Source organism: Pteronotus mesoamericanus, unplaced genomic scaffold, assembly GCF_021234165.1.
Source record: "Pteronotus mesoamericanus isolate MK-2021 breed Mesoamerican mustached bat unplaced genomic scaffold, CSHL_Meso_final scaffold_85, whole genome shotgun sequence".
Taxonomy (NCBI): Eukaryota; Metazoa; Chordata; class Mammalia; order Chiroptera; family Mormoopidae; genus Pteronotus; species Pteronotus mesoamericanus.
In genome coordinates this window covers 19,361,329-19,477,787 of record NW_026555329.1, presented here as the reverse complement: position 1 = coordinate 19,477,787, position 116,459 = coordinate 19,361,329, and the positions used below count along the sequence as shown (strand labels likewise).

The 116,459-nt window shown below is 37.7% G+C and overlaps 2 protein-coding genes across 6 annotated transcripts; one reads left to right on the top strand and one right to left on the bottom strand.

Moving 5' to 3' along the window:
- Positions 1-23,432: 23,432 nt before the first annotated feature.
- On the bottom strand, positions 23,433-90,952 carry SGCE (sarcoglycan epsilon). Of its 5 annotated transcripts, XM_054563950.1 has the most exons (12): positions 90,781-90,929; positions 61,986-62,108; positions 60,188-60,345; positions 54,770-54,842; positions 49,975-50,173; positions 40,273-40,435; positions 37,681-37,892; positions 36,717-36,743; positions 35,790-35,978; positions 26,645-26,688; positions 25,738-25,772; positions 23,433-23,819 (listed from the first exon to the last, which is right to left on the bottom strand). In XM_054563950.1, exons 1-12 carry the CDS (start codon positions 90,887-90,889, stop codon positions 23,769-23,771), a joined length of 1,383 nt encoding a protein of 460 aa, XP_054419925.1. In that variant the 5' UTR covers positions 90,890-90,929; the 3' UTR covers positions 23,433-23,768. The 5 variants fall into 5 exon arrangements, with proteins under 5 accessions (XP_054419925.1, XP_054419927.1, XP_054419926.1 ...); XM_054563952.1 differs by lacking the exon at positions 25,738-25,772; XM_054563951.1 differs by lacking the exon at positions 36,717-36,743.
- A 213-nt stretch (positions 90,953-91,165) lies between these two features.
- PEG10 (paternally expressed 10) lies at positions 91,166-103,250 on the top strand. The gene is given in 3 exon segments (XM_054563981.1): positions 91,166-91,394; positions 97,534-98,699; positions 98,702-103,250. Coding segments are annotated over 3 exon segments (2,340 nt in total). The 5' UTR covers positions 91,166-91,389; the 3' UTR covers positions 99,871-103,250.
- The last annotated feature ends 13,209 nt before the right edge of the window (positions 103,251-116,459 follow it).

Genomic DNA, 116,459 nt, shown 5'->3' with positions numbered 1-116,459 from the left:
CTGCCTCCTCGACTGCAGCCTTATAAGCAGAGAATAGGATAGTTATAAATCAAAAACTTCCAAGTACCACGCTCACATTATTCTTGCTGGTGTGGCCTGCCAATGAATAGAGTGCATTTTAATTTAGCTTGTAAGTTTTATCACCTGAAAAAGATTCTTCCTGATGAAACAATTGAAAAAGAAAGATGACCAGTATTTCTGGTCTTTTGGAAGCACTAACGTCTCCCACAGTGATACCTAAGGGACTGTACAAGTAAGTTTTCTCTCTTCTTTGAACTGAAGCCTAAAACTTAACTGGTAAACCCTGTTACTCCATCACGTGCTTTTCCTTAATATGCCCCACTGTTTCATTTTATAGAGTTCTATGAAATAGTCAAAATATTATGCATTTGTAGTTAAAATACATTCTCTTTGTATTTGATTTTCTTCATGAGTTTTTACAGATAAGAGGTTAGTATGGTAGAAGTCCCCACAATGACAGCATCTCTATATGGTATATGTTATAATATTTTTTTCCGTATTGACTCAGATACTGACCAGATACATTATTGAGATAAAGCCACAGGAGTTCTGTGAACTCAGATTTTCCATACTATGAATCACATTGAGAATATACCCCAACACTTTCCTGTTTTGTTTTTTGTTTTTTTGCCAAATCTTCCCATTTTTATAGATAGCCAACATAGCATTAAAAATTCAGAGCCTTCACAGGAAATCACTCACTGTACCTATGAGCTAGATCCTATTATTTGCTTTAGGTGCTGGTATAAAATAACACTGATATCCTACCATTCCATTGTAAGATAAGTTGACCAGTTAAAATTTTAAAGATATGTGAATGTTTTTCTCTAGAAATATGCTTAATTATTTCACATGTTAACATAGGAAGCTTTTAAGTTTGGTAAAATTAGCTTGAATGATAAGTGTAGCTGTTTACGTTCATTTCTTTACTAGATTGTCAACCATTAAGGGTAAAAAAATAAACCATATTACCTAGGACAGACACTTAATAGAAGACACTTTGTCAAAGAAAGTACAATTTCTAGGAGAATGCTACTCTTTAGATTGTCCCTCCCCTTTTAGATTGGAACTTTTACCAATCTAGGAGGCCTTGGGAAAGCCAAGTTGGAATATTTTTCTTGAACAGCATTAAATCATTAATACGCTATCATCTTTGACTTATACCTGACAGAAGTTTGGGCAGGCTTGCATGGCTCAACCTAATAGCTTCCCTTGTTGAAAAAAGCAGTTGGTTAGTTACTCAGATTTTCTGTAATATAAATCACACTGAGAATTCTACCATTGGCCCCAAAAGGTACTTGCTTGCCTCAGCTATACCCCAATGCTTTCCTGTTGCAGAATTGATCTTGACAACTATTTCAAAATTCTAAATATTAAGTTTGGTGATATTTGAGGATTGGTCAAAACTTCCTAAAATATTCATACTTGAAAAGCACCTTTAAATGCTTATTTGTCTTTCATGAAATCTCTTCTAGTGTCTTATATGAATTAGAAATATTGTAAAACTTCCTTAAAAGTTACATCCATAAAGTATAAACAAGAGACTATTTTCCAAAAATAGAGTTGAGGACTCTACTATATATTACTAGCTATAACATATCTAGTAGATTAGTTAGCTATAATTTAAACCGTATATCTTATTTATAAAACACCATTTCAGAGCATAAAAATGAGATGCAATCAACATTTTAAAAGGAAATTTTGGTTACTTAGAAGTGTTTCATGTGCATGCAGGGCAACATTTTCATGCTTAACAGGATATTTTAAAATTCAGCTAGTTGCATTCGCTTTAACTTCACTAATACCTAGCAGTCCTTATTTAGAAGATACTTGAATTTTCTAATAAAAACTGCTAAAAATAATCACAGAACTATTAACAAGATTTTAATTTTTAATTCTAGAGCCACCATAAATGAATTTTTTAACTCTTAGTCTTCATTGCCAAAACAAGGAAGCCAGAACTTTAGCTGAGGATAAAGCTCTCCACTTTTTGCCGCCCATCTCTTTGTAACGTGAATTTCAGCCAGGCCAATCTTGCTGTTCCTCGAATGCCCTACTGTTCTCAACCTTTGTTCCCATTCTTTTCATCATCCTAAATCCAACTTGTTTTTTACATGCAATTTAAACTCCTTCTCTGTGAAACCAATATTTTAACTGTCGTCTTCTTTTAAACTATTCTAGTGTTAATGACCTGGTCTCACCATTTTGATATTTTTTCCTATTCTTCCAGTACAATTGCAAGCCAGGAACAAGATGGCATTTATTATGGATATAGTAAGATGCTACATAAACAAAGTAAATACAGATAAGCTTGACCAGCAGCTAAGAAGGTCTGGCTTTATTTCTCCAATCTTAAAAACAAAATTCCTCTTTATCTCTTGCCGTGCCAAGGCTACTGTCTCATTTATCTTTTTCTACAAACCTGAACTGCTCTTTCAAGATCAACGGGCACCTCCATATTGCTAAATCCAATGATCAATTCTCATTCTTCACCCTACTTGACCTGTGAGCAGTATTTGACACAGTTGATTTACTACCTCCCTTTTTGACCATCCTCCTTCACTATGCTTCCAGAACATCACCATTCCCTGTTTTCTCCCTATGTTAGTAGCCATTCATTCAAGGTCTTGTTTCCTGGGTCTTCTCCACACTCTTCAACCTTTAAACTGCAATTAAGTTCATGCCTCAGGCCTTATCTACACTCACACCTTAGGTGATCATCGCCTAGTCATGACTTTATGCTGATGACTATCAAATGTACATGTTCACTCTGAACCTCTTCCCTGAAATTCACATTCAGATAACTACCTGCCTACTTCATTCACATCTCCATTTGAAAATCTAAAAGGCACTCAAATTTAACAAGTCTCAACCAAAACTAATCTTTCTCACTACTGGCCAAAAACAAATAAGAGCATCCATAATCTTTCTCTTCTCAGTAAATGGGAATTACATCCTTCGAGTTGCTCAGATTTTAAAAAATTTGATTGTCACCTATTTTTCAAATTTTCACCCCCTCCCCCCCAATTAAAACAAAATCTTTCTAAGGACGGGTTTTTCTGTTTTATTCACTATGGTATCCACAGCATCTAGAACAATGTCTCTCAAGTATTTGCCGTGAATGAATGGAATGAATGAATGCTGCAAAAAACGGTGTCAAATACCAACCCCACGGGAGGCAGGTTGGCAGCCCTGGAAATGATAAGGTATTTGGGAAAATACTTTTCCTTTTCCTTAGCCGCTTGGACAGGAGGCTAAAGATACACTTTATTTGGCTTTTAGGACACTGATTTCCATAATGGTATAAAAAACTTGAACCCACTTACACAGCCAGGTAAAGAGCAGCTCTGCAGCCATGTAAGGGGCTTTCCGCCTTGGGCGGCCACTACCTGCAGAGCCGCGCCAGCCACGCCAGGTGAAGCGTAGGTCTCTCAGGTACTGTGGGCGCCCTCAGTCCCTATTTTCTTGCTCTGTGCTGGGGCCGCCACTTGCCATTGCATTTACTCTTGTATTTTTCTTACAGTAGAGAATTACTTCTTTGGGACTCCTGTCACCATTAAAAGTAGGAATATGAAAAGATAAACCAAGAAAACCATGTATATTAAAAAGAAAGATTGTGCTTTTAGTGGAAGTCAAATCTACTCCTCTGGGTTCAACAAGCAAAATGTGACTGTCAAAGAATATTACTTACAAAAACCATTGTGAAATAAACACTCTCACAATTGCCAGTGCATAGAAATGTATATGTGAGTGCCAGTATAAGTAAAATCATATTAATAAGTAAAAGCCTGAAATTTCAACAGGACTTGAATTTAAATGAAATATTAAAAATTGTAATACTGTGAAATTCAAATATACATTAAGTGGGAAAAAAATGCATGAAAACATTGAACAGATGGTAAGTTCTAAAAGCATATCCATTGACTGTAACAGAAATTACATGCCAAAAAGAAATAAGCTATTGAAAATAGAAGGCTAAGTGGGGAAACTATTATCTCCCTCAGTATATGGAGCTATGGCTGAGAACTTAAGGAAAAAAACTTTAGGAAAAGTGTAATTTGTGGGAGACCAGATAGCAACAATAACAGTTAATTACATTTATTTCTGCTCTCAGGGAGAATGCTAATGTAACCGAGTGACCGAAACACACTTATTTCGGGTTTATTATAAGAAAATGGTTTATCGACTGGATTGAGAATGTCTTAAAGGTTGATATAGGCTAATACTAATATCAATAAAGTTAAAAACTAGCTAATAAACATAGTGCTATTGTAATGATCCCTAGACCTAGAAAATGTGGTCATCTCTAAAATCAGAGATTTTTCACAATGACATGAAACCTAAATCTACTCATTTCATTCCCAGGGAATGACTTCATGTTAAAACGTTAAAAATAGAAGGCATTTTGGATATAGTGGTTGATAGGAATTTAATGTGTTGCATGGCTTGATTTACAGACAGGTCAGTGTTTTGCTTGATAAATTGGATGTGCCATGTGGATCTGCTATGGGTTAGGAGGTTAGGTGGCATTGTGCTCAGAGATTTTTGGAACTATTGAGAAAGATTGAATTCTTCATATCATTCAAGAGAAAATGACTTTGTTAGCATAATTGCAAAGACTGAAATAAAGGCGGTCGATTTTAGTTGGAAATTCAGCGCGTCTTACCAGTTTCAATATTTATCTGCAAAAACATTAAAAATCATTGTGTAAGTGTATGACTTAATTTGTTCTTCATCCTTATGATAATTGTTATTTGGGGAAACTCATTTGGTAAGGTGTATGCTGGTTCTTTTTTTCATGTAAAAAATGATTTCCAGAGAAGAAAATGGTGTCAACTACATTCCCAAAATTCTAGAAAAGTTATCCTGGTTTTAAATCTTACAAAAAAAAACTTTTACTTTTTCATGTTAATAATGATAATAAAAATGAGGAGACTTATTACATAATTGCCATTGATAGTGGTACCAGAACCCAAATATGATAAAATTGGAATACCCAAATTCTATGTATACATTAGGAATAGTTGCCATAAAATCTAAAAACTGTCAGGTATTTTATTCATGTTCAAAAGTAGCAATTATGAAGATTTGGGGGACCACAAAACAATAAGATCAAATACCCCTTGTCTTTAAAGGATTCAAAGACAAAATTTTACTGAGCCTCACAATGAAAAATGTGACATTTTACATCTTAGTAAAAAAAAAAAAGGTGTCAAGGTTCTTATTCCAAATTTAAGATAAACCAAGAAGAAAAATATAACAATGTATTTTTCCTTTATTCTTATATTCAAATTTAAAATATCTCTAGTAGTATAAATGTTTATGTTGTACTAAAGGCTTATGTCCTCATATGCTACAAATAAAGTTTGATTCTATATCTCAAACTTTTAAAAAATTTCTTAACCCTCTTTGTTCTACTTTCTATCTAATCACAGTAAGTACTTGATTTTTGACTATAGCTTTTTTTCATAAGTAGGCCAGTTTTTGTTTGTTTGTTTTGTTTTGTTTGACAATTTATTGGGTCAAAGCTCTGCAAATAAAAGAAATAATCTCTCCTCTGTGACACCAGATAGGTTTTGGAAGATAGCGTTTTGAATGGAGTGATGTGTTTCTCTTAGGTAATTTCAAGGGTGAAATAGTGATAGTATCTCTGGTGTTGAGAGCGCAGACTAGAACTAGGAACCTACCTTTCCCTTTCATTACCTCCTTCCATGTCATTCCCACCTCAAGACACTATCACTTGGGAGACAAAAAGTAATGGGAAAATAGTTGAAATCTGAGGGTTCTAGTGCTTGGTGCACTTTCTCAAAGACTACAAAATTTAAAATGGGAACTATAGCCCTGGCCGCTGTGCTTCCGGTGGTTGGAGCATTGAGCCACAGATGAAACGGTATGAGGTTAGATTCCCGACTGTGGTACGTGCACAGGGCAACAAATCAATGTTTCCATCTCTCTCTCTCTCTCTCTCTCTCTCTCTCAGCGATGACGTGGGTATGAGGGGACTAAGTGGTAATGGAAAAAATACAAATAAAAATCAATTGTTAAAAAAATAGAAGCAATGAGAAAATGCCCTCTGGTGAAGATTTTTAAAAAAAGGGAAACTAAAAAGGAGTAATACATGGGAAAGACTATTAAAGAAATAATTAAAATAGAGTGATGGAAGGGGTAGAAGTTGTACAATTAAATATTCAGACATTGTAAGTGACAATTATATTAGTATGGAACAATGCGAGAATATATAATAGAATAGGAAACAGAAACAGAATTTTATCAAAAGATGTTAAAACAAGGTAATAGTTTGATTACACATTATTAGGGAAAAGTAGAAATATTTTTCAGCCCTGAGACATTTGCTTAACATTGGTGGTGGGGGCAGTAAATTCCTGTTTTTATTTTAAAGACACTTAAGAGTATTGTGTTTAACATTGTAAAATACAAAGTAGAAAATGTATGCGAATATCTCAAAATGAGGAAAGAACGACCCATTACAGATAAAGCAAAAGGTAAAGCCAGAATTGCTCTATTCCACTCCATAAAAATTTAAAACCAATATGCCAGACGATATAAATAGAAAATATACAAGCTGGAAAATTGGAGAGAATGAGTATTTGACAAAAATTTAATATTCTGAGTATATATAGAGCTCTTAAAAGTTTAGAAAAGCCAAGACATTTTCCAAATTTCAGTTTTGATTAATTCTATACAGAAAGTCACTTCATTCGGATACCTTGATGTTCGTTACACAAATAATTTAACTTGGAAGAACATCAGGAAATCACCATACTCAGAGCTAAACTTTCTATGGATGCTTTTCAGGAGTTGAGAGGAGGAGAATTTTTTTTTAATGGCCCCTATGTTTAGTTATATGCCTTCCTTACACATTTTCCAGACTAATAGTAATTAAGACTTGGTTATATTGAGCAGAAACTTGGAAACTAAGCATCTCATAGGTGTAAGAGTGCATATTCAAGTTTTTTATTGCTAGAAAGAATCTTGGTAAACGCTCTCTAGAATGTTCCCTCAGAAACTACTGATTGTTAGACTCAAACTTCCCCCAAAAGATGTTGCTTCCATGCTAGTTCAATGTGCCATTCAGACTACTTTGATCCCTGGAATAGCCAAACTCCTGGTGTAGGTTATTCAGTGTCGAACTCCCAGCCACCTCCTCTCTCTCGGCTATGGATTTGGCTGTGGCAAACAGTATTTGTAAAGGAACATTAGAATTTGTTTTTTATCTTTCTTCGGATCCTTTCAAATGTCCCCCATAATTAAGCCAGGCTAGCACCTAGCAGAGTCCACCTGTACATTTGTGTTCCTTCTGTATTCCCAGCATTTCTCTTTGGTTTGAAGCCATCGGTCAGCAGTGAGGGCACTTGACAAAGCAGTTCTATGAAATTCATCATTGTGTCAACTGTGAGAATGTTGATTACATTACACAATGGCCTCTTTATGTGACTCTCAAGGGTAATTTCATTCTGGACTTTGTATTGGCATATTTGTCTTTCTCCTGAACAGTTCATTTGCTACTATCTTATGGACACTGTGAGTTGGCTTTTCACATTTGCTGATAAAAAGCTAAAGCTAATGTTTTGCTCCATCCCAGAGAACAGGACACTTTGGTCTTCATTATCTACATTAGCCTCATTCTTGTCCCATTTTACCCTTTCATCTCTTTCACATGATGTTACCTGGCTATATTTTGACTAGCCCTGTAAGCTGTCTTACTTCCATTTTTGGAACAAGGCAGCGTGGTACTCATAAGTGTTTCTTCAGACCACACCAGCTAGGACGAGCAATAGAGGCACCTCCAGAGCAGCTCATAAAATGTCCCAGTAGCCAGTGTTCATAGTTCTCCACAACTGTTCGTGAAAACGAGGCTGAGAGTTCCCCTCCTGTCCCCACAGTGTCTCCTTCTTTCTTCTGGCCAATGCTGCCCCTACTTGCTTTGTTGTTGTTGTTGTTGTTGTTATTGTTGTTTATTTTTTAAGATTACCAAAGATTCTAGTGATATCTGCTGGTTCCTCCCCTAACTGCCAATTTTGTTTCCATCTTGGAGCTTACTGTTCAGGGGACCAGATGCCAGGCCACCGCCTCAAGATGTCAGTACCCATTTGCCCTCAGGACAGGGCAGTGGCCTCTCACGCGGACGTGTGCTGCTTATTGCCACGTCATCATGCTGTCGCTCTGAGCGCGCCTGGCCTGGGTCCGTGGCTCCGCTTTGGTCCATGAATCAGGTGTGAACTCCCGTGAGAACGTAGTGTCCGCGGCCCCCTTTTTCCTAGAGGATGCTGGAGGATTCAGGAGAATTCCTCTATTTCTGGCTGCTTTAGTTTCCCTAGCCCTTCAGGCAGAAACTGATATAATGGTACCTAGAAGGAGAATAAGGGCTGCCCCTTGATCGACCTGCACCCCCACCCTTACACACAGAAGCCTTGAGAACAAGCAGCAAAGTTACCTTTAGGTGCTTCTAACCCATGAATTCCCAGTCTGGGACCTATGGCAGTGAGCAGGGGCTTGGCAGAGGAGATCCTTTGGCAAGAAGGGACAGGGAACTGGGAGGCGGCTTTCAGTGGCCCACTCAAGATGGAAGATTACACTCCGCTCCTTTCCCTCTTTTCTATGTACCCTAAAAGAAGGCAGTGTTAAGGGGGCCTCTTCAATGCAAAGTCCTCTCGGGAGATATTTATGCTTTGGGAAAGTCATGCATAGCTAAGGAATTCTTTGAAGGAAAGTAATTTTTTTGGTGGTTGAATCAATAAGAGAATCAAGCCATGATTAGTTATTTTCAGTTTTCAATTTCTCTCCTAATAAAATGCCAGTTTATTTTCTTTATCCATATGTAATTTAAAGCTGGCCTTTTTCTTGGTAATCTGTAAGTGTACTTTGTATAGGAGGGATGATGACCCTTTGTCTAATTTTGCAAATACTGCCCCAGTTGCCACTTGCCTTCTATTTTGACTGACTGTACTCTTTTACGTGGAAATGTTCAAGCTTCGAATTCATCAGCCATTTGATTGTTCTCTTTCCCTCCAACCACGCTGCATCTGTGGCACCAGTGAAAGGAGAGCGGCAAGGCTAGAAACGTGGGTAAGAGGAGCTTCTGCCTGCACGAAACAGAACGTTTCGGCCTGACTGGTGAGGGCCCCAGAGCACAGCTGACCCGTTCAGAGGGACCTGCAGAGGGGAATGGCTTGGTTGTGGATCCCGCACCGTGCCTCTGTTTGGCTGGGAGCAGCCCAGGGGGCTGACACCTGAGCCAGGACCAGGAGGTCAAGGCAAACCTTCCTTACGTGGGTTCTCCTGAAGGGACGTGTGAATGGAACATCTCCATAGCCATCACTGTTCACCCCTGGTGTTGTACACAAATCACGTCCACACATTTTTCAGAGAACTTGTCCTACATGATTTCCATGGGCCACTTTCTTCTGGAAGCCCTAGACTTCCAGACAAAAGAGAGGTTTCTAGACAAACTACAGTCCCTATCTCTGCAGTTAGCTCCATTACTTTGGGCCACAACTGGTGCTCAGCTCTCCCTCCTCTACTATGAACTCCACACCCACTTTGCCCATAGCTCTGCAGGCTCACCTGCAGCTGGAATCCAAATTCTCCTTCCAAAGGGGTCTGAACTCTTGTTAATCATGCTCTTTTCCAGCTGGGGTCGATGCACATGTTCATTCACAGTTACTGGAGGACAAGTGAGCATCAGGCAAAACTGAAGTGCGTCAGCTCAGTTCCACACACATTCTTCCCACCTGCCATTGTATAAAAGCAGCCCTGCCTCCCACTGCTGAGCAGGATCACTTTCTGCTTCCCAAAGGGGAGAGCTGGTCCTCACAGGGGGCTCTCTGAGGGGAGACCTGAGCTGCAACCTCCCTGCCACCACACAGAATAATGAGGGAAGTATTTGTACTCAGTTATGAAAAAGAAACACAAAAATTTATGGTTGAATTCATGTGCTACATCAAAGGATCAGAAGAAAAAACAGGAAATAAAGTTTTATGAGAGTTGATAATATAATAAACAGGATTTTAAGCAAGGAAAGGAGGGAAAAAATGCAACTTAGTTTTTATCTAATCTCTGATACAGAAAGAACAGCTTGTTTAAACACACATTTTAAAAAAGAAAGCAAAATGCACACAATTGTAATACTCTTATTTTTTTAATATTCTCTTAATCAAAAGAAATGCCATAAATTAGAAGGCAAACTGAAAAAAAATTTTAAAAACTAATAAACCTATTTTTAATGTTCCTATATAAAAATTCATATTCTTAAAAAATCAAGAATTTTCTCCAACTGACAGCTGGTTTATAGTTTATGGTTCCATATAGCACATAACTTCATTCCATTACTTTGGGCTATATTACCTAAATAATTTAACTCAGAGGATACATTAGGAAGCAACATCGCTCTAAGCTGGTCATTCTATATGAGCTTTATTGAGTTATTTCTTTTCTTAACATGCCACAGTGGGCTTTTGGTTCCACCTTCCTTAAACGTTTTGTGGAATAAAGTGACTGAGTCTGTGCTATATGGAGCAGAAATCTGGGCCATCGATGGCCCATCTGTCTGTGATTAAGACCGAATTCCAAGTGTCTTCCTGAGGAGCCTCTTGGCCAGGTCCCTTCTATCCCCACAGCTCCCCGCGGTGTGGCAGGCAGCATGAGGGGCCTCTGGTTCCCATACGCCGAGAAAACATTCCCCTAACTGCAGGTCCCCTGCCAGTTAATGTTTAAATATGCACATCCGATGAACCAAACAGAAGAGCCGGACGGCACGTATCACCGGAGCTGTTGCACGCTCCCGTGTTTGTTCGGCCAACGCTCATATTTAGTGTTACTACTTCCATCCTATTTGATATTTTCTTTATGACCACTTATTGTGGAGATTGACTTTCCCCTTTTCTAACACGTTGCAATCATCCAGGATTTATTTCTTTTCTACCGATTCAAATCCTTTATACCCTGCTTCTACCATTCCAGTGGTTATCTTTCATTCCTCCCTCAGAGTTCTAATATTATCGGAGATAGGACATGTAAAAGGAACAGGCATATTATTGGAACAAAAATTAAAATTGCCCATCACTTCCCGCATGAAGCATGTGTACAAATCATTTTTGGCAAGGTACTAGCCTTGTAAATACCACTGGAGTTATAAGGGGAGATAGAAAGAAGACACCAGAGGGCTAGTAAGCCTCCCCACATTCTGCTCATCTTTAAAATACCAGGGGAGATATGTGGAGATAGAAATAGGAATGTATACTGGCGCCAGTCCGTGTCCTGTAGGCTCCTCTTTCAAGGTCAGCTTCCTTCATTATTTCTTCTAATGTATTTCTTTTAGAATAGGGAACATAATTAGATGACTCAAAAAACAAAAATTATTAAAGGCTGATAGTGAAAAGTTTTATTTTCCTCCGCAGTCCCTCATCTGCTTAATTCTTATGATTACTACTCCCCTAATACATGTAGCTTTTTATGTATTCTTACAAAGTTCCTTTATACTGTGCAAGGAAATAAGAATATATGTTCTTACTTCACCTCTATTAACATACACCATGTTATCCAGGTGTGTGTGTGTGTGTGTGTGTGTGTGTATCTTAGCGATATTCCTTGGAGATCTTTCCCTATCAGTGTATAGTTTTCCCATTCTTTGTTACCATTGCATAGTGTTATATGGCACGAGTGTCACATCATCAATGCACCATTCTCTTATTGGTTCCTGTATTGGTTCCATCATTTCCTTATTAATAAAGAAATCCACCATTCCTTTATTAATTAGTTCCAACCAATTACTATTACAAATAACACTATAGTGAATAGCCTTATTGATATGTCATTTTTCCACCAATATGAGTATATGCATGAGTTCCCAGATGTAGGACTACTAGGTCATAGGGTATATGTGTTTTTAATTTTGATATTTACAGCAAGAGTGTCCTCCTTAGGGACTCTAGCAATTTCTACTCCCAACCAGCAACACACTAACGCATGTGCATTGCTACAGGCCCCAAGCCCAACATGTGTTACGAGTTTGCTTCTTGTCATACACTTCAAAGGAATTAATATTTTTATTTCTGTGAACAGCTTGCTTATACTGCTTCTCCATTTATCTATTGTTGGCTTTTTTCTTATCAACTTAGAGGAATTCTTTACATGTTTGGGAGATTAGCCCTTTGTGTGTGATGTGAGATACACAAATAGTTTTACTTGGCCTGTCTTTTGCTTTGCTTATGGTGCTTTTGCTTTGTAGAAGTTTGTGTGTGTGTGTGTGTTTTCAATATACAGGGTGGGGCAAAAGTAGGTTTACAGTTGTGACTATGCAAAACACAGTTTATTCTTGTATTATTATTTATTATTGTATCCTTTTTCACACACACAACTGTAAACCTATTTTTGCTTCACCCTGTATAGAGAATATTTTGTCAACCTCTTCTTTTATGACTTGTGGATTTTGAATAGTTTTTGAGTAGTTAAAAATTTTTCCACTCCAAAGTGATAAAGGAAATTCACTTGTATTTTTTTTTCTGTATCTCATGGTGTGGAATAGGGAGCCAACTTAATTTTATTTCAGACTTCCTACTTGCCAACGCTATTTATTAAATAGCCCATGTCTTCTGACATTTACTTTAGATGCTACTAAATTCACTTATGATTGTAGGGCAATTTTTGTGCTTTTACTCTGCATCACTAGCTATTCCTGCAACAGCCCCACACAGTTTTCATTACAGAGGCTTTGTAATATGTTACAGATGCCCCTCCACTTCTGATGGGGTTATGTCTGGATAGATTGAAAATATTGTAAGTCAAAAATGCATTTAATACACCTAACCTGCTGAACCTCATAGTTTAGTCTCATCTGCCTCTTTAGTTCCACAGTTCCATGGGTTGAGAGGAATCAGACTTCAAAACTGCACCTAACAGATTATATCCAGGAGTCTCCAGTCAGCATCTGATTTAAATAATGTTGGTAATGAGATGGTGGACTTTCGGCTGATAAGGTGATGAAATTTAGATTTAGATGATGAGAATGGTTTACTTTGAATAGATGCCATATCAGAGTGGAACTCTTGAGGACATTGGGAAAAAAGCAAATGTTTGGGAAAAACATAAATCTTTGGGGCAAGAGATAGGCAGAATTCTAAGGCAGCTTCCAATATTCACACCTGTGGAGTAATTATCCTCTGTATCACCGCTATTCTCAATGAGTACAGGAGAGGCTGATAGATATGGTACAATTAGGTCACTAATCAGTTGATTTTGATTTAAAGAGATTGTCCTGCAAAAGCCTAACCTAATCCAGTGAGCACTTAAAAGAGCAGCTGAGTTCTTTTAAATCAAATTGTCCATTTAACGTTTTCAGACTATGATCAACTGTGGGTGACTGAAACCACAAAAAGTGAAACCGCAGAAAAGAGGAACTACTGTACCATGTTGTGAACAACTGTGTAGGAGGCCACATGACAAGGATCTGAGAGCAACCTGTAGGAGCTGATATTGTCCTCAATCCATAGCCACTAAGAGTGGGCACTTCAGTGCTACACCTGCAAGGAATTGAATTCTTCCAAAAATCAGTGAGCTTGGAAGAGCATCCTGAGTCTCAAATGAAATCATAGCCCAGCCCAACACCTTGATGTCAGCCTAGTGAAACCCTGAGCAGAGGACTCTGCAAATCCATACCAAGATTCCTAACCCATGGAATCTGTAATATAATTCATTTGTATTGTTCTAGGCTGCTAAGTGTGTGATAATTTCTGTTCAGGGAAAACAAATCAATGATTACGGTGTCTCCAAAGCTTCCCTCTTTAAAAAAAAGAAAGAAAGAAAGAAAGAAAGAAAAGGCATCAACTGTATTTATCAAGTCCCTGTCCCATTATTTCATGTTGAGTTGTGGGCCTAGGGCAGTTTATTTGGTTTTAGTACATGTCTCCATATCAAGAGGAGCCACATCCAAGGAGAAGCATCTGAACCAGGTATAGATAATAAAATTCTGTACTTTGTAAGCTGTTGCCATGTTTGGATGAGAATTTGAAGTCCTGTAAAGATTTTAGTGTATTTTGCATGTGGAAGGAACATAAATAATCAGGTCCAGTGTGCAGACCATGGTAGACTGATTGCATCAATGGTCTCAGTTAGTAACTGCCCCCTATTCACAGTCTACCCTGTGATCTTATATTCTTCTACCACTCTGATTTAGGGCTCAGCCAGTTTATTTACTTTGACCAATGGGGTGTTAGAAAATGCATCACAAAGAGTGGCTTGAAAGAAGATGCACATTTTCTGCTAATCCTTTGTATGATGGAGTTACTCTTGTCTGTGTTTCTGCCGTGCTATGAGACCATGTCCACGCCAGCCTAATTAAATGAAATAGATAGATTTGGAAGAAAGCAAGGTTGCCCACCATCCCTACTGAAGCCTACCTAGATCAGCCAGTAGTTAGCCAGCTCCATCCAGGACACATGAGGAAATATAAATTAGATTAGAAGAAACTTTCAATCAAACTTACCCTAAATGGTTGACATACAGTGACCTAAAAAAAAGCTTATTATTTTGGGGGCGGTTTGTTACACAGCAGAACTGTAGCAGTAAATGACCCATCAAAAAAAAATAAGATACACAATATAATCTAGTTGAAGGATGTCTCTCCCATCCCATTTTTTTTATTTAGGCACTTAACATTTCTCATAAAATAGATTTTATAGGCTTCTGAGTCACTCTAATGCAGAGTTGGTGGACATGATAGTTCTGAGCTCTTTTAAATAAGACCTTAAGTGTCTAATCCATGATTACCACCTATCAAGATGTGGCATTAATGTACACTGCTATGTCTCACTAGGAATTCCATGAAGGGTCAATAAAGAATTCTTCTGCTCAGTGACTCCGACTACTTGGCTTGGCCTAGGAGCACATGGTCTCAAATTCAGATCATAAAACACAAAAATGAAGCAATTTTAATTATTCATTTCAATTTTCCAGTAATGTTCCTGCATGAGAAATCACCACAGATAAATTAGGTCAAAACTCTGGCTATTTACTTTTGAAATGTGTTTGCTCTCCTTTAGGTTTGTCTAAGATAGCCTTTTGTTACACATTCACCTAAAACAAGACCCCTGGACTTCATTATCTTTATGCGTGACAGAACCTTTGAACATTTTGCACTGATATAGATATTACCAACCATTTGTATACATACCTAGTTAAAATTTTACTAATACTATCTGTTGTAGCCAATAAAATTTGCTTCAGAGACTGACCACAAACTTCTATACACAAAAATTTGGCAGATGGCGTTGACATTTCTGAGATGACACATGTACCCTGCTCTCTACCCTAGTAAGAGCTGGCCTTTGTAACTAGAAAAAAAAAAAAAAGTTAAAAAATAAACTCTTGATTTTATCCTTGATATTTACTTTTCACTCAGCCTTCTCAAAATCAGTAAATGGATCAAAAATGTACCCAGGAACTAAGGCCAAAACTCTGGAAGTCAATGTGATTCCTTCTTTCCCCACATTTCTAATCTACTAGCAAATCCTATCAACTCTATGTACAAAGTATTTCTCAAAGACAAATACTTCTATCCATTTCTTATTCTCCGTTCTACTCTTGAACAATTACTTTTCTTTCCTCTGCATTAAATATTTGCCCTTTTAGCCATTCTGCATATTTTAAAGTTATGTTTTTAAGAATTTTGATTTTGAGCTGATTTCAGAGTTGTAAAAAGTTACTGTATTTTTCCTATGTAATTGCTAAAATATGTTTATCAAAGTAGGATCTCAAAGAAATATGTGCACCCCCATGTTCACTGCCCTGTAATTTATAATAGCTAAGAGGTAGAAACAACCCAATTGCACATCAATGGATGAATGGATAAAGAAAATGTGGTATAGATATGCAATGAAATACTGTGCCACCTTAAAAAAGAAGGAAATTCTGTCCCATGCTTCAATATAGATGAACCCCAGGGACATTACGTTAAATGAAGTAAATTGGAAAAATACTCCATTATCTTGCTTATATATGGGTTGCTAAAAAGTTGAATTAATTTATAAAAGCACAGAGTAGAATGGTGGTTGCCAAGGGGAACATTATAAGGAGATACTTTGAGACTATGTAAATATCCTTTTATACTATAGAGATGGAAGATGTATGCGTACATATATACATCTATATATTTTCTAGTTCTGTCCATTGGGAGGACTTAGAAGCAGTGACACCTTAGAATGTCTAGTGCCCAGATCTTGGTTTCCATATAATTATATATTTATGGTTCTTGTATTAAATAGTTATTTCTATGGTGCTTGCAAAATCATAATTTTTATAGTTTTATCACCTCTTCTACATTACTTGGTGTTCTACTATAAGAAAGCACTCATTCATTCATCAATATCAGTATAGATTCAGGGACTCTTATAATACATTATTTATAATATAGTACTATATTTATTTTGTTAACCAAATTGTCCCATATTTGGCAGTGTGAGCCTCTTCTAGCCAGCTCCTGAATTATTCTAATAAATTTCCATTAGCCTTTGAGCACTTTCTTACCTTTTGGCACAAAAAAATGTTCTCAGTTCATTTAGTACTTTCCCTCTCCCAGCCCTGAAATCATCCATTTCTCAAGGAGCCCTGGCTTCTAGAAACCAAGATTTGGCTGCTAGGCGTTGTGGATATTATTGCTTCTAGTTTCTCTCAGTGGCTAGAACTAGGAAATATGTAGACATATGTATGCACACACACATTTATCTTCTATCTATCTGTTCATTAGAAGCTACGGGTTTACGCCGATCCCCCTGACTGCATTCCAACATGGCGGAGCTCACTGGAGCCTTTCCCCTTTCCCGTTTGTAGCTCCCTTCTCCAAAGGTGACACGCGTGGCTTCCATCATCCACAAAATCTTTATTTCTTTGCACAGTCCTAATAGACAAATGAGTGTTTAGAATTATAGACCCATACCACAGTACAAAAACAAACAAACAAAAAATTTACTGGAGTACAATATTTGTCTACGATTCTGTTTTACTAAATTCAAACAAATAGTCAAAACACTATATTCCAATTGCATAAGTGAGTTCTGCCCCCTACCCCTTGAGTATGGCTAAGTTATCCATTTTTCATACAGCTGGGTTCATTTTTAACTTTTTTAATTTTTTAGTTACAGTTGACATTCAATATATATTAATTTTAGGTGTACAGCATACTGGTTAGACATTTATATAACTTTCAAAGTGTGAATTCATTTGTTCTTGTGTTTCATTTTGGGTGCTCCTATTACTGGGATATTTATTTATTTAGTTAATTAATTCTCATCCACTCATTTTGAGTGTGTAAAACATTAATACATTTATAAAGGTTAGAATCATACCAAAAACACTCAGAGAAGATTCATTCCTCTGCTCCCATCCCTCACCCCAGCTGTTGTTCAGGAAGTATCTCAGTCAGCCAGGAAGATCATTAATTTGTCTTTAATTGTTTTCATCAAATGCCCCAAGGTTTTCCTTACTGGGTGAGCTCTGAGTCAGGTAAATAAAGTGGTCATCCAGAGAACCACTAGACTGGTACAATAATGGCAATTGCCTTGGAAAGAGGTTTTAAAGGAGCTCTAACCTTTCCATCCCTTTTGCTGGTAGCCGCCAGATCGCTGGTTTGCATGATGATTGATTGCAGGCTGTTTTCAGAGTGACCTGGAGCTGGAGAGGGGAGGATGAGAATAGGGCAGGTGAGAATGCCAGGAAGCTTGCTGTTGTTCCCAAGATTCAACTGTTTTATGTGTGTAAACTCTCCCCAGATGCTATAAGCATTTGGTTAACTCCCAGAGTTTGGAAAATGTTAATTTTGATCTTTTTTTTTTGCCAGTTTTCTCATTTATGGAGGACAGAATTTTCAGCAGTTCTCACTTCACCATTTTGCTGACCCATAGTGATTTAAAACAAATAAAAATAAAAATAAATGTAGATGGGGTCAAGTTAATTTTCTACTTCAGATGCTTAATTTCCAAATGCTCATAACATGCAAACTCCTTGATAAAGGTCTATAAGACAAAAAGGATTCTGAATCTTTTTTTTAAAGAAAAACTTGAAGCTATTGGTTTGTTTGTTTGCATTTTCAATACAACTTAATTTTTAATTGTTATTTTTATTGAGATATATTTGACATATACCACTGTGGAAGTGTAAGGTGTACATTCTGTTGGTTTGATACATAAACACGTGAATGATCTTTTACTCCATTTCCCTCTCGCTCAAAATGCTCCAACATCACAGAGCCCCTTCACACTGTTGAGACTGAAGGGTTGGAAAACCTAGTTCTACTACCTTGAGTGCAAAAAAGAACTGGTTTCTGACCATTCAGTTGGTTCCCCTCTTTTGTGCTCTGTTGGCCCTGATTCAAGTCCATCAGGAAAAAGCACATTCCTCTCTTCGGAGCCTCAGTAAAACTGACTTACATCCCACAGGCCTGCAGGGTCTGAGGTTTGACCTGGGTCGAGAGGGATTCTGTGTTCCGACGCGCCAGCCCTGAGATCTGGCGATGGGTAAGGCGCCAGCTGAAGTGGAGGCACCTGGATTGAAAGTATGTCAGGGGACAGTTGCCTAGGGAAAATATGGAAAGTTGCCAAAGAAAGATAAATAGATGCTGGACCGAAATTACAATCACCGCTTCTTTCCATTGCTTTTGGGCCCCCCATTTATGCTCTTTCATCTGACAGGGTTGTTAGGCATGACTGGCTCGTGATCATTGCTCCAATTTTATCTTAAATGTTTTCTCTTAAAACAGACCGATTTTGATCATTTAGTAAGTAGCCGCTTTCTCCACTCTCGATTACAACACTTCTTTAACCTTCCTAGCCTTTAGTAACTGACATGAGATTGATTTCCTGAACAAATATTTATTTAGCACAAAATTGTGCCAGACAGTACACTAGACCTTGTTTATTCTTTCATATCACATTATGTCTGTTTTATTTCCCAAGCATAATTCAAAGCCCGGAACATAGTAAGTCCTAAATATTCACAAATGAATGAATGGAATGGCCTTGATACTTACTTGTTTTGTCCAGTCCACATGTTCATAAGATAGTTCAATAAGATATTTTGCTGTGTTTTGGGGGAGAAAAGAGGAATATATTATTCTGTTAAGACAAGTCCATCTCAGTTTTTTATCATTGTTTGATCCCTTAATTTTTTGGGGGCACACACATGTACTCCAATTTAGGTGGTAAAAAGAAGCTTATTTTATAAAATCGCATAAAAATTAAACATAGTATTTATAAAATTAGTAGTATAAGTCCACGATACATTACTGGAAACTCTGGGGACCAGGTCTATTTTAGTATTCAATTGTATTCAGAGTTTATAAATGTAATGAATGTTAGTTATGTTCCTTATATTATATAACATATTTGGTAGGACAAGTGCAATACCTGGTAACAAAATGTTAAAAGTTCCATGGCAAAACATTATACCAAGAAGGATTAAGAAAGACAAAACAAGCATCCTCATTTTTGTTTAGGTCAGGTTCTATCATTAATGGATTTTTTATGATCTTATAAAAAAATGAAGATCTTTGGATGTGGGAATTGCAGATAAGGGATTGTGACTTGTAATCATATATACTTTTCTACAAGAATTCAATGCACTATTTTCCAAAAATTAGCTTACCTACCTTGGTTATTACTGGGTTGGTCAAAAAGTTTGTTTAGTTTTTTTCCATAAAAGACACATTTTTCATTTTCACCAATAACTGTATTGATCTGGGTGTTTTGAGTATGTTGGCCATCTCCCCTATTGGCTTCTAGTGGGTAGAGGTTTGGGGCGCTGCTAAATCCTTCCAATGCATAAGACAGTCCCAAAGTAAAGGATTATTTGGCCAAAACAGCAATAGTACAAGAAACTTCACAAACCACTTTTGACACGTTCGATCAGTCACAGCACCTTCTCCATACAGTGCACAAAAATCTTTTTGTTTCAGTTGTGTTTTTATCTTTCATGAAATAATAAAGCATAATATGCTGAAAATGTTGCATATTTTCATTCACCTTCAATATTAAAATGGCTGCACAAAAATTCACCAATTTTGATGTTTTTAAAGAAATTCACACTAACAGCTGTCACAATACAATTTAACAAAATTGTTACAAGTAAAGTTAAAGACAACTAAGCACTACTGGAGCCATCATATGGAAAAAGACAAATGAATTTTTTGGACAACCCAATGTATCTAGGCAGTTTCTTTGTTGTTGTTACTACTTTTATTTCCACTGAATTAAAAATTCTAATTCACATTTTAGGTCATTGGGAATGACAGAAATGCTCATTTACATAATTACATTTTTCATTGTTATATACAAGGTGGGGCAAAAGTATGTTTATGGTTGTAGGTGAGTTTATTCTTATATTATTATTTATACTTATTGTATCATTTTCCATACAGACAACTGTGAACCTACTTTTGCCCCACCCTGTACAGCTGTTAGTCCATAAGCACTTACCACGTGTTTTGTCCAGGCCACATGTTCATGTTTACACTATTTCCTCTTCCTGAGTACACAGGAGGATTACGTTTCACAGCATCCATAGCAATTATGTTTGGGGAACATGACATTACCAGACAATGGAGCATAGAAGAAAGTGACAGAAGACATTATGAAGCCCAGCTCTCCAAAACATTCCACATGACCCCTTGGCTCTCATTTTGTTTTCCATAGACACCTTGGATGTCGCATGTTCCAGATCAGATAGCACACAAGAGGAAGACTGGCCTAATTGTACTGAGCTATAAGTGACAAGTAAGTTGTCAACTGTGTCACGCCACTGTGAACTTGGGGGTTTATGCAGCACAGCAATGCAGCTCTCAAACAATTTTTACCAAAATGAAAAATCAACCCTCTCATGGTGTGAGTTTACAGTGAGAGAGCAAAAAAACTCATCAAGCAATTCTTCCTTATATATTAATCTCATGTATATTACAAGTTGACTTCCTCCCACTGCAAGGTGAAATGTCAACTAAGAAGGAGTAGTGATACAGTAATTGCTTTTTAACATTGTACGTCAATGATAACTATGCCAAATCCAGCCCTGTCCCTTTATCAAGAGCTTTTGCTAAGAGCTTATGCAGCTTCTTTTCTGAATTTCTCACCTCAAGTCTCCATAGCACCCCCAGCTTGTCGGCCCGGGGTTTCCTCCGGAGCACCAGGATCTTGCTCAACCTGCTCATAACCAAAGCCCACAGTGCAGGGGAGTTAATGCTCTTTTCTCCCGCCAGTGTGCATTTACAGATGTGAACTTGCTCAAAGAGAAGTCACAGCTTCTTAGGTCACAGCTTCTTAGGTCACTACACCTTGGAGGAAAACGTCATGAACTTTTCAGGGATACTTTAAATCTAGATCTGAGTTTTCTTGTATTCCAAAAAGTACAGAAAACCATTGCAGTTGGGTTTTTTTAGGGCAATGCCTTATTGTGGCCACCTGAAGAAAGGTATTCTAATTTACATTCACCATTGAGACCCCGAACTCACCATGTACTCATTTGTCCACTATGAGGATATTTAGTTGGGATGGAAACCCTCTGCATGTGGCAGGACCCTCCCACTCTTTTTTGACCCATAAAGTGAGGACCCTTAGAGTAGCAACAACCAATGGGAAACTATTTGGACTCCTATCAAAATATAAAGTCAGCCTTGGATGGTGTGGCTCACTGGACTGAGCTCTGGTCTGCAGACCAAAAGGTTGTCAGTTTGATTTCCAGTCAGGGCACATGCCTGGGTTGCAGGCCAGGTCCCCAGTTGGGGGGGTGTGGGAGGCAACCAATCGATGTATTTCTCACACATTGTTTCTCTTCCTCTCTTTCTCCCTCCATTTAAAAATAAGTAAATCTTAAAAAGAATATATAAAGTCAGAGGCAACATCGCTTTTTCAGAGGAAATTGCAGAGATTAAGACACTTGTCAAAGATTTGTGAGATGCCGGCCAATGACCCTTCTTATCCCATTTAATTCCTCACTAGGGTCAGAGGGAAAACTGATGCTAACTCCAAGTACATCTTCTAATCCCTGCAGTGGCCTTTTTCCTAGAACAGATGAATCAAGTTCCTGATCCCCGATCTGCAGTTCCTGATTTATGGATCGTGTATCACTTTACGCTCCTGCTCACTTGGACTACCAGATCGGTACCACTGGCCAGAGCAACAGTTCATGAATTCTCTGCGGCTGTGGTATACAACCCAGTCGTCTGGAGTCTTGGCGACCCATCCTTCCTCCTAGGACATGAACCTGACCCTATATGTTTACAACTTTAAGATAGATGGTCATCCCTGAAGAAGAGCAAGTAGCATTGTCCTAGTTGTCTTGGGAAGGAGTAAGAACAGAAGATAAACGTTTAGGAAATCCAATAACCTATATCCTCTGTTACGCCCCAGGAAGGAGTGAAGTGTGGTCAGGGTTTCCAATGTCAGGGATGAAGGGTTCCCTCTAGGCAGAGGACACCTAGCTACATACGATACTAACAGGGCATCTCTATGGATTTTGCAATCAGATTTAGGTAGCATTTGTGTGTCCTCTGGCCAATTAGCAGGCAATACAGAAGCCGCCCCAGAGTAGAGTAAGGAAAGGTTTTGTGGCTGGGCTGGCCTGCGTGTCGCAGCCCCATTGGATGGCCTGATGGCCACGTCGATCCAGGCTGCAGGAAGCAGACCGACGTAGTGTGAGGGAACTCTGCTAAGCACTGGAAACAGTGTTATCAAAGGGGATCCTGGGGTTTTTGGAGCTTATTCATGTCTCCATCACCAGGTAACTGTTCCCTTTTTGAGTAATAGTTCCTGGCTTGCTTCTAAAATGAGTATCTGATTATAGAGTCAGGTAATTATGGTGCCTCAGCTGCCCTTCACGAACTGGGCGTCATCAAATCTACAATCCGTAAAACCATGTTTACCCTACAAAATACTCCAAGAAGTGGTATGTAAAACAACAGGCTTTATAAGCTACAAGGATAAAAGTATTATTTAAATGTATTATTTAAAAAAAAGTATTATTTAAAAAAGTATTATTTAAATTATTTAAAAGAGACAAATGTATTTAAAAAGTAAATAAATAAAAAAAATAAAGAAAAAAAAGTATTATTTAAATGGGTTGCTCACTTAGCTCTGGCCAGTAGCTCACTTAGCTCTGGCCAGTAGCTCAGTTGCTTAGAGAATTGTCCCCATACGCCAAGCTTGTGGGTTTGATCCCTGGTCAGGGTACATACAGGAAACAACCAGGGAATGAATAATTGGAACAAGATAATGTTTCTCTCACTCCTTTTTTCTCTCACCTACTTCCTCTCTCTCTCTCAAATCAATTAAAAAAAATTCAATGGGTTGCTCACTTAGAATACAGAGCATGGACATTTTATATATTTATTGGAAATGCTTAATAAAATCTCATTGAATGAAGAATGACCACATGAACCTGTTCCTTAGCAACAAAAGCTTCCCACTATATAGGAGGCAATCGAACACTTCTTGAAGTAAATTTCACCAGACGTTAGGCTTCATTAATAATATTTATTTTAAAGATCACTTTTTATTGTAACAAATATATAGTCATCAATGTTTTACAAATTGTCAAAAATGCTTTAAGTACAAAAGAAATACATTAGTAAAATGAAAGTTATATTGTATTATTTGGTACATACTTAATACTGTCGACATGCACAACACACGCCAGAAAAGCTCATGCATTATTGGAAGAGAGAAGAAATAAGCTATAACGGCTATATTGTCGCATTACAAATTCATTGCTTCCGTCAGTTTTCTTTCTTCAGGGATACCATTTACCTGCAATGTGTAAGAACGAATACGGGCATGCGTCAGTCAGGGATGGTCACCTGAAGATTTTGAGTAAAACATATTATGACAAGGAGTGATTTTCTATCATCTTCACATAACTTAAAATATTTTCTCTGCATTTGGCTTAAATTTTTTGCAAAAGAAAAAAGTCTAAATTAGTCCTTTCCTGCTTGGGCCAAAGCTGCAATGTTCCATGTTTGTCAAAAGGCACGGCTTGAAAATTCCTCCCACAATAAACAAAAAGAATGTGGTTGACTGTGGGGTATATGACTGTACCTTTGAATGGTGGCTTTTTAGAAAATGTCACATGGGTCGGAAGTGCTGACAAAATGAGAAAACCAGGAGAGGCATCGATCCTAATGGCCTGGGCCTGGGCCAAGAGGGAGCACTATTGTCGGCCTCTAACTGCTCTGTTACGCCAGCTCGCGCTTACGTCCCAGGGCCAGGGCACCACGGCCGGCTCACTTCTTAAAGTTTGGATGATCATTTAAAAGAAAACAACTAAAGAAAGCAAACTTCAGAATATGCTCTCCCCTAACAAGCTCCATAGAGGCAGCTACAAATAAAATTACTTGGTATCCAAGAGAGACCTTGTGCTTAAATTACCTTCACAAAGAAAACTGTAGAGTGTTATTCACTACCGTCACCCCATTACATTTAATAAAAAAGACAAGAAAACTGTGACACTTAGCATAGTCCTCTGAGGTGCTTGGGAAAATCAAATTATTATTTCCTGATACTCATGCACAAATCTGTTGCCTCTTTGTGGTACTACAGTAACGAGGGTGGAGGGACAGAAGAGGTGCTGTACCCATGCATGTGCAGACAGAAGAGAACACCTTAGAAACGGAGAAACAAACTTTATTCTTTCATTCAGATGAATAGATGGAAATAAAGAAGGTAGCCTGCCCATTTAGCTCCTCTCTCCAGGAGACATGAGTCTATTTGATTTTACATTTATCTGAGGCAGAAACACAACAATTTGTCACACATATTTAAAATGCCAGTTGGTTTCTCTCTCTCTCTCTCTCTCTCTCTCTCTCTCAGCACTGAGATACCTTGAAGACTCACCAAAAACAAGATGAAGAAAGAAACCAACCATGAGAAAATAGTACACTTTAGTCAATAATATGCTCCAAATTACAGAAAAAATATAAGAAAAGAACAAGGTAATAGGCGATAGTGTTAACTAAAAAGGAGATCAAAGCTTTCTTGGCTCAAGCAAAATGGCTGTTCCCCAAAACCTGACTTAGAAAAAATAATTTTTAAAATAGCTTGAACAACCTAAAATCCCCTGAGGGAAATTCTTTGCCTCTTATCACATTTGCATAGGCATAAACTGGTCTTGTATTTGGAAATGCTGCCTATTACTAAAATGAAGCATGTCAATGAGTCTACTTGCTAAATATCTATATAACTATCTAGTAAATCTCCCTAATAGCATTCCCAATGGGGAAATAAATAAAATCTGGATTTTTTAAATATTCAAAAAGTATTTCTATTTTACTAGTCATTGTCTCCCTTCTACTAAGTCCTTGCCTGAAATAATTAGGAATCAGAGGAAAGACACCTCAGGGGAGACGGAAGTCTATGAGGTCAAAGAAGAAGTTTTAGCATTTCCATTGCAGACATATGCTTAAAATTTTTTTCCTCTTTAAAAAAAAAAAAAAAGCCACAACACAATTACATGTAGTGGGGATTCATTTATTTCTTCGCTCTTTATATAACATATTTATAGCAAAGTTTGTTCCTTCATTAATCTCCTGAATGCTTACATCAATATATTGAACAGTCTTGTTGAAACATGTTAGCATTTAATTAAAACAAGTAATCAAAATTATGGGGGAAAATTCTGATAAATGTTATTTTATAATTAAAATATGATGAACAACTTCATTATACTTGCCTCAAATCTTTGAAAAGTTGTCAAACGAAAATCTCCTTAAATTCCCGAAAGCAGTAATAGAGAGGATAATATTTGAATGAAAAATATTCAGTACATTTCTATATGTGCCTAAAGTTTTAAAGAGATGTACTTAATAGCTTCCTTACCACAATACCACTATTCATAGTCAGAATTCCACATCCAACTTACATTTTTAAAACTTCTCTTGCTTTTCCAAAAGAGCTAAAAAGGCATTACTGGTTGCCTGGCAATTAGAACTAAGAATCAACCACTAATTAGAAGACAATCATGAATAAGTTATCTACTCAGTACCGAGATGAATGAAATAATTGGCTGTGGAAATTTTTTAGGGACACTTGAAAGAAATAAACTTAAAGAAAGCAAGTCTTAGGGAAATAGAATAGTCCAGGGAGAAATGCCCACCATCTTGCTCTCCTTGGTCATGTTATAGCAGCTTTTAAAAGTGGCATTAGAACAGGCGAACCATTTCTCATTTATCCCCCTGAAGCCTCAGTGATTAGTCACAATAGTTTCCTTTTGTAAGAGTCAGTTTCAAGCTGCTCACTTACTGAGACAAATCCTGGATGCATCTAAGCTAAGAATCTTTCATACCAAGGGGAAGAATAGGCAGCTTTGCTGAAGGAAGGGGATTTTATTCAGTCTTCCTAATTAGACAGGACCTCCGTGGGTGTTTCTGCTCTAAGATCATTGACCCTGTGTTTATCACTTTGATGGCAATCAATGCAATAATCCATTATTCTCAAGTTCTAACTCTAAGATAATTGTTTTTGCCTTACTTGATAAAGCTAAAGCCTTATAAATTATACAGTACTATAATTGTCTTTTAATCTATTAACTTCATTCATAAACATCAACTTATTAGTACATCAATTTATTTAGTACTCACCCGTAGTCTGCTGTTGGGGAATCTGAGTCTGATGTGGCAAATTCCTAGAAATGATTAACATTTTTTTAGTAAAATTGTGTTTGCTTACATACATGTAAATGAAGAGCAGACACATTAGAATGAAAAACTTTATAGCTAGAAAGGACCCCCTAAATCATCTAATGCAGCATCCCCGCCCCCGCCATGAGTTTATAGATGAGGAAACTGAAGTCTGATGAAGATAAATAAGAATATTGTTAACAGTCATGGAGTTGCTACCACATGCTATAGTCTATCTCACAACAAACCTTAGGAGATAGGTATTATTTCTCCCAGCGTAAAGATGGAAAAACAGGCTTAGAGGTCCAAGGCTACATAGCTAGGGAGTGACTGATAAGGATGTGAACCCAGAGCTCTGGGGCTTGGGTCTGTAACCTGCACGCTTTCAGATCCAAGTCTAGAACACATTTATACACTTACACACTCTCAAAACGGCAAGTATAACCCTCTTCATTCACGATGTCCCACCTGTGCTCCTCTGGCCCCACCGTAGGAAATGACAGCTGCCACCCACCCAACTGCGCTAGTCTTCTAGTGCACACGAGACTTCTCCGGCCCTTCCCTCTCCTTCACGCCTCACATCTAATCCCTTGGGTACTCTTGACTGTTCTCAAGCTTTTTGAATCTGTCCCCTTCTTTCCCATCTCTGTTGCTCACTTGGTCGAAGCGATCCTCCTTTCTCATGTGCATCTTTGCAACTGATCTGAATTGCTTCCTCATTCCCACTCTTGCTGCCTAACAATCCACTGTGCATACTCCTGTCAGGTGATCTTCTGTGACACAAATCTGATTATGTCATTCACATAACACACATTTCATTGTTTCCTTATACCTACCCGCCAACCGCGTTCTCAGGTGTTTAGTGTGCCCCCAGAAGGCCACCAATATATCTGGTCCCTGCAGGGACGCCTCCCTGACTGCGGAAGCGGAACTGCCACCGCCATGGCCCCCACTGCCATTCCTTGCACCTGACCTGCTCCCATTTGTCCTTGCAAATTCAACTCAAAATTTGTTACAGCGAACACATATTAATCTTAGAATTTAAAAAATAACCCACAGGAATGTTAACTAAATTTTACTATTTTTAATTAAAAAATAACCTCTCCAATACCACCTCTTCTATGCCTCCTTATTCTTGAAGCACCGCCCCAATAGGTCACCAGTGAGCATGCGTTCCACGCTCTCACTGTGCTTCCTCGCATGTCTCATTGACCCAAAGTGCCTCAACAGTCCGAATCATCCTGTTTTGTTTAGGACCCTCAGCAATAAGCATGAAGTAAATACTGTTGGGATGAATACACACAAAAGTGCAGATACTTACAGAGATTAACATGATACATGTGTTTAGTAACACTCACATAACATTCAGTTTCAAATTTGATATTAAAATTCCTTTACCAAAATGTACAATTTACATTTTGTGTGGAAGAAATTCTAGGAGTTAGCCCCTTGCTACAGAGCAGGGTTTGTTCCAAGCCACGGATTTTTGAAGTTTTTTTGTTTCTCTTCAGCAATGGAATTCCTTTTAATTGAAATCCTAAGCAGAACTCCACGTACAAAAGAGATAAATGTGAGGCTGCCCCAGTTGAGACAAGGAAGCCGAGAGTCCCTCCTGCTTTGTTTCCTATGCCTCGAAAGCTGGCCCCTAACGCATTTCTAAGGAATCTCCAAGAAGCAGAGTTAGAAAACCATTGATCTAAAATCACTTCAGCCAGGCAAATATATGTTTCGAATACAACAATCCAAAGTGGCAAACAATACATGCTAGTTAAATACTGTTTAAACTCGTAAATTAATCTATAGAAATGTTAATGACTTTGAGTGATTTTTAAAAAATTTTTTCAGTTCCATTTTAATATATTGTTAAGGAAATAAAATCAATTCTAATTCAATACAAGGAAGTTACTTAGTAATTCATGTCAATAATTACATTCCTTTTTGCTATTACCTATCAGCCCTATTTATTCTTGTGTGGTCTCAGGGGATGGTTTTCTTTTTTCTTTTCATTTTTTTATTCCTTCCATTTCACACTAAGTATTTATAGTGGTTTCGATGATGAAAGTAAAAAAGATTTATTGATAAACCACAAGAGGAAATAAGTTCTAGATTTAAAGATGGGAAAACATACATCTTTACTACAAAAGTAGAAATGACATTTCATGGGCATTTGCGGGGTGGGGGTCAGAAATATGAGTTTTGTTTTTACTTCTCAGGTAAAACTAACCTGCATCTTTTCTACAATAGAAACTAACACAGCACCTCCTACCGCCACACACACCCACTCCTCATGTCCTACCAGCGCCAGCTCTTCCTGGCCTATTAATGGATTAAATCAATTTATTTTGACAAAATAAAAATAACAAAGAGGACAAAGAAAGCCCTTCAAAAGCCATAGGTCAAGGATACCAAAATTCAAAATAGATATTTAAATGAAGTCATTGGAACCCCTTCTCCCATTGGTCGGCCCAACTTACCCTTCTATAGAACACAATTTGAAAGACACTGATCAAAATCTACCTACGCCCAGTCATTTCTTCTCCGGCCTCTATTGTTTCCTCTTCTGTTACACTGCTAACCTTTCTACGTAGCAATGGACTTGGCTAGGTTTGAAGAGAAATGGTTGGTTGTGAAAGCACAGGAGCTAGCAAGCAATCTAGAGAAGATATATGAGAAAGCAACTGTGTGTATTACATGGGTTTGAGGATTTAGAAATTTCTGCAGTGCGTGTCCCAAATGGTTACGTGTGAGTAATATAAATGGACTCCTTGCAAGTTCAACTTCAACTGAAAGTGCTTATGTGGGCACAAAGGTGCGCAATAAAAAAAAATTTAGAGATTCCACTTCCCCAGAGTCTCCAAGGTACGCACACAGAGCCCTGTCTTTGTGGTTGCCCACACTGGGGACTACACGTGAACCCGTGAGTGTTAGGTGTTAATATACGTATGACGGGCATATTCAAAGTGGGTATTCCATTTAAGAGTTGAAGAGAGGCACCCCGTAAGAGCACTGCTTCAGGCATACTGGGAAAATGTCCACGACAAACTCTGCTCTAGTGAAGAAGCAGAGAACTCAGTAAGAAAATGGAACCCTGTCCATCTTTGGTGAAAGCAGGCTGCTAAAGGCAATTAATTATACAGGATAGTGGGGGTTGACTTCAAAGAGAATTCCAATAATCCTTCAAAGAAAGGACCTTTATAAAGTCATAAAACTATTTAGAACAATTAAGTTATTAGCAAACTAACTGAACGATTATTATGTATAAACTGCACTGCATAGAAAAAAGACTTAAGAAAACTGTAATTCTCTAAATTATTAGCATTAATTATTTTCTAATTTTAGTCCCATTAATTACATGCATTTAAATAGAAAATTATGTAAATTGGCCATTGCACAAACTTAATTCTTTATGAAGGCAAAGGTAATAACTTGCAAATTAATAAATAAATGATTTTGGGGGAGTATGCAATTACTTATTATTTGTACAACCGTTTTAAGGTAATTTGATATTCTTGGATATCCTGTAGAGTAAACCTATAAGTGAGGTTGATGATTATCCACCTATTACATTCCTAGTTGCTTGAAGACTCAAAAGCAAAGAAAGGTTAAGTGATTTGTATAAATCCATATAATCTGTGCCAGAGTTAAAACTACATGACAGTTTAGTTATATGGAATACAAAAATACAAAACACTTCTCTTTTGAATTAGCATGGAGTCATTTAACAATAAGACATAGTAATATATTTTTGAAGTTTCCCAATTATTTCAGCGAAATTGACATTGCCCAAACCTTGCTGATTTGAAGGCTCTCACTCTACTAAGGGACAAGGCCATTGTGTGGATTAAAGCAGGAGGACACAAAGAAACTGGATCTGCGTAATTTTAACTTCAAAACCTAATTTTAACTAACATCAATGCATAAAGGAGAAAGGAGACACTCATTTCCTTCTTTTAATTTTTCCCCTGCTTAAAGCAAGCCACAGGCAAGCCTACCACAGCTTTAAAATGATACAGTGCAAACCTATAGAAACAAAGCCCATCAAAGAGACACAGCACTCAGTGCTTTCAGTGTATACTTATTGAATTAAAAGAAAGGTAATGGCTCCAAAATATTCTTGGCTGGTTAACACTTCTTGTCAACAGGAAATCATTTCCTTGGTCCTAAGAAACATTCTCTTCAATTGATATTAACTTTTAGTGAAACCTAATTTTTTACTTACGGAATTTTATCATAAAGTTAGTTCTTAATATTACCAAAGGGAATAATGGAAAAATACTTCAGATAAAAGCTAAAATGATTAGTTACCAAGTATCTTTAATTAGAAGATTTAATTCTACTTTTATACTTGTTAATTTGCAAAAGATTAAGCACAACCTACCTCCTGTTATGAGGGAGACCCAATTACCCTGGATTAGGTATTATGTTTTGTATAATGAATAAGGAAAATTTTTGTATAGCCAATTAAAATCTTTCTAGAAAATGTTTAGGCACTTCCCCCTATTATGCATTACATTCAATCCTGTATGAAAATGCCTCCCACTCAGGAAAAGCTTATTGATATTGATGTTGGTATAAGAAAAGAATAACGAGGGGGCAGATCTACCCCCTAAAAGACCAAGTGCCCTGGCTGGTGTGGCTCAGTGGCACCAACCTGGGAACTGAAAGGTCACCAGTTCGATTCCTGGTTAGGGTACATACCTGGGTTGCGGGCCAGGTCCCAGTGAGTGTGAATAACATCTGCTTCCCCACCTCCAGCCACACAGCAGAAATACCAGAAGTACGAATTTGGCTTATGATTCCCCAAACCTAGGTCCTTTAAGTATTTAAATCAGGAATTCTCAACCTCCCCCCCACACCCCCCACCATAACACAGGGCCACCAGATTCCAAATCCCGAGAAGGAGGGCCCAGAGATCTGCACTAACCAGTAAGAGGCCCACAGGTGAGGGTGATCTTCACCTTGGTTTGGGACAACCAGGCTAGATCATCTCTCAACATTCCTTTTAGGACCTAAAAGCCTATGACTTAGAATTTGATTCTCTTAATTTAAATCACTACAAAGCTTTGTCTTTCAGGTACATCAGTCAAATCTGTAATATATTTTTGATGTTAAATCTTTGGCCAAGAACCTAACTCCTAATCACAACAATGATTTTTGGGGGACAAAGCAAAATTTACTTTTTTAGGAACTGCTTTATAATGTGATATCCAATAATGAATTATAACAAATAAGGGACTGTTTAGAAGAAAAGATTCTTTTGACTCTTAATGGTAACATTTATTTGCTGAACTACAAAGATCACCAAGTATACTTGTAGACGCAGAAACCTGGGCATACTAGGAGCTGGGGGACATTCTACAGAATCTGTGGCTGGTGCTCCCCAAGACTCTGGAGGCCAATGGAAACAAGGAAGGTGTAAGACACTGTGCAGACCAGAGAAGACTAAGACATGCCAATTATTGGGACCTAGACCAACTCCTGGAACAGCAAGAAGACATTAGGGGAAAAACTAGTGAAATCTGGGGAAAAAAGTCTGAAATCTGGCTCATAGTAAAGCACCAGGGTTGGTCTCTTATTGTAACAAATATAATAAAATACTGGAATTCTGTATTACTTTTGCAACTTTTCTGTATCTCAAAAATCATTCCAAAATAATAAGTTTATTAAATAATAACTACATTAGCAAAGATAAAATCCAATTTACCTTCCGTGCGCTAGTTTAACAGGCTGTTGGTCCTGTCTCTGTAACCCGAGATGCAGAGGATCACTGCACGAATGAAATCCCTCCTTTCTGAACATATGTTCCATCACCAGTTTCTTTGCACTGTCTATTTAGTCACCTTGCCCGCAATCTGGATCAGAGAACCTTCTGACCTTTTGAGGTCAATGACCACATATTTATCCCTGACTCGACCAAGATAGGTAAATAATCTAATCTCAGTTTGGACCCAGTTTAGCTTTGTCTCTTATCTGTGGCTCAATTTTATCATCTGCAAATAATGAAACATTTGTTGCTTCTAATTTATGGTGCCAATCTGGAGTCCCATGAAGCATTCTACCAAAAAAAAAAAACACCCAAAACCAAAACCCCAAAAAACAATAAACAAAAACCAAAAACAATAAAACAATTATATAACTGAGAAGTAACTGTGACAGCCCCTTATTATACAACCGTTGTAAGTTCTCTATACCTAACACTGTTAAGAGATTCTCTATACCTCATGGTTTAACTTGTTTAAAAGACCCAGGTATGTTTCTACGCAGCTTTGAATGTTCATCTTCTTGAGTCTTGCCTAGAAGCCAACATAAACTTTCAGCCATGTCCTTATGCTTGAATATTTCTGGTATCAAGTTAGAAGAATAAACACAAAATGCAGTAGCTAGCCAAATTATTTATGAGTGATAACTTCAGCACAGTTGGTCAGAATAGGTGACGATGAAATGCAAGCCCTTTTAGGAAGAGTTAATTAGTAAGTACCAGGTAGCATTATCCCAGCATATACCCAACTATCAGGTACTGTAATGTCTCATCAAATATTTCATTTTAAAGTTAAGAATTCAGTTCAATTTGAATGACCAAAATATTTCTATAAGTGTGTACTCGGTACTGAAATAGAACTTCAAGGACAGGACTACATTTTTTAAGGCAAGGAGTAAAAGCTGAATTTGCGGAAAGGGCAGCTGGTACAATAAATCTATCATCGGGCAAGGTTGGAAAATGAGGTGAATCACATAGTCTAGCTTATAGAGAGTTACCATAGAGACTGTGCACATTCTATCCATTTCCAAGAATAAAAGAGAGATAACATACACTCAACACTGAAACTACACCGAATGTAATTTAATTTTCCTCTGATGAGTGAGATGCACTTGATGATCTAGCAAGGCTTCAGAATAATCATTGTGAACATCATCAATTATCTATGTACCCCATTTATATAGAAGTACTAGTTAATGGAGTTTTTCCATTAGCAGAAATCTAAATAATACGAAGGTTTTCTGGATGTAAAAATTTCAGTAAAATAACCTATTGCATTAACAAATAGAGAGACCTGATCAACATAATGACAGTCTTCATGGGGTTATGGAAGGACCTGGAAGATGCATTTGGTTGTAAATTAGATAGAAAATTTTATTGTGCTTGTATATAAGTAGCAACATTGCAAAATCCTACACAGAAGAAATCAAAATAATTTTTTAGGAGCTATTCTTACGTTCAATAGATAGGGTTAGAAAGGCTATATAAATGTTGTACAACTTTTTCCCTCCCTTAACCTTTACAAGCAACAGAATTTTACTGATTTACAAACATATTCCTCTACTCATAACAAATAGATCTCTATTCTAAAATTTTATAATATTGTTATATTGTCAATAGAAGCATTTCTCAAAATGTCTTCTTTAAAGTTATATCTTCTGACCTTTCCCCAGGGGTTCACAAAGCATATCAACACACGAAAGGCTCTGAAAACTCTTCTGATTAAAAAAACCTAAAAATAAGCCTATCTCAAGTGTATTTTACCATTGTACTTTTGAAAATACATATCAGCATTTGAAGAATATATATCAACATTTCACTCGCATTTTTTAGGTAAATAATATAAGAAATAATATAAAGAATCTTTATTTTTCACTGGCATTTTTAGGTAAATAATATAAGAAATGATATAAAGAATTCTTTAACTCTTTTCATTTTGTAAAATGACAAGGCTGTTCATAATTTTCATCTAAAAATGGCAGGAGAGATAGTTAAATTGTGAACTAATACAATGTTATTGAAATGCAACTAATCCTTCTCATTGGTATCTAATCCTGGTAAAGTGGGTTTTAGGAGGTATCACTAACCATCAGAGAACATAGAAATCCATCCCCTCCACTCAGTACCACTCAACTTTGCAAGACTCTAATATTTACTTCCTTCAGAGTATATTAATATTTCCAAAACTTTTCCCCACTATTGACAGGACTTGAATCAATTACTCGCACGCACAGGCACATACACACCTTGGCCTACACTAAGTAAATAATGTTATAAGAACTCAAGAAAATTCTCACAATACTTTCAGATTTCCAAAGTGGTTTGGACAAGTTTATTGAGTCTGACTGTCTATTGTACTCACAGTAATTACTGTTTAATCTGCAAAGTATCACATGCATTTTATATGGTTACAAGCATCCCAGTTTGAAAATGTTTGCACCCAGTACTGTTCCCAGATAAATCTTTATTCAGTAAGAGGTTACTTTTATTTCATATCCTAAGGTTGATGTGTATGTTTGGGAAGGGAATTTTCCTTTTTATCCATTTTATTTACAAAAGTGAAAAAGAGAAGGATCTCAAAATCAAACTTGTGACATCCTTGGGAACATTGGATTTAACCCTTTTTAACAAATGGTTTTTAAAAAAAGCAAAAAAAGAGCCATTTTCTTAAAAACAAATGACAATTTCACCTACAATTCATTTACATCAAAATCAACTGAGGCATATAACATGGTGTCCTGAAGAGCAACTAGATAATTTCCGCAACCCCTCTCTCTCCCTCGTACCGACCTTTCCAGGCTTTCTAACCATAGTCCTAACACAAGAGAGAAGGTTTGTATGAATAAACTGTGTATATAGTCAAAATTAGGACTACTTGTTTTGATATATAAGCAGATCACAAAAAACAATTTATATTAAATCATTCTGTGGTAATAACATTAAAATAATAGGTTAACAGAACCAAATAATTCTAATAATAGCTCTAAAAATAATCAATTTGTCATGCTTTAGGAGATGCTTCTCTTTTCACAATTATCTCTGAGCAAACATATGTTAGTTTATTAGCTGTGTCAATTTCTTAAATATTAAGGTGGATTATTGTAGGAAAAAAATAAAAGCATCCCCTGAAAGTGATTCTATTAATTTGGGTCAGCACAGTGGGGCTGTGCTCTTCACTATCACTGTCCTTTTGGTATTTCCTCTTCTCTATAAACAAACAAACAAACAAACAACCAAGCAAGCAAGCAAGCAAACAAAAGCACCAATCATGAAAAGCTCTCTTCTTTATAGACACAAACTAGACACATTCACGCATATTAATAATCCCTGTTTCAAGGGGATACTTACTGCTGCGTTTGCATCAATGGCATATTGGTGCTCTCATAGTTGTCTGCGTGGAGAGGAGGTATGATTTCCCCTGTTACTGGGTGAAACACAGGAAGTGTTGACAGGGGCCAAGCTATCTCTCTATTCTTGGACATGTCACGAAGTTCTTTGGTAGATTTCTGAATAGCACTATGATGGACCAGTTGGATGCTAGGTCAAAAAGAAATAAAACAACATGTATTTAAAATCACATATTATCCCAGTGGGTCATCAATGTGAAAAATTTTTTGAAAAATATTTAATTTTTAAAATAGGAGGAGGTCATTATTGCACTTTGGGCTTTCTACAAGTTATCTCAGAAAAAAAATACATTTCATATAGTTTTAACAGAGCAAAACTGAAAAGTATAAACTATTTTTTAAGTAAATGTCTTCCATTAAACTAAGCTATAAAGCATTGTGTTAATATTACAGCCCTAAGTAACAAACTAGCATTCTACTTAATTTCTACGATTAAGATTAAACTACCAGAGCTTTTATATTGTTGCTTCTGATGGGGCATTTATAAATACTCACAGAAGTTTCATTTTATGGTAGGTTATTACTGTAGATTCAGGAAAGCGTGTATGAAAGGTCTTTTCATCTGTTCTCTGGTTTACAGAAATGCAGATTGGGAAATCACATAATATAAATGGCAAGTTAATATTCTGAATCTGAAATATTTTAGGTTTAGTTTTTATCTGTATAATCTTAGTTTTCAAACCCTCTTTTTATTTTTAATTTCTACCCCTCCTAAATATCTCTATTTAGAAAGCAGCTTTCACATTTATGAAATAAACTATGAAAGATGACAAATAAAAAAAAGCATGACACACATGTAGGAAGCATGATGAGCAACTGAGAAGTGGAAAAAAATGATAAAGAAAATAACAGGAAAGAAGACACTTACTCTGGTGTTTGCATGTTTCTCTTTTCCCTAGAAACAAAACAAAATTTATGAATTAAATAATAGCATTGATATTTGGAACATTAAGACTATATGCTCATGGAATCTTGCATGATGTGGAAATGCTGACATTGTTACTATTAAATGCCACCAGGCAGCATTTGCCACCAGGTTTATGACATTACTTGGATGAATACACATACAGAGATGGAATACTGATGAGAAACATACAGAAAAATGGGGAAACAAAAAGGAGATTAAGAATCAAGCTCTTGGAAATAAATTCTACGACATGATGAAATCAGGCTACATGTAAAAATGGAAGAATTTGTTACTTGCTGCTTTATTAACTTTTTATTCTTGGCTCTGTTACTCTGACTTCCAAATAATCTCGGGAGATTATTTTAATCGACATAGACGTTCTGAGAGCGCTAACTATTCATGAACTGAATACTTGCTCCTCAAATTATAGACTTATTTTCATTAATTTACTCCTAAGTTTATATGTGTGGGTATATATATTTAAACATTTAGATTGTCACCCTGTTTGACAGCAGAAGAGTTTCAAGAATTCTGACCATCACTCCTGATCAAACTGAGACTATTTAGTTAAAGTACAATGACCATGTCAATAGATTCCGAAGTCTCTGCTTACTCAAGGTGGCTTGTGTAACCAAAATATGCAGCCTTAATTATTGTTGGGCCTGTTTCTGCCAGCATGAATTTTCATCTAGCCTTAATAATTCTTGAATAAAGTAATTATATCCCCTAACTTGATTTATTAGGCTCCAAATTATTTTAATTCATTTTTTTAAAGGAATAAAGTACTGTGGTTTGACTTGAACACAATTTCAATTCATTTATAAAGTGTTTTATGAATTAAATGAAACTTAGCTTTTAATGGAATCTTATGCGTTGTTATCTTAGTAGGCTTTATAATTTTTTATTAGTGTTTTAAAGTACTCACACTCCTTCCCGTCGGCAGCACATGATATAAGCAAGTATTAGAAAAAGGACCAATGCTACTGCCGAGGGCACAGCCAGTGTAATTAGGAAATCCGTGTAATAGTCTCTGCTTTTCAAAGAATCGGAAGGGGGTTTGTACTCTCCACCATCAGGTAAAATCCCCTCTCCGCGAATCACTTCCTGATAGGTGGACACTTGCTTTGTTTTATCAACCTGATACAAAAGAAGACAATTACACATCAAATTAACAGCTGCAAACATGATGAGATTTTCAGATCTAGACATATCAAAACACTCGCTGACAAATTTCTAAAAAGCAATCTTTTCCCATTACTTTATCACCTTGAACTTGCAATTTTTGAGGGGAGCTAGGAAGAAGTAATGAATAAAAGTAATAAATGGAAAGCTTTCCATTGACCTGTTTCTATGTCTTCTCACCATACTCGCACATACATACATGCACATACACACACTATGTGTGTATGTAGTTGTCCAGTTTCTTTTCTCCAAAGCCGAAGTCCTTCACACTAGTATGTACATTTCTTATTGCCTAATGACAAACCTTTAGTGTGGATGTTAACAAACCATAAACTTGCTGATAACCAGGTATGTGGGTATGGTTTCCAAAGTTAGCAAAAGAGAAAAGAAAAAAAAGAAAAAAAAAGAGGCAATTTCTCAATGATTACAACCTTGATCTTTCTGGCATCCAGCTGACAGAAAGAGTTTATTTGAAAAGGTGGTCTAAGGGACATGTAATCCATGCAATGCTATCATTTTACTAAATTCTATCCCAGAATAAAAAAAAATGCATATTGGTACTATATTAATTTACCTCCAGAGTAACTGAACTGCTTTCACTGAGTTGCATTTAATTATGCTAAGGGTTTCTTTAAAGCCACAACAAAAATAGCCATATGAAATCTGTTACTACATTTGCCACTGCCCTCAAAAAAAGAAAAAAGTTGGGAGGAATTATTTGTGGCATTTCTCAGCATCTTCTCCAAAAAAACGCTACATGAAGAATTTTGTTAACAATACAATGCTAGTAAAAAATTTATTCTCTGCCAAAAAGTTCATGCTTTGCCTCCTTCCAGAATGGGAATTAAATAACTGATGAATTTCCTTTTTTAATATTGGACATTAGCAGGCTTGTTGTCAAACTTGACTTTGGCTTAATTAAAAAAAACAAAACAAACCTAGGTCCTGATTTTCTATTTCTTTTATATTTTATTTATTATATTTATTCATTGACTCTTTCACTCAAGTCTCCTGAAATCTTCTGTCGTAAAATGTAACATCTAAATAAATACATGTAAAAGAAACAATATGAATTTCCCACTTTTCTATTTGTAAAGCCTTACCGCAAAAATTAAAATCTTCAAAGCTTGTCATTTTTAAACCTTTAAAAAGTAGATGCTATTCCTAAATATGCACATCCCACAGCACAAGCACAAGGACCGTGGCCTTGTTAGGGCCCACTGTCTATTGATTCTGTTTAGAGGCATCTGCTCAAATTGTGAACGCGATCACTCAGTCTTTTGGACCCTTGTACAATTACCACCATGACTGAAATACTGAACTTTGAAAATTCAACATTTATCTAGAACACCTAAACCATGGCGTCTTAGTAATTTTACTTTATTTAAGAGGGCAAAGAAAGAGCATGACTTTCCTAAGACCCAAGTCTATAAAAAGAAGAGGCCAGGGCCAAGGGCCGCAGGTGCTAAGTGCTACAACGTGAGTAAGATGTTCTCCCCTACTGCATCCAGGAAAGTTGCCTGCAGTTGGTTCGCTAAGACATGAGGTGACAGTTGTGTTTATGTGTCAATAACTTTGTTCAAATGTCAACTTTAAACTTAGATCTAATTCAGTCACCACCAATCATCAAGAGTTGACAGAAGTTAAATCTAAAGGTCACTGAAGAAATAAAACAACTTTTCCCATTTTCCAGAAAGCAGGATCAAAAACCATAACATACACGATACATCTCTTACATAGATATAAAACCTTACCCACATTTCCCTAAGTCTTTTAGCATGCTAATTAAAAAAGTTGTTTAAAAAGAAATATTTTATATTTATGGAGATATGAGTAAGATTTTAACTTTCCTTGCTTGGAGTTGTTTCCTTATCCCTTGAACTTGCCCTACGATTTTGAGTTTCTAGGGCACTGAATTATAGCACAATATTGCTTTATTTTATTCAGTTCTTTTATTGTGCTTTGGTCTGTCCCTCCGGAGTGGGCTAGTGGCGGGATACTTGAGACTTTCTATACATGTCACACTGACTCCATAATTTATCCTGATTTAGCAGCCACCTGGATGTCCAGGGTGAGCATTTGGACCACCTGCCAAGCTAATCCAGCCCAGCAACTAATCAAGGGTGGACTGAGAACAAAAGTAGAGATACACTTTCCTAAATGGATACACTGTCAATAAGCTTGCCAAATACTTTAAGTCAAGACAAGTCCATTTCAGTGAACAAAGTAAACCCAGGATTTTTTCCTAAAAGCAATTCACCTTTTAGTCAAATGTTATCTCCTGCAACATCACTTCTAATTACATTTACAAAAACAAAATATGATTAAAACTCACCAATGAAATTTTGCACCAGTCAATGTAAAATTGAGTACGAAATTTTTTATCACATGTGATTACAGGCTCCATTTCTTGACTGCATCTCAGTTGATTCTGCGGATTTTCAACTTCTCGTAAGCAAGAAGAAAATGGGACGTCTGCACCAACCATGACATAAACGCTGCAAAATTGTGAAACTCTTAGGTTATCCTTTAAGAAAATTGAAAACACTGAAAAACAATCTACTCTGAAAGCAGGATTTATCCTTTTGAATCGAGGGATTATCTAGAATCTCCCCTAAGGTACAGGCTGTGTTTTAATGGCAGTGATTCATGTAGGGGCTTCCTTTCATCCTTTCCGTTATTCAGCCAGTATTTACTGAGGGCTTCAGTGGACCAGACAATTTCTCAGATCTACGGTAATTTCTCAATTTTTTTTATCCTACTTATTTTAATTCAAAATAAGTGTGTGTCCTATTCTGGTTAGTACATTGGGTAGGTTCCTCCCATTTAAAAATTATTCTTAAATTGTTTAGAAAATAATACAACCATTAAAATAATAAATAATTATTAGTAACTGATCTTCCCTTGAATTCATTTTAATAAGAGTGTGACATTACACCCTCAGAGGTATGGAGCTTTAGGAAGACTTAGCTACTCTACCCAAGAGTTCCCTCTGTCAGCTGTCCTGCTTCACAGACCCTCCTGTTAGATCTCTCACGGCAAGGTCTCTCAAACTTTTATCTGAGAAGTTAATATAAGATAAGAACTATTGCTTGTTAACCACAAACTAAGCAAACAAAATTTATTTCCTTGATGTGTATGTTAGCAATTAGGGGAAATAATTCCACTGAAATGACCAATAGGTGATACGCAATAAAAGAGAACACGATAATAGCATTTGTATTTTTTTTGGGGTTTTTTATTTAATCTTTATTGTATTTTTTCCATTTAAATAATCTTAGAAAAGCTTGAGAAGATTAAGAAATACAAATAGGTAGTTACAGAATAGCCATGGGGCGTAAAGTACAGTATAGGAGATGGAGTAGCCAAAGAACGTATACACACGACCCATGGACATGAACAATGGTGTGGGGACTGCCTGAGGGAGTGGGGGGCGCTGGGTGAAGGGGAGCAAAGGGTAAAAAATTGGGACAGCTGTAATAGCATAATCAATAAAATATATTTAAAAAAAAGAAATACACAGTCTTTCAAAAGAAAAAACTAGGAAATTACTCTAAATTAAATATTATTTCTTTTGCTAATAACAATGCTATATAGCTACTTATGAAATGAAATAAACCCATTAGAATTCAGCTGTCTTCCTTGCAGAAATTGACAAACTAATCCTAAAATTTATATGGAAATTTAAGGGACCCAAAGTAGCCAGAAAAAAAAAAATCTTGAAAAAGTTGGAAGACTCACAATTAACAATTTCAAAGCTTGCTACAAAGCAAACAGTAATTAAGATATATAGTACTGGCATAAGGATAGACATGTAGATCAGTGGAATGGAGTTAAAAGTTCAGAAGTAAATTCTTACATTTAATAAACTGATTTTTGTTATAGGTGCCAAGACAATTCAATGGAGGAAGAGTAGCCTTTATAATATAGTGCTGGGACAACTGGATTTCCAGATATAAAAAAAGGAAGTTGAACCCCTACCTCACACCATGTTAAAAATAACTCAAAATAGTTCAAAGACTTAAATGCAACAGCTAAAACTATTAAACTCTAAGAAGAAAACAGGCGTGAATTCTTCATGACCTTGGATTAGACACCAAGATGTGACACCAGAGGTTCCAGCAATAGTTGAAAAAAAATAGATAAATTGGACTTACAAAAATCAAAAGCTTTGTGTTTCAAAGGACACACTTCAAGAAAGTGAAAAGGAAACCCATGAAATGGGAGAAAGTATTTGCAATTCATAGATCTAATAAGGAGACTTGTATTCCCAAAACACAAAGGGCACTTACAATTCAATAACAAAAGACAAATAATCCAAATTAAAATGGAAAGGATCTGAACAGACATTTCTCCGAGGAAGATATACAAATATTCAATAACAACATAAAAAGATGCTCAACATCATTATCCATTAGCAAATGAGAGATCAAAACCACAATAAGATACCACTTCCCACTCGTTTTAATAAAAAGACAACAGGAGTACTGGTGAGGATGTGAAGAAACTGGAACTCCCCTACTCTGCTGGTGGGAATGTAAAATAGTGCAGCTGGTTTGGAAAACAATCTGGCAATTCCTCAAAAGGTTAAATACAGAGTTATCATGTGACCTGCATTTCCACTCCTAAGCAAAATAAAAGTATGTCTATACAAAAATTTGTGCATGAATGTGTATAGCAACATTGTTTCTAATAGCCGAAACGTGAAAACCACCTAAATGCTTGTGCATGGAATGGATAAAAGGTGGAATATTTATACAATAGAATATTAGACATAAAAAAGAATGCAGTACTGATGCATGCTAGAGCGCGGATAAACTGAAAACAGTATGCTGAGTGAAAGAAGCCAGTCACAAAAGACCACATACTATATGATTTCATTCATAGGAAATGTCCAAAACTAGGCAGAATTATACAGACATCAAGTAAACAGTGCTTTCCTGGGGCTGGAGGGTAATGGTGCTAAGTAACTGTTAATGGATGTGGGAAGGGGGTGTTGGGATTATGAAAATATTCTGAAATTGTGATCATGATTGTACAATTTTGGGAATAAACTCAGATCCACTAAATTACAGATTTCAAATATGTGAATTGTATGGTATGTGAATTATGTATCAAGAAAATTTATTTTTTTTTAAAGATTTTATTTATTTTTAGAGAGAGGAAGAGAAGGTCAAAGAGAGGGAAACATCAATGTGTGGTTGCCCCTCCTTTGGGCCCCCAACTGGGGACCCGGGCCGCAACCCAGGCATGTGCCCTGGCTGGGAATCGAACCAGGGACTCTTTGGTTTGCAGGCTGGTGCTCAATCCACTGAGCCACACCAGCCAGGGCAAGAAAATGTTATTTTCAAAAATAAAAATAAGCCCAGCATAAAAACTCAAAGCTATGTCAATGTAAGTATGAAGTCATACCCTGAGTTGAAATCTGCGCCCCAGAGTACAATTACACAAACTCATTTGGTTGCTCTTTATGTGAAATGTGTATTTGGACTTAAAAGTCATTTGAAAGAACATTTTTTAAAAAGCAGTGCCTTTGGAAGACAAACAATATACAATGGACTGAAACTAAATTAAAAATTCAGAACAAAAGTAGATATGAGAAACCATTGGTAAAGTATGTAGATGATCAGTGAATCTACACATATTCCATTTAAAACGAGTTACTTTTAAGTCCCATTCACTGCCTGGTGAAGACCATATTTTCCCTTGATAATTGTGAAATAGATTTGTAAATACAGAAATATTGATCTTATTTTTTACAGTAGTCCTCTTTCTTTAACATGACATTGATTTACATTTATAATTAATGATTTAAAAACTAATTCACTTCAAGATAACATAAGTGGACATTAGCATATGAGTTTTTGGTGCTTTGAAAAGTTTATTTTTTTCTCAAATTAAAAAGCAACATAAAACATTATATAACACCTGGAATGAAACAGAATTAAGTAATTTTACTGAGATAACTGTTTTCACTTTCCAATGTACTTTGCAGAATATTTTTCAAATGCATATATTTCAGCCTAATTGCAATCATCTCTAAAATACAACTTTGTATCCTTTTTCACTTAATGCATCATAAACATTTTCCATATTGCACAGCCTTTGTAATTATAGTTTTATGGCAACATAATTTTTTAAGTGCACATGATTTACTCAGCAATTATTTCAGAGTTGGACTTGTAAGTCGTTTCCAATTTTTTGATGTTATAAATAATATTGCAAAGACTTTGTGCATATTCTTTAATGTTACTATGTTAGAAGAGATGCCTAGACGTGGAAACATTTTTATGACAGTGGACACATACTGCCAAATTACTTTCATCTCTTCTTGGATGATCCATAAGCTTCACAAACTTAATATGTTCCAAGCTGAGCTCATCATCACCCCCACCCCCCACCTCCACCTGTTCCTCCTTCTATCTTCTTCTCTCTCAGTGACTGGCATGGCCAGATGCTCAAGCACCATCATCTTTGGGTCCTTCTTCCCACATATTCAATCCATCACCAGCCCCTGACACTGACGCTGGAACAACTCTCATACACCCCCGTCCACTTTGTTCCATCCCACAAGCCTAGTTCTAGCCACCATCACTTCCCCCAGGGAGCGAAACGACAGCCCCTTAACAGTTCTCCTTGAACCCAGTCGTTTTCGCTGTTCTCTGGGAGCCTATTTGCCGAATAAATAAATAAATGAAAAGCATTACACCTGTTTAAAGACACCAGCAAGCGTATATTTGAAAGCTGCTAAGAGAGTAAATCTTTACAATTCTTATCATAAGGAAAAAAAAAATGTGTAGCTATGTGCGGTGACAGGTGTTAACTTATTGTGGTGATCATTTTATAATTTATATATATGTAAAATCATTATACTGTACACCCTTAAACTTATACAACATATTAATTACATCTCAATACAACTGGGAAAATAAGTTAATTAAATAAAATGCAAACAGACTACATACAAATGTCATGCTCAAGAAAAAGATATTGGAATTGCCTTGTAGGGAAAAAAATTCTGTATATATTGTTTCTTTTGTAGAACCAATAAGTTTCAACATGGTGGCTTTTTAAAAAATAATTTTGCATGAGGCCCTGTCCTATATAACAAAAACTATGCTATACATGCTAAAATTACATTTTCATAGTCTCTTGTTTTCCTTTCAGCTGGCTATTTGATATGCAGAAATTAAATTTTTTTTTGAGGGTGATCTTTACCTTTATAATTTTAGCTACATATTTTCCAACTTTTAAATGTGTGTGAGTAGATGACATGGGAACACATTACCAAGGGCAAGGCTCTCCGGCAATGTTAGCGGAATGTGGTGCCTCAGAATCTTAGGGATTGGTAAGCACTAGATAGAACTTGTTCTTCATAAGGACTTTTTTTCTTCCAATTTGAACAACTCAATTTCCCCTGAGGTAAAATGCATTTACCGAGGCCTTTACAAGAAAATGTGAAGAATGAGAAACAGGTAAAACATTTAAGTTAAAACTCTGCTTTTTTTCAGCAACAGGCAGATAGATAGACCCAATGATTGTATTTTTTTTTTTTTTTTTTTACCTAACTGTCCAAGGACTGAATGTATTTTATTCTTTATTTTGTGAATATAGGAGATAAAAGGCACTCTGGAGAAGAACGCGTCTGCCCACGTTACCTGTTGCCTGGCCACCGTCGGCTCTTAAATGTGCCGTGATCCCTGCCTCTGTCCCTACCCCACTTCTTTGCTCTGTGCCTATGTGCAATCAATCAATCAATCAATCAGTCAATAAAAAAATGAAAAATAAAGATTAAAACTAAATAAAGGACCTAATACAGAAGAAAAACAAAGTAAAGGGCACCTTGGACTCCAGTCCTACTGCTTGCTTACTCCTTCTTCTCTACTGGGCAAGGAATGGATTCTCAGAAAAGGGAGCAGGCACATGGGCCCAGACCTCTGGTTTTTGGGGGAGCTTTCTGCGTGCAGAAGGGAGATCTTTGGGTTCGCTCTATTCTTTCATGTGGTGGGCTTAGTAGGCCCACCTGCTAAAATTAAAACTTTAATATAAGCCATTTTCTACAAAGGTCCTTAGTACATCAGGATAAAAGCCGAACATTTTTGCCTGGTGCACAAGGCCTCACGTGGTCTGAGCTTTGCCTCCTTGGTAACTATCCCTTCTGGATCCCTGTTCTCAATTTCCCCACAAAGTAGGTTTCCAAATCCTCCACGCTTTCTCTTATCTGTGGGCTTTTGTCCAAGCTGTTCCCTCTGCCTAGAGTCTTCCTTACTCATTTTTTGAGCAGGCTAATTTGTTCTTGTATTTTAAACCCAGGTCAGACCTCAGTTCACCTCCTCTATGAACCCGTTTTGGGCATCTACCTTTTGTCGGGGAGGAGCATACAACTGTGTCGTGTACCACACTGTTTTCTTTTTTCTTTTTTTTTTTTTTTAATGATCTCATTACTTGCCTGGATACTAACAGATTGTGAACATAGACTGTATTTTTTAGATCACTGTACCCCAGAGACTAAAATACTATTCCCCCATAAAAATACTAAATAAATGAAAGAAAAACATGACTGTATGCACAGAACTTAGAAGAACAGATATTAGACTAGAAGAATAGATATATAGATCTAGTTGCATCGCTTTCATTTATTTTTATACTTACAAAATGGATTTATATGGGTCTTCAATTTTTATGTTATTAAATGCCTTTTTTAAAAAAATTCCTAACTTATATCACTATAATTTTATACATGAAAAGATATTTGCACCAAAAATATCAAAGCAAACATTATTTAAGAATAAAGGACAACCTTGTAAATCACCAAACATGGGGTCAATTCAGCAGAACACAAGGGTCTGGCCCAGCTGCACCAGAGCAGTGCTTGGCAGCCGCCCGCTTACATTCGCTTCCTCAAGTGGAACTTCTCGCTGAGGCCGTGGTAGGGCAAAAAAGCAGACGACTAATTAAAGGGAGTACTTTGTGAGATTGTCTAGAGAATAAACAAGGATTCTCGGTTGCTGATTGAGGCTAGATCCACACGCTTTGGTAACCAGAGGAAACAGAGGTCGGTTTGACAATCTCTTATGAAAAGTGAGTATATTCTTTAATCCTCACACCCCATCATTCCCTTCAGAGCCACCATTTACACCACATCATTCACCCTCGGTTGGCAGCTATGCCAGGCCTAGAATGAAATATGAACCTGCTCCTCTTTCCACCAGCTTAACCCGGGCTAAATGCATCCACAGAATCCTTAGCTTCTGGCTCCACGTCAGGAGCAAAAGCGGCACCAAGACCATCAGAGACGGCACAGTTGTCCTGCCCGGGGTTCTGGGTCTGGCCAGTGAAAGGGAATCTTTCCAGGAGGTTCAGTCTTCCCTTGCAGGAGTGTGCTCACTGTGACATAAATCTTTATAGTTGTTTTCTGTTACATTTAGGAGAAGGTTGGGAGCTGTCAGTGAGTTCCGCAGAGACGAAAAACATCGAGAAGGAAGAGGAACTGCATGCTGTTGAGTGGGTTCTTGATGATCGACATTTAATGGTGCTTTGGGCTGTGGAAGGGCTGTAGGTTTACCCTGAGGGTCTGCCATGAGAAAGTCTCTTCCTCATTTACCGTTTATTTCACTACATATAGCAATTATGGGAAATTTTGCAATGAGTGGATTAATACTTCTGAAGTGTATGAGTATATTTTTAAATAAAATGTTAGGAAAAAAAGGGATGCAATGCTTTCTGCTCTCTCTGACCCTATCTCTTGATCTTTTCAATATTTCATTATAAAAAGAGATATGTAGCCCAAGTCCTTTTTTGAAAAAATTACAGAGGCAAAAAGTTTATTACGCAAATTAATAATTATGATATACACCATTAAAAAGAAAGAAAAGCACAAGAGATGAGTTAAGCATTGGATTTATTTCTAAATTTAAGGCAATAAGGGTGAAAAATTAGTAGCGTGAAATTATATAACAACTGAGGAAAATATACAAAATCATTCCCAGGGACAAGTTTTTCTTCTGGAATTACAGGCAAGGAGAGTCTTATTTCATTAGTGCTTGTATAGGGACATGGTTTTTAATAAAGTTGGCTTTGGGTAGAATTTATAGAAATGCTATTTAGAAAGAGTTTTTGAATACTTTGTAAAGGTTATTACGGCTTAACATTAAACTGAAACTCGGGGAAAGCATTTCAGGTTGGGAAGGGATCTAAGACAAGCAGGGTCCAGATAAATGCCAGGAACCGACTGTCAAATATCTGACAGCACATGCCGCCCTCGAGCAGGTGCTGGGGGTCAGTCAGCTAATGACTGAATTCTCTAACAACTCCTTGAAGGACAAAAATTCTGTTCTTAATTTAGAGTCACATGCTCAGGCCCAGCCTTCGACTCAAAGATTCAGAATCTCCAGGGGAATCGGAGGCCGGGAACCTGTGTCTATATTTTTACTCAAGTGCCTACTGGCAATTCCCAGGCTAGACATAGCTGGGGAGCATGTTTTAAGTCCAAGTTTGGTTTAGAGCGTTATTTAGTTCAATTTAGTTTAGTTGTTTCTAGAAGTGTCTCTACATGTGGAGCCTGCACTACTGATGAGGAAGGGGTGAGCCCAGAAGAGAGCAGCGCTATGGAAAACTCCACCACACCGGGTCTTCACGTTGCCCTCTCCCACATCTTTGCCCGGCGTTTTAACAATCATCACAGAACACGTTACTTTAACAAATGTTGAAAAGATTCCCCATATGGAGAAGATTTTTGGGGAAGATACCTCTAACCAGTCTCTTTCCACAGTACTTCCTTAATTAAAGAATCATATTGTAACTCTGAAGTAAAACATGGGAACCCTAGAATTATGTTTTCATATAAAAAGCCACCCAACAGACAAGAGATAAAGCAACTATTTTACTCAAAGCACTTCTGCGTGTGCGTGACTGACCTCAGAATACGTTACTGAAACATGAAAGGTGCAATTTAATTCTGAAATTCGTAAACTGGACTTCACAGCTCACTGCTTATCCCTTACCTCACTTCTGCCTACTCCCTTGTACTTCAGCTCTATCTATTTGTGATCTTTTCCCTTATTTCCAACAAAGTTCTCCTTAATGGCTACCCTCAAATTTAATTCTTACTAATCCAGGCATTCTAGGTGATTCTAGATAGCATCTGAGTAAAAATGTTACCAGGAACATGGATGAAGGAGGAGCTGGAAAGGAATATGTTACATGACACACAATGTGACTCATTCCATATTTCATGTTTACAGAACTGGGTATGAGGCGGGGTGGGGTGGGAGAAGTGTAGTTCTACCTCAACCTACAGATTAGAAATTACAGATCAAAGTTTGATTGACATTGACATGCAAGCCTTTCAATTTGCCCAGGATACGGATGTTTCTTAACCTCTCCAGGGGTATGAGTCATACTCTGCACTTGTAAGACTTGAGAACAGACAGAGCTCTTCCCGAAGACATTGTTTCATTTAAACATTACCACAAACTCAAGGCGAGGTGTGGGGTAAAATCCCCATGGGAGCAAATGAGGAAGCTAAGGCACAGAGAAGTACAGCATTTTGCCCGATGTCATCCAGCTTGTGAGTGACAAGGCCAGGCTTTAGGAATGGGTTTCAAATCCACTTTAGCCATCAGTCACCGACACATGGTGGAAAGAATGTTAAAGGCAAAGAAATAGTTTCCTAGAATAAAGTTACAGTAGTCTGCCTGTCCTTCTATAGCTGATAACTGGGGCATCAATTTCCTTTGAAATTCCGGGCCCTAAATAATCAGTTTCTCTATGGAACATACAAAAGATTTAGCACTATAATTTATGATTGCTGATCCTGATCTACAATTAGATTTCACAGGACCTGGAACATCAGATACAAAGAACCATTAATATAACCTCTTTGTCAATACCAAAAATTGCTAGTATTTTCATATCTTTACAATACCCATTTCTTATTAAAAAAGAAAAACGCAATAGGCCACCTTCGCTATAAGTTGGATAAGATCACCATATTTAAAAATTCATATTTAAGGCAACGAGATAAAGGTCTGCTTACCCCTCCTTCATGTCATTAATGGGGAGCGGAACCCTGCCCCCCCTGTCCAGGGCCGACGTGATGTTAATGGCGTTCAGGCGCTCCGGCTGCCACACATTTTTCACGGCCCCAAGAAAGTCTCCGAGAACTTCACTTGCCAACATTTCTTCTACATTCATATTTTTAATGAAGAATTCTGCTTGATATGGTAACGGGAAGTCTAATTTTGGTTAAAAAAAAAGGTATGGATATCTTTAATGAAGTAGTCTTTTGAAAGAGAAACAAAAGAACAATTCTAGCTTTGTTGATTTCTGTTATTGTCCTGGCTTTGGAAAATGCTATTAATACTGACTTTAAAGGCTTTCCGTATAACAGGGGACGTATCAAAAAACATAACATACATTTGACACAGAATTTGATCTACAACGCAATAAAATCCAAGGGCGGAGGAGAGCAATAATTACAAAATTTGATTAAAAAAAGGCCGAATCGGCTTCCAACTTGCCCATGGCCTGCCAGCCTCCCCCTGCTGCCTCACCCAGGCAGACGGAGCCCTTCTAGGATTCTACGTGGGCAGGAGTAATATTTTGTATTGATAGTGTTTTAAAATTAACAGATCTTTTTCAAATACATCCTCTCATTTAATCATTACAACCTTAAGTAGGGCTATTTTTATCTGAAAACATGTCATTATACTAGGTACTGTAGATAGTTATAACACAATGGTAAGGATTTATGTATCTAAACAAAGAAAAGGTACAGTAAAAATATAGTATATTGTCTAACCATTATGCTATATACCTGAAACTAATACAAAATAATATTTAGTGTAAACTGTAATTGAACAATAAACTTTAACAATATGGTATATAGGACAAAAACTGGTTCACCTGTATAGGACACTTCCCTCGGATGGAGCTTGTGGGGCTGGAAGTTGCTCAGGAGTCAGTGAGCGACGGGTGAGTGAGCACCAAGGCCTGGGTCATCACTGTTTACTACTGTGGGCTTTATACACACTGTGCACTTAGGCTCCACTCAATTTATTTTAAAAAGAGCTTAGTGCTGTGCTACAGTGTTACGATGGCTACGGTATCACTAGGTGATAGGAATTTTTCCACTCCATTATAATCTGATGGGACCATTTCAAATAGGCCGTCCAAAATGTCATGCGGTACATGGCTGCTTACTGATCTTTCTGGAGCATGCTACAATATCACTTTTTACTAAAATAAATATGGATTATATTTTCAATAAGAATTCTGAAATTCTAACAACATCACTATTTTGATCACTCCACAATATTCTAGAGAAATTATACTTTAAATTTCTCATGAAATTCCCTATCTCATATAGAGTATTTAGCTTTCTTCCTACCTAATGTCTCATCCATGTTTCCCTCCAAAGATTTCAGAATACTTTAAGCCAACTGAATGTCCAACTCACATTCTCAGTATAAGAAACTCTAAGTAAATATAATCTGTTTCTCAAACTTTATTCTTGAATTATAAACCATCATTTCCTCTATTTTACTTGTTCTGTGAAGATAAAAAATAGCTTTCTTTTTGTTTCATAATATTTCTATAATAATAAAGGCTGCTTTGTTTTAATACTTACTATGAGGCAGCCCAAGCTAAGAGATTGAGGTGAATTATCACACTGAATACTCACAATGAGAGGGTGAGTGGGTACTTGTATTGCTCTCCATACTTTCAGAAGGGGAAACTGATCTTTAGTGAGGTTCGGAAATTTACCATCATCTGAACTAACATGGTTTTCATCTCAGCCAAAGGAGACTGTATATAAAGTGCTCAGTGGAGCTACTAGCATAGAGGAAGAACTTACAAAATATTAAACTTTAGCAATTACCACAATAATATGAACAGGTTAATTGCCTAAATTCTTTCCTTAAAGGAAAAGAAAATGTTTCTGGACTGTACACAGATTTAAAGTTTCTAGTAGTACTTGTACTATGATTTATTTAATTAGAACTCATATATCTATAAAGTATTCCCCTCTTAACAAAATTTAAAAAACTACATAATAAATGACTGAAATATTCATGATTGCACTTTTCATGAAGTTTCTTTTAATAATAAAGGATCTCTGATGCCAGTGGTGAAGTCAAGGTAGATATTCTGGCTTTACAGTTTTCAAGAGTTTTCTAGAATGTGGCATCTCTTCTTAAAGATTTTCTCAAGGCCCTGATTACTCATCTTCTACACTGTCATTTATTCTGCTTATGGTTTTGTTGGATTTGTTTGATGTAAAGGTCATCTGCAATCTTTTAAAATATGACATATTTATTCTTTTATGTAGATAAGTTTCTCATGTTATAGATGCATTTCTTGTTTCATAGAGATGAACACTAGCTTAATCGTATTGCATTTCTTCGCCCACACCGAGAGATAGTTGTGCAGAAATGTGTCATGAAGAACAGTTCCTTGGCAATAAATAATATTTATAAATAATGCCAACCACAGTTTTGGGTATGCTAGAAGTCTATCCTTGATGCACTTCATTCAGTGTTTTCACACCCTCTTTTCCAAAGAAACGTGCAAAACTTGCTTCTCATTATCCATGCTTTCTGGATAATGGCTACTTGGCTTTTCCTCATTTGTGTGACCCGGCTTTGTGGCTCCCTTACAAGTCTGGCTGCAGCCACACCCCTCCAGGCTCTGGGCTGGGCAGCTGCCTGCTGTCTCCCCAGCCAAGCGTGGCTGCCAGGGCTCCCAGGGATGAGTCACACGAGCTTTCTAACTTTGGGGAAATCCCATGCCTGCTATATTTGGACATCATAGAGGCCAAGGGAACAGTAGGCCAACAGATTGGTGGCAGGCCTCTGAGGCACTAAACCCCATTTAGAGGATCACTCTGTGTACTCTCCATGAGCTCCAGGCTGTGTGAGTCTACAGAGTAATTTCCCATTAGGCCTCTCAAAGCAGGAGGCAGCTGGGCAAGGAGTCAGACTGAGCGTGATTATCCTGATGTTCAACACGTTTCTTTTCCTAACTTTGTCTGGGGGAAGTGGCATGTGTGTAGGTCATGCTCAAAGTCATGCATCCTGGAACCCATACAGATTCTATCAATACCAGCAAGGATAAATGCACGCTCACTTGGTTCCCTGGTTTTCACAGCTTTGGGCCCCTGAATCCTCTGTGAAAGGCAGTAGAGCAGCTCTGCCTGAAGTAAAAGTGGAGGCTTCTGAAATCCATCTACTCTTACTCCCTCATCAACACACTCTCAAAACCCCCGAGTTTTAGATAAACAGCCCTGAAAGTCAACTTTCAATAGTACAGTTGTCTAGCTGTCTTCCACTAGTATCTGCTTGAACATGGGTCCCCACACATCAACAACATCCATTAGGATGTCGATGGACTCTATATCCATAGGACTGAGATATGACTTGAGAAAGAAGAGGTTCAAACTACAGACCAGGCCATCTTTCAGTTAATAGTGACTCCCATACCTGTCAAAGGGTTTTGAGTCACTCTGAGAACACAGTGCTGAGGGTAGTGGTCCAAGCCCACTGTAATGTAACTACATAACTGTATTGTTGCAGTCCTTAGAAGAAAGGGAACTTGGCAATTATTCTGCTCATTAAGGGTATTCCAATTCTTTAGGGATCGATTAGACTGGGACTAGCATCCAAACATAGCTGGAGTCAAGAACAAGTCTCCCTGATCCAAATGTCAGTACCTATGAGAAGTGAAACAGTGATGGACAGAGAATCTTCTGTCCAAGCCTACAGAACTGGCATCTGGACTTGTTTTTTATATGTGGAGGTCATTTAAAATTTTAAACTAGCAGAAACTAGCAGATTCGTCTGCAATTGGTCATCTCCCCAATTACGGATTGCATAATCAATTCTATAGAATTTGTTTTCTTTTGCATAGTGTAAAAGACAGTATTTAACCCGGCCTTTACTGAATGATCATGAAATCCAAATTAGTAGGTTCTGATAAAGTATTTTGTATTTGTTCATTTGTTTTTAAGTGTACTGGCAAACAGAAAAGAATTCCCCTACCCAGGATACACATTGTTTTACTGTTTTGGGGGTGGGGGGAATGTTATATCCATTCTTCTGTTACTCTTATACATGATATGTGGTATAGAGAAGAGTACCCCGTGACATAGACATTTTAAATACAAAGTTTTTAGTGGTAAGTATTTTTCCCAATTAAACAGCAAAATAAGGTCAGAATATTTGAGAGTGTAATTCTTGGAATATCTCCTGTGTCCTTCCAAATCCTTGGGAATCACTTACGATTTGAACTTCCGTAACTCAATTGCTGGTGGACTCCAGCAATTACTGAGGCATGATTAGCTACTAGGAAGGAGACTGTGACTCAAATTAGAGTTTACTTCTGTCCATCTATAATGCTTTATCTTCACATACAATTGAACCACGACCTACGATAAGTTTTAATGAAACTAGCTGACAATTACCGGTCGTGCACTCTGTGCTCAGCCCCGTGTTAAGCACATTCAAGCCAAATTCATGGAATCTATATCCCAAACTGACGAGAGCAAGTCTGTTCTTAGTTTTATTGTACAGATTATAAAACTAAGGCTTGAAGAAATAAGCGGCGGGTTTGGCTCCCTATCCTCAGCTTTTCGGCAACCATAAAATATCATGGTATTTTATAACAAATTAAATGCTGCTTAATTTTCTTTACTACATTTTACTATTTTATTCGTTATATTAGATATCCAGTACTTTAAAATCCTTAACTATATTTTACATAGATATAAACCATAATGAAATTCTTCTCATAAGTAAGAAAGCGATCAGCAACATAGCTTTTTTCATACCTACCTTCTGCTGACATTATATTAATTATCAAATTATGCCTTGCAGTCTCAAAGGTACGCCTATTGTAGGCAGTTATCTATTAGAAAACAAAAATCATATTAAAGAAGTGAAATGTTATTTGGAAAATGAAACTCATTAAGGACAAAATGAAAGTAAATTGTTGTTCTTTCCATTTTATTATTTGTTTATATACTTACAAAATATTCCTTTTCTGGACAATAAGAACTCAGAGCTTTTAGCAATATTATGGGAAAATAAATCATTAGTCAGGTCTATTTAACATGCTGAAACAACAAGTTAAAATCAGAACATCCTTTTTACAGAAGACCGTTAAGTGCTAATCGCAATGCAGATACACCATTAGTAAATGGATTAACAATTATGAATTACTTACAGGTGCCATTCTAAGATTTCAGAAAAACCAAAACAATGTATTTTTGTACTTTTAACTGGAGCTTAAGGATTAAACTGGAAAGTACACTTCAAAACAAGCACATCTCTGTGTTGTTGGCGCACCAACCAGTCAAAAAAATGTCATAAATAACCCTTTGGAAATCATCTCTCACTTACAATGGGAGTGAAGTGGTAAAGTTCATGGTCTAGAAAGCTTACAACACATGCTCAAAAACACAAATCAATCCCTTTGTATGACCAAGCATTAGTAAACATTTGCAGAGCCAATGAACTTACATCAAAGTTAACTCAGGAACAGCCACTGCAAACAACAAACAAAGCAAAGGCCAAAAACAGGATAATACTTTAAAAAATCAAGGAATAATTAACTTTAAAACAGACAGGAAATCATTCAGACAGGTCTGCAGTACCTCAAAAAGAAAAAAATGAAAGGACTGTGCCGGTCTTAGCGTCCAAGCATGAGCCTCCTGGCAGTGGCTGCAGCTGCGGCCAACGCTGAGAGAGAGAGTCGAGCAAACTGACTCAAGCTAAAAAGAAGGTCTCGCTCATTTAAAAACGAATCGTAAAGAATTTTATAGCATCACATATGAGCTTAAATGCAACAAATTACACTCAGAAATATTTGCAGAAATAGTAAAAATCAAAATTTTGAAAGAATTCCAAACCTTTGACAATACTGCAAAGTACATGTTCTGAAAAACGTATCATTACACAAAGTTAAAGGAACTCTCTCCACAGTTTGTCTGATTTCTTCATGACTTCCTTGTTGTATTTGTTGAGACACATGATTAATTAGATTAACACTGAAATGAAGACTAGTCATTAAAATAAACTAGGAAGTATTATTGACAATGAAGCAAATAAAAAAATGTAATAAAGATTTCATTTGGGAATCCTCATGATATTAAAAGTTCACACTGCAAGAAACTTAATCATACAGTATTACCAATGACAAAAAGTATCAATCTTCTACTATTTGTTGTAATATCTCAAAGCTAAGGCTCAGAAAGCAGTATTAGACATTTTCAAATAAGTGGCAATATTTTTATGGCTAGCCTTCCCATAATTATCACAAATCTAATTATTATAAATCTCATAAATTCTAATTTTTAAAAACAAATCACAGCTACTGTAAAGAAAGGAGAACACTTCACAAATCAGGAGGAAGAATTTTATTATCTGAATTTATATTTAATGTTTAATTTTAACAGCTATAACAGAATGTAGCCTTATCACTTCTAATGAGATATTGAAGTATATAATATTCCCAAATTTTACTTTTCATGATAAAGTAAGGCCCGTCATAGCCAAGAGGTACATGGGCATCGTTTTTTGATCCCCTATTTCTAGAAAGGTGGCTGATCTATTTCAGATGATTACCAGATATCTAGAGAATAAATTAATCAGTGGATTTATATAATTAAAAGTTTAAGATATGCGAAGGTCTTGACTATATTAATAGAATATTTTAAACTATTGTAAATATGTTATTATATATGGATTTAAAAATGAGTTATTTGCTATTTGTGTCAGATAAAGATAAGTTAAATTTTCATCATTGTATTTTTAGCATATTGTTTGATACATATTCATAACCTCATATTTAGTTACAAGGTACAAGAACATAATGCCCCTGTGAATCCTCAACATACTTTTTTCTGTCCTAGCCCCTCACCTCTCTCCAATCAGAAATAGCCATTTCCAACTTTGTATTTATCATCCTCTTCATTTTAAATGTAGTTTTTTTATAAGTGCATGTATGCTTAAAATATGTTGTTTAATTTGCTTTTTTTTTGAGCTTTACAATAAAAATGGCAAACTGTGTGTAGTCTTCTGGGACTGGTGTTTTTTATTCAACACTATGTTTAAAGCATTTATCATGACTAGGCAAGATTAAGTTCATTGTTGCTGTAAACATTCACCATGTGACTGACTATTCCAAAATTTAGTTAGCCATTCTCTTGCTGATGAACTTTTGGGGTTGCCATAGGTTTGTGGGGTTCCCGTGTTATACTATACAAACATTGCTCAATGAGCATGACTGTACATGCCTCAAAGTGGACATCTGCAAGTGCCTCTTTTGGGTATGTACCTAGAAGTGGGACTAAGAGATCACAGGGTACAGTGATACTTATTTATGCGAAATATTTGGGAATGTCTTCAAAAGTGGTTATGCCAATTCCCACATCCACTCACAATGAATTTTACTGAGGGTAAAATTATCACTGTGATCTTAATTTTAATATTCCTCATTACTGATGAGAGTAAACTTCTTTACTTAATTGGCATTTATGTCTCCTCTTTATGAAAGGTCTGTTCCTATCTTTTTTTAATTGGATTGTAAGAGTCCTTTCTTTACATTTTAGATACTCACCACTAGTCAGATATATATATTTACATTATCTTCCTCAAGTTTTTGGGTTGTCTTTTTTTTTAATGGTTTATTTTGGTGAACAGAAGCTTACAAGTTTAATTAGATAAAAATGTATCCATCTTTTCTCTTAAAAAAAAACACTTAGGTATTATTTATGAAATCCTTCCCTAACCTAAACTCAGGAAGTTCTTCTGTATTTTATGTAATAGCTTACAATTTTGCTTTTCACATTTAAATCCTCAATCTAGACTTGAGTTTTATATTTCCTGGGAAGTAAGAATCTAATTTTGTTTGCCACCTGGCTAACCAATTGTCTGAGTACAATTCACTATTTAACTATCCTTTTCCCCAATGATCTGTGGCACTATCTCTTCAGATACATACCACTGTTCCTTATGAGACAGAGGTGATTATTAATACATTTACTATTTTGATGTGCTTTTTCTTCTGCCTAAGATAACCTTCCTTCTATTTTGTGAAGTGAATCCCTATTTACCCTCTTACAACTCTGCATCAAACAGCACCTTCTTATTATAACAGTAATGTCAGTGTTGGCTAAGGGTGGGTTTCCATTTCAGGGCGTCAACCCCTAGACTCACCCGTTACTCTTCTTTCTATCACCAGCCACCTATCATGATGCTTAGAACATGACAGCAGCTCATAAAACATCTGCAATATTACTGTATTTCAATGAATGTGAAATTTGAAATGAAAATATGGAGCAAGTAACTTTGCATTTATTTTCTTAAATAGAATTCACATTATAGTAATCTATTTCTTTTAAATGTCTTAATTTTTCCACTAATTTCAACAGCCCTTTTTATAGAAAAGGTGAAACAAAAGATCTGTGTAAATGATACAGACCAATAGAACAGAACTGAGAGCCCCAAAACCACACATGTATAGGCAAATAATTTTTGACAAAGGAGTCAAAAACACACAGTGGAGAAAAGAAAGCCTCTTCAATAAATGGCACTAGGAAAATCAGAAAGCCACATGCAAAAGAATGAAACTACAGTTTGTCCCCATGTACAAAAATTAATTCAAGCAAAGACCTAAACAAAAGATCTGAAACAATAAATTACATAGAAGAAAACATAGGTACTAAACTTACGGACCTCAAGGATCTGGGTCTTCGAGAAGATTTTATGAATTTTACACCAAAGACAATAGAAATAAAGGTAAAAATAAATGAATGGGACTATATTAAACTTATTAAACTTATTAGAAACTTATTAAAAAGCTTCTGAACAGCAAAAGAAACCACCAAAAAACAAAAAGGCAATGAACCAAATGGTAGAAGATATTTTACAAACAGCAGTTCCAAGAAGGGGTTCCAAAATATGCAAAGAACTCATACGATTCAATACCAAACAAACAGTCCAATAAGAAATGGACAGAGGACATGAACAGAGACTTCTTCCAAGAAGACATACAAATGGCCAACAGGTATATGAAAAGATACTCAACTCACTATTAGGGAAATGCAAATTAAAACTACAATAAGATATCACCTCACACCTGTTAAAATGGCTATTATTACCAAGACAAGTAATAACAAGCATTGGAGAGGTTGTGGAGAAAAAGGAAACCTCATTCACTGCTGGTGGGAATTTAAACTGGTACAACCACTATGGAAGACAGTATGGTGGTTCCTCAAAAAATTAAGAATAGACCCTAGTGCGGTGGCTCAGTTGGTTGGAGCATCGTCTCGTGCACCAAAAGGTTGTGGATTTGATTCCTGGTCAGGGCACATACGTAGGTTGTGGGCTCGATCCCTCACTAGGGCACATATGGGAAGCAACTGATCAATGTTCCTCTCTCACATCAATGTTTCTCTCCCTTTCTCTCCCTTCTTCTCTCTCTAAAATCAATAAACATATCCTCAGGCAAGAATTTTTAAAAAATTAACAATAGAGTTACCATATGACCCAGCAATCCCTCTCCTGGGCATCTATCCCCAAAATTGGAAAACATTTATTCACAAAGACGTAAGTACTCTATGTTCAATGCTGCCATTATTCCCAGTGTCCAAGATATGGAAACAACCAAAGTGTCCTTCAATAGAGAATTGGATAAAGAAGACGTGGTACAGATGTCCTATGGACTACTACTCAGCCTTAAGAAAAAAATGAAATACTGCCATTTGCAACATGCATAGACCTTGAGAATATTATGCTAAGTGAAATAAGTCAGTCAGAAAAAGCTAAGAACCATGTGACTTCACTCATATGTGGGATATAAAACTGGAAGTCATAGACACAGACAGCAGTGTGGTAGTCACCAGAGGGAAGAGGGTTGGGGGTGTAGTAAAGGGTGAAGGGGGCCAAATATATGGTGACGGAAGATGATGTGGCTGTGGGTGGTGGGTGCACAAGGCAGCATAGAGATCATGTATCATAGACATGGACACTCGAAACCTATATGATCTTATTAACCAATGTCATCCCAATACATTCAGTTAAAATAAAAACTGTGCAAATGAACAGAAAGGAATGGTACATTTCCAAATGTTATCTAGTGTGTTTCCACGCATAAAATACTGAAAACCACTGCCACCTAATTTTAATTTCAACATTTGAAATTCAAATTACAAAAAAGTAAATACAATTTTGCTCTTTCTAAAAAATTACCTCAATGATTGTTGGCTTCCCCACATTGTCAGCTGTTGGAGACCCATATAGGACTCCATCACTATACGGTGTCCTTTGGATATATCGAAGCCATCCAGGTCGGTCTGGATAACCCATTAAATTTGTGTTAAATGTTATGGGATCATTACTAATCTCACCTAGATAAGAAACACAGCATTAACATATGTCAGATATTTTCACACATGTTACTTTGGTAGTTTCAATCAAAATTTTTCTGTATAAAATTTTTTTCTTACCTTTGCAGCAAACACACACACACACACACACACACACACACACACACACACCCTCCCCCCCCTCCCCGATCTGGGAATTGAGATTTGGGCCTCATATAAAGAAAAAGTCCTTTTAGTTGCTTAGTTTGTCTAAAATCTAATGTAACAAAGAAAGCAGATTCATATAACTTCAGGAGAAATTTTCTTTTCTTTTTTTTCTGTCCCCTAGGAATTGGAAAGCTCTGGCAATGAAACAACTGTCTTTTAGAAAAATCTAATCATGTTGATGTGTTCATTTTCTTGAGAAGCTTTCCTTTCATGAAACTCCGGACATCATCAAACTAATCTTAAGGAACATCTTGAAATTATAAGAGTATTATGATAAGGAAACAACGGAGGGTGAGTTGAGAAAGATGTTACAAATCCAAAAGAACTATAAAAATGACATTTATTAATGATAAACAATAATAATACCATCATTTATTAGCACATGCCAGGCTCTGTTATTGTGTCTGGACTCTACAAGCACTATTTCATCTGATTATTAAATATACCTAAAAAAGTAGTACTATAATTAGCCCTAATTTTATTGATGGAATATGTAATTTTCCATGTTAAGTAACATCTTTATGGTCGTAATAAGTGGTAAAACTAGAATTTAATCTTGGCTGACTCCAGAAAGTATACTCTTAACTCCGTGTTTTCTTCTCATTTATTAGAGCTGCTCAAAAGATTTAGCTAAATAGCTTTGCAAACATAGAATGTCACATAAGAAAACATTTTTAAAATAATTGATGGAAAGACTGACTTTCATTCTAGAATGCTGTTGAGAACATATATTTTATATATTTCATGAGTGTGTTCAGGTATGCTTTTCATCATATAACAAATGAAATGATATTTATATTAATTCTAATGCCATAATTGTCAGAAAACTCATTTTTATTTGTTATTTAAGGAAGGACTATAATAATTTGATATATTTTCTCTTGCTAGTCTATCTCTTCATTAATTTCATAGCATTTGTGACAATCCAACATAACATAATTTAAACCAATAGTAAATTATGTAAGACTTTGTAATTGGTATTCCTTTAAGGAAAAAAATTAATCTTCATTATATTGTTAGGAAGTTATATCAAAGTATTTCCTATTATAAAAAGCTTTCTTGAGAACTTATTCTAAATAGCATATTTCATTTTCTACAACATGTGTGTAGTTTTCTAAAAATCAATGTACCACGTAAGATTGAAAGTTTTAATATGAAAAGTCATAATTGTACTACTATAATTAGTTCTATGCAAATGTAGGTAGAAGCACAAAACTAAGACTGGGAAACCAAATCTATGCTTTCTTTAAAATTCAAAAATGAATTATTTACTTCTGTAATTAAATTTCTAATCTTAAAATGGGAAATATCCTACCACGACCAATTTATCACGCACCCAGACCATTTCAAATAATGTTAGCAATAGTTTATCGTATAACATCTAGATTATGCACACTGAACAAAAAGAAAAAATTACTCAATTGACCACTCTGCTTTCCGCACTCAGGACATACCAGGTTTGGGGTAAGGTGGAAATTCTCCCTTAAAAGATTCTCTTTCCAAAACATGAACAAAGAGGACTCCAGCAGATGGGTACACATCCCGATCAGAGTGCACCTGTGAGAAGATGGTGTACACTGAAAACGAAGAGGAAAGACCAAAGACAAATGACGAGATCTGCTTTTGATAATTTGCTTACACCGTAATGAGGGCTTTTACTATGTAGAAATTTCTGGGAAAACTGAGGCAACATGCAAGACATTGTTAAGAAGTTTGTTTAAATGGAAGTGATTTTAGGACAAAGCATCAGGCTAACTCTTTAAACTTGGCATGTTTAGACACTTTTTAAATACTATGTGAGCAAAATTATGCACATTTTAATATTTTAAACTGTTATTAAGTAATGAAGACATTAATATTTTTAGTAATCTTTTTATTGAAATTATTGCCAACAAAATATATCATAAAAATCGACCAACTACATAATTTTTACAGCTTTTTTTCAAAGCAAAGTATAAATAGTAATTTTTAAATGGTCAGAGTCTACACTGTACTAAGTGTTCACTAGACAAAGCACATCACAATATATAATATATTCAATATATGTAAAGCAACTTTCATATATATTTATAAAAATGCAATGATACTTTTTTCTATGAGTGCTGTTTCTCATAACTCTCCAAGAAATGATTTATTCCATTTTACCTGGCCTTGACATTTAATAATTCACGCAATATAATCCTACATCCTAAAGCAGTAACAATTACATGATAAAATTCAGTGCCAATAATTGCTTTAAGTGAAATAGGACAGATTTCATGATTTACTGGTCACTTAAGATATATGACGGGAGTACACTGAAATGGCCAAACTGGTTTGATTAGTTTTCCACCTATTGTTTCCTCTGATATCAGCATCTCCGCCAACATATTACTGCCATTACCCTTGTCGCCTCTACAACCTCTTTTGGTTTTCTATCTTCCTGACTGGCTAGTGGCTGCAATTTTTAAACAGATAAACCCTATCAGGCCAGTGATTTCTCTTAATCACTGATGGATTTGTAAATGTAGTAATTAACCTTAAGGACCCCAACACTACTCACTTCAGGCTCACAACTACCTAAAAGCCCTGGATAACAAGGTCACTGACAGTAAATGTTTCAGCATAAAAATAGGAACTTCCACAAAATGTTTCTTTATCTGTGAAAACTCGTCCCTGCAAGTTCTGTGGATGGCTGCCAAAAGTTCTGTGGATGGTAAAGCTAAACTAAAATATTTGGCTTGTATCTTCACGTATACATAGCTTTACTACTAAACTCATAACTTCAAAGGCTACGTAACAGAAGGAAGCTGCAAGTTAGGTTTAACCTAGGTATGTAGGGAGACTCGTTCTTCCCTGACTTGGTTGAAGTATTCGTAAGTAGTCTTCCTGTGGTACTGGGAGTACCCAACGTCTACACAAGAACAATTCGCTCACCAGGGGAAATGGTCCCATTCCAAAAACTAGGTGTACAAATCACAGAGAAACTAGGAGGATGAGAATTTGAGATTTTTCACCAGTTGAATTTCATAAACCCCTGGAAGACAAGGTACTGTGGAGAGTGCAGAGATGGGAAGACCCAGACCCAGCCTTCCACGAGTTCCCCACCTGGTTAGGGAGACTAACGCCCACCTAGCTCGGTATGATCCCGCAGGAATAAACTGCTCTGACAATACCTGGGAAGATGGTGAGGAGCAATGGAGGCTAGAAAGAGCTGGAAAAGATTTACATAAAAAGTAGAAGTCAAGCTCAGTTACTGGGTCAACATCCCACAAAGGAAAGTTCGCTGGGTCAATTCCTGGTCAGGGCACATGCCTGGGTTTCGAGTTTGGTTCCTGGTCGGCGTGCATACAAGAGGCAACAGATCGATGTCTCTCCCTCACATCGATGTTTCTCTTCCTCTCTTTCTCCCTTCCTTTCCCTCTCTCTAAAAAGAAAGAATTTTTTTTTTTTTTTTTTTTTTTTTAGAAAGTAGACCTCAATATGGTTTGTAGAGTACTAGGATGGTCCTGAAACTCAGAGATGGGGAATTTGGGGATTTCCGCAGTGAATGTGTGAGCATGATACAACTGTGGGGCACTGCAGGATTCTTTCAAGGCAGCGGATGAAACCGGGGATGAACTCAGGGATGAACCCAGGTCTTGGGGGTGCAGTTAAGGTAGGCAGGAAAACTGGGAAGCATAGTCAAATTATGGAGAGTTGTGAACTCCTGCTGAGCTCGTATTTCATTCTAGATGTAAAAAAGAATTTACAGCTATATCACAATCCTACATCCGCAGCACAGGAATGTTTTGAGTAATCTAAGATATCTCTTTGGAGTTTATCTAATTTATCCCTTGTAGAGATAAAAAGCAACTTGAAGTTCAGCATTGAATTTTACTTACCTTCATTATTTTCTCAGCACCTAAAAGGCATTTGGCATATTTGAATGACTTTACCAATCCCTAGTGACTGGATGAATTCATTCCAATACAAAGCGCTGTAGAGGTAAACACAGGTCTCACGTTTATGGACTAAATATGTACAATACTCAATTTAAATTTCAATTTTGTAATGAATCCTCATATGCGTGTAAGCAGTTTCTCTGTCACCCTCTTCCATTGATGTTACTAATTACTAACACTCTCCCTTCGTTTTGGCTGCCATAAGGGGCCAAGAGCCAGCTTATAAGCAAAAAGAAAGGTTGTTCTTACTAAATAACATTGAAGCCCTGGCTGAGAAGCTCAGTTGGTTAGAGCATCGTCCCGATATGCCAAGGTTGAGCGTCTGATCCTCAGTCAGGGCACAAACAAGAATCAACAAAGGAAAGCATAAATAAATGAAACAACAAGATCAATGCTTCTCTCTCTAAGAATACATTAAATAAATACATACATACCTACCTAAATAAATACTGAAATGATTCTATTTTCTATATAGCCCTTGGCAGGTCCTCAAGTGAAACCATGAAAAGGTACCTACTACTGCCTAACGCCTCATTTCAAATACTGGTAAAGGACATCTATCTCAGGTTCTGCTTTCATGAAAAACATTGCTGCAATCTACAGAGCCAAACCACAGTCCACTATGGCCCTCCTAGGTTTTAAGATGACATGTGCATTTCTTTATTCATGTGTACTCTATTCCCCTTTTGCAATCTGCTGAACTGCTTGCCGGTCAGTTACCCTGGCAACTCCACAGTAAAGCTCGCTTCGCTTTAAGTATATAGCATGCCATTTACTTGGAGAAAAACATGATACAGATGCATGACACATTCATCTTTCAGAAATGGAAAATGACTAAGCCACTGTGTTTTGTTTGTGAAAGTAATACTTCCTTTCTGTAGCACCATTTTAAATTATGAGCACCCACACCTTTCCCTTAAGGTACCCTTTCCAGTTTGTTAACTTGTAAAACAAATAGCTCTTCAACAGCAGCTATTTGGGCAGTAGTTACACCTCACTTCCTTTTGAAAACAACAAGTGACACAGAGAATTCAAAGGTAGAGGCTCTTCTTCTAAACATGAGCTATATAAATAATGCTGACAGGACCTAAACCGGGACCCATAAAGGCTGTTATTAACACATTGCACTCTCCTATGTCTAGGTACTACTCACAAAAGCTTGAAGCATATTGTTTTCCTTAAAAGCAAGTCTTGAAAATCAAATTTAAACACTCTAAGAATCCTCAGTGCTAAAATCTAACAGTCTCTGAAATATACATGTGCACAGTGCCAGGCCAATCAAGCTGAGGCCACAGGGTCTGTAGTCTGTGTGTCACAGGGTTTTGCAACAGTCTCCAGCTGCAAATCCATTACCTCTGCAAACACATGCCACTGGATACAAATGAAACTAGAAACCACTGTGTGGCTAAATCTGTGCAAATCCATCACCATTAATGGGAAAAACAAACCAAAAGTTCAACTCACAGGGGCACAAAAACATCATCTCAAACAGGCAAGGGTAGCTAGATTTGCCAAGATTATAAACTGAAGCTACAGTAAAAAAATAACAGGTTTTTTTTTTTTAAGGAAAAAATTACATATCTGAGTTGAGAAGAGCAAAAGGGTATTCAGGCATGGCCAGGGTAATTATTTCACCCTCTCTAAATGTAGTTCCAATGTCCGTTGTTACCATCCTAGCAAAATCTCTTCACAAAACCACGTCATATTCATCTTGACGTACAAAAACTGTGGACTGTGTCAATAATATATATTATGTTACAGCAGAGAGCTAAGAACCAAGAAACAGCCACGGTGGCAATAACAATAAAGTAAGACCTCATCCTTGTTAAATAGCATCCTGTTTTCTTTTATTAGTCCATTAAACATTTTCTCCCTACGGGAACAACATTGTAATGAAAATATGAGTTCCTGCCTATTTACAATTACTTAAAAACAAAAGCAAATTTGGAGGTATTTAGTAAACAATAAATTTTGAAAGGATTGTGGTTGTTCATTGCTAATGAATCTATAGCACATAACAATTATTACAATGATTATTTTAAAGGCAGACAGGCACATACAGTCTCTTCTCTAAAAATAAGTCCAGAGAACACTTACCTTTTTCTGTATCACCAAGAACAAGTACATGGCTGTAAACATAAACTAGCTGCTGAGTGTAAGAGTAAATTTAAATCTTACAGCTGTCCCTCTTTTGAAACCTTTGAGGAGTCACAATGTTCATATTCATGTCCACATGACCTTTATTAGGTACCTATTATGTAGATATCTCTCTCATAGATACATTATCAACAAATTAATCACTTCAAAGGGTCCATTTATATCAATTACTAATTTTTGTGGTTTAAGAAGATATTGTGAAATTTTAGTTACCAGGAACCCTAGGAAAGAAACATGTCAGAGGGCCGAGTTTTCCAAAGTACTCAGCGGTCGATCCTTTTTCGTGATGGTAGAAGATCATTATTTGGCACGTCAATGATCGCACTCTGCTCTGTCACACAGTGACGCCTGGACTGACTGTGGTTGCTTTGTCATTTACTGATCACACTAGCCCTGGCAGGTCCTAGTTAGCTAATGCTTTTTAAGGCTGTGTGTTTTATAGATTTTCTCTTTTCTTGAGTCTGAGGGCAAGTTGTCAGCTGTCATTTCTGATTGTCATCAGTATTCCTGTATCCGCTTCTCTAGCCTTTCTAATTTGCTACTATTAATCTGCCGCAGGTTTAGAAAGCAGACTACCAAATGAAGTGGGCTTGTGTGTTAAAGGAGGAACAAATCGGTAGCGCCCTAATGCATGCTCTGCTAGAAGTGAGAAACAGGAGCCTAAATTTGCAGCATGTATTTTTACTACGCAAAGACCCTTTTGTGGTGTATACCCCAGTTCTTAGTTGACTCAGTATACTTCTGAATAGATGATCTTACTACAATTGGGATATAGGCATTACTTGTGGAGATGGCTGCGTAAACTCCACGTATTACATGCATTCGGGAATAAATAAGTACACCCTAGAAAGTCTAACTCAATCCATCTGTTCCGTAAATATGAACTGTCAAACCAAAATGAATGAATTTATTTTATTTTTTATTGTTCACATACATTTGTCTCCATTTTCCCGCCACCACTCCCCTCTGCGCCCACCCCCATCCTTTCCCACTTTGGCTTTGTCCCTGGGTCCTTTATACATGTTCCTTGACTTGACCCTTCCCTTCCCTTTCCCCACACCCCCTTCCTTCTTGATTCCAACGAATGAATTTAATGTGTTGTATAAAATAATTTCTTACATATTTGACATGTGGGAACTATAATGCATACTTTAAACAAAGAGATCTATTGATTAAGTGATCTATTATCTTTAGCAATAGCTAAACCCACATAAGAATATTATAACATTATAATTAATAAGTAATATATTAATAAGAAATTAAAGTCTGTTTTCAAAAGCACTTCAGTTTTGTTCATTTGTCCCTCATGTTCAGTGTGAAGAGGTAAGCTGATCATTGGGGAGCATGACAAGGTTGTTTTATGAGTGCAAATTACTTAAATAATATAGAGGATATATCCCAACTGTTCATAGTATTGCCTTAATAATAAGTATTATCTGGGAAAATTTTTTGGATAAGAATTCACTGCTAACAATTCACTAGAATTGGTTATGAGGTGAATCTCATTTGCTATCTCTGTACCAAGAGAACTCACTTCAGGGTTTTCAAAGGCTGATATATTTGTGGTTTCCTTCCTAATTTTTTTTTAATGTGTTATTTCTATAGTCAAACTGAAATTTAATTACGAAATTAAATAATTGCTGTGGAAAAATATTTTGAGACATATCAATATCCATCTAGGTATATGACCAATGTTTTTTGCTTTTTCCCCTAAGATTTACCTCATATTTTATCAATCGAGCTTTAAAAATCTTGGCTTTGAAACAAAAGCTTTTCTCAGCAGTCTGTTCTTTACCTGTGAGTTTACTCTACATCAAAGTGCTGCAGACTGTTCATTGGTGGTGGGGGTGGAGGGCAGTGGTCAGCTATTGTTTTTATTTTAGTCACAAATAGCCCATGCCTCAGCTGTAGAATTCATCACAGGGAAGGCATTAAACTGCCTTTTAAAATTTCATTCTTAAGAGATATGGCCACTTTTCTTCACATGAGGCAGAACCAAAACCACTACTTGGGTCTTTTCCTACAAAACAGGGTTTCTTCATGATAGTTCCCCCTTTCCCAACTGAAGCCATTTACCGAAACCATTTTCCTAAATTGGAGTTAAATTTCTTGACTTCTCATGTAATAACATGTTTGTTTTTGCTGTTTTGCTTTTCTTAAATGTCAGTTGGAAAGTGGTTGCAAACCATTATGAATTGGTGATCAATAAACTTAATCTCATAGAATGCTGTAGTTGAAAAGGGTTTTTGATGTCATCCTGCCTGGCCACGCTAAATATCTCTCTCGACTAAGAGACAGATCATGGTGTATTTCCTCCTGGGATATGGCCACAGATTTCTAGTTAACTCAGAAATCTTGACAGATCCCACCAACTGGAGCTGGCATGCATTTGCTCTCCTGGAGAGTTCAGTCCTTCATTTTAGACACAACCTAATTGAACCCCGTGAGACTGACAGATTTAAGGCCATAAGATCGGTAAGAGGAAAGGCAAGACTTGAACCCAGGTAATATGTACTTCATTTGGAAACATAAGCTGATACATTTGGTAGCTGTGCATAGTATTATTACAACCCACTATTGTAAGCTAGTTATGTTGCATAACACCTTAACTTACTTCTCTCTCTTGTTCTTATGACGAATCAAAAGTTGACCAAATAATCCAAGTTCATTCTATCATTTCATCAAGTTATCATAATGACACGGTACCACTGGAAAAAGTAAATTAACAATAACACTTTCAAGAAACAACCTGAAGTTTCTTTTGTTTAAAGAAGGAAATAACTTAACATTTAGAAGGGGACCTTTCAGCCCTCATAGCCAGAGCCTAGAAAGAGAAGCTCACATCTTTGGTAGATGGTCCTTTGAAGTCCTAGAATATAGTGATCCTTTCTCCTGACTTTGCCACGTTTCAGAGGCAAAGAAGAATACACTTTAAGCCTTAAGAGTACTTCCTGCTCCTCTCCAACCAAAGAGGGGGAGAAAAGGCATCTAGAGAGATATTTCTGTCTTCAAGCCACGCAGTCCCTTGACTGTGTCAGTAAACTAATGAGGAGCCTCCTTTAAGCTAGCAATAGAAAATTCTATGAAATTATTTGGAGTACATATTACTTTGTTCCCATGAATGTCCAATTAAACATTTAAGTTTAAAATAGGAAACCAGCTCATGATCATTTTGACTTTCTTTGTTTCTTAGGGAGATAAAGCAATGGAAGTTTATCAGTAAACCTAAGGCTAACCCATTTTAGAACATGAGTTGCCCTAAATAACTAAGAAGAATTTGAAGATGTTTAAGTAAAGTATGTAAATGAGTAATGCAAAGGCTTATTTCCTTTTATTTAAATTATTCCAGGGTTAAATTAAGTTCCTCTACCCCCACCACAGGAAAAAGAAAAGGGAATCCATATTTAGAGTGTTCTTTCTGAGTTTTGCAATGACTTCATTTGCATCGAGGTAGAATGATGCCAAAAGTGTTGGTCTGAGGCATTTAAATCCCTCAAAATCCTACTTCAGATAAGGTACCACCTCACTGCTAAAATTAAGAATTGGGACATTATTTAAAAAGAAAGTTGGGCTTTGGTCAAGATGGAGGTGTAGGTAGACATGCCTCACTTCCTTGTGTAATATAGAAAGAATTACAACTAGATCTCAAAACATGTAACATCCAGAACCATCAGAAAATCGAGTTGTATGGAAGTCTGACAACCAAGGATTAAAAGAAGCTACATTCATCCAGATGGGTTGGAGGGGCGGAATTGTGGAGATGGGCAGAGAAGAGATGAGGCACGGCATGAAGAGGTGGCGGCAGCGGCAGAAGAGACAATCCCACGTTCACGTGTAGTGGAAAAAATGAGGAGGGAAAGCTTGGGAGTGAGTGACCCCAGCCCCAGGCCAAACCGCACAGCCTGGGGTTCCAGCACTGGGAAGATAAATCCTCATAACCTCTGGCTGTAAAAACCAGTGGGGGCTGGGGTAGAGGAAGAAACTGCCAGAATTTTAAGATACTTGGCTTAACGGGCCCTCATGGATTTAGAATGTCCACAAACCCACCCACTCTGGGATTCACCACCAGAGCAACATCTGGAAGGGTATCAGTCGCACATGGGAAGTGGGTGAAGTGACTGGAAACAGGGCAAATGTCAGGTAAACCTCAAGAAGCCAGGCAGCAGCATTGCCCCCTCTACAAGCCCTCCCTCCACACAGAGCCACAAAGAGGTAAAGTGGGTTGCCCCATCCTGGCGATTACCTAAGGCTCCACCCCACACAATTTACAGGTGCTTTTTCTACAGTAGGCCACGCTACTAAGACAGGGAGTCAAAGCAGCTCTACTTAATATACAGAAACAAACACAGAGAGGCTGCCAAATTGAGGAGATAAAGAAATATGGCCCAAATGAAAGAACAGAACCCCAGAAAAAGAACTAAAAGAGACAGAGATAACCAACCCATCAGATGCAGAGTTCAAAACACAACTTGATCAGGATGCTCAAAGAACTCACTGAGTATGGCAAGAACACAAAGGGAGATATGCAGGTTACACTAAGCAAAATAAAGAATAATCTACAGGGAACCATTAGTACAGGGGAGGAAGTTGGGATTCAAATAAAAAAATTGGAACATAAGAAAGAAATAAGCATTCAACCGGAACAGCAAGAATGAATTCGAAAAAACGAGGATACTATAAGGACCCTCTGGGACATCCCCAAACATACCAACAACCAAACTATAGGGATGCCAGGTGGAGAGCAGGATGAGTAAGAAATTAAAAATTTATTTGAAGAAATATTGAAAGAAAATTTCCCTAATTTGGTGAAGGAAATAGACAAACAAGTCCAGGAAGCACAGAGTCCCAAACAAGTTGGACCCAAAGAGAGCCACACCAAGACACATCATAATTTAAATGCCAAAGGTTAAAGATAAAGAGAGAATCTTAAAAGCAGCAAGAGAAAAGCAGATAATTACCTACAAAGGAGTTCCCATAAGATTATCAGCTGATTTCTCAAAAGACACTTTGCAGGCTAGAAGGGACTGGCAAGAAGTATTCAAAGTGATGAAAAGCAAGGACCTACAACCTAGATTACTCTATCCAGCAAAGCTATCATTTAGAATGGAAGGGCAGATAAAGTGCTTCCCAGACAAGGTAAAGCTAAAGGAGTTCATCATCACCAAGTCATTATTAGATGAACTGTTAAAGGGGCTTATTTAAGAAAAAGAAGATTAAAACTATGAACACTAAAATGGCCAAAAAAAAAAAAAAATTCATAACTATCAACAACTGAATCTAAAAAACAAAACAAAACTAAGCTAACAACCAGAACAGGAACAGGAGCAGAATCATAGATATGGAGATCATATGGAGGGTTATCAGCTGGGAGGGGGAAGGGGGAATGGTGGAAAAGGTGCAGGGATTAAGTATTACATATTGGTAGGTATAGAATAGACAGGAAGATGTTAAGAACAGTATAGGAAATGGAGTAGCCAAAGAATTTATATGCATGACTATGGACGTGAACTAAGGGAGGCGACTGCTGGAGGGAAGAGGCTACCAGGTAAAGGGGGGCAAAGGAGGAAAAATTGGGACAACTGTAATAGCATAATCAATAAAATATACTTAAAAAAATAAAGTTACACAAAAAATATAGCTGCTAAACCTATTTTCCTATTTAAATGCTCTTACAATCTTTTGTGCTCTCTTAAAATTGTCAAACACAGATGACTGGTCAAGAATACCTCATAGCCTTAGCCAGGTGGCTCAGTTGTTTGGAGCATCGTCCCAACCCATTCACCGAATGCTGTGGGTTTGATCCCCAATTGGGGCATGTGTGGGAGGTAGCAGATCAATGTTACTCTCTCATGTCGATGCTTCTCTCTCTCCCTCTCTCTCTCTCCCCCCACCAACTCCCTTCCTCTCATTCTAAAATCCATAAAACATATCCTCGGGTGAGGATTAAAAAAAAAAAAACTCAGACATTTGATAGATCTGAGATCACATTTAAAATGCCCTTGCTAGCCCTGGCCAGTGTGGCTCAGTCAGTACATTGCAAGGTTTCAGGTTTGATTCCTGCAGGGAACATACCTAGGCTGTCGATTAGATCCCTGGCTGGGGTGTTCGAGAAGACAACCAATCAATGTCTCTCCTCTTTCTCTCTCTCTTCCTCCCCCTGCCCCTTTCCTCTCTCTCTGAAAAGAAATGGAAAAAAAAAATGTACTTGGATAAGGATTAAAAAAACAACAACAACAACAACTAATGCCCTTGCTATATGCAGTACACAACTAGAAACAATTCTGTTCACAGAGCTGATGAAAGTTATTACTCTCTCTGTAAGATATTTTGATAATACAGAACCATAATGATAGAATTTAAATTGAGCGAGGAGATCAGAAAGGAAGAAGCTAAAGGATGAGTTCAAGAGAAACTGAGGAAATAACAGAATGTTGTAACCAGAACTAGTTACTTCAGTAGGTTTAAGATGTAGTTACCATTTCTATTTTGAAAACTATAGTTATCGCTCAGGTCCCAAGGAGAAAATCAGTTTGAAGTCCCATGGAAGCATGAATTTGAAATAGGAAGAAATAAGTACTCTATAAGCAAGGGTCTTGGAATAGTGAATTTCTCTAAGAACAGCACAATAGCAGATGAATGAACTGTGTTTTATAGCTGGTTAGAGAGAACCTTTTTGGTCATTCAAATAGGAAATGCAGGGACATGCTCAAAGAGGACAGAAGTTCTAGGGATCGAAGTTAAAGAGAAGAAGCTGAAGTAAAAGCAAATGACAACTGCAATTTAGGTCAAAATGGTATGAAGTCCAGAGGAAGCGCCTTTGGGGATCTGGAGTGAGGCACCAGAATGAGGGCCGGTCCCACGTCTTTGGGAGATAACAAAGCAGAAGCGCATTGCAGACGGCAACACTGAGGGCCATCTGATGACCATGACAGGAAAGACTGGATGTGCCAAGAAGCCAAAGGCCTTCAGCTTGATTAAGGAACCAGCCAGCTGAGGGTAGTCGGGGCGATTTCCTTAGAGAAATCAGGGAGAGTCCCATGAGAATATCTAAGGAGAGTGTAGGGAATGGACTATGAGAGGATGGGCTTAGATCCTGGAACAGTACGTCTAGCGCTTTTTAAAACAAATTTTTGTAATCTGTTCACGGGAAGTTACTATGATAAAACTGTATTTTCTTATTGATATCAACAATGGTGTTTTGGGATTTGCTTCAAAGAAGCAGGATAGAAGAGACTTTGGGAACTTTTGTCTTATTGTAAAACAGATCTGGGGGTAGAGGATTCCAACTGAGGAATAATTTGGTGCTAGATGGAAAAAAGTTAACGACCATAGCCAGAGGTATGAAGAAAATGAGATGAGCCAGGAATCACTCCGACTAGGTACCCAGGAGGTTTTATTTGGCAGTAAGGCCATTTTGGGTTGTAAGTTACTATTCTTTTTAAAATACTTTAAAATTCTTATTTTTATAGACACTTTAGTTGCCCCAAAGTTACGAATGTTCATGTCTACATAGAGTTGAAATTGTGTGTGTGGTTGTGTGTGTGTTGGTAGTGGTGAGGAGTGAGGTGTAAGAGGGATCATAAAGGCAAATAAACAAGAAATACAATATTAACTGAAAACTTGTGATAATAACTGATATTTTTGGAAACAGCTATGATTTTGGTTATTTAGTACGTCTTTTTCTCCCTGATGAAATGCAGTATTTCAAGGGTCCCGGCATACTGCTAATGGATACATTTGTTCATATGAAAGAAGAATTTAGAAGGAACAATCAATCATTCAAGAGTCAGCTCATCTTTCCAGTACAAAATAAGTGCCATCTAATTATTTAATAGCAAAACGTATCAATATGGTTTTGCACAAAAGTCATTCAAAAAATCATCCACAATTAGCCAAAATATTTTATGACCATTTTCCTAAGGTTATAGAAATACTGTTTTAAAAAGATTTGTTAAATGTACATCTTTTTGTCTTTCAATGTTGTAAGTAAATTGTTATAATAGCCAGACTGGGACAATTTTTATAAGTGGTAAGCCAGTGACTTGATAAGGGGCAACAATAGGTTAAAAACATAAAATTATTTTTAGTTTAAAAAAAGGAAAAATGCTTGGAAAATAATGGATTAAGAACATAGAAAATCAGAAGTTTTAGAAGATTAGGAAAACAAAATATAATTTTTTCAGACTGACTTAAAAAATATCCAGACATGACTAAAAAAGAAAAAGAATATTGGAAGCAGACATTTAGTTGACTCCCCAAAAGGGACTGAGATTTACAGCCTAAACTCACCATGTTTCTTCCCAGCAGCCATTTTTCTGCTGATAATAAAATTGTTGGCCTGTTTGGTCTTCCAGTTAACTGTTCCATTTATGCCATCAGCAAGGCTTAATAATAACGCTTTTCAGAATAAAACAAATGCACAAAAAATGAAATTAATGTTAAATTAAAATGACTTTCATAGATCACCTACTATTCATTGATATCAGATTCCTTCCAGCCCAGCCAACTGTTTAATCCCATTCAATAAATATTTGTTGCATGTCAATACAAGGAATATATGATGACTGCAGATAAATAAGGCACAGTTCCTGCGCCCCAAGGACCTTATAATCTACAGGGATTTACAATTCATGTATAGAAATATATACATAATATATAATAGAGTATATATATAAAATAATCACACATAAATACACTATGGTAGAAAGCATTAAGTGCTACAAAACCATTGAGGAGGAAGTAATTATCTCTGGCTAGGAATGTTGTGATAAGTTTAAATTGTCTTCTAAATTCACAATTCAGTTTTGGAAACGTTACTTTGGCAGTAATGAATAGAGTGGGGATAAAAGAATACTCAATAGAGGCCCATCGCTGGAGTGTCAGGTAGCAGTCAGCCCACAAATCAGCAGTTGAAGCAAAAAGTAGGGCCAGTTACAAGGCATCAGGGAGATGATACTGACAATACTTTTTAAAGTGCTAGGTGTGGACTAAAAGGAGAATCAAGGACGGCTTTGAATTTTTGATCCATCATTGAGAGAACAGTGGTATATTAGGAGCCTGCCCCCAAAAGGAGTGGGTTTCAAGATAGATAATAAATAATTTGGAATATGTTAAATTTGGGGTACCAGTTACATACTCAGGTGAAACCATCAAGAGGAAGAGGGAAATAGAGCTCTGGTTCATAGGAGAGTCTAATGGGGCTTCAGATGCAGAATTGAGGTTTTCCCCCAGAGAAATAACTGTTGAAGCCCAAGCCCAAGTGCAATTCCTTAAAGAGATCATGCTCCCAGATAATATGCATTTAGCCCTCACATACCAAATGATCCGGACAAGATACACACTCACACTCTTGACCCATTTGTCTATCCTGTTGCCCAACGTACAAACTACCCGTGTTACTGCTTGCTTTCCCATTTTTAATCCTTACCTTTCAGATCTGATATTTGGGCACCATTTTCCTAACTACAACATTGGGTCTTCCTTCCTCTGGCATCTCAGGTATGTTTCCTCTGGGTTCATAACAAGAGTCCCCTTGGGTATACTGCAGAGTTTTGCCCTAACTCCTGGAGCTGACATACAGTAACAAAGAATGCACAAAAGTGGGAGGTACAGCAAAGGCAGAAGAACATGTTAATAAATACATTTATACAGCAAAAGAAGAGGATGATTCAGCAAAGAAATAAGAGGCAGGCAATCACAGAGGTTGGACAACTGAGGCTGAAGTGTCGCATATATCAAGGGAAGAGATGTCAAGAGGGAGAGTGTGAGCCGCATCCTCAAATACTGCAAAAGGTCAGAGCTCAATGGGAGCTTAGAAAAGACTGCGAGATGTAGAAAATGAGAAGTTACTAGTGGCTCCTTTAAAGTCGAGTACGGATAAGGTGGGGAGTGTAGAAGCCAAACTGCAAAAGGTCAAGATGTAGAGGCGGCAAATATAGTTAATCTTTCAAGACCATTGGCCAGAATAGAGAAACAGATATACAATAATACAGTAGACCGAAGCAGAGCAAGGTGGAGAGAAGGGTTGGTTATTGTAGTGTAGGGAAACAGACTTTGTGCATAAGCTGGGGGAAAGACATAAGAGACAGAGAGAGATGAAGGACACAGAAAAGGAGCATAACTGATGAGACACAACCTGAGAAACACTGGAATGGGTGGGACCGACCACACACAAGTAAAGAAAATATTTCCTGAATCAGGAAGTGAGGAGAAAGGACTCATGGACATGGACAACAGTGTGGTAACTGATGCGCGGAGGAGGTACGAGGGGGCTCAATGGTAATGGGAAGAAATACAATATAAAGATTAAATTTTTAAAAAAGAAATGAGGACCAGTGAAGACAGAAACATTTTTGTTGGGGTACAGGATGCTTAATGTTGAAAGGGCTCCTCATCTTAGTAAAACAGAGATGAAATGTACATTTCCTTTTCTAACTGAATTTTAAGTAAAATTCTGAACTTATATGAAATTATGAAAAATACCACGTTACCTTCCAAAATGGAAAAAAAAATACAAGTCAAAACCCAAGTTATTAAAAATAAACAAGCAAATAAAACCTCAGGTGATCATTTCAGAAGATGCCTTGGAGTGGAAATCAAATGCCCTAGAACCCCAAGCAAGTAAATGACTTGCTTGGTATTCAGTTTTTAAAATATGTAAACGTAAGTATTTTATATCTACTAAAAGGCCAATCTTATGGCTGATTCACCTAATAAATGGTTGATTCACATAACTGAGAATTATGTCCTTTTCAACCTACATCATAAATACAGTAGTCACTTCCTAAACCATTTAAGCTGAAATAGGGTGAGAAATGTTCATAGATTCTTATGGCAAAATACCCTACTTCCCAGAGTTATGCTGGGTATGTAAGAATCACCTGGGCAGCTCTCTAAGAATACCTATTAGCACATACACCTCCAAAATACATAATAAAAACATCTAAAAACACAGATTCACAATTTCACCATGGAATGCCTTAGGTAGGTGGGTTACATAATTTCATCACACACAAATCTGAACCCTGAAAGGCCGAGAGAAGACCTACAGATCCCAAGGGTATGCAGAATATTCACCTGAGTCACATCATATCTGCTAAATGTAGGGCTGATATGAAAACCTTAGACATGAAAACCTTGCCCACTGCTGCCTGTAACAGGCCCACACAAGCAGCCAATCTGCAAGAACATGTAAGTCACTGCTGGACAGGGGGAAGTCCCAACCTAGAAAGACAGGAAGCACCTGGCCAAATTCTTCTCTACAACTTCCCAAAGAACAATGACGAGCAACACTTCAGTTTAAGTCTATCACACACATCACCCAGTTCAGCGAGGTGCTTTCGTGTATATTGTCTAGTTTAATCCTAAATTACCAACCGAATATATTAACATGTCTGAAGAGTATAGAGACTTGATCTTAAAGGATAATGGAGGAAATCCTGCAGGCAAGCGAGATTCTTTAGAATACTCTCCACTTGTCCATGCGCGGAGGGGTCACCATAAAGAAACAATAGTTTGAGGGTCCAGACAGCATTCCCGTTTTTCCTTCCTTTATTCCAGTCCAGTGGGTCTCGGGCTACATTGTACATAAGAATTACTGTTCAGAGTCACATACACAAAACTGCACATACTGTACTTTAAAGGCAATTTAAAGAAATTACTAGAATAACTCTATAGGATTTTTTGTTTTACACTCTGGCTCTTAGAACCTGACTAACCCAGCAGGAGATGCAACGCTACTCCATGTCCTTGCCAGTGAACCAACATATCATCACTCATACTTTCCAAGTCCTGCATAAGGGGAAAGAGAGTAGTTGGCTTTTACGGGGTTCAAAATACAAATCACATTGGTGCCTCAACTGTTATGAAACAGGGGCAAGATAAAATAGTTTAAACACATCCCATACATATTGCTCTATTTTAACGCCGGCATTGCTTTCAGCACATACACTTGTAAAACTTCATATTGATCCATCTAAAGTCCAATTTTGACCACAGAGGACCACAGCCCAATAAATCTAAATAAAAAGACAAATTTTTGTGTCTCTACTCACCAGACAGTGTCACAAAAGGCAAAATGCCATGGATGGGGTGTCTGCTTAAATGTTCAAGTCCTACACCTTGAGGGACAAAGCTCAGTAACATGACAACTATTTGTTTTTAATGGTGTGGATCAACTTTCTAACTTCTTGTATTCAAAAAATTACTGTAATCTGTACATTGACAAATGCAGAATACTCATGAAAAAAGCTAATACTTTAAAGTCTGATTGTCATTAGAAAAAGACCATAGCATTTTTTTTTTCCTGTGAGAACAAGTTTCCTTCGTTAGGATGGGAAAATATGACTTAATTTTTAAAATATTCTATATGTAACTTTTCAAGATTAATTTTAATGTATTAAAAAAATCAACCCATAGAATCTAATTCTTGGACTCTACAAAGATAATGGACAATCCTCAGAAATCTTGAAAGGAACTATACTGTGCTCATGAGTTCATGAAAACCTATGCTGCAGTTGTACCTGGATGTGAATTTCGCTCTAATTCACAAACACAAAAGCAAAGAATAACATGCATAGTGTGTTTACACAGCCCCAACTAAAAACATATTCACAAAATTAGCTAGCTTATCAACTTATATAAATTATTCTGCTCCTCAATGCTCCCTCTCAAAAATCATCAAAGCTGGAATTAATCCAAAGGTGGTTGGCGTGCCCTTAAATTCCCTAGAAACCATACAATACTCAAAGTTTGTCTTAAAATTCCATGATTCATTCCGAGTCCTGTAGCAGCACGACTAGGTTTCATCTGGCCTGGGGCAAGCACTCTCTCAAGAGACAGTACTCTTTCCCAGATCTGAATAATTTGCTGACTGGGGGAGGAGGAGTTTGCTACTAATAGAAGCAATTGAAGAGCCGTGAATAGTGACTGATTGCTGATGAGCTAATCAGAATGTCAAGGGATAGAAATAATAAATAATAACTTACTCCAACATCACTGTCCAAGTAAACAGCAGGATATGCCAAGTGAAATTTAATCTGATTAACATACTCACCTTAGAACCAAGGTGAGTCCACTGTTTCACCTCCATTCATATTTTCCTGGAAGGGGACACAGACTGTTTCTATAACTTGGATGCACGGCTTCCGCCCCCTCTCTCACCGTTCCCTATGTCACTGTGTCACTCCCTCTCCCTCTGCATATTCTCTCCCTTTCCTTCATGCAAATATCCATAATATTTTTTAAATTGTCTTATGTTGTTTTTATATTCTTCTCTCCTACAAAATGTTAGTTGATATTATTAGCTACCATGTTTTGGGTGCTAAGCGTGAGGCACTACACTGAGGGTGCTACACATATTAACTATTTAAGCTTTATATTAACAGTTTTGTGAAGTAGGTATTTTTTAGTTCCATTCTACAAAGATAAGAAGTCTTAGGAAATTATATAGCTCATCCCAGGTCATATGTTTAGTTAGTGGCAGAGTTAAATTTTGAACCTATTTCTTGACTGACTCCAAAGTTCATGTTATCTATTCATCAACCAACCCCCACAAGGTTAAATGGAGAAGCCATTTGTAAACTATATATTTTTAATGTAATTTAAGATATCATTATTATTATTACTATTACTACTAGGTCTTCTTCAGTTTATTTTCTTTCCAGAAAATAACAAATTTCCCCTGAGCTGCTGGATTAGAAATAGCTAGCAAGGAGGCAAAATCCATGGAAATACCAGATACTATGTACACACACACACACACACACATCTCATTAAAACATTAGTTGGAACCTGTGGAGGAAAAAGGATTTGCTGAGGAGGACTACCCACCCCAATCTTTGGAGGGAGTCAGGCAAAGATATTCCTATGAGAAGCACAATAGCAAGACTTGAAACCAAGAATGCCAGAGTAAGAAGCCTCCAAACTTTGTTAAAACAGAAGAATCTGGCAAGACATAGCGTAAGTGATTATTTAATACAATTAAAAGTTATTAGACTTTTATAATTTCAGCACAAGCTAGGGAAAACATGAGGTTTCAGAGTGAAATAAAATGGGAGAACAGAAAAGTAGCGTTTGACACCACAGCCTATGGAGAGAGAGCGTCTGGGTTCAATCCCAATTTTTGTCCATTGGGCAAGTTATTCAATGTCTCTGTACCTCAGTTCCCTCACTGGTAGGGACGGAATAGTGCCCTCTTCATAGAGATGTTGTGAGTATCAAATGAAATAATACATTTAAAACCCTTAGAAGAGTGCTTAAGAATGCTCAGCACAAATGATGTTCTCAAAAAACTGTGAGTTATTATTACATTTAATCTTCAACTAATATGAACAAAATTTTAATTTCTATGTTTTTAAAAAATAGATGCTCAAATGAAAACAGTGTTACTTTTGTTGGTATTGTAAAATATAGCACTCTCTTTTTTCTCACGGACATAAGATACATGAAAAATGATAATATTTCTTAAGCAGCATGGAGTAAATGCTCAGAGCACTTACCTTTGCTCAAAGCAAAGGCAGCAAGCAGCCCAGGGGCACCAACCATCCTAGGCTGGTCACAGCCTCTCACAAGGCTAAGAAGATGGCATTTCAGCAAGTCCTCATTCAGCACTAGCCAAGATGGCCAAGGCATCCTGGTTGAGAGCTGCAGGTTAACCCTTCTGAGGAAAGGCAGCTATACTAACAAGCGAGCTCTATGGATATTTGTGCCCTCTGACTCTCATAAACTCAGTGTTTATTCTGAGGAAATAATGCAACAAAAGCAAAACTGTACGAGCACAGGATTGAACTTTACATTGCCCATATGAAAACTGGGGGGTGGGGCGAATTAATGTCAATAAAAGAAGTGTTGGTTTAATAGAAGAGTTAGTGGCAAAGGGAGGGTTATCCACTTCTGGTAGTTTTACTCTGTTGCTCAAATGGCCCAGCGAAGGCATATACAGTATTACTGGGTTTCCACTACCCTGAAATGGTACTATCTGCATTTTTTTAAATGTAAAGTTCTTTTTAATTATAGTTGACATACAATATTATATTATTTTCAAGTGTACAACATAGTGATTTGACATTTATATACCTTACAAAGGTATATAGCTGATCACTACAAAAAGGCTAATACCCATCTGTCACAGAACAAAGCTACTGTGACATTATTTTCTACGTACAATTGTATTTTATCTCAGAAATACTAGATGAGTAAGGAGCACCAGTGGGACCCATAACAAAAGGGATACATAATATATGCGGTCATTATATGAACCACTGCAATTAATGTCCTCACCTGCAAAACGCTGGACTGTTTTGAAATGAATAAAATTAGTGAAAGGCAGGCTACAAAATGGTATGTAAATTACGTGACATCTATAACAGTGCAATCTAGTGGAAGATTAAAAGGCAAAGTGTAAGAGCTGCTAGGTTAGGGAAGTAAAACTGTAGGGGGAAAAATCTGTTTGAAATAAAATATAATAATGCTTAGCAGGTTTTCTAATTAAGAACGCTCTGAAAGAGAAATACTCTCATCTTGGCTGTTGACTTGAAACTGTCATTGATTTTTTTTTTTTTAATGGAAGCCATACATTCTCATTGTAATTTAGTTAAATAGAATAACCAGACGGTGTAAAATATGAAAGTCCCTTTTCATGTGTCTATTGACATCCATCCCTCCAATGCCACTCTTAATAGTCTTTGCACCTTTCCATATTCTATGCATAGGCGAACGTGTTTGTACACATATACATTCACACATAATTTTTTTCACATAATGTGATCATATGTTTTTCACTTAGCATATCTCTTGAACATGTTTACATGATATCACATTTTTAAGGTTGCATAGCTTTTTATTGTGTGGCTCCATCACATTTTTTTTTAGGGGCACCTCAACTTCAGCCTATCCAAACGAAGACTCTGACCTTTCCCTTACAGCCTGATCCTCCTCCGGCACCTCTCATCCTGTGATTGGCACCGGCATGCATCCTGACGAACAGGAACAGAAATCTAGAAATCATCCTTGGCATCTCCTCCTGCCCAAAGTCAATCCACGACCCACTCCTGCTCCTCTTTACTCTTCAAAAGGCCCCTCCTATCCGTATCACCCCATCACCACCCGAGCCCAGGAGGTCAACGGTTCTAGCCTGGATTACGAAACTAGAAACTAGCCTTCAAGCTGGTCTGCTGCAATCTGTTCTGACCCTTTCAACCCTTCCTGCAACAAAGCAGCCAAAGTGCTCTTTTTGAAATGCGAATCTGGTCTTGTCCTGTTTAAACCCCTCCAAAGATTTTCCATAGGATTACACTCTTTTAAGTGGTCTAATGGGTCCTGCAAAACTTGCTCCCTCACCTCCTATCTAACCTCCTTTCATATCATGCTGCCCCTTCTCTCTCGGCTCCAACCTCACTAGACTTCTTCCAGCACTTTCTATTTGCCCTGTCAACCTGCCCCTTGGCCTCTACAAAGCGCTTTCTTTTACTACATCAAATATACCTTTCCCCTTCACCTCACTAACATTTACTCATCCTTGAGCTCTGAGTACTTCCTCGGAGAAGCCTTCCTCCATCCCTGTCTGGCTAAATCCCTGACAGAGAAATTCTAGTAGTGTTCGTGGCACTTATCATGGTTCTAAGGGCACATTTATATGTGTGATTATTTGATTAATCTTTGTCACCAGCAATAGTGTAAAAGTTCCATAATGGCTGCGACCGCATGTTCCCCGGCAACTCACACGGAGTCTCAAAACCAGTAGAAGTCAAGAATATAAGTGAATAAAAGAATTATTACTTAATAAAGATGACCACTAGCTTTTCATTATTACTATCAATGCCACAATAAACACCCTTTTACTTTTATATTTGAGCGCTTTCACAAATATATCTGTAAGCTAAACTCCCAGAAGTAAACCAGCTGGACAAAAAATAACATCATTTCGAATTTTGAGAAGTACATGTAGCAACCTGTTCTGTTTTCACTTCTGTGATACTGGTCTTCGATTAGAATCAACTCTATTAACTATAGAGAATGAAAGATGTTAAAGGTGCTACATTGATTAACTATTTCATAGGAGAGAAAAACCAATGTCATTTAACTGCTTAGTGAGAACCACCAATTTCCTAAGGAGAAAAAAATAAAACCGCCTTAGGCTCTATTTTTTTCTGCATATCAAAGTAAAAGATCAACTTTACTTCTGTCGCCTGTTGCCGAAGAAATTGGGAACTAAAATATCTCACTTACCTACCACAGGAAAATTAACTGCGATCTCCTCTTTCAAATTCGCAGTGAACCCCAAATCTCCATAATAATCAAAGGGGTGACCAGATGAATGAGTGAAAAGCCAAAGAATGGGAAAGAATTTACACCAGAGCTGCCTAACCCCTAAACATTTTTGAAATGAGCGGCTTTGGTCTGTCAGAAAAGAAAAAGTCTGCCTCCCATGGCACAACAGATGCTGGGGCGATTCCTGGGGCACAGAACGCTGCCCAGCTATTCTAGAAGTCTGATTAGTCCAAGGCAATTACGCAGAAAGCGAGACGTGCTAAAGATGAGTGCTTTTTGAGTAGCAAAGCGCATTGAAACCTCTAATGCGTCAATACTGCATTAGATTCTTAGATGAAAACACACAAAAAAATAAAAATTCTACCAAAGTGACCCAAGAAGAAAAGAGCACTTTAGCTTTAGTTACATCATTTTTCAGAGTATACAAGATTAATAATCATGCCAGCAACGCGTGTTTTGAGTCTTATTAACTTCTGAAATAAGTTCTCAAATGTTTAGAATTTAAACATTGGGGATCATATGCTTTTCCAAACCCAGGAGCAGGAGCAAGCGTTACATTCAAGGAATCGCAAGTAGCCGCCTGTGAATCAGGTGAGCCAGCGATGACAAGCCAGAGAAGCTCATCTTTGAGGATTTCTCTCTCTGAAATAGGAGCTCAGCCAACGGCTGCCTGTGGCATCTTCAACAACTGGGAAGCCAGCCATCAGAAGTTGCCCTGAGCATTATTATAGTCCCACAAAAGTGCACGACCCTTTTATAAAAGAGAAAATAAGGAGAAACTTGTTCAGCATTAAAAATATACTATACACAGTAGCTGTATTTCTGACCTAACAGTTTGTGTAGAGGATGATAGTACTGGGTGTGGAGGGAAAGAAGCAGGAAAAAAGTGGGATAAAAGAGATAACTGAAGAATGTTCTCTCCTTTCTTCACATCTCTTATTGGCGGCGCCCTTAGTTTTCAAGGCTCCAGTGCACAGAAATTGTTTCTGTGGGGTCATATTTTCAAAGTTAGATACGGTAATCAAAATAAACAATTAATAGGCAGACAGAGAAGAAAGAAAAAAATCTGCCGCAAGACACGTTGAAGACACTAAGACTGTTAGCATGAGGCAGTCAGAAACCAGGCTAAACTGATAAAAGAGTCACCAGGTCAGAAACTACTTTTGATGGAAAGGTTTCGGTTCCTGTTGAAAATAAAGGAAAACACTGTAATTATTGCAAGGACATGTGAAGCGGGGGGTGGAAGGACTGCAGAAGGAAGAATTGCCCCACATGCCCCCCCGCCCCCGGCCCCGGTTGGAGGATCCATCAGCTAAGGGCTGAGCTGTCCTGGACCCGTGGCCTGCACCGCCCTGCTCCCCTTAAGCCTGGGCGCCTCCGGCCTCTGCGGTCTCTCTGCCCCAGAGCCTGCTCCCAGTGAGCTGGAAACCCCAGGGAAGGAGTGACTCGAGGAAGCAAGGGAAGGCCAGGACACTTTGCAAGAAAAGAAAAAAAAAGAAAAAAGAAAAGAAAAGCTTTCTCAGATTTTCATGTCTGAAACAGAATGAGAAGGGAGGAAGGAATGTGCTAAATTGACCTGTTGCAGCAGTTTTCAAGTTATAAGAAATCAACAGGCAACACACAGGACTAATCTTTTTAGACAGTTTATCGGAAAAAAATAAAATGTTTTCACCACAAGTATCTTTTTTGTCCTACCCTAAAATGTTATCATGGCCTTCAAATTAATATTCATTGCAAGAAAGGTGAACATTTCTCATATTTTAAAAGAACAGACTAAGGAAAGGCGATACGCTGACTCCCTTGCTGAGCTGCACTGTTATAGGAAGGTCTCAAGGTGAAATCCATCTCTACCTTTCATCCACTGATACTAGTTCAGCTTTCCGAAGCCAACCAAAGCATTTATGTGCACTTTTAGTCTTCAGGCTAAGCACTTCCAGGCCCCGGGAGGACAGCTTGTGGGGCAGGACTGCCAGACCCCGTACCATCCCCACAGACTGGTCTGGAAGTTGTCTAATTTGTCAACATCTCTCTTTAAATGTGACAGCCAGAAATGGACACAATACTACAGATGTGGTTAATTAGAGCAGGGTTACTATTAATTTCTGTGACATATGGGCACTATACTCTTATCGGAATCTAAATTTGATTTTTTTTTTTTTTTGCAGCCACATCATGCTGCTAGTTCATAGTAACGTTTTTGCTCAAAAATCACCGCCATGTAAAGTCCCCTCCTTCCTCACACTTCAATGAATTATGATGCATTTATAAGTATAAAATATCTCTCTTACATAGCATTGCAGACTATTTAAACCGTGTTAATTCTACATTCTGTTATCTACTTACAACAGGTATCCCTTTTTAAGTCATCTATGGATTTTAAAGCAAGCACTCTAGAATTTTATCAGTCATTCATTAAATTTTGAAGAAGAGGAGAAGCAAGGCAAAGGCGTATGATCCTTCACCAGGGACCGCTCGAACCCAGACTCAACAATCCACACACCTGGCAGGTGCTGCTTCAGCCGGCTGCGCGCTCACAAAGCAATTCTGCTAGTCTGCACTCCCTGTCACACGCACAAGTATCCCAAAGCCTTGACAAATGCTTTGTTGAAACCAAAGTTCATTTATCTTTAAAAACGAAGTGTAAAATATCTACACATACTAAAACTATAGTTACGTAAAAATATTAGATGCACATGCATATCAGAAAGCTAAGGAGCATCAGTATAAAAGTTCTAATATCAGACTGTGGAGATCGTCTTTTATTCGATACTGTCTTTGCTACAGTTACATTGTTTTAAAAACTGAAGATATCAGGAATTTTGCTCAGAGAGCATTCTGCTTGGCGGCAGTTTGCATGCAACAGCTTTAAAAGCACTGAGGCTCTATCTGATTCTACCAACCTGAAAACACAAATCAGAAAAATAGTCATTTGAAAAGACTTGTTGATCTTTAGAAACACCAGCTCCTTTTTTACTTTTTAATTTTGAATTGCTGTTTTTGGCTTAATATTTATTTCTGAAAATCAAGGAGATAGCAGACTGGACCCTGAAGTTTAGAAAAAGACTCGGTGTTTTTGCATCTGTGTTGTCTGTCATGTCTGTCTGTCTCTCTCTCTCTCTGCTCATTGGAAAGGATGGAAAGACAGACAAAATCTTCATGTTAATATTTCTGTGAAGCTCCTGACTGAAACAGAGCTTCAGCCCAAGAATCTCTAACCCACAAATAACATCCGTATCATCTATTCACTGAGAGCCCCTTTTAACACTCAGATTAGAATCAGCAATAGAATTTGCACCGGTGTTTAGAAGTGAGGTAAGGGTGACTAAAGAAAGGGGGTCTTATAGAGTAAGTGTGGTCAGTCAGTAAAAAAGGAGAAGGAACAATGTGACTATATGGGGGGAAAATGTGATCTATAAGTGCTGCACTTATTAGAATCTCAAAAAATTAGAATCTTTGGGAAATTTTGACATGTCAGGGTTTCTTCACTGTTTCAGCATTTTGGTTAAAGCTGGTTTTCATCAGTGGAAAACCAGCATTAGAAACTGGATACATGTCATCTTTCTCTCTTTGAGGTTGTCTTTCACCGGTATTTTTTTATTAAAGACAAGTGAAAATGCCACTTTGCTTAGAAATACAATTTGTCAGCCCTACTAGAATTAAAGTTAAATATATGAGGTAAATCAACAGCTTTTAGATTTATGGCAAACTCTTATAATAAATGGATAAAATGATCAAATACTAAGTCCAGTTAATATGTGACCACTGAAAATTTTACTTTGCTTAGAAATAAACTTTCCCACCATATTAAATGTTAAGCCAAATGTATGTGGTAAATCAGCAGGTTCATAGATCCATAGCAAATTGTCACTTATAATAGGTGAAATGTCCAACTAGAAAGTCCAGTTATTATTTGATAAATGAAAATTCCACTTTGTTTTGAAATACAATTTTCCCACCATCGGAGAAATTAAGCTAAATACATTAAGTAAATCAACAGCTTCACAAATGGCAAAATGTCATAAAATACGTAAAATGTCCAAATAGAATGTCTAGTTATTATTTGACAGGTGAAAATCCCACTTCATTTTGAAATACAATTTTCCAATAAACTAGAAGTTAAATATAGGTGGTAAACCAATAGCTTCATAGATCTGCAGCAAATTCTCATTAACATGGATTAAATAGCCTAAATACAATGCCCAGTTATTACTTGATAAAATAGATAATGCACATTAGCAACTCTTTTTTTGCCTTGAATCTAATTTTATGCAAAATGGGTAAGAAAGAGTCGACACCGGGTGCAAATACCAAAAAAAAAAAATCCAAAATTCACTTATGACTCTAAATGTCCAAAAAGTGTTTAAAACTCTTTATTAATATTTTTGTGGGTAGTTTTTAATGTTGTTTTGTTGCTTTAGATAACACAAAAATGTTATTTAAGGTATTGTCTAGTAACCTTGTATTTTGTTTTTATTTTTAACATTTTTTTGTTATAGATAGGAAAGGTTAATCAAAACTAATTTACTGATGTTTATTTTTCACTGAAAATTCTATTTCTAAGGCAAAGTAAAAATTATTTCATATGTAGAGAAGTAACACGAGGAAATACACCAAAATGATAACTGTATGCTAGACTAGTGAGATCAGAGAAAATTCTCAGTTCTTTGGTTACAAATCTTTATGTACTAATGTTCATTTACAATTTTAATTAGAAAAAGTAATTAATATTATTTCCTTTTTAAAAGGTCTCTGAAAATGTAATTGCTTGATAGGAGAGTTAAGTCTCCTTGGAAAGAAAATAATGGAGAAAAATTAATTTGATCCCATTTTTAATGGTAGAAATTATACATAGGCAACTCTCTGAAAATATATATGTTAGGTACATAGATATGTATAGAGAAAGTCTGAAAAAGTGAACTCCATAATGTTTACTGGGATTATCTTAGAATGAAGAAGTTACAGGTGATCTTGATTTTATTCTTTATTTTTTTTCTGGTTTTCTGGAGTATTTTTACCTGACTCTTGTACACCGAATAGAAATTACTTTTATTATGACAAAAATAATACTAATGCTTTTTTTAAAAAAAGAAACAATAGTGGTTAACATTTTCAAATAAACAAATCAGTTGGTTCAAAGTTTTAAAAGTCTTGGGATAATTTTTAAACTTGAATTTTCCCTACCATCTCTACTGATTTTTAATATCACTTTTTAGAAAAGACTATCTATTAGTTAACAACTAAGAGATGTAACTTTTCTGGATTAAAATAAACCTAAGAATTTGACAGTTCGGTGGTCATCACAGCAGTACTCTAGCAAATAAAAGAAATCCCGGAATTATTCTATCTTGCAGAAAAGAGTGGACATCCTAAAGATTAAAAGACACTGCTAAAAAGTATAATTGAGTTCCCCCCACCCCCAGTTCCTCAAAAAATATCTTTCATTGTTGGAAATCCACACTTCATTCATTCATAGGGTCAACATTTTATTTCTGATTAAAAAAAGTAAAATCTCAGTAAATCTGCTACAATTTTGTTTATTCCTAGAAAGGCTCGCTTTAAGTAAGATCCCTGCCACCCTGTCATCTATAATGGATCAAATTCTTATTTATCCTCTCCGTATAAAAGAATCTGTAGCAATGACACTGAAGTATGCTGAATTTTAGCCTTCAAATACAAAAGTGTCTTCATCTATTTAAGGAACGCTACTCAGCTGTAGACGGTTTGTTTTCCCATTTTAACTTATTTTACTCAGATTATCAACAGATTGTTTTCTCAGCGCCTAACAGTCTGGGGCGCTTAAATGGAAATCCGCGCTAAGGTTATTTTTTTTTTAAAGCATCCTTCTTCATCAGTATTTTAATTGTCTTGTAACTTACTGCAATTTTCTCAAACATAAAAAATATATATTTAAATATAAATATATATACGTTTATACGTAGAGATACACACACATATTTGCGGCCGAATCTCGGCAACGAGTTTGAAAGGATTAACAAGAGGTTGCCGTGATTAAATGTATTCTCTCTAGAAGATTTATAAAAATGTAACGTTGCAGGGAAAGCTAGTTCTCTGCGAAAACCTCGCAATCACCACCAAAAGGCCATGGCTGCGAGCTTCTGAAGCCCGCCAAGCACACTGGAGGCATCCACAGCTGTTTTTAATTGTTTTTGCTTTCTCGAAATAGTGCGCTTGGTGGGGCAAACAGTGCTGTTTGCAGCGTCTCTGGCCCCCCAGGCCGGGGTTAACCCTGACCTGAATGCCTGCTTAGTTCCCGCATTTCAGGACTCCGCGTCCCTGCTCCTTAAAACCTAAGAAAAACGAGATATCCGCCGCCAAGAAATGCGCTTAGTAAGAGGGGGGAATTAGATGTTTCAAATACATTTTTTTGTTCTCTCCGGATCGGATTCAAGAAAAGAAAAAAAAAAAGGTGTGTTTGTGTAGAGGGTTACGCAGTTTGACACCCATTTCCTAAGGCTCGCCTCTGGGCCGCAGAGCCCCGTTCGAAGGGTAACGAGCCCCCCAGAAAAAAAAATAGGCAACGACCCCCAGCTCTTTGCTGCAGGGATCAGGAGAGGTCCACCATCGAAGATGGTGATGGGGGTGGGAGTGGGGGGCACAGGCCTGGGAATGGAAATTGAAGATGAAATTTCTGAGCTCTCTGGGCAGGGAGGGGCCCGCGGGGGCGCGGAGAAAAGAGAAGGCAAGGGGTCAAACCTGGGAAACGACGCACAAGGCCGGAGAGTGGGGTGCGGGCGTCCTGGAGGAGGGGTGCAGTGGGAATCCAGGCAGCAAGAGGGGCTGACACCCAGAAAATGCAGCCGGGTACCCCAAACCTGGGCGGGGGATGGGGAGGTGGAGGCCTGTTAGCCTCAATACCTCCCGTCGCGCGCGGGCCACTAACCTGTCAGCAAGAAGGTGCCAGTGGTCGAGGGGCTCATCCTGCGTGTCCCCCAACCCTGTCCAGTCCAAGCACAAGGGTCGCCTAGCTCCCACCACCAGGGCAATTGCATCTCGGCCTGGCTAGGCCGGCAGTTCTCGATTCTCCCCTCCCCTCCCTTTCTTCTTTCCTACCAGCTTGGCCAGATCAGCATCAGCATTCCGCACCCCCCTCCTTAATCCCGTACTCCCTCTAGCGGCAGGCGAGGGTAGCGAGGCCATCGCCCCCACCCCATCCCCCCCGCCCCCACACCCCCTCCGCCCCCTAACCGCAGAGCACGCTGGGATTTGGCGCCCCCCTCCTCAGTTCAGACTATATAAGGCTCCCAGTCGGTGCTCTGGGTACACGCGCTTCAACTTCGGTTGGTGTGTGTCGAAGAAACCTGACTGCGACCTGGGAGAACATCGGAGAAGGTCCACTGGAGAGGGTCCACCGAGCCTCGCGAAAGGTCCGCTGAGCGGGCTCGCAACCGGAGCCACTCCGGGCTGCGGAGCACCCAGCGGAGCCCACGCCTGGCACAGGTGTGGGACCCCATCCTTCCTGTCTTCGCAGAGGAGTCCTCGCGTGGTGAGTATGCGGTGAGGACGGTTTTTGTTTTTGGTTTTTTTGGTTTTTCTTTTTTTAAGATCACATTCAATCCCTGTTCTTATCAGGAGCTGCAAGAGATGGAGTAGCACCCTGAACGTCTCCATGCAAACCTTGTCACGCCTTCACGGCTGCACCCCAAATCGGAGTGGGGAAACCAAGCCTTCAGGGCTTTGATTTACAGGACGTAAGTCCAGATACGGGCTATGGACAGATATGAGCTGCGGACACACATGAGCTGCAGACGGACATGAACTACAGTCCAATTTGGAATTTGCTCTTCAAATGCGCTACAAAGTGGTTTGCGCTACAAACTAATTGGCGCCTCTCGCACTACATACTGATAAGCGCTTCAATTGCGCTACAGAGTGATGGGCGCTTCAGTGCGCTACGAACGAGTAGGACTGCGGCGATATATAAGCTGCAGACTGATTTGCGCTTTAAAATTTGAGCTACAAAATCTGAGCTGCAGGAGATTAGCACTACAAAAATGGTATGATTGCACTATAACTGCTTCATTCCGCTACCTGGCACGGGAACTGCAGAGGTACATGAGCTGCAGAACAATTTATAACCTCAAATGTGCTACAAAGTAATAACAGATGCAGAGTTATCCAAACTGCGCTATTGGACGCTACAAAGAAACGAGCTGTAGAGGGATATGAGCTGCAGAGTAAAATTACTCTGTCTTCTTAGAGGGGGACTCCACCCTTTGTCTCTAACATACCTTTTTTTTGGAATGGCTCCCACTACGTTTTTCTGCAGGACGGTTCTCTGCATGCTGGTGATGGTAGACAAAATGGAGCCCCGGGCAAAAATTAGTGTTTAATATTCTGCCCACACCATTCCTGCTATAGCAATGGAGTGGAGGGGCCCTAACTTGAGAGTAAAAGAGAATATTTCGTGGTGGCAGAGCGGGCTGCCTTTCCTAGTTGCACTTGATTGAAGTGGCGGTGTAGTTGTAGTGGTGGCGCGAATCAGCGTCCAGCAACAGTTTGTGGAAACTGTTGGTTTGCATGCATGGGGCGGGGGGTGGGGGGGGATTGGATCTGGAGGGATTGCTCTTGTTGCATGAAATGAATCTGGCTGTTGGAGGCTGGTAGGAGGGGCTTGAGGAGGGGGGATCCTGGGAGAGGCGTGCAGCCAGTCTCAGACCTGCCCCGCCCATTCTAGCACGCCTTCTCTGCAGTATCTGCTCAGAGCGGGCTTAGCGCCTCCCAGCGCCTCCTTCAAGCGCGCCTCCTCTGCAGCGCGCCTTCCCAGAACGCGCCTTCCTAGAGCGCGCCTTCTAGACCCTGCCTTCCCAGACACAGACTCGCTCTGGCCCGCCTCCTCCCAGGCGGCTTGCCCAGACGCTGCATCTCTCTGGGCCCGCATCCTCCGAGGCCTCTCGCCCAGGCCCCGCCTCTCTCTGAGCCCGCCTGTCTCTGAGCCTGGCTCTCTGAGGCTGCTCCCCGAGACCGCACCCGTCCAAAGCTTGGCCCCTCCCTGAGCCCGCCTCCTCTGAGGTGGCTCCCCAAGGCCACGCCTGTCCAAAGCTTGGCCCCGCCCCGAGCCAGCCTTCTCTGAGTTGGCCTACGGCCCCGCCTCTCTCCGAGCTCCTTGCGCCTGCGCAGTGTGAACTGCCCCCCCCCCCCGCATCAAGCCCAGGTTTGTGCCCGCGCGCGCTTTCGCTACCTGAGACTGGCTGCACAGTCCCGCCCTCCTGCGGTTTCCCTGTGCACCAGTTTTGCGTTTTGTCCACAAGTGTCTGATAAATATAAGAATAATAAACAATTAACAATAGTAATAATTATACCTGGAATTAATTAGCACTTTCTATAAGTGCTTTGCATGTTACATAGCATAATCCCACAATTTAAAATCCTGATAGTGAGTTGTAAAGGATGCATCTAAACTGGTATGACTAGCAACTAAAGGCAATCCGGCTAATTTTTTTTTTTACTACAAATGAAAAATAAAATGTTTTAAATACTTTAACATTTAAGGTTGGGGGTGTGTGTGTAACACTACTGGACCTTTATGGTGGTACCTATTGGAATCCCATGCCGTGGTGGATACAAAGTAAGGAACAACTTGAACTGTTTCACGGGAGTTTTAAATGGCTTATTGGTACTGCTGGCTTGGCCTCTGAGCAAGGATGAGGTGTTTATCTGTGTGCCTATGAAGCTAGATTTTTTCCCTTGGAACTCTAGGGTATTAGCCCTGGCTAACTTGCCTACATGTTTATTAATAGTGCCTGGTATAAGGTAGGCACTCATTAAATATGTGTTAAGTAACCAGAGTAAATTGTTTTTTTTGGTGTTTTACTTGGTGTCCGAGGTTTTTTTCTGGTGTCTTCCTCCTGGCTCTTTACCTTTATGCATTGCTTGCCTTATCTCTCACATTTGACAGGGTCTTTTTTTAAAAAAGTATGCATTTTTAAACTATTTTAATGTAAGCTGTAATTATAATACAAAACAACTAAATTTAAAATACTCCAAATAATTAACATTAAAAAAATAAAAACCAAAAAAGCTAATTATTTACATTTGGGGCAAGTGGATTATTTAATGGTACGTAACTGTCATATTTAAAATTTTTGTAGTGTAACATAAAGTGGTTACATTTACAAAATATAAATTGAGAGGTTTAACTGACATTATTAAACACCTTTATAAAACAAATTCATACTTTACTGCCAGTGAGATGTACCATGTTTACATTTCCAAATGAAAAAATTTAAAAACATGGTTTTATATATTATGAGCCAAATCTTTGTTGTGGGGGGCTATTGGAGGCTATGGCTCCCTCAAATCTGTCATAGCCCACTCACCCCCCGCAAGTATACAAATGTGCTTATAATAATTACAGCTTTTGGTAAGTCCCCAGGCCTCTTTTACCCACCTTGGTACCCTGACCACCCCCCCTCGGATATCCTGTACCTGCATTTTAAAGAAGTTCAAAACAGTGGTAAGAACATGTGCATATTAATGAATTTGCATTTTACAAATAGTGTACATAGTACTCAAAAAGAAATTTGAACATTTGAAAATATAAAACAATTAAGAATTGCTTAATAAAGTATCATTTCCTAATGGAATGTTTAATGTACAGTGGTTTTTGGCTACTATTGCTCTTTGGTGTGTTTGGGGAATAGAAATTTTTAGAGGTCACCCTGATGAGCCAATGATTAAATAAATGTATGTATTTAATTCCTAAATAGACTAACACTGAACTCTTTCTTTTTCCTTATATAGAATTGGCATCTGTCCCAAGTGACTTAGCTTTATGCTGGGTGTCCTTACAGATTTTAGCAAAGGGGCCTCTTAACCCCCACCTCCTGAGTCCAGCCCCTACTAAGAGGGGCATGTAAGGATCTATAGTTCTGTAATTTCAAACAGAGTCACAAAGCTCCTGTTGCCTTGTTAACCTGTGCTCCAGTTGCTGTTAAAAATATTTAAAAACTACTTACGTTGAGAGTTAACTTTCCTGTCCACTACTCAATCACTTTTAATGGTTAAAGTACTGTGAGCTGGACATTTATCTCTTTTTAGAATTTAGAGTCCGATTCCAAAATTACAGTTCCTGGAGGTGGGGGCCAGAGGCCTGATATTAGTAAAGGTCAGGTTCAAACTGCTGACCTTGCAGGCCAAATAAGGCCCTGAATTTGACCAGCGCTGGATTAAAAAAATTTTAAAGAATTAAAAGAATTTAATGTATTTTGGAAGAGGGGGCATGCATCCCCAAGTTGCATAGTTGCAGCCCCTCCCAGTTGTCTAAATTTCAGTGTCTTCTCTTTTATATCACTTCCTGTCTACCGAAAGCATTTGAATTTTAAACCCCTATTGATCTTCTGTTCCCCTAAACAATTCAGTGATTATTTGCTAATTTCTTAATGTGTTGTTATTTCTAACCTATCACTGTGTTTTGCAGATGGTTAAAACTGTCAGACCTGAGCCTCAATAAAGCCCACCCCACTGACTGTGATTGACGTGCAGGTTAACCTTCCTGACCTGGGTCAGGTTGCACCAGGCCTTTTCAGAAGTCTTATGTGTTTTCAAAGAATTAATGCTTAGGTGACAGAAATGGCACCTGGGTCACCTGACCTGTGCTAATTAAGTTTTTAATGGGACAGTAACACTTTCTATTCATTACATTTAATAAATAAAAACTGTGTTATTCTGTGACTATATTCTAGGTGTCACCAGTAAAGTTGTTTTTAAGGAATTGGAACTGAAACTAAATGTCAAACTATGTGTGTTAATTTGCATCTTCTAATTTTCTAAACTTGAGTATTTTATCTTCAATGAATGTCAATTATTCATTGTTTTTGTAGCCTAATTTTTAAAGTGATTGAACAGAAAGTTTAAAGTATTAATATGACATGGTAAATCTATACCTTAAGGATTCTGCTTGCTGTATTGCCCCTCCTTAGGGAGGCCACACCAACATCACAGGGCATAGGGAAAATAGCTGTGTGTGTTGCAACTGGGGCAAGGGAGGGTCCTAAAGGACTAGGAGGGGTCTTAGGAAGAAAGGAGGAAGGGGTATTTCTCCATCGCCAGAAACAGAGCTGTAGTTTACAGGTATATTTGATTGCTACCACCTTTTTTTTTTAATGTGTATTTTCCTATTATTTGAAAATAGTAGCTATTTTTCACCTAACTTCTCCGAATAATACATGTTTATCTTTTTTGTTTTATTTTATGTAATTAATTTGGTATCCATTTTTACCTTTATGGGTCAGAGAAGAACAGAACTGCCGAGTTAAAATGTAGTGAATAGGCAGTCTGCCTGCTTTATACATACTGTTTCTAAACTTTTGAGCACTTTCCTAGAGTTTTCCCAAAAAAGAGAATATGATGCTCATTAAAAAAGTCATTGAAAAGTTAAAGTAAATTACTGTAAAAACATTTATTTAAACCTGTATTCAGGTAGTATTAATTGTATGTGATTTATTATCACTGTACCCATAATTAGGACACTTAATCTCTTCTCTTCCATATTCCCAGCCCCATACCACTCACCCCTAGGAGCTTATCTTTATTCTACTATAAATTACAAATTTTCAGGTGGGGCTACACTGACACATCTCATTTATAAAGCAGGGATTGCAAACTAGTGACCTGCAGGTCAAACGAGACCCTGGATTTGTTTGACTAACACAGTATTAAAATATCTGTAGGTGAGAAATACATGCCCAAGTTGCCATAGTTGCAGCCCCTCCCTGTTTCAATCCTAACCTCTTTACACATAAATTTATTTTTCTGTTTTCTTATTAATAACTTTATTAATATCAGCTAATAATTATTGAAAACCCACTGTGTGCTTTCTTTTCTACTTAATAACTATTAATAACAGCCAACAGTTATTGAAAACACACTATGTCCTTTATCTGCATTATTTAAATAGATCCTTATTATAAGTTTTGAGATGTACTATTATTGGGCTTCTGCCAGTGTCCCATTTTATATATATATATATATATATATATATATATATATATATATAGCCCAGCTTCTCCTAGGAGATTGCAACTACTTTTTGTAGATTGCCTACATGGTAGGTAGGAAAACTGATATACACATGTTGCTGCTCAGTGCCATTTCTGTCCCATAGAGAATTCTCTCTGGCAAATCAAATTATAGTCAGAAAAGTAGCTGAGACAGTCCTGCGGGTTTTGTGGCATTTTTTTGTTTTGTTTTGTTTTGTTTTGCTCCCTGTTGGCTGGAGTATTATGTGTTATTCAGGTAACAATTATCATTTCGGCTTTGTTTTTTGTGATTGATTTGGCAGCCATCTTTACCTTGAAAGTTTCTTGCCCAGCTCCCTGGATTCAAAACTACTTGTTTGGAGAGTCTCAGCATTCTTTTATAGTCAGTAGAGTTGAGCAGTGTACTGTTGATACAGTTATTGTTGAATCATAATGAACAGGTGACTTTTGAGAAGGTAAACTCATTTGGACATCAAAAAGAGGGTGCTTTTTATTATCTATTGTCTCCTTGTAGGAGTTTTGTTTATTAACTATTATATAAGCAAGTAAAGAGATACTTTAAATACCTGAGTTTTAGTAGATACTTTAAATGCTAAAATCTTCTTTGTATTGTGCTGCTTTGACATGTTGAATTATGCTTTTATCCTCATTTACAGAAACAAAAAGCTTTTGAAAACAAAAAGAAGAAAGGGTGGAAGAGGAGGCCAGGATCCAGGCCTCCATCCCAACAGCATTGAAGCTACACCTGGGAGGTCCCCTCCCACACCAGCTCTCACCCTGGGGCCCGACTGCCCACCTCCTCCTCCTCCTCCTCCCCCCAACGACCCCTCCTCCCCACCGAGCTGCTGTGAGTCAGACCAGTACATCCCCACCCTGGCCGAACGCGGGCGGGAGGATCTCTCTGAAGAGATCAACAACCTTAGAGAGAAGGTCATGAGGCAGTCCGAGGAGAACAACAACCTGCAGAACCAGGTGCAGAAGCTCACAGAGGAGAACTCAAACCTTCGTGAGCAAGTGGAGCCCACCCCTCAGGATGAGGAGGATGACCTCGAACTCCATGGCGCTGCGGCCGCTGCGGCCCCACCCCCTCCCGAGGAGGAAGAGTGCCCAGAAGATCTTCCCGAGAAGTTCGATGGCAACCCAGACATGCTGGCTCCTTTCATGTCCCAGTGCCAGCTCTTCATGGAGAAGAGCACCAGAGATTTCTCAGCTGATCGCGTCCGCGTCTGCTTCGTGACAAGCATGATGACTGGCCGTGCCGCCCGCTGGGCATCCGCGAAGCTGGAGCGAGCCCATTACCTGATGCACAACTATCCAGCCTTCATGACCGAGATGAAGCATGTCTTTGAAGACCCCCAGAGGCGAGAGGCAGCCAAACGCAAGATCAGACGTCTGCGCCAAGGCATGGGGTCAGTCATTGATTATTCCAATGCTTTCCAGATGATTGCCCAGGACCTGGACTGGAATGAGCCGGCGCTGATTGACCAGTACCATGAGGGTCTCAGCGACCACATTCAGGCTGAGCTCTCGCGTGTCGAAGTCGCCAAGACACTGTCCGCGCTGATCGGCCAGTGCATCCACATCGAGAGAAGGCTGGCCAGGGCGGCCGCGACCCGCAAGCCGCGCTCCCCGCCGCGGGCGCTGGTGCTACCTCGCATCTCCAACCACCACCAGGTGGACCCCACCGAGCCCGTGGGAGGTGCGCGCATGCGCCTGAGCCAGGAAGAAAAAGAAAGACGCAGAAAGCTGAACCTCTGTCTCTACTGCGGAAATGGAGGTCACTACGCCGACAACTGTCCTGCCAAGGCCTCAAAGGCTTCGCCGGCGGGAAACTCCCCGGCCCCGCTGTAGAGGGACCTTCAGCGACCGGGCCGGAAATAATAAGGTCCCCACCAGATGATGCTTCATCTCACTTTCAAGTGATGCTCCAGATTCATCTTCCGGGCAGACACACCCTGTTCGTCCGAGCCATGATTGACTCTGGTGCCTCTGGCAACTTCATTGATCACGAATATGTTGCCCAGAATGCAATTCCTCTAAGGATCAAGGACTGGCCAATACTTGTGGAAGCGATTGATGGACGTCCCATAGCATCGGGCCCCGTTGTCCACGAAACCCATGACCTGGTTGTTGACTTGGGAGAACACCGTGAAGTGCTGTCCTTTGATGTGACTCAGTCTCCATTCTTCCCGGTCGTCCTGGGGGTGCGCTGGCTGAGCACACACGATCCCAACATCACCTGGAGCACTCGGTCGATCGTCTTTGATTCTGAATACTGCCGATACCACTGCCGGATGTATTCTCCAATTCCACCCATTCTCCCACCACCAGCACAGCCGTCCTTTTACTACCCAGTTGACGGATACAGAGTTTACCAGCCAGTGAGGTATTACTATGTCCAGAATGTGTATACTCCAGTTGATGAAAACGTCTACCCCGATCACCGCCTGGTAGACCCCGCCATCGAAATGATACCTGGAGCACACAGCATTCCCAGCGGACATGTGTACTCTCTGTCCGAACCTGAAATGGCAGCTCTGCGTGATTTCGTGGCCAGACATGTGAAAGATGGGCTGATCACGCCAACAATCGCACCTAACGGAGCCCAGGTGCTCCAGGTGAAAAGAGGGTGGAAGCTGCAGGTTTCTTACGACTGCCGAGCTCCCAACAGTTTCACCATCCAGAACCAGTATCCTCGACTCTCGATTCCAAATCTGGATGACCAAGCTCACCTGGCGGCGTACGCTGAATACATACCTCAGATCCCTGGCTACCCCACGTACCCTGCGTATGGCACGTACCCGACCTACCCGGTCGGATTCGCCTGGTACCCAGTGGGACGGGATGGACATGGACGCCCGCTCTATGTCCCTGTGATGATCACCTGGAATCCTCATTGGTACCGCCAGCCTCCGGTACCCCAGTACCCGCCGCCGCAGCCGCCGCCGCCCCCGCCGCCGCCGCCGCCGCCGCCGTCCTACAGTCCCATGTAAATACTGTCATGTCCTTCGGGATCTCTGCCCTCCAGATGTTTTCCTGTGCAGCTTCTCAGTCAGTGACTGTGTGCCCAGCTGGGCTGCTGTATCCTCAGGCCAGCCTGAGGTGTGGTCCTCGGAAACGGCTGCAGGTCAGGGCCACCCCGCACTGGCACACACCCTGAAAGCACCCAACGACCGCCGCCATTTTCTGGGAGCGACCGAAATTGGACTAACAAATTCTCTCTCAGTTTTCCACCTTAACTGCCAATCTAAAATTCATAACAAGTTTACTTCCCAGTAAATCTTAGAAGTCTGGAGTAATATTTACAGAGAAGCTGATGCAAACGCAGGAGATGCTGTTTTCTGTATGGAGGGGGAGACAAGGAGGAGGAGAACATGACTTTTCTTGCAGTTTCGGTACTCACAGCGCTGGAGGACCGACGCCTTATTAATAAGGAAGCCACAGTTGGTGCAGTGTGAAACGGCTTCCGTGATCTTTTTGCTGCACCCTTAGAAACTTCCCCATCTTCAAACTTTTCTTTCATGGTTCTGTTTGTTCTCAAGGAGCAGCAGCCCGGCAGGTTCTCTCAGGAGCAGGCAAAGTCCCTGCAACGGATACACCTCAGGCTTGAGAAGGAAGCACCCTTTCAGACAGACTCTTGCATGTTGAGTGTGCCTTCACATCCTGGTGCGAATCACGTGTACCCAAGAACTCTGGTTTTGTTACAACTCCTTACCATCAGGTCAGCAGTGGCTTCCACAAAATGTTAAACCTGGTAACCAGAAACTGTTGGTGGCTCCAAGTGTACTAGATGTTTGTGAAACCTGTCAATCATGAGGGCTAACAAGTAGCAAATCAATCACTGGAAGCCTTGGGAGCATCTATCCACATCTCTGCCTCCTTATGCACCTGGGCATTTCATCATCCGACCCCTCACTAAACTGTAGCATCAGGATGCTGAGGGAAGGGAAATGGTTTTAGCACCCACACTCTTATACCTGGAAGGGGTGTCTTTGAAGAAGAGAAGTTGGGGCACTGGATACAGTCTTGGAAGATACGGACTTCAGTGAGCTTCAAATCCAGCTGCCAATGAATGAAAGGCCTCAGAAAGCAACTCAAATGACTCAGACTGAAAGCAACAGACAACACAAGTGTTGTCCTCAGTCCAGTGACATCATCTGGTGTCTTCTGGATGCTTTGTGCTAACCCGGGACTGCCTGACTTCCTTTAGCCTGGTCCCTTGCTACTACCTTGAACTGTTTGTCTAACCTTTCTTTCTGTTTAATTCTTTGCTACTGCCGTTAACTCTGCTGCAGGATTTGTGTCATCTTTCCTGCCTGGTTGCTGAGACTCCATTTTCCTGCCACGCGCAGAGAAGAAAGAAGCAGGCTTCAAGGAGCATGTGTTTCAACACAAAATCTCCAATTGCCAAAACACAGTTTAAGCAGTAGAAACCAACATGGTATATATTTTAAATTGCCTATCAGGGAGAGGAGTCTTAACGGTGAAGTTTCATTTTTCCTGAACATCATCCTTCACATCCTCACTATCATTCACCCTTATTCTTGCATGTTTAAATACTTTAATGTTTTAGCTCTAGCTTAGTGGTGTCCTTTAATACTGTTTTAAAGTGGTGACTGCTCAAAAATTATTTCCATTGAATTACAAAGTACTATCCAATTCTTATTGTGTTAGAGTTAAGCTAATTAAAATTGGTAAGTAATGTAGTATAAAATATTTCTTTACTGTGAACTTCTCTTACAAACACTGTGAATGAGAGGCTCCTCAGAACTGGAGTTTTGTATAATAGTTCATCCTGTTCATCTTCAGTCTTCTCTTTTAACATCATATATAAGTTCAATTTTATCAGTTAGGCCTTTAGAAGTCACACAACAAATATGCACATTCAAAGAAGATACCTGATTGGCTATTTAACCCAAAACAACATTTTTTTTTTCTTTTTCAATGGAATCAGAAAATTTGTCAGTCACTCATGTGTTTTAGAGTACGTGATTATTCTTTAAATGGTGCATTTGTGCTTCTGGACTATTTTGAAGCGTCATTTCAGTTTACCTCAGATACTGATCCATCCTCCATATATTTGAATTCAAGTTGTGTTGTGTCAAATTTACAGTTGTCAATTGATCTTCAAGCTGCAGGAGGCCTAGAAGTAGGTCATTGTCTGCAGCCGCAGCATGTGCACACGGACATTTGCCATCACTGCAAGCAAGTCTGGAGATGCTGGCTGGCGACAACAGTCAGGGGGAGTTCGGTGGTGTGGGTTAACAACTCGCGGAGGAAGTCCCTGACACACAAGTGGCTGTTTAGTAAAGCTTGTGAAAAATTTTTGGCAGTGTGTACAATGCCCTATTGCTATATATACTATCTATACATGTAGGTGTTAAGGATAAGTAATCTCAAATTTATTGTTTTATATCAGAATTTTATTATGTTCCCTTTCAATTGATTTGTTGCTATTGATCAAATTTATGTTAATTGGATACTTTAAATTTTTTTGGCATTTTCCAACTGAAATGCCTTTTTTCATAAGAAAGGAAAGAACAAAGTAATTAAATCTAAAGAAGTTACAAAGGGAGCGGAATAAAAACATAAAGGAGATAAAAAAATCAATACCAGAATTATTAAACAAAGCCAATAGTCAACCCTGTGAAACAAATTGGCAAAATTGATTGACTTTTGGCACAAATTTGCAGTGTTAATTTAAAAATCAAGGAAGAAGTTATGAGCTCCCATTTCTTTTTTTAGGCAAACTTGGAGAGAACTAGCTAATGTCATCATGCTAGGATACTGAAGAAGTTTACATACATCTCTGAAGGGTCGATTTAGTTTGAGCAATGAGGTATTTGTATTAGATGCTGAAAAATGAATTAGTTTGATTAAATCATGTGAGGTAGAAGAGTGTACTAGCAGGTGCATAAAATAAGAAGGGTACATCAATATTATGCAGTCTGGATTTCTGTTTAAGTTTGCAGGTACCTCTTAGACTCCTGAATTGATCCAGTTGTCATCCACCACAGACATCTAACATCAGATTGAATTTCGTGATTGGCAACAGAGAATACTGCTGGAAAAGATCTGGGCAGAAATGGAGAACCATCAGCAGAAATGAAAAGCTGGGTGGGAACTACACAACATTTTCATCTAAAGAAAGTGCACATCTTGTGGGGCTGAGAGTTCTTTGTTGCTTAAGATTGTAGAATGATATCGAATTGGTCTGTGGAAAATTGCATTGTTTTTATTTCTTTATTAATCAGTTTAAGTAATAGGGGATATAGATCATCATAAGTAATTTTAGGGTGGGAGGGATTATTAAGTAATCTTTAATGGGTGGGATTAAACAGCATGATTATATATTAGATATCTCTAAGTAGACATGTATGCTTAGTTGTGATCATTTACCTTGTGATTGCTACCCTTAAAATTTTTAATCAAACTTGGAGGGAACTGCAGGGAGATGAACCTGTTTAAGGTGACTTGAACATGGATAAAACTTTTGTTGGATAAAGTCCAAAGGTGATTGGATAGATCATTTAATGTAACTTGAACATGGATAAAACCTTACTTGGATAAAGTCCAAAGGTGACTGGATAGATCATTTAATAAAGGCTCTTTGCCCTGGGTATTAACTCTAGGGATCATATTGTGAGCAAAGACTTTAGAGAGTTACTGAGTGGATAGATACACTTTGAGAAATTGTTGCTGAAGTGACATTGATAATGATGAATGGTGATGAATATTCATGGAACTTCTATGAAAATGATGAATAAGAAATGAAAATGATGAATGAGAAACGTTGCTCCCATCAGTGGCCCTCCTCTTTCCCCCTGCCTCTTCTCCTTACCCCTGCCTCTTCTACCTATATCTCTCCCCTTCTGCATTATTATTGCTGTATTCTCATTATATTTCTCTCAAATTACTAATATTGCATTCATGTTATAATAAATTCAATTAATAAAGATTTAGTGGTTAAGTGCAAATTGTGTCCTGATCTTTTGAGCGTCCACCACGATCAAGAGAACAGAATGGGGGAGTAGACAAGATGGGGGAGTTGGAGTTGGGACGTGCAGAGGAGAGGGAGTGGACAGGGTGGGAAATTTGAGGGGTGGGGGAGTTAACAGAGTAGGGAGTAGTGGGGAAGGGGGAAGGAATATGGAGGAATGAGGAGGGTGGTACAGTAAGGAAAGAGTCCAGAGGACGGGGTAGGGGCTGGGAAGAGGGTGTGGAGTGTGGAGTTGGGGGTAAATTTGGAAATGGGGGGAGTGGACTAAAGAATACATTCATCAAGCAAGCCAGTATCAATTCTCCATAATACTCCAGGAAATCAACTAAATTATTGCAGCTGCAAAACTTGTGTAAGATAGTCACAATTAATAGTGACTATTGATATTATATAAAAAAATAAAGCTGCAAAGCTTGAATACAAAATAAAGCCACACAATATATTCTATTCACCTACATAAAATTTATTACCAATTTTACTTGGAATACTTGAGATTTATTAACTGAAAATCAGGAAAACATTAGGACAAAAAGGAAGACAGCAAATGAAGTCAAGTAGTCATGTGTGGGAAATTAACAAAGATGTTTTTAATACAATTAACACATCAGAGTGATTGTGAAAGTAATCTGAATAAAACTGACAAATGAGGTTTGGGAGGCATACATCCTATCAGATTTTCAAAACATGACATTAGAGTTGTAAAATAATAGGTTGCATGTAGAAAACCTGAACAAAATTAATAGTGGTAATCAGTTCAATACATACAAATTGAACCATTAGGCTGTACATCTTAAACTTACACAGTGATACATGTCAATTAGGTCCCACTAAAACAGGAACCCCGCCCCCCCCCGAGGTTGCCAGCCCATTTCCACCCCAACCCAACCCCACAAAAAAGCCAAACAAAAAACCCTGAAAAGGGGACTCCTAATGGTGTGTCAGTTTTGCAGGGTTGCTGGGTTCGTATGACACGGTGGCTACATAAACGGATTTATTGAGGATACATGGTGTATGGTGCTAAATGGAAAGATTTGGAGTAATAGGAAAACAACTAAAAACTCCCTGGAGCAGGGCGCTCTGAATCGGTGTCCACCCAACCCACAGTTCACAGACTTCCATGGAGGGCGGTGTGGTGGGAGGGGCTGGAGAAGCTGGGAGGGGCGCGCAATCAAACGCCTCTCAAATGCCTGCTTGGCAAGTTATTTATTTAAACCGTGGGCTGTAAAAGCTAGTAATCAAATCACTCTGAAAGGAAATTGAAATATATTCATCCCCGTTTTTTATACCTAGTGTCCTCCCCATCCTGACCCCCCACTCCTCCCCATAAATTACATTGTTAAACAAAACTTCAGGGAAACAATAAAAGTTGCTGTGGCTCAGGACTGTATTACGCGGCTAGTCCAGAACATGAAACTCAACTATATAAAATAATAGTGATATTTGTTGAGACCCATACCAGTTTTACAAAAAAAAGTGGCTTCCCAAAGGGATATCAACAAGTCCATTTATAGATGCAGAAATCACTTAAAGAACCTCCTTTTATCCAGTGTAGTCCATGCCAGTCATTACCAAAACAATTGTTTAAAATGAGGACCACACTATATTAACTTAAAACACATAAATGTACATATATTTGTCAATCTTGAAAGAGGCTTGTTTCACTGATTGGAGCTCTGAGTCACTGTTCTTGAATAAATTATATCAGTAACACAAAATAAGTCACACGGCAATGGGAAAATACAGAACTTTTAAAAACACATTAAAGCAATTAAATATTAGCACGGGAGAGAATCACTTTTGATCCTTACCACAAAAAATATGTGAATGAATTCCGGATAAATCAAGAACTACAAGAAAGAAGAGCTTAACGATGGGGAGGGTAAACAGAGTATTCAGGGAAAAATAATAGCAATCAAAACCAAGAAAAATGGTTTTGAATTCATAATGAAGGTGCACAAAAAGAATGAGGAAATATTTGAGGCATACCTATAAAATATGTGTGAACGTACTTAGTACCCAAGCATCTAGTATTTTCCCAGAGAAATTAAATACCCAACCCCCACCCTTTATCCCCTTTCTGGCTTCTTTGAATGTATGTAGGGAGAAATCTGGATGGATAAATAAGAAATAAGAAATAAATAACTAGCTGGATGGCTAGATGACAGATAGATGGATGGATAGATAGATAAATCAATAAATGTGTGTGTTCAATTGCTGTCTTTAATGTGCCAGAGAGTAAGTAAATATCCAATCCCACGCCCTTTATGCTTTTTCTGGCTTCTTTGAATATATGTAGAGATAAATCTGTATGGATAATTAATTAAGTGAGTGAACAAATAAATGGATAGATGGATGGACGAACAGATGGGTGAACAGATAGGTAAATGAATAAATGTGTATGCATGTGTTAAATAATTTGATTTCTTCTAATGTGCTGGACACTAGATTAAAGGTTGGGGCACACAATGCTGGGCACAGACCTTACACTGGTATACCTAATGCAGTTGAAGGAGGAGCACCCAATGATTCTCCAGCCAGGTATCCCAGCTTTCTAGTCCAAATGCCCAAGTCATTTAGGAAGAAACATTATTACATCATCACTGAGTGCAGGAAAAGAATCTTAATTTTTGGCATTTGAGTTTTTTCTAGAATACATTTGAGTTCTTGAATGTCTATTTTTATTAGTGTTTGAGAATTCAAAAGGATCAACAAGAGAAAGAGAGACTAGATGGTTCTTTCCTCCCAAATTAACCTCCAAAGGTTGACACTTTTAGCATACTGTAAAGCTCCCTTGTTCTATTCCCAGATAATCCCTAGAGATAGTTGACACATTACATTAGGAATCCTGTTTCCTGGTAACTCAAAATAATTCATAAAATGACATTTGACTCAAGACAATGTTCCTAAAGAGAGAGCAAGTAAACCTCTGGAAAATCATTAATTACTGTCTTGTGTCTGGTCTTATAGTCCTTCCACAAGCAAATCACTGAATTAAAATTATCACCTGCCTAACTTGTACCATTGGCTAGTTCTTCTCAGAAGTCCACGTCACAAGTCAAGAGAGAAATAGTTAGGTGTTGTATCCTGACACAACGTCTCCTGAAAATTCATTATAAATGAAATTCTTTTTAAAAAATAATAAAAACATATTCTTCCTATTTTTAAGAGTTTTCATTATTATTTATATCTCATTTACATGAATCTGATGTTAGAATATGTCTAGTAAAGTACTTTACGACAATATTCTATCTTCTTTTGCCTAAATTGATTTCAAACCTATGTATTGCTCATTTTTATAACTTTGAGTCATCTGAGTATCACCCCAAATTTTATCACTGACTGCACTTCTTTAGATTAATTGCAGTAGGGGGATGGTATTTTACTAGCTTTAGGACCACAAAATTGGTATATCAAATTACCCTGTCAGCCCAACACTGAAATAGTGCCCCATCCTGAGAACTAGACGTAAGCCTTGTTACTAAGTATTAACATCCAGTGTTGGGTTTGGGAGAGTGTTCGCTAATCATTTCTCTTTTGAACCTACTTGAGAAGACACACAGGAAGTTGGATGTGAACTAAAGTGTGGTTCTTTTCTGTTTTAAATTATTTTTTTAAATTGAGATATAATTGACATTAATTTCAGGTATACAGCATAATGATTGTATATATACATTAATGTATATATGATCACAGATCTAATTAACATCCATCACCATTCATACTTATAAAATTTTTTTCTTGTGATGACAGCTTTTAAGGTTGACTTACAAATTTTTAAGTGTAGAACGCAATACTATAAACTATAGACACCATGCTGTGCATTACATCTGCAAGGAGTTATTTACCTTATAACTGGAAGTCTGTACCTTGACCACTTCCACCCATTTAGTCCACTACCTTCCACCCATGCCCTCATCTTTACTAACCACCAATCTCTTCTCTGTTCCTAAGAGTCCTTTATTTTCTCTCTTTTTTAAGATTCCACATGTCAGTGAAATCATATGGTATCTTTTTCTGTCTGACTCGTCTCAGCGTAATATCCTCAAGATCCATCCATGTTGTCACAAGTGGCAAGATTTCCTTCTTTTATATGGCTGAATAATATTTCATTACACATATATACACCATGTTTTCCTTTATCCATTCATCCATTAATTGACATGCTGTTTCCATGTCTTAGCTATTATAAATAATGCTACAATGAACACGCGTGTGCAGATATCTTTTTGAATTAGTGTTGTTTCCTTTGGATAAATATCCAGAAGTGGAATTGTTGAATCATATGGTAATTCTATTTTTAACTTTTTGAGGAACCTCCATACTGTTTTCCATAATGGCTGCGCCATTTCACATCCCCACTAACAGTGCACATGTTCCCTCTTCTCAACATCCTCACCAGCTCTTGCTGTCTTGTCTTTTTTTGATAATAGCCTCTCTAACAGATGTGAGGTTATATCTCATTGTGGTTTTGATTTGCATTTCCCTAATGATTAGTGATGTTGAGCATCTTTTCATATACTGTGGGTTATCTGTAAGTCTACTGTGAAAAAAAGTCTATTCAGATCCTCCACCCAGTTTATTAAAATCAGGCATTTTTACTATTGAGTTGTATGAGTTTTATATATTTTGGGTATTTACCCCTTATCAAATATATGTTTTGAAAATACTTTCTCCCATTTGGTAGGTTGCTTTTTGATATCATTGATTTTTTCCTTTATTGTGCAGAAAAAGCATTCTAGTTTGATGTAGTCCCTCTTGTTTATTTATGTCTTTGTTTTCTGTGCTTTTGAAGTCATATCCAAAAATTATTGTCATGACCAATCACAAAGCTTTTTCCCTTTATTTTATTCTAGGTCTCTTATAGTTATTCTTTATCAAGTTGAGTTAAGGAAGTTCCCCTTCAATTGTATGTTGCTGAAAGTTTTTGTCCTGAATGCAAAACCTGAGTTTATCAAGTACATTTTTTGCCTATTGATACGATCATGTGATTTTTCTTTTTTAGCTTATTGATGTGATGGATTATGTTAATTGATTTTAAAATGTTGAAGAAGCCTTGCATGCCTTAGATATAATGCATAAGTACATATAATTCTTTTTATAATTTTTTTAGGGTTTTTTGCACCTATGCTTCTGAGAAAAATGCATCTGCAGTTTTCGTGTAATGTCTGGTTTTGGGGTTAGGGTAATGCTGGCCTCATAAATGTGTTAGGAATTATTCTTTCTGCCTCTATCTTCTGAAAGAGATTATAGAGAATTTGTATAGTTTCTTCCTTGAATGTTTGGTAGAATTCACTACTGAACTCATGGGGTCATCATGCTTTCTGTTTGGGAAGTTTCTTAATCATTGATTCAAATTCTTTGATAGATATAAAGATTGTCTATTTATTTTTGTGTGAGCTATGTCAAATTGTTTCTTTCAAGGATCTGTCCATTTCATCTAGATAATCAAATTTGTGAGCAGAGAGTTGTTCATAGTATTTCTTTATTATCTTTTTTACTGACCGTAGGATATGTATTGATGACCTCGCTTTCATTTCTGAGGTTGATAATTTGTTTCTTCTCTCTTTTTTTCTTGGTTAGCTGGCCATAGGTTTACCAGGTTTATCAATCTTACTAAATATTTTAAAACTCAGGCTTGATTCTGTCAACTTTTGCTAATGTTTTTTTTTCAGTAGCATTACTTTCTGCTTTTATTTTTGTTATTTCTATTTTTTTCCTACTTCCTTTAGGTATAAATTGATCTCCTTTCTCTAGTTTACTAAACTAGATTATTAATTTTGGATTTCCTTCTTTTCTAAAACACACCTTTAATGCTATAAATTTCTAGCTTAGCACCATTTTCCGTCATTCCACAAATTTTGATGTTGTATTTTTATTTTCATTAAGTTCAAAAACATTATAAGTCTTTGAGATTTCTTTGTTGACCCATGTGTTATTTAGATGTATGTTGTTTAACCTCCAAATATTTGGGAATTTTTCAGATCTAGAAGTTCCTTGATCTGGTTTAATTCTATTGTGGTCTTACAACACACATTGTATGATTTCTATTCTTTTAAATTTTTAAGTCCCGGATTGTAGTTTACCTTTGTATATGTTTCATAGGTGCTAGAGAAGAAGGTGCATTCAGCTGTTATTGCAGCAGGTGTCCAACCCACAGCCTGTGGGCCGCATGCGGCCCGGGGTGGTTATGAATGCAGCCCAACACAAAAACCTTTGTTTTGCTCATCAGTTTTCAGTAGTGTTTGTGTATTTACCATCTGGTCCAAGACTACTCTTCTTCTTCCAGTGTGGCCCAGAGATGCCAAAAGGTTGGATGCCACTGGATAGAGTATTCTATAAATGTCAATTAGATCAAGTTTATTGATAGTGCTCTTCCAGCAATTATATTTTTCTTCATTTTCTTTTTGTTTCATTTCCATATTACCTAACAAAGGCATTATAAAGTCTATACATATAATAGTAGATTTATCTATTTCTCCTAACAGTTCTATAACAGTTGCCTTATGTATTTTGAAAGTCTGTCATCTTCCTGGAGAATTGCTAACTTTGACGTTGTGTGATGTGTGTTTTTATCCCTAATAATTTTCTTTTCTGAAGTCTGCTTTTTTTGAAATTCTTATAGCTACTCAAGCTTTCCTTTTTTATTAATGTTACATAGTATATCTCTCTCCATCCATTTACTTTTAATATTTATAGTTACAGTAGCTTTTTTGGCAAACAACGTAATATATAGTTTGGTTTGATTTTTAACTGCTTTGTCGATCTCTGTATTTAACTACTGTATTTAGACTACTCATATTTAAAGTGCTTATTGATATAGTTTGATTAATATCTACCTTGTTTATAACTGTTTCCTATTCATTGTACTTGTTTTTTGTTTCTTTTTCTTCCTTTTTTTCCTGTTTTCTGTGGCTCAGTTGAATGTTTTGGGATTTCACTTATCTTAAGGCATACTAATTATACTTCTTAAAAAAATAATTTAATAGGGGCTGCCCTGGAGTTTTCAATATTTGTTTTTAACTAATAAAATTTTACCTTCAAATAACAGGGGAGTCTGGGAAAGCAAGTTGCCTGGCTTCTTCCTTGGCAGTGCCCAAGGGTGGGAAATTCTGCAAATATTGAAAGAATGTTCAAAGTTGCTGAGCAGCTAAAAAGAATGACAAATGTCTACTAAATATTTTCTTAACTATTTAAAAAAATATTTTCTATCTCTTTGCTTAGTGCCTAAAGCAGCAAATTCTACTTTATGTTCTAGTCATTAGGTCATTCTACAAATACTTTAGTAGTATGCAATCGTACAATTTTCTTTTTCAAAAATATAGTGTCATACTTTTAATTTCCAAGAATCCTCTTACTCTCATAGTTTCTTTCTTTGGATAACCATTCAAATCTATCTGAAGAAATGAATTTTAAATATTTAGGTTAGCTTTTTTCCTCTATATTTGTGGATTCATATTGGTATCTCTTCTTCTTGCTATTTGTCTTCCTCATAATATCTGTAAACTTGGTTCATCAGTTTTGGTGTCATGAAGTTCCTTGGCTACAAGGAGGACTGCCCCAAAATCAGAGTTCTCTTCCAGAGGGCGGGCCCCTTGTACTACAGGCTTCCCTTGCTATGTGAATGTTCTACAAACCCATCTATATCAGTGTACTAGCTGGCATTGTTGTGAGAGGCTGAGTTTGACTTCGGTGAATTTTTTTTGAAGATTCTTTCAATACATTTGCCCATTTCATGATAACACACCTGCCCATACCATGCTGAGTGTTCAGCAGTTTTTGGCCAAAAACAGCCTCACCCCCGTACCCCACCCTCCCTAGTCACCTGATCTCACCCTGACCTACTCCTTTTTGGTTTCCAGATAAAAAAAATCCTCAAAAGGAAACATTTTGCCGATGTGGAAAAGATTAAACAGAAAAAGACAGAAGCACTAAAGGACATCAAAATCAATGAGTTCAAAAACTGTTTTGAGCAGTGAAAAAAATGTCTCCCATAGGTATTGCATCAAATGGAGAGTGCTTTGAAAGTGACTGAAGTTTAAAGATGTAAGAATACAGAATTTTTAAAAATAAATTCCTGGGTTTTTAGGCTCCCCCGCCCCCGTATTTTCAAGTTTTCTTCCTAGCAATAACAGTCCCCTAAAGGTGCTCTGTAGGGTTCCGAAAATGTGATGAGAAAAATCTTACGAAATGCTTCTTGTGAGGGATAAAGAGCAGGTTTTCTGAAGGGCCCATGGATAAGAAGCAGACTGACAACCCCCTGACCTTCCTGAAACAGCAAGATAAGGGAAGGATCACTGTGGTCTAACTCATTTCAGCCTGAAGCTCCATGTCCTTGTTTTTTTCTTTATGTCCATTCATGATCATTTGAAGGTCAGATTTTACTCTTTTACCTTACTCCAGCCAAGGAGCTCATGGTGGATCTTTCTTCTACATGAGACTGGATTCCACCTTGTATCTCTGAATGATCTAAAGATCATTCAAGTTGGGACTGTCCAATTGTTGCACAATTGTTTAATGAATTGGCTCACTAAGTGGTCTATGGCCAGATCCTATTACCAACCTCTGCTGACTCAATGCTTTGCATTTCTCCGAGGCTTTTAGCAACCATCCTGCTATCTACTGTATATTTTATAGAAATTCTTCAAAATTGCTCTATGACGATGGCACTGTTTTGTCTCCAGTGCTGTTATTGATGTGTTCCTTTTCTTATATCACTCCAATTTTTTAAGGTGGCTTTGACAAATGGAAGCAAATAACGTCTGTCATCTTGGTGTAGTGGTCACATTTGTTTTTTCCACTTCACAATGGGCAACTGAGTCACTGGGTAAAATCAGAATGAAGAGGTCCCCTTAGACTACATGTATATTGGTTTGATTGAAAATTCAGATTTTTCATCCATGTATTTGGAATTTGTGCTTTGGTGAAGATTCTTGGACATGGGTATCTTTAATGTATTACTTGTAACAATGCAAAGTGTTATTTGATGTTTATACAATTTATTTCAGTACCTCTGAGAAATATTTTCTTAGCTCATCTGAACCACGTGTGTTCATTAACATAAAAACATGTTAACATAAATATATTTTTCATATGAAGATGAAAATATTTGTTATGGTTATTGTGGAAGGTGGAATTTTGAGTGACACTTTTGCTTTTAGATTATATTTTCTAAATTTTCTATAATGTATGTAATTAAAGAAGGAGCATTTAAAAATAAATAATTTTAGCCTTAGCCAGGTAGCTCAGTTTGTTGTAGCATTGTCCCAATAAACCAAAGTTGCAGATTCAATCTCTGGTCAGGGCACATACAAGAAACAACCAATCAATGAAAGTGTAAATAAGAGGAACAACAAACTGATGTTTCTTTCTCTCTCTCTAGTAAATACAGTAAGTGTATTTAGTGTGTTTTTTTTCGGTTTGCTAGACAAATGTTAGACCATGCCCATAGTAACATAGAGAACTAATAGCATTTTTGAGCAATATATTTAAGGTATGAAAATCTGAAAGCATTAACAGCCTTATGTGTACTGGTTGCATAGAGATGTGTGTGTGTGTGTGTGTGTGTGTGTGTGTTATGAGCTATAAAACTTCATGCATTACTTTCTTTTTGGTTTTTCTTGCCAGCTGCTAACCTTCAAAACAACATATTGTTGAGATGATTCACAAGAATTAGTGTGTAAGGGAATGTGTTACTGCTGGAAGTTTTTCCTCCTTAGACTGCTTAGTACTGTTTGGCAGTACTGTATGAAGGAAGAACAAGTTATAAAAACCGAGATTAGAAATTAGTCCTGTCAGCACACCTTAAAAGAACTATAATTTTGTTAGGAATGTACAACAAAAGAATTAATGTTAATGATTCATTAAACAATAACATTTATTATGCAGAAGAAATAATGCATTACCAGTATTATAAGACAAGATCTCTTCTAAGGTCTAACATGGCAAATACAAAGCTTTGTAGGTTCCATTATAAGTTGGCTAACAATAACTCACGTCTCTCAAATTTCTCCATAAACCATATGAAATTATATGCACAAAAATTATTTTATTAAAATATTATAGCTTTAGCATTTTTAAAGTTTAACTTACAGAAGTGCCTAATGAATAAGAAACAAAAGATGGCCCTAAATGTGGAAGTGACATTGGGAGGCATTTGCAAAATCTGGGGAAAATGAAAGAGTACACAGTGTTAACATATTTATTTGCTGTGAAGAAATAGGCAACGTTTGAAAGCGAGGTGAAAAGTTGAGTGCCATGTCCCTTCGATGTCATACTGAGATGACAGTTAGACAAAGATTATCTAGGAACGTGGTTCTCAAACGTCACTGTGCATTAGCATCACCTGAAGGACTTACTCACAGACTGGGTGTAAACGCCACCCAGAATTTTTGATTCTTTAGATCTGGCATGGGGCCTAAGATTCTTATTTCTAATGAAGTTCAGATCATGTAGATGCTCCTGATCCAGAGACTACAATTTCAGAAGTGCCTACTGTACACTATCAATTAAAGTTTTCAGACATTAATTTGTAGACTATTAAGTTAGCTAAGCCAGCAGGCCATTAGGCTGATGTGCTTTGAATGCCCTGGTGGCCTATGTAAGCCAACCAAAATCTCAACCTGTAAATGCTTCAAGGTTACAAAATCAGAACCTGGGGGTGACCAATCACGAACAACCAACTGGGTTTTAAACTACAGCCAAGCAAATAATTTCCTTTATTGGCTGCTGTTGCCTCAGTGCTACTAAGCACTTCCTATTTGTTGTTGTCTAATTTGAATCAATTTTTTATTTTTGCTCAAATAAACTCTTAAAATTTTTCATATGCCTCAGATTATCTTTTAACAAGACTTTTGTTCAATAGAAATGAAAATAGTCTCTGTCCAGTGAGGATAACAGTAAATATTATTGGCCTGAAAGACATTATTTGCTCTGTATCTTATCCAATTATCTAAACATTCTCTGTGAAGATGTGTGTACACTCATATGTGTGCATAATTGCTTCTGAAATGCTCCTGGAATTGGTTTGAACAGTTTACTGGTTTCTTTATGGAAGAGTTCAGTAACATTTTGACACAGGTTAATATCATATTTGTATGACAGTCATGATTTTTAATAAAATTATAGTTTAATACATATAAATGAATCAATTTTAACTAAATTTTTGTGCTCTTCTGGACTTTATTATATTATTATAATCAAGTATTATACACAGACCATTAAAATAACATTTTTAAATTGAAAATTACATGTTTTGTGAAACATTAAATCACATCAAAATTTCTTATGTTATTTCCACAGACTTCCTTTTCTTCCCTCAAATTTATGTGCCTTTACATAAAGTTTTTGGAAAAACTTTTAAAGTTTTTCCAAAAACTTTTATCTGAAAGTTGTATTGTATGATGACTATTAGTCAGAAATCATTTTCTCTTCATTTTCATTTAAGTGGCTTATAAAGAGTTTGCTAAACGTTAACATGTGGAAATACATAACATGGCTCTATGTTTGTTTTCATAAAAATTTGGTGGCATCTATTCACATTAGGTAGTAAAAAATACATATTTTAGCATGAAGAAATAATTACAGAACATTGAAGCCAGAAGTTTATGTGTGTTTCTAGGAATTAAATAAATAGCTAGGAGAGTCATAGCTACAAATTCAACTGCCAATTTATCATTAATTTCCTATGAGTCTTGGGAAATCATTAAGCTTTCAAATTCATTTGTATTATCATTTGCCAAGTATTGAAATATTTGCAGGTATATGATGTGGGAATTAATTTGCAGGTATATGATATGACAAGGTTTATGAATTGGATGGTCCAGTGCAAAAATAAAGTTGTATCAAAAATATCTTCAAAACCACCACGAGATAGTATTTCACATCCATTAAAAATGGCTACTATGAAAAAAAATAACAAGTGTTGGCAAGGATGTGCAGAAATTGGAGCCCTTTGCTCTGTTGGTAGAAATGAAAAGTAGAGCACTTGCTATGGAAAACAGTGTGAAAGTTCCTTAAAATATTGAAAATAGGATTAGCATATGATCCAGCAATACCACTGCTGGGCATATATCCAAAACAATTTAAAGCAGGATGTTGAGGAAGTATTTGCACACTCATGTTCATAGTAACATCATTCACAATAGCTGGGAGGTGGAAGAAACCCAAACATATGGGATATATACATACAATGGAAACTATGTCATATAATATAAAATGGATGAGCCCTGAGGACATCATGCTAAGTGACATAAGCCAGTCACAAGGACAAACACTGTATGACTCCACTTACATGAGGTATCTAAAGTAGTCAATTCATAGAACAGTAGCAGAGTGATTGCCAAAGGCTACGGGAAAGGAGAAATGGAGAGTTCTTTCATGGTTAGAGTTTCAGTTTTGCAACACGAGAAAGTTCTGAAGATGTATTACACAAAGATGTGAACATATTTAACCTTCCGGAACTGCACACTTATAAAAGTATAAGATGATAAACTTTGTTTTGTTTTTTTAACCAGAATTAAATATAGAAAAAAATATAAATCTTTCTGGATAGGACTAACTTTATGGCTTTATAAGAAGGCAGCT

Bases quoted from the DNA above. Each gene is read 5' to 3' on its own strand.
- SGCE (XM_054563954.1), bottom strand. From the start codon at position 90,889: ATGCAATTGCCCTGGTGGTGGGAGCTAGGCGACCCTTGTGCTTGGACT. The intron at 75,009-90,780 runs GTTAGTGGCCCG...TATTCTGAAAAG, and splicing joins TGGCACCTTCTTGCTGACAG to CGTTATTATTAAGCCTTGCT. The intron at 60,346-61,985 runs GTATGTCCTGAG...TTTCTTATCTAG, and splicing joins TCCACCTTACCCCAAACCTG to GTGAGATTAGTAATGATCCC.